We start from the raw sequence: 140,075 nt of genomic DNA, 5'->3' as shown, positions 1-140,075 counted from the left end.
TTCATCCTTTAAAATGTCAACTTCAGAACCAAATCCTGCTTCCACTACTTGTGCAATCAATCAACATTAGAAGGATTTACCATAGATGCCATAACAGAACATTTAGTAAAACCCTAAAAGTATGCTATATTAATTTAAAAATATTTATAGCTTTGTCAGTTCAATCCATGTACCTAATTAAATTCAAACTTGACCATCAGTTTTACTATAAAAAAAAAAAGTGGTATGCATGTAAAAATGCAAACCCTTGAATTCCTGACCCTAATATCCTGCTATATTATGGATCAATAATCAGTCTTCTACACAAAAATGTCATTCTATGAACGGAGTGCAGATTTGAGAATGTCTAGACTGCGGTTTTGAAAGGAAACCAAGCATAAAAAAAGAAAACCCGTAAAAGTAGCTATCAACATAAAGTTACATGAAAACCATCTCATTTTTGGCATTCCATTCTTACCATATGCACACTGAGATCTCTTACTATATATAAAAAATACTTGGAGTGATATTGATAGTTCAAATGCAGGACAATAGTACCTTTAAGCTGATGAAGAGTGGCCAAAAAGAATGAATCTTGACATGTGAAGAGATAGAAAGACAAAATAGACAGATAGAAGCTCAACAGGCATCAGTATATGGAGGAAACAGGTACACTAGAGCAATTTGCCAAAGCTGCTCAGAAATAAGCTATTCCTAAGAATTATATAAAAATAATCATAATTTTTAAAAGCACTTGTTAAGGGGAGAAAATTGAAATGGCAAGACTGTACCCATACAACTCATGAGATGTTACAGAAACAACACCAGCTGAGTTTCATCCACCACATCATCACAGTTCTGGTTTCAAACCCAATGACAAAGACCTTCCATAACCAGAACACACGTTGCTTTCCAACATCCCTAAATTCCACATCCTTACATTACAAACATACGTTTGTCTGACTGTGTGTCAGTGAACTGTACTCTGGCACTGGAAAACTTTGATAATGAAACTGAGGTCTCTATACTTCTAAAGTATGCTTTAGATATGTATTCATAGAAGTGCCAACATAGCATCCAAACATACATCTGTGTGTATCTAAACATATATATAGAGAGAGAAACGTATGTAGATAGATAGGTAGATAGAGAGATGTGAGCATATTTTGGGTAATGTTTATATTTTCTCACAAACAGAAAAGATATTACATTATTTGTATTATTTTTTCATGTATCATCCGATGCATTTGCTGAAACATTTCTGTTCAGAATGGTGATTATGCTTTTATAAATAACCTCACATACTCATAGAATTAACAAAGATATATCCCAAATATTAGATTCTGGAAATACAGCAGAAATGGTTATTAAAGACAGGCAGGAAATAGTTTTCCTATAGATGACAGAAATTTTTCTGGTTTTCAAAAGAATAGAGCAAAGAGCCTTCAGAGATTCAACAAACAAAGGGAGAAGACAAAAGAAGATAAGTATTTTATGTTCTCACATTAAAATACATAATAGCTTTGTGGTTACTGCTAGCAATTAATATAGAGGCAAACTGCAAATGGATCAGAAACAAATGTCTTGACAGTCGTGACTCTTAACTGCATAGAGATCTCTGTCTAGAAAAGCCTGGAAACAAAATAAATCAGAACCCGCAAAAGTGACTTATACAATAAGGGGAAAAGAAAGAACATAATAAAGTATGTTTTTGTGCTATGAAACATCTCACAGTGAAAAAAGGAAGGTCTCTGCAGAATAAAAAGGGAAATGATTGAAGAGAAATATAAAACTGGAAGACATTAAAGATGGAATCAAAGCAAGTCCTGAACAAAATAAATTCCAAAGGAATCTGTACTTTTCTGGTAAAGCTTGTATGAAGTAATTCTACAATGAACCAAAGAAAGATTCTCCTCTGTTCAAACAATATACATTTTCATAAATTTGTTTGTTTGTTCCAGAATGTCATTATTTTCCATTGAAGACCTGTTTGTCAATGAAATCCCCAGTGGCTTTAGTGTCTACAGCCAATCACAGTATAGAGAGGCACGTTTTCTAGCCCAGCTAGAACAATGCCCCTGTTACTGACTTCCTGGTGGTTTGACAACCTAGACTTGAAGACCTGAGCACAACACCCCTGACCAGGAACATATTCCATCATATGCTCAATTTTAAGCACACTGATTTAATAAAAACAGGAGAAACTTGGGTTGTTCTTCATTAGAGCCTCCAGTTTTAATAATTTTTTTCTACACATTTATGACAAGGTAATTTAATAACTTTGAATGTCCAGAATATGTTGTCATGTTTGTGTTTCTCTTTATAAGGAGAGAAGTTGTGGTTATGGCTTGAACTGGGTGAATAAAAATCTGATTAAGAGTATGTGGGAGACTGCCTAATTTCTTTCATATTCCTGTATATGCTGTTTAAAACTCATTTTAACATAGTAGATCTCTGCTACTGCCTTTTAGAAGGGCATTCCAGAGAAAAACCTGCTTATTTCCTTTGGAGCGTCCTTTCAAGCTAAGTAAATCAGTAAGACATGGCAGAGATGAGCCCATTTTTCCAGGTTAAGTATATTTGTCATGATGAGAACAATAGGAGAGCAATTGGGTGAAACCAAAATTGAAAACTCAGCAGATAAAGTAAATAGTACGTAATTTATTAATAAGAAACTTAAGAGTAAAATGAAATATTGCAGGTGTTCACTTAGTGACAAAGAGGAAAAAAGACAATCAATCTCCTTAAGAGTCAGTTTTAAGAAGAAACTGGACAGATATCACATTAAGCTGTATTACCTTGCTTCCTTGTATGCTGTTGCCAGGGAGTCCAGGTGGACCAGGCAAGCCTTTCCATCCCATAATACCCTATAACAGTGAGGCAAAAAAAGAAGGCTTTGTGGAAACAGCACAGGGTGTCACACATTTGTAGCATTTTGACACTCAGTCCAAACTTACTATTATTAAACAGACTGTGTCAGTATAATTTACCAAGGTACTGAAATTGCTGCAGCAATTGCAAAGGAAATCAGTCACATCCAAAAATGCTCTGTCGCTCATTGCATTTCTGTAAGGGGTTGGTAATAGCAATGTTTCTTAATTCAGATACCAGTTTATACAAAAGGGCAGTGGAGACTTCTGTTACTCTGCTAATTCTAGAAAAGTTACAAAGTCATATCTATTTTTAAATTAAATTAAAGCAGAGAAATATACACAATATTTCTCCTCATTGCCTTTGAAAAAATAATTGATGGATACACCTGCAATAAAGAAATCCACGTAAGTACAGAATTTCTTTTCTTCTCAGTATGTCTTTTTTGAATTATAAATCACTTTAGTGCAGGGAGAAAAAATTGCCCAGATGTTGCATGGTTTTTGCTTATAAAATTAGCAATTTGTTTTCATGTTTCTTTCCTAATGGTTTTACTAATTATATAATTGGATTTGATTTAATTGAGCAAAAATTGCAACAAAAAATTCACATTTAATGTATTTTCCACCACAAAAGAATATATTGGAAACAGGATAGATACCAGCAGAAGAGATGCATCTTTTAACTGACTTACCAGTCTCATGGATCTGTTCAATTTCCAGCTGTAATCTCATAAAGTTTAGCTGCAAATGCAATTTTTATCCTGTTGGTATCCCTTCCTAATTCAGTTGGTAGAAGTGTATGGTCAGTGACCATGTTTTTATGCTTGATTCCTCTTGCAGTTTTATGGATGTAAATCAATAACCAATGAAGATCTTTGGGTGTCTGAAAGACCAGAGTCTGGCAGCCAGCATCACAAAACAGCACAAAAACTTCGACACAGCATCATACAAACCTTGGGACCAATGGTTCCGATTCCTGTTGGCCCCAGGGGCCCAGGATAGCCTCAATTCCACGGTGTCCCTGAAAATAGTCACAGAAATCTCAGTCATTTATCACCTAATAACTATTACATCTTTCATCTACTTACAAAGCAGTCAAACTAATGAGTTTAAAAAACAAGCTAAATAAATGCTACATGAATAAACAGCTGCTTCATAGATAGGTATAAAAAAGGCACCCAAAATACAGCACCAACGTTATTTGTGCTCTACGTGAAGGTCCATGTGATCAAAATTACCAACAGAGTTAGGACTCTACTTTGCAAACTTATCAGATACAGAAAAAAAGCAAAGCAAACCCATTTGGAAACAATACCATCTTTTGCAGCGGTTTACCAGGAGGGACAGGAAACTTACCAGTGGGACACAACAGTGATCATGCCCTGTACTGATTTTGTGCTCGTTCTGACACTAGAAAAATTTAATTTCCAGAACTGTCAAACTTAGGCAATTATGAAAACTAAATGAATTTTAATAGAGTTAATATAGAAGAATAAAAGAAGAATAGCCCTTTGTTTTCTTAGAAAGCCTTAATACATATACTTTCAGTTTGATTTCTTTAGGAAATGAGGCTTGAGAAATACTTTGCCTGTGCTTCTGCTTTTCTGTGTTGGTCCTCTTTTTTTCTTCCAGTATATTAAGAAGTCATCAGTTGATTTCAGCCAAATTCATCAGAAATGTATGGACCTTGAGCATATTCATTCTCAACAGTTTTGGTGATAGTTGGAGGCTGGGTAGTGGCAGTAGAATCAATCTACGCTTTTACTGAGAAACAAAGAAAACCCACAAGGGACTCATCCCTTAACCACCAGGCAGAGAGAAGGCAGCAGCTGTCTAGTCAGGGGAAAATGAGTGTAACATGGAGCCTTGTGCTGCAGACAAGCCCAGCAAAGGAGATGAGGGTCAAGGGACACTGGTGATAGCGGGAATGCACAGGGACAGAAAAGGCAGTTTTGTTTTCCTCAGTCCATAATCGTACAAATGAGAGAATAGGCTCACATTTGACAAATCAGCACTGGAAAACTCCCATGAGTTTGAAAAGAAAAAAAAAAGTTCCTAACTGATGAGTTATAAATGCAGAATATTCTGGATCAGGCTTAGCCTGATATCCCTAAACCTATGACTGCACAGGCAAGTGCAAAAGAAAGAAATTTACTGATAAGCTATTGATCATCCAATATTTTAAAAACAGAGCAGAAGAAATTGCATTTACTGACATAATAATAAAAAAAAAATTATAAAACCTCTTCATTGTACTTATTTTTGCAGTCAGAAAAACTGTAGAAAGGGCTGTGCCTTGCAGAGGGAATATTCGATCTAGGAGAGAGGTGCAAGCATAAATCACACAAATCACAGATGCCACTTAAGTTGTGATAGGTGAAATGAAATAACATATCAAACAGATAAAAAAGGAAGGAGAGAAACAGAATCTTTTACTGATTTTCTTTACTTCGCGGGAAGAATGTGCACAGCCATTATAGTGACTGCTTTTAGGTGAAATTCCCAAGGTTCAATCTCTAGCAAGACATCACTCCTATCTGTGTTTTTTATATATGGCTATGATACTCTCATGCTATTTATGCAAATATACCAGGGCCCAAACTATGCTCAGGTTTGAGGGATTTGGAGAGGTGAGAACTCTGAATACAAAGGCTAAGGTCTACCCTGAGCTTATAATGCTTTCCTTGTTGATGCAACACTTGGCTTTGGAATTTCATTTCAATTCTTTCTTCCAAAGCACTGGAGACTGGCCAGTTTGAGTCAGGACATAAGCATGGGGCATGGATGCTCTTAGCTTTAAATTGATGTGTCAGGCTGATTGGGTTAAACTGACTGCCAAGTTCAGTTGTGAGGAAATTTCTCTCTCAGATGACCTAAGGTTTTTATATCACACCTTCCCTGCCAGTGCAAAGAACCAAGACACTGGCAATGCCCTTGAATTTTTTTTTCCAAAATTTTATCTATAAGCTCTTAAAGATTTCAATCTCAAGTATGTAAATATTGTAGCTCTTTAGTTTGGTACATGGTGGTGTGAAATGCCCCTCTGCAGTGGGATGACTGGTAGATATTTCTGATGTTTTAAAATATGTCCAGTTTCTCAATTCCACATGTAATGCATTTTCTTACAATTTCCTTGAGATTGTCTCATTATTAGGAAATACTGAGAGTTTAGGCAAATGTAGCCATTTGTTATCAAAGGAGTATTTATTGGTACTCAATGTCCCCACAACCATAATACAGCCTTAAGCTGTTTGTGGAACTCTTCGTGAGCAGAAGTTGCACAGAGCAGCCAAAGCTTTCCTTGCCCAAGCCTCCCTCTGAAACCTGCTAGAGGTACCAGAGCTAAGAGATACATAGAGATATATACAGATAAGACTTTTTATTACAAGTACTTTTTAGGACATCCTGGGCTCCCCTGAGAAACAGACTGACTGTGAGCTGCTATGATGGAAGCTGAATGGGAGGTTACCAAACATAAATGATTCCTTATGGTCCAGTATTCCATATACCTACAACCTGCTCTTAGACCAGCCTAGACCACAAAGAGCATAAGGGTGACTTGAAGTCATCCAGCTCTTCCTCCCATGGGTAACGCAGTCTTACACGGGGTCGTTGCAGGTGAAGGATCGAATTTTATCCTCACATGCTTAGTTAATAACAGATGTCTCACTGAAAAGCTCTTTTGTAGAGCTTTATAGTAATCCTCAAAGTTTCTGTATTTCTTGGCTTAAAGAAAAACACTTTTATTTGCTTTATGAGTTGCGAAGTGGAACAGTTCTTTTTTCTAAGGTGTCACACTAAACTGTCCTCCATAGAATTCATTTCAAGAAGGATTAGTACTGGTTTTTGATGAGGTCTAATTTATTTCTTGCATTGTGCTTGTAGACAAGCTTATCACCATCAGCAAAACAGTGAACTAGAAAAACACACCACTGAAACAAGAAATAAAGAGCTGAGTCAAGACAGTGTAAAGTATGGGATTCCTATGTCTGTTCTGTACCATTTATTCAAGAAAAATGACCTAATGGTCACTGAAAAGTAAATCTTGGCTTCCAAATATATATACCTCATTTACTGTAAAGCATAGGTATTTGATACTCAAAATTACAGCAGACACTGCAATACTGTAGTGACAGCTAATGGATATAACAGTACTTGTAAGACAAAAATATTATAAAAAAAGATATTACATCTCTACTTTCCACATTTTAGTTCAAATAGTCAGGGCCCAAGCTGCAAAGGTTGTTTATATTGCAACTGGATCCAGCCCAAATGTTCGTGCACTAGGGACTGGGCTAGGGATTTTAATAATCTTTTTGCTGTCTAGTTATTTGCTCTATTTCTAGTGCTGGGCTCTTGCACTTGAATGTCTGTAACCTACCTCCTAGCTGGCAACAGTGCTTTTAAATCAAAGTTTTTATTGTATTCTGACATTATGTGCTTCCGTTTTAATGCTACAGAAAATAGGGTGCTGCCAGGATTGAATGCATCCCACATGTTACAATTTTGTTTTCATGTGAATTTGACCTCTGATATATAAAATTCCCATCTGGCAGTGTGCACATATGTGAGCCATTTCTGAAAGCAGAGAGAACAGAGCTCTGATTCAAATGAGTGAAACATTCCTATATAATGATACTCAAAGGAATTTCAAATTAACCAGTGTGTAAATTTATGACTCTCTTTTATCAAATAAATGTTCTTTTTTATATGCAGAGATTTTTGCTGTTCTTATATTCACTTTTTTTATGTGGGAGGGATAAGAGGTAGCCAGTGCACTTATATTTTATTTGAAAAAAACAGAAGATCGTCCATTTTATGAACTAAGTTCTGGTGGAATTCTTGCAATTCAGGTAAATTCTTTTTCCTTGTGGAATCTTTGCCACCAAGAAGTTACGTAGAGAGTAAGGATTCAAAATGTAATATGGGCGAACAGAAGCAAAAAATCAGGGAAAGAGAAGTTTATATATTTAGTTTCTTTTTTTCCAGTCCACTTTATACTATGTCTGGTGTGGATACACAGAACTAAATCAGAGATGTTATATCTCATTGGATAATGCATGTTTTTGTGCAGCAGTCATACCCTGCAAAAGCTACAGCTGCTCACTATGGATAGAACAATATACATTCCACCCTACATGACTTGCAGATCAGATCATCTAGTTTAGCTTCATCTGAAGTAAATCCACTTCCTGGCTTGTGGGATCACTGAAACCCCTTTTTGGTCTGGAAACCAAAGCACAGTAAATAGGTCCATTAGGAGATTCTCATCAACAGCACATCTTCAATCGAGCCTAAAACACACATGCAGATCAGCTAAGACTCTGAGTTTGTACTTGTGGTGTCCAAACTAAACTGACTCACATGCTGAGGGTTTGCTCCTCAGGCTGTATCACACCCAGCTCCCACAGCCACAGGAGGCCCTGCTCTATGAACCTGAAAATGCAGCTTCCTTCCAAAACATGCTTTTCAATAATTTGGTTCTTAGTTTCAAGCGACCTGATTCTGACAGTTTTTGTGACAATGGAGATGACTTGATGGACTTAGAATTGACGGGGAGCACATGAGAATAGTGACAACTATTTATCAGTTTGGTTTTGCCTAAGATAAGGATAAGAATTCCTATTACTAGATATTCCATTATACTATTTCCTGTTGTAATTAAATACTATGAAATTATGAGCCTCACCTCTTGGTGCCTGCTATTTCACTTTTGCTCAGTCAAATCTAGGTCAAAGCAACAGGCCTTTTGCCAAATTTATTATTAATTGATAATGTTCAGCTAACTCAACACAGGTCATATTCCTCCATAAAAATATGCTACCGATACATCTCTTTACTAGTACCATGAATACACTTCACCCTGCAGATCTTGAGGAATGGTAGTACTTTCTATGTTCATGGGTGGAGAAGGGACCAACAAGCAAGGACTTGATGTCTCTGTAAAGGAATATGACCAACTCTCTTCAACTGGCAATAATTTACATTACTTACAGACAAAATTGGAAACTGTAAGTACTATAATAGTTAACCTATGATTTAATTAAATATATTCAACATTTTATCAGAAGACTTACAGTGGTTTAAGAACAACTGTGATAAAAAGGCTAGATCCCATGTCCTCCACTGCAAAAACTGGACACATTTTCTCTTACTCTACAGCTTTTACCTCCTCCTTTCTAATGCATTTTTATGATACCCTATTGTACTTCCATCATTCATGATCTGAGCTGGAACTTTTCTAATAATTATACAGCCCATGAATTCCATGAATTCATGATTATAAGAAGAAAAGGAACTTGTGGCCCACTTTCTGATATCACATTTAAGTCGGGCACTACTATTTTCCTAAGTGCATTCCTGTATACTTGTGTATTTGTGATATTTTTCAGAAACACAATACAAGCATTGATTTTAAAACTTATGGTTGTGAGAAATTTCACTGCAATTAATCTAGTGGTTTCCTTTCAATTAAAAAGTAATCTTTTATTTCAATTTTGGATTTAAGTCAAATTTCTTTACATTAGCCTCCTAGAGTCCCACTGAAATTCTGATTTATGTTTCTGGGGTTTTTAATCTTTAAACCACGGCATCATAGTGGGAGATCATCTTATTTGATTACCTGACATGACTTTCCAATTCCTTTTCTTTGAGAAACATTACTTTCCAGAATTATACATTTAGGAAATAAGGAGGAATTCCAGACAAAATGATGCCCCTAGACATTATGTAGTCATAAGTTATATTTTTATCAACATTAATAATAATTTCATATGAGCTTATAAGATTTTAATGAAATATTTTTCTGTAGTACCAACAAAAATGTATTATAAGACTATATTATATAAAGTCTGATATCTAAAATTGGAAAAGATACAATCTCATACAGAAAAATTTAATTAGTTAAGCCATATGCATTTCCATAAGTTTATCCTGAATAATATAATTGACATTACTTTTAGTTCTTTGGTAGTTTGTGTCATGGACCTTGCATTACTTGATGTGAAATTCCTCATATTGATAAGAGGTTATTCAGAATAGAAGCACAAAGCCAGGTTTCTTAAATCCCACTTTGTGGTAATTCTAAGGTCAAGTCCTTCTAAGAATGAATGTCTTTAAGTTTGTCCTTTATTGTGGATATTTTTAAGAGGTTATTGAAGTTTATTTTAAACAGGAATTCTCATGTTCTGGGAACTGAAGTTGAAAGGTCTTTCTGTTTGGGAAAAAACTTCTTTGGGCAATATTTATTTTGTTTTCTCCTGATGCTTGTTTTCTATTTCACATATGTAATGAGGAAATCATTAATAAAACCACTCCATGGGTTATTTTAAAGCAATTTGCTGTATGATTTTAGTCTTAAGTCTCTTTTTCTGACTTTTTATAGCGTAGTAGTAAAAATGTGACTTTTTAGGTGAATGACATACTGCTTATAACATTTTATCTATTCTGTGTTTTATGAAAAATCTTGGAAGTGCTTCAGTGTTGTATTTCTAATCCCTTTGTCAGCTTCTTTGTTTGTTTGTTTTCTCTGTCGAGTTTTGTCTCTAAGCAAATATTAATTTTAGATAAAAATGTATAGTCTTCTCGTAGGAATCCATTTCTAGGAACTTTAAAAATATCTCACTAGTTCCATGTAACCCCTGACTCCCTTTTGGCCTCATGCTTTGCACTTCTGCAGGAGAAAGGAAGGGCATAATTACTAGGCAACACCATGCTTGTGTTGGACTCTTACTTCCACATGGAAACACCAGCATCTAGAAACATTCTGGATCTTTGGATGCATGGAAAATCTGCAGATTTGCATCAAGTCTGGGGATAAAGCAAGAACTAGTTTCTATCATAGCAGAAAAGTTTATCACAAGCTTTTCTTCTAACTGAAATGGAAAGTGAAAAATGAGAATGCTATACTTTGTCATATTTTTTTATTCTAATCTACTGCATTTTTGGAAGATATTTGTCTACCTTGTCTATGAGTCAAATGTATGTACTACTATTGTACAAGTACTTTTGGTCAAGCATCTCCCACACCTTTTGGGCCTGCTGGTCCTGGAGGTCCCTGGTACAGCAGAGGAATAAAGCATGTCAGTAGTTGTCCTAAGGGAAGAGTACTTATATGCTTCAACAAAGAAGAGAATTTCTTCACATTTCTGATCTGTACTGAGCAACAGCCGTCCTCAGTCCCAGGTGGAAACATAAAAAGACTATTAGAGTGGTTGAAAAAAAGTACAGCTCTTGACTGAAGAACATTTGAGTTCTCAGCTCAGAGAAAACAGTGAGAAAGTAGACAATGCTCCATGATTCATACACTGCAGACATTAGACAACTGGAATACCAGAGCTAACCCACCTAAATTTGGGGGTTAAGTAACCCTGTGTCCTGGTTTCAGTTAGGGTACAGTTAATTTCTTCTCAGTAGCTGTTACAGTGCTGTGTTCTGGATTCATAAGAGAATGTTGTTGATAACACACTTATGTTGTGGTTTTTAGCTAAATCATGTTTATTCTAAGTCAATGACATTTTTCCTTGTCTAATGCTCTGCCAGTGGGAGGGAGCATAGACAGGACAGGTGACCTGAACTGACCAAAGAGGATATTCCACACCATAGGATGTCATGCCCACTGTATAAACTGGGGGGAGTTACCTAGAATTGGGGCCAATCTGGGTTCAGGAAGGAGGGTCTGGCATTGGTTAGTGGGTGGTGAGCAATTGTCTTGTGCACCACGTTTGTTTCCTTTTCATTATCATTATTACTATTATTATTTACCATTATTATTGTAGTTTACTTTATTTTCAATTATTAAGCTGTTCTCATCTCAACATACGAGTTTTACTTTGATTTTCCTCCCCATTCCACTGGGGTGGTGGTGGGAAGAAAGGAGGGATTGAGCAAGCAGCCTGCATGGTGCTTAATTTCCATGGTTTAAGTCACGACACCCTAACAGACTTGGGTGCATTTATGTTTGATAGTCTGTTCTCCTGAACTCCCCGCTCAATTCATCAGCCCCTTCAGCTGCCTTTCACACTGTTGGAGGCACTCCCAGCCTCTCTTTCAGCATTCATAAGGCAGATGTCTTTGCCCCACCACGCTACAGAGACAGCTACATAAATCTTGTCCATGTTGGCCAGTGGTTTATGAAGTTGGTCTTTCCAGATCATTGAGCGCAGAACAGCAGGGAAAAGATGTGTGTTACAGCACAACAGAACCTTTACTCATTACATGACATGTGTCAGGTATGTGACATTACACCGGGAATTCTGAGTGAGTGCCTTATGAACTAATTCTGATCCCAGAAGATCTTTCCATGAACAGTTTGAACGGTAGGAAATTGGAGCTGAGTCATGATTTATTTGAAAGCACTCAGGCCCCACCTCAGTGCATTTGTGAGTGCCTGCATCATTGTAGTTTGAAATAAAGCTGGATTAGAGACACACAAAAAAATAATGCTAATGGAATTTTGACTTGGTGGTTGAAGGACAGCAACAGTATTTTCACTTTCTAGTGAGAGGCTGGTAAACACGTCTGTATGGTTTGGATGGCTGAAATTTAGGATGATATGTCCTTGTAATGGAATTTGGCAGCTGGAACAGCTGCATTAACCCCCTCTGGAGACAACCATCAGAAAAGTAAGAGATAGAAAATCTTCAGATAAGAGGATTTAACCTCCCAGTATGAAAAGCAGCTGAAAACCCAAGGAATTGAAACTGCAAAATTTGACCAAGCAGATGGTATTAGAAATCTTCAACATAAAACAGTAAAGAAAAGGGAGGGAGGGAAAAGAATTCAAAACAGTGATTATATTAAACATGTATAAGCAGTCATAAAGATTTTTATAGAATTACATGGTATCCCTTTCATGATGCTGAAATGAGAACCGTTTATATCCAGTTCTGACTGCCTGTAGAACTGGCACTGTATCTAGGACAGGAAAGGACTTCAAAATATACATAAAGTATTTAAATTAGCTAAAGGAAGATTAATTGCACTTAGTTAAGTAACTAAATCTAAGCAGATAAATATTGAGTTATCACATAGTAATTTTCTTTTTTCTAGTAGAACACAAAGTACAGAATTAAAATTGTACTTACAGTTTCACCTTTGTGACCATCACCTTTTGCTCCAGGGGGTCCAGGTGGTTCAGGTAGTCCTGGGTTCCCTTAAAGTCAGAAATCATGCCAGCAAATGGATCTTCACAATGTAACAAATATTAAAAATATGCAAGGAAACTATTTAACATCTTTTTGGAAATATTGACTAGCAGTTACCAGCTCTTGCAATTTGTTTGCAAAGTTCAGGAATGTTTGTGCTTTTTTAATTGTTTAAATCGCTTGAATTGAGATCTGAGAAGAATAGGAGTTCTTATTAGGAAATTATTAATTTCGAGATTTTTAATTGTAGAGAGAAATCTCCAGAACACTGACTTTATCTTCAGCCAGTACAAAGCTAAATTCATTTTTAAAAACTCAAACTTTTATGAATTTGGGGGTAAGTACTAACATTTGAGCAATGAACTGAATAATACTGAAACATAATATAGCAACCTTAAGTTATATGTTGCATATTTTGCACTTACAGGTAATCACATTGGTTCTGTCATACCAATGACTTAGTCATTACCATTGACTTAGTAATTCAAAACTGCATTCGACAAGGGAAAATAGTAAAAGAAAGAAGTACAACCAGTTATAAGAAAGAGATAATTTCTCTTAGTTCAGCCTAAATGCTCTGTATTAAGAGACAGTCGCTCCTTCTGTTGACTTTTCTACTGACTTCCACTAAAGATTTGTGCATCTGCAAAACTTCAGTGCTTCCTTTCATTGCCAGAAGAGAAGCAAACAGCAAACTTCTCCTCTTTCCTCATTCCACTGATTGTTTTCCTGACATTTTACGGGAAAATTAACTGAGCTTCCAATAGACTGTTCTTCACAGAACTGACAAAGAAAACATTACTTTCAGGCATCTGTCAAGATATGCTGTTGGTCTGTACTGTAGATGTTCATGTTCACATGACAGCACCAGCAATCAGAAATCCCTATTGATGCTTGTAGGTCACAAATCCACCTCACTCCTAAGGATGGTATGGGTATGGCCATACAGAGAGAAGTGCATGCCTTTCACTCAGTCCCACAGAACCAAGAACTGTTAATAGACTCTACAAAAGTGTGTTGTAGAGTGTTGTAAACAACTCCTATTTTCAATATACATACACATAATATACCCTCAAGAATAATTACATACCAATAGCAAATATTTCCCTGTCTGTTCCAGTAAACATAAATAACTAGAAAAATGAAACTATGAATGACTGAAAACTGCTGCTTCATCCTTGCAATGCATCTGTGAATTTCTGCAACAACATAATACTTCAAGAAACCAAGAACGGAGTCCTGTTAGCAGCTCAGATCTTAGCAGCTGGTCTGCCTGAATACAGTGTCCATAGCTGGAGAATAAATCAACTCGTACTCTACTTAGATATCCAACAAAAACAGACTTTGGGTCGAAATTTCCTGTCCCATGAATGTCTCTACCATAGATACAAATAATCAGATCTTATTAACCAATTTAGTCCTGTCAGAAGAATGGAAGAGCTGCTTTGGGTCTTCTAAAGATATATATTACAGGTTTGGGTGAGGAGGTAGGTAAATGAAGAAACACAAGGTAGACCCAATGTTCTGGTTAAGATGAAACCTTGAAATTACCTTAAGACGAAATTTGGAATAGGGATGCAAGCATGCCTTATGCTTAAGAAAATTTTACATAATAAGTCACTCCTGTATGAATCATTTCTATTCTCAAATCCAACAGGATCGTTTAACTGGAAGACTTTAAACAGACCCTGACCAGGAGATTCAAACTGTGTCAGCCCTGGAAGATGTTTCTTCATGTTTTCTAATTTTCAAATGATGAAATTCTGGTCCAGCTCTGTGAAAATTTAAACAATGAGCGTGCTTCTAGGTCTAACTTTATAATGGAAAGTCAATTTTACCTCTTCATGATTCTTAATATCCACAGTTCTTAAACTCTGGATAAAATGTGAAATGTTTTAGAAATAAAAATTTATTTAATAATAAAGGAAAACCTGGATCATGGGCTCATGTCTGCCCATGGGTTCATATCTGCTTTTACTTCTAATCTCACTACAGTAAGAAATGGCCGAACAGATGTTTTCATTTAATCTTGAGACCACTGTAAATACCAAATACATGTTAAGACATTCCCTTCTGTAAGAATTGGGATTTTGTCAAGTGTCTGGTTTTGCCATTTATAGCTATAAATGCTAAAAATCTACTTAAGTCAAATCTACACCCAAATATTATGTAAGAAACAGTTCTCCAGTCCAGATTATTTTGTTAGGGTTTTTTTTTTTTTTAATAGTTACACTGAAAATACACAAGAGAGGGCCTAGGAGCAATTCTGTGATTACTTCTTCAAAGAATTTTGTGATGTCTGGAACAGTCACAGACTCAGTCAAAGTTGGTGCACTGGCAAAAATGCAAGTGCCACTGATGTCGCAGATGGCCTGCTGAATGAATTCATCTATTTTTCAGCCTTTCCAGGGAGGTTTTAAAGTAATTTTCTAAAGTAGTAATATAGAGATAGTTGCTTCTACACTCTTTCAAAGGAAAAAAAAGTATACAAACATAAATCTTGCGTCCATGGTCATTACTAAGAAAAAATCAGCTGCCATAACAAAACCTAATTGATTAAATATATGACTGGGCAATTAAGTCATGTTCATCACTTCTTTGTATAACAAAAACACTTTAATATTCTAGATCATAGACAAAGTAAATAAATCTAGTGTTTTTTAAAATCAAAAAAGAATGCTACTGAGTGTGTGTGATTCAGTGTGCTATGCAGCATTCTCTGGTAGGTGTAGGTGTACTGATAGAAATTTGGCAAACCAGGCATAAAGCACTATTGCTATTCCTAAGATGTTATCACAAAAAAGTTATTGCATTAAGTGCTTTATTTTCAATTACATTGTGTTCGGTACACATAAACTAATTGGTTTCTGAATTTGGGTCTATCATCTATATTTCCACAAAGTGAAACAGTGGAATTGAGTAGAATATTTTATATGCAGACATGATAAATGTGGAAGGAAACTAAAAAGAATCAGGTTTACAAAGAAAGTTCCTGGTTTCAGTCTGGAAAGGAGATCACAAGAATGATACCTTTCCCTGAACTATTCCCTTATAACAAGTGGTAGAAGGGTTATAGAAAGTTCCAACCCAGATCACAACTGATAGAAATACAATATGATATAAACTGTGTTAAAGGGGAGGAGGTGAAAGCTGCAAAGTAAAAGGAAATATATTCAGGTTTTGCAGTAGAGGAGTTAGGATCAGTTCTAGGGACTGCTCTTTTCAGTTTGCTCTTAAATAATGTAGAAAGGTGAGTGGCATGGTTGTCTCATGCTGCCTTATTATTCTGATTAGTTTAATGAAAGGCAATTCCAAGGAGTCAAGGAAAAATCCTACTTAAGGGTTTTGGTAACTTGGTGTTAAAATATCAGCCAAATTCCATGCTAACTGTAATGCATTATTCAAGCTGTCAGAGAAAAAAGCTGTCATAACTTTATGTACCTAACAATCACCCTGAACTACTATTACCACTTAAGAAACAGGAGAGAGAGAACCATTCCTTGAAAATTTCAATTTACTGTTCAACAGTGATAAAACACCATAAATGTCATTCTCTTGAAAATTAATCTAAATTCTAAGTTTTTTCTCAATGGCAAGAGGATGGTCCTTGATCTTACCTTATTCTTCAAGCAGCCTTTGTACAAACTCATGTGTACTACAGAAGAGAACTTTTCATTCTCCTACTTTTGTAAAGCATGCAGTCTCTGTGTTAATACTGGATCCTCAGTTTCATCTCTGGTCTTTCACTTGTGTGTTGATCTTGTCATTTAACCACTAAAGGCTAGAACAGTGAGCACAGTAATCCTGCCACAGTCTACTGTACTTCATTCTTGGTGTTGATGTTAAAGTTGTAAGGAGATAACCAAGTAAATCTACTCTGTAATATACATACAAAGCAATACTTCCAAAAGATCTATTTTTAAAATTCTTTACATTAGGTCTTACTTATGCTTTTGAATATGCAAGGTTGGTAATACTGAAATGCTGTTATACTGAAATATCACTAAAATAACTATTATCTCTTAGTTTATACTCAGTAAAGAGCATATTGCCCACAGAGATCTATAAAAGACCACATGAGATAATGACAGATGGAGATGAATTTGAAGAACTACCTTCCTAATGAAGACTTCCTGTGGGAAGCTTCCAGGGTGAGGTATACTGGACTAGTCATTTAAACTATTTTGTGTTTCTTCTTTGAAAAGATAATAAGTTTATTTTAAAAACAGACAACGTGGAGTGATGGAAAAGTTGAAGAATTGGTGAGTTCCTGTCTAAAAAAAGTCATTCAAGTGGTGTGTATATTTTCACAAGAGTTTTGCATTTGTCTCATGTTTATTTACTTTCCATCTTTTGTCTAAAAACTACTGTTTGTCCCATTATTGAATTTCCAGGAAGTCCATCCTCTCCCCGTGACCCCTTGGGTCCAGGATCCCCCTATCCAAAAAGAAACAAATTCAAAATTATATTCATTATATTCAGCTTTAATTTCCAAAGTTTTACAGAAAAGAACAAGTATTCAATTGTTTCTGACAGTGACAATTCTTGAGTTAGGTAATATGAAATCCGTATTTCTAGAGGACTATTTTACTACCTTGGTTATGACCTGTCTTATACTTTTGTTTCTCTGCAACTATGTCAAAGATTTTGTTCTGCCTTGATGAATAACTTGATGGGTTTAGTTTCCAACTGAAGGTTGAATATTATAATTCAGTTTCAGGGGCCAGATGCACCTGTGGCTTCTGCCTGTTTTGCTCACATCAGCAAGGCTGCACAACTTCGTTTCTGCCAAAGCACACAGAGAACAGCAAGGAAATTCAAAGACAAGTGCTGACACAGAGTATGTTTAGAAAGCCTATAAATGCAATGGTGCAGCACTTCAAAATTGTAAGCTCCATAGTCTGAAGACTCAGGGAGAAACTTGAGTTTTCCTCAAATATTATCCAATACAACTGTTTGGTAATCTTAGCTCTGCCAGTGGCTTTCCTGGAAAGCAATCTGGCTTAGAATTCATGTTCCTTACGTTATCCCTTCACAGAGCAAAATTTGTCTCCTTCTAGTGTTTAATCTATGGCAACAGATGTTTCACTTTACATTAAGGATCTTACAAAGAAAATTTCAGTTTTCAATGAAACATTTGCAATTTTTCACACTAGTGAGAAGGACAGGCAGTATTTCAGGAAACATTCACTAGGGAATGCAGATCAAATATTCTATCAAAATCACTGAGCAGCTGTAACCATGACAAAGTATTATCAGAAAAAAGAGCTTTCTAATGTTACTGTCTCCATATTAGTAACAGCATAATGGTTGTCAAGGGAAATAAAACTCCAGCCCCCAAATGTGGGTGTAGCTTAAAATAAATAAACTTCCAATCACAGAATCACAGATCAGGCCAAGCTGGAAGGGACCCACAAGGATCATGAAGTCCAACTCCTGACCCTGCACAGGACCACCCCCATGAGTCACACCATGTGCCCAAGAGTATCATCCAAACGCTTCTTGAACTCTGTCAGGCTTGGTGCTGTGACCACTTCCTTGGGGAGCCTGTTCCAGTGCCCAACCACCCTCTGGGTGAAGAACCTTTTACTAATATCCAACCTCAATCTCCCCTATAGCTATTACATAACTATAAGGTATGTAATTATATTCTTTTTCTCCTTGAGACTTCTGTGTCTTTTAGACAGACGATGGAAATATTTCTGCTTTTCCTTTGTTCTGTTAAGTCTCTAAGCATTAGATGCTTGAGAAATTCGTACATTACATAAATTCCAAAGATTCTTTTATAAAATACAGGGAGAAGGGTTACCATGGAAGAACAAGCTTACTTTTGGTCCAATTGGGCCTTGTAGTCCTTTATGACCAATCAGTCCTTGGGATTCTTTTTCTTCAGGGTCACCCTAATGAAAACAAACATTTTTTTTCAATCACAGCAAAGATTCATTCACAGCTGTGGATACACAACCAAAACTACAATGATAATGACACCCATCGTTAGAAAGGTAATTAGATGCTCCACTCCAACTGAAATCCCACTCAGTTCTAGAATTTGTGTCAAATGTCATAAATTTAACCAGGTGGAAGATAAAACCTGTCTGTCTACTAATACATCTTTCCAGGCTTTTAATTTCATATTCAGATATCTAACTAGTCTCCTAGATTCTCTTAGCTTCTCTTTCCCTATCAACATACTGAACTAATTTGTCACCTCATAACTTTATTGAAAACTCTGCCCTGAATTTTTAGGAAATCTTTCCTGCCCTATTAACTTCAGGTTCTATGTTTATAGTCTGATTTTGCTGCACTTGTTCAAGCTATGGAACACACTGGTCTGTCTTAAATCCTATTAAATCATCAGTTAAAATAGAGTAGCTACTTAAGATGTAATGAATGAAAAAGTAGGTCATAATCCAAATTCCTGTAAAATAGGTCCTTCTAAAGTTTGTAATATTTTTCCAGTGTGCATGTCAAGCCATAGCTTTTGATCTACATCTCCTTTGCCAGCGGGTCTTTCCGGGCCTCTTGGACCTTGATCTCCCTTTTCCCCCTGAGAGATATTAAGTGATTAATTACTGTTCATGTAGCTAATTTTATTGAATCAATAGACTTACAAGAAACAATGCTTGCATAAACACTTCCCTCAAAAATGTCAGTAAATATCTGGTTATTTTTTTTCCCTGTAAAAAATAAAGTATTCTGTTTTAAGCCCCTTCCACTCTCCTTCATCCATATTCCTTTTTTTTTCCACAGACATTTGTAACAGAACCATTTGCAATTGCATCAATAAGAAAAGGTCTTGCTTGACCAATTCTAAGGAAAACAACTTTTAAAAAGCAGTAGTTTTAGACAAGCCTGTAGCCAATGGCCAAACCAGGCTGCAAATATTTGCCAGGAACATTACTTCAAATAATTCACAAATAGCCCACATAGAGCATTCTATTAAGGAACTTGACCTACAAAATATTTTGAACAATGTAAATCAGATTAGAATATCAGGATGCCTGTAGGTAATTCAGAGAGAGAAAAGTAGATTAAAACAAGGTTAAAATCCATTTCTGATATGAGCTGTTGATGAAAGTGATGCCTGTTGTTGATAGGCATCAGTCTGGATCCCACTTCTATGAGACAGCTTCACACCTGCAAATAAATGCCATAATTTCCCCATGCTACTCACTTCAGGCATCAAGCTGTTCTGTGCACAGTCCCGAATACCCAGGGTAGCAGCTCAGTCCTACTATTTTTACTTTTAATGGCATACAACAGTGAAGGTGACAGCACAAAGTTAATCACCAGAATGAAGGCAATATGCAAGAGAAAAAACCACCCAGCATTCCCAAATACAAAAACCACTTGTAACTTTAACCCAACATTTACTCTTAATTCTGATGTTTCACTTCTGATACACTGGGATCTAAATTCTTGAGCAAACTTTTAAAAAATTATTAAGGAGCAACAGAATGCTACATATTTTCTCACAGTGGAAGGCTTACTGCCTTCCAAGCCTGTAGCTTGTCAAACTGGTGTTTGCACTTTTAGATGAAAAAAAGCAAAGCTGCATTCTTAAAATATATTTATTACAGCTTTTCAGATATTTTCTGATTAAAAGAACACAGTCAAAAATGCTGATTTGCTTACTCCAACTTATGTTTAGTTCATCAATTCTACATGTCGGCCAGCTGCTACCCTCACATAAGAGCTGCATAGTAGCAGAGTTTGGAGACACCTGGATGCTCAGCAGCAGTTTGAAATCAGCCAAAGCACTGACTTTTGCTCACTCAGCAGCTCATTCTTTTTGGAAAGAGTAAAATTAAAAGCCTCCATTTAACTTACTCTAAATTTACTATTTTGGGCACTCTGTTTTGCACCCCTCTAAATTACTGTTTAGCATTTTGAATCTATGTTCCTTTTTCCCAGTGCAGAGTTTCTCCTAAAACGTCAGAATTTCCCTTGAAAAAAAATAAAGCAGCTCTGGTTTCAGCTGTTTCTGCTGGTTCCTGTACCAGGCTGACAAGTTTCAGCCACAGCTCACCACCCTGCTAGATGCTATCAGTCACATCAAATTGAGCATGACTTTTTGGTGTCAGGAAAAATCTGAACAGGTCATAAGGAATAGGCTAAAGACATGAGCTCTCTTTTGTCCAAGAAGAAATTTAACACTAAGCAGTAGCCCACAAAAGGCAGGGCAGCTAAATCAGTTGCTGATTCAGATAGTAACCACTGTTAGTTTGTTGGAAACTTCCCACCCAGTCTCTTATCCCTGGCAAAAGTATTGGCATGTGCCTTCCTTCAGGATGAACTCTTTACCATTCCATAGCTGCAAATGATCGTTTGTTCTTTCATCACCATTTTCATACACCTTTCACGTGTGCTAAAATATATTTCCTTCCCTTTTTCCCTGACTGCCCAGGATCTCCCTTCATTCCTGTCTCTCCTTTGGGTCCTGGCAGACCTGTATCAGACCATTAAAGAAGAATAAATCGTTATATCTGCATACTTCAATAAATTCTTTATTCTGTAAAACGGACCAAACAGTTTGTGAAAATATTAAAGATAAACAATATTTTTGTTCAAATAAAGGTTATTATTCCTAGTAGGCTAATTGTTCTATAGAGACATCAAATTTTTTACTCATAAAATAAGTATTTTAAATTTCTTTCAAAATTCCCCACCTACTTCTTAAATCTTGTGTTTGTATTAAATAATTTTATATTTATTCAGTGAGTAAAAATATCATTGAATGCTGATTATTATTCTGTGCACAAGAACAATATTATATGAACATAATTTACTTGCCAAGTCAAACATCTAGGACTTAAGGAATGGTCAGCCAAAAACACTTAACTGGAGTTGTTGACTGGACACTAACCCCTCACTGGTTGAACAAACTAATCAAGGCATTACTTTTAATATTTGCCAGAAAGAGTTGACTTAGAAGCTGCTATTTCATTTCCAGTAGCAATGGTAGTAATTTTTTCAGCTACTGAATTTCATTCATGCCAACAAGTCAAAATCATCTAAACATCCATGGAAGTTCAGCTTCTGATTGTGCATCAGTATCTAGAAATGCACTGTCAGAATGGTATCAGCAGAGCCACAGTGCTGTAGTTACACACACCCAGCCAGGCAGTGTGCTCTGCTTCCAGGGCAAAATCATCCCCATGGCAGCTATACAAGTAAAACTGTTGTATCAAGGTTTCAGTAGGAAGTTTGCAATAAAATTTCTACGTGTAGACACTCCCATAAGGGCAGAGACACTTCTGCCACTTCCACCCACACTTGTGCTTCTTGCAAATCTGGTCAACACAAGAAAAAACAGGGGTTTTGGAAGAATGTTAACCCAAGAATTCCAGCCTGGTGCCCAGGAAGCTTTGCCTTTCAGCCCGTAGGCTCCCCTACCTTACCACCAACTCTTCAATACCTCTCCACCTGACAAGCAACATTAACAGGTTCAGCCCCATGCAGCTTTCAGGCCTGAAGACAGTTTAGTTAGGGATGAGCATACCTACTGTAAGAGATGTCAGAGTGAGAAAGAAATAGGCACAGGCCGTTGCTAAATATTAGCTGCTCAAAATCACAGTCCTTGCTTCTTTCATGGAGAAGGCAGACTGGGATCTCTGTGGTGCCATGATATACCATCACACCCCACAGAATGAATCCCAAAGATATGCAAAGTTGAAAATATATTTAAAAAATCTATAAGGTTAAAAAAAAAATAGTTCAGCAGCATGCAGCCCCACCATGTGTAAGTGGGTCACACACAGTGTAACTGTGCCCTGGGCACAACAAATGCCACTAAGCACACTGGCTCCAACTGACAAAACTAAACCTCTGAAATGGTATAGGAACTTGTTGCATGCTGAAAAATGATATTTGACAAATACAGGCTCATTTCTCAGCTAAAACAATAAACCAACCTCCATTGTCATATTTGGAAAGTGTGTTCCAACTTTTTTCTTCCTGCCAACCAAGCAGATTATGTGTTTCATATCTATGTTGATAGACCCTGGTAAAACTTGCCAAGGACAGTAATCCTGAGGGATTCTTCCTATTGCAAATAACTCAGTCCTTTGCAAGTTCACCCACATGCTAACACTTGCATTGCCTTGAATGCAGATGGGAGTCCTGCTGAAGTTAATGTTTTTCCAAAAGCTCTGGTTTTTTTAACCATGATTAAAAACATTACACAGCTTTCCTTCCAAGGACTGGTGTCACGTATCTTGCAACAGATGTTGCTGTAGATATGGTACTAGCAGGTACTGGTGTAGGCAGCATAAGAAGCCCTTGTGATACAAAGCATGTAGGGTAGTATGAAAATGTTTTGTTGAACACTTTCTTACTGATAGAAGAGTATGATTGAATACTAATGGAGAAAGAAACCCAACCTTCTACCAGACAACATGCAAAATTTGGAAACTTAAAAGACTATTTTAAGGACTATACATTTAAAACTTCATATGGCTATTAGTAAACCTGGCTTTTATTTTCTGTGGTCTTGGTGCTACAGGTAATGTGGAATTTATTAGAACCATAACGTTCTGGCAATAATATCTTTATCTCTACATGTAGAGGGGAAAAGGCTGCTTTTCAGAGTAGCTTTTTTATAATACCTTTCTTTGTTTAGCCCTTTCTTTCACATTCTTTTTTCTCTTCCTATTGGGATTTTCCTTCAGGTTGCGTCTAATATCATCTAGAGCAATGGGAAGGAAAATTACACTTGATCTGAGTGTAACATTTTTACATATTAAAATTGTACTCTTTTAAGCTTGGGACATACTTAACACTCTAACCCCCAAAACACACCCCCCCCAAATAGTTCATTATGTTAGGAGGAGTACCAATTAGCGCAAATATAAATAATTCTTTACTTTTCGGGAAGCCCATATGTGTTGTAAGGAGCACTCTGTATTTCAGTCTATAATGTGATAATGATTAAGCTATAGTAAAAAATTATCTTTCAAATATAATGATTTTATCTTTAAAGTAAACATTGGCAACAACCATGCAAGTAGATATAGATATTTTAAAAGATATTATTGATATTTTGTATTTCTAAGTTAGTTGAGATATCTAGGAACTAAACTTGTTTACAGGAAAACTGGATTTTTCAGTCTCCTGGGAAAGATGTAACTTGCCACATAAGTAAGGAAAGAATTCACAAGTCATTGGAGAAGAAGTAGCATCCCTTAGCAGTTCATTTCACGGAAATATGCAATGACGGATTTTTCACAGGATTATGCCAAGATGCTTTTATGGAAATAAATGCTTTGAATACCCACATTCAAACTTAACCTTTTCCTTATAAGTTTGAATACATGCCTATTCATACAACTTTAGCCTCTAATTGAGAATCTTACTATGCAAATTAATTTTTCCAGAGAGGCTCTTTACAACAGCAGTGGATTTTAAGAATGTGTCATTTTCAGCCTTTCCATGGATATATCACGGTTTCTAGAAATGCTTACTTTATATCTAGTAGCTGGTTTAAGATTTTAAACAAACAAACCCCAATTTTTTATCCAATACTCTTTAGGTATAATTATCTAAGGGTATTAATTAAACTTCTCTGGCAATATTTTTATTATGATAGGTGTTTGAGCATGGAAAAACCTTGACTACAGACTTTAAACAATGTGTTGTGGAGTTGAAAGCTGAAAAAAAAGGAATCTTCTTATTCTTACTGAAAATCTGCAGCTAAGACCTAAAAAGAGACCATAAATATGGCATCCAGGTAGATGGATTCTAGAGAGAGTTGCATGTGACATGAAAGTGTATGAAGAGACTGATAGGAGGACAAACAACATTCAACAAATACAGTTTAGTACATAATAAAAGTATCTAGTAGTACTATTATTGTGAAATGACAGATAAAAAATAACTGTAATTTGCTGTGCTGAAGTTAAAGCAAGACATGACTTTTCCACCACATGTATGAATAGCTTCTTTCAGACTCATCATCCTCTTTCTTTTTCCACTTCTGAAATATTCTGTGGCAGCTTTGCTAATCAAGAATTTTGTTGAGAAGATGAAGAAATGAGAAGTATGAAAAAGCATTTGTCAGGAAGAGGAAAATCATGATGGATGGCAGTATTCCAAACTTTTTACAATAAACATTTCCATAACTAAATTTTTTTCTATGAATCTTCAAAGGAAACTGTTGCCTAAGAAACAAAACATAAGTATTTATATATTGCATCTTTGACAAACAGCTTTGCATGAATTCAGTTGCCTTGTATAACCCAGATTGTGTTAACCAGACTATCAATAATCCTGTGGTAGAAAGTCTTTGTATCAAATTAATAAATGAAAGATCTTTCTGTACCGAACAATGATATTAACAGTGGTCCCATAGGCAAGACAAGTGTGTTCACATAAAGCAATTTCCCAAAGGTTTGCAAATCAGAAGACTGCCTAAATTATTCAGATACTTTATCCAACTGATTTTGCTTGACAAGCTGTAGTCATTATCTATTTTAAATATATGTAAGGTATTAATTGTCATAAAATCTTTCACCTCTACCAATTTCAAAGTTGTCTTGAGTTTTTACAGGATTTTTACAGTACTCAAGCAATGAAAAATTACTATAAATATTCAATCTGAAGTTTTTAACCATCATCTACAATTACTTCATGTCTTTAAACACAAGGCATTACAGGCAAAAATATTCTAGAAAAAACCTTCCCAATTGATGGTAGAAGACAAGACACATATTGAGGTGAGTGAGATTCCAGCCTAAGTGCTGTGGCTCTAGGCAGGTCCTTGATTACATCCTATCATGACCCTACAAAATGTTCTTGGAGATCCAGATGGAGAACTGGCTGTATGTGCCAACAAAAACAAGCCTTCATCACATGATGATACTGTGTAGCACCAAGCAGGTGGGGCACATTATTGCTGTGCAAATAACAACACAAATAAAAAAACTGACAGTAGAGTTTCTGCACCCTCTTTCCCTATACAAATAGCATATACAACTACTCATATACAACTACATCTTACCTTTCTTCCTTGAATGCCTTTAGGGCCCGGCTCACCTGGAGGTCCACTGATAACCTACACGCAAGTCATAGTAAAGAATGAGCTGCTTTTGAAGACCTATATAAAGTTTCTTTTTAATTTTGGCTGAAACAGGGTACAGGTACAATAATAGCCCAATTCTAAGCTCTAAAGGACAAAAATGTTCTGCATCATATCCTGTGAAATGCCAAGCACATTAAATATTGTTAACATTCAACAACCACGGTTGGCAAAAAAATGCAAGGTGATTATTTGCCAGATTCTGCTGCCTTGGCAGCTCTCCACAGAATTGACAGCTCTCCACAGCTCTCTTGCTCTCCACAGAGTTGACAGGTTGTATTTAGAAAAAAACTTATAGAATATAATGGGGTTTCTTTTTATTTTGTAGCTTTTAGTTTCTTTACCTGAGGTCCCTGAAGTCCCCTAGGGCCTGAAGGACCTTCCAATCCCTGAGGAAAAATAAGATTTGGATTAAAAGAAAATTGCAATTATATGCTATAAAGTGTCAAGAACTGCAGTGTACATGTAATGACTCATATCTCTGTTCAAGCATTTTCTAGGGTTAAAATATTTTTCATATACAACAAACATTGTGAATAGCTATTCAACATCTTAGCTACTTGCTTAACAAGTTGTTATTTCATTTAAATAACAGGTCTTTAAATTCAATTCCTAGAAGCATATTAGATACAGAATTCCTACTAAAAATGCTGCTGTGTTTATACCAGAATAATGTCAGGTAACTTTGTTTCACTAACTCAAACTGCAGAATCACACAGTAGTTCACAAAATACATTAAAAATTCATCCAAAAAATGTAAAATGCCATGCTTTTTTCTTCTATTAGCTGTCATTTCTCCATTTAATGAGCTCTTACCAGCCACCACCACTGTAGATTGTTCACAAACCTTTCTGCTGCACTGTATTTTCCTTTAGTCACCATAATGCATATTCTACAGAATTTCAATTCCATTGAAGTCAATACTAAGTTATAATTTATTTCTAAAGCAAAAACAGCTTTCAGCAAATAGCTAACTGGTCTTTTCTTTCTCTCTCTTACTTTTCTTTTAATTAGCAACATTTCCACACAGAGGCACTGGCAGGCTGCTGCATTTTTCAAGGCATGTGTCACATTCTAAACTTCTAATAGCCTTGATGAATTTAGCAGTGATACCTACACAGCCACATTCCATCAACCATCCTCTCCTACAGATTCAGTCAGAATTGTTAAACTATTCTCTACTCCCTGGCATTTGCTACCTGGCCAAGCATCAGCTGTGACAGTGAGTCATAACCCCCCTCAGTCCCATCCCATTTCCAGCTCAACCAGCAGTGGAAGGCAAAAACAATGATACAGTGAAGCAATGGTCGCTACTTTTGGTAGCATACAAACCTATGACTTGAGTTAGTTTTGATTTAAAAACCAAACAGAATTTGTGTGAATTTCAAGCCCGAACATTTGAAAAAAATCTGATTCAAAGCACCAAAACCTGTACTGGATTCAGCCTGATTAGTGAGATGAGAAAGGGTGGTGGAATAATGCAATGTTTTCAAATAAGACAACATTACTCACAATTATGCTTCAATATCCGTCACTCCAGTTAAAGATCCACCTCAGAATATTGAATTTACTTCTCATACTTTTGGCCATATGTGTCCTGCTTTCATTTAAAAAAATATATAACTGTTTAATCCTCTGGATTTGTAAATGTGAAGTGGAAATTCTGGGAGACACTGTAATTTTTATTTGTTCACTAAATTCTTGAATTGCATAACCCATTATAATCTTTGCAGGGGGTGCAGATGACAAACTTTTTTTCATCATTGTCCTCAACACAAATGAAACAAGCAGATTTCTAGCAGCCCTGACATATGTTTTCTCCATCCAGATTTCTTGGCTGCTTTGATTTTGTTCTCTGCCAGTTTCTGGACTGCTTCCTTTTGACTTAGTAGACATTTCACATAACCTCGTGCTATTTCTCACATATTGACTGGATAAAGAAGTTATGATCTTTCTTTATTCCTCTGAGAGACACAACTTTCTCCTTTTTTCATTGCTATTTCAGACTTTTCTGAGTCACTTGCTGCTGTTTTGAGCCCCAGTATCTCACAAGATATTCTCAACCTTTAGATTTTAATTATAGTATAATACCCTTCTTTCTTTGCAACAAATACTTCTCATATGAATATTTCCTAATTCCTTCCTGAAACGAATCATCAAATAACAGCTTCCAAGAAACAAAAGCTTTCCAGGGTGTTCTTTGATAAAGGTAAGCATAATATGGATGGTAAACTGGAGAAATGTGCTCTAATAGAATGATAAGTGCAATCTAGTTAGTAGTACTTAACTCTAACAATAAATCAGTGGTTTATAGTACTCATACAAATCTTCTTACATAAACTCAAGATACATGATGATCTCACTCAGGAGTACACTATCCTTCCATCTTTCAGAATGTAAAAAAACCAGCTAAAAATCTATATTCACCCCCAACACTTTCGCACTTCAGGTTAAAAGAAGAGGAGCACTCGATAGAGGGGTGAATGCATATCAGCACAGATGGGCTGGTAAACCTGAAAGTTGTTCATGTTGGGTAAGAACCTGCTTCTATTATAATATACCTTTATACACTCAAATTGCAATTAAAATTTTAAGGAAATAAATCTGGTGCTCTCTGTAAGATGCCCTGTAAGCAGGGCTTGGCACTGATCAAGACAACTTTTGTTTCAGGTAAGGGTCTGCATTTCTTCTGCAAAATGAAAACAAAGAATATGGTGAACTGTGGGTTTAGTTTCTACGAATCATACTTCTATTATGATGTATCTCTAACACCAAGGAATAATGCTCCAAATTTACAATAATCTTTTCTAGCTATGTTTATGAATATGTTACAAGATTTTCTAGTATCTTCGTCAACACAAAACAGTTCAAATAAAAATTATACTTACTCTTTTTCCTTTTATTCCTGGGGGTCCACACTGCCCTCTGTTGCACTTTATAAGAAATCAAAAGGTTCACAGCTAAACAAGTTGTTTGATTACACTGCAGCAATAGAGGGTTAGTAGATTCTTAGGACTTGGAAGTGGGATCACCAGATATGGTCTCTAGAAGATATAGTCTGTTCTACTCACGATAGATCTATTTCTCTCTGAGAATACCTACAAAATGCCCAACCTACATCATAAGAGGATAATACATTTAATATCTAATAAGTTCTGCTGTGTTTTTCCACCTCACCGCACTGCCTCCAGAGATTCTCTCTATGCTCTGATTTCATTACTCCAATGTCTGAGATTTTTCCGAACAGCAGTTGTGAGATTGTCCAAATGGAATGAAGAAAGAGAATTACTAATGTGTTACACTGATGATTTAACATATCAATAGACACATGGAAAGTAGACATATGAGTTGACTCTTCCCACTTCCAAGAAATGTCACCATATTCATTTTTCTAGTGAATACAAAGAGAGGCACTGCTTTTATTAACAATGCAGAGAGATAAGTGTCTAAACCAAGCAAAGTCAAAATGGAATTATCTCTGTTTCATTTCTGGCTATGATGTTCCTGTTTGTAGTGCAAATTTTGGCTTTAGAATCTTGTAAGTCATTGAAGTGTATAACTTTTCAAACTTCTTGGAGAGCCTATCTTGAGAATATTTTGATCAAGCATTAGCCCTTGCAAGTTATAATTAGTTTAAAAGTAAACTTCCTTGTGGTAAGTTTTTTTACAGTTAATGATTGCCACATTGTGTTTGTAGTAAACAATTTCACATTCTTTTTACTTAACCTCTTATTCAACCCTCAACTTTCTTTTCCTTCCAGAAACTATATTTCTGGTGGTCAACACTTCTCTTTTTATATTTAGATTACATTTTCAGATTTCCTTTTTTTTTTTTTTTAAATTTCCCACAATCCAGACTGTAAGCATTTACATAAATTATGAATTTACTTCTAGGGATTGCATTAGGAGCTCTCATGACAAAAATACAAGCCAAGCTTTTCTTTTCTTTCATGTACACTGTCAGCAAGTGGCAATTTCTTTTCAGGCTACTTCTATTCTACAAAAAGCTTACCTTGTCTCCTTTGTAGCCAGGAGCTCCCTAATCAAAAATTGAAAAAAAAAATTCATAAAAGAGAAAGTGAAGGCCTAATGTATAGCTAACTTAAATAGGAAAAAAACCAACTCCCACAGTAAAGAATTATGTTTCAGAAGTTTAACTATTTACAACAATAAAATATCTCTCTGGAACTATTTAACATATAATTCTCTCCAAATCTAGATGTGCCTTTTTTACTCATATATTAGTTGTAAATATGCCACTCAGCTTGCCAGCCTCTTAGTAGATATATGCTGCCATTTAAACTGGATAAACACACCATGTAGTGGGTGAGCAATTGGCTCACGAATCGAGCACAGAGGGTGATAGTGAATGGGGTCACATCAGACTGGTGATCTGTCACTAGTGGGGTTCCACAGGGCTCTGTCTTGGGCCCTGTGCTCTTCAACATCTTCATGAATGACTTGGAAGCAGGACTGTATGGGACACTAAGTAAATCTGATGGTGATACTAAACTGGGAGGAGTTGTTGACTACCTCTAACACAGAGAGGCCTTGCAGAGGGACTTGACAAATGCGAGGGCTGAACAATCACCAAATGTATGAAGTTTAACAAGAGTAAGTGACAGATTCTGCACTTGGGACAGGACAACTGAGGATATACATACAGCCTGGGGAATGAAAGGCTAGAAAGGGCTCTGGGGTCCTGGTTGATGGCAAGTTGAACATAAGTCAGCAGAGTGTTGTGGCAGCCAGGAACAGGCCAGTACTGGAACAGGGAAGTGGTCACAGTACCAAGTCTGTCAGAGTTCAAGAAGCATTTGGACAGCTCTTTCAGTCACATGTGTGATTTTTGAGGTTGGCTTATGCAGGGCCAGGAGTTGAACTAGGTGATCCTTGTGGGTCCCTTCCAGGTCAGGATATTCTAGGATTCTATGACTGTGTCCTGCCACCAAGGTGCTGAGGGATGTCTTGCCCAGTAGGCAATGCCTGTCCAGATACTGGCTGCTAACTTCTATTGGGCATCTGCACAGAACTCCTTCAGGGCATGTCATGATTTCTCGAGACTTACCATTTCTCTCACTCCAACTTTTTATTTAACAGTATGATAACACAATTTTATTCTGAAGCCTGCCAGTAGATAGAGCAAATACAATTTGCATGCAAAATGCTGAGAGCTACATAAATGACAGACTCCTTTTAGATATCCTGTCTGTATCTGACCCCTCAAAGCATTTAAAGAGCAGAAAGCGCTTCTGAGGACACCAGCTCAGGAAGAGTTTTCCCTTCTTTTTTTCTTTTTTAAAGTTGTCTTTTATTATTGTAATTGCTAATGCAATTTGAATGATACAGTCTTGGCAGACTCACGAACCATCAGGTCAGACTTCAGTTCTAGCCTACAAAAGATACAGTACTGTTCTCACATCTCTGATCTAGCCAGTGCTGCAACATTAACAGGGACAACCTGAAGATGTGACTGGCAAAGTGAAGGGTAAAGATGTAGATTGTCTAAAAATAATTTTTTTAATGTGAAAGTTCAGTTACTTAAAGTGTGAGATCACTGCTCAGAGACTGGTAGGGCATGTGCCAGCAGGTGGTGAGCAATTCTTTTGGTTTGCATCACTTGTTTTCTTGGGGTTTATTTCCCTTTTTGTTATTTTCCTTTTCATTACATTATTATTGGGGTTTTTTTTCAGTTATTAAACTGTTCTTATCTCAACACGTGTTTTCTCACTTCTACCCTTCCAATTCTCTTACTCTCATACTGTTGGGGGTAGGCAATGAGAAGAGGCTGTGCAGTGTTTAGTTGCTGGCTGGGGTTTAGTCATGACAGCTGCATGTGAGAGCTGTACCTCTGCCATATGACTGTACACAGTACCATTCCTACACAGAACTGTCAGTCTGTGCATGGTTTGTTAACATGAAATGTACTGAAGGAACATGCTGTTAACAGAGAAACATAATAGCTGCAACCACTGCTCACACTCTTTCCCCAGTTCATTGGCTCAGCAGCTGCAGCCAGCTCCTGAAAGACCTTCTTCCTAGAAACCTCTACCATCATCTTCTGTCAGACGTGTCATCTTCATTGAGGTTAATTATCTCCATTAAGTAAATATTGCCTAAAGAGTTTCAATGGAATACAATATTTTTAACTAAATATCTGTTAGTGCTATAAGTTACAATTACTGGCAGCATCCAACCTCTATTGGATTAGAGACAATGGTGATGATTAAGCATTTCATTAGCAACAAATTAGTCACATGGATCACCCATACTCTCTACATACTTATTCTTACCCTCTTTCATGCTTAGATCAAGACTTGTAGACAGCCTATTGGATCATCAACTATGGAAGAATACTTTTTCCAGCAGTCAGTAAGGTTTATCTGCTGATATGTGCCAAAACAGAACCGAGTGAATAGATTTCCAGATGTGGAAATCTTTTTTTGGGGGGAACCTGCAAACATTACTCTCATCTGGCAGAGATCAGAAAATGTTAATATTTGTGATTTTTAGACATAACAATTTGTCTGGTCAAACACACATATAACCTGGTAGTTCTGACAAACATCCAGTATTTGGATAGCAATGAGGTCAAGTTTGGTTTTATTTCTCTGACTAGAAAATCTCTAAATCTGTTGCATGTTGTGTGTAATCGGTCTCCAGCCACAGCCTAAGCTCTTCTTCACTACTTACTGTGCTTTGGAAGTACAGTAAGAATCTTGACAGTTCCATTACAGGATTGTTGATTTACAATTCAAAGCTTTCTTTTTTCACTAGTCTTGTCTGTATATATTTTCATAGCTTTGTACTCACTTAGAAATCAAATCTGACAGAAGTCACAACTCCAAAATTACAGCATTGTTTTTAACAGTAATACTTCTTGCAGAGTTTTTAGCACATCAGTGTTCCAATGGTTGCCCTGAACCAGATGCTCTGAACCAAATGCTCATTACCTACAGCTCCCACAACTATTGAATCTGTCTAAATGCACCCATTACATGACCATACTAAAGCTCTGGTCTGCAGTATGAAGTTTTATATGTAAAACTCATTTTATGTTGCTAGTGAATTTCAGGTTAAAAGCCTTTAGTTCCTGTATTCATGTTAAGTCACTTCTTCTATTGGAAAAAGTCATGTATCGGCTTTCTTTCCTGGTACATACCTGCCCTTCTTGAATATTTCCTGCTATTCTCATTACTGCAACTCAAAAATAGTAAAGAAGAAATAAAAAGAGAGAGTTCATAAAGAAAAAAGATAGCTTGTGTATGAAGACAAAGTAAATTATGATTCTGTTGCTTGAAAAACCACAACTGAATGTGCATGTGATAAAGATCTATAAAAGTATGAAAGTAGGTGACTATTCTAGAGTACATAAATGTAAAGTGTCAAAGGACTTACACTATGGATCAGTTTGGTTGATTATATCAATCAAAACTCACTGCCTTAAATCTACATTTTTTCCCCCAGTGTGCTCTTCACTCAATAAGAGTGACAATAATTACTACAAAGAATGGTAGATTTTTTCCTCTGGCTAGGAGACATCACCAACAGATGCAATTTGAAGTAAATATTTAAAAAGGTTTTTAAAAATCCCTGTTCCTAATACTAGATAGATCTTAATTCAGTATCATTGTTATTCATACACTGTGTAAATAGAGTCATGATTACATGCCTTTTTAAAAACAGATTGCAATAAGTGTATCAAAAGGATCATTTAATTGCTGAATATGTAAGCTCTAAAGATATTAATGGTATCTAAATTCTGCCCTCTGGTGTATCTACATGATAATGCACAATGACTTAGTGATAGTGATATACAGGGTGACTCATTCAGCATTTAATCTGCACACACACGGTAAACGAGGCTACTGTCTGGGCAAAACATTTGTGTCCTTCTAATAGAAGGTGAAAGCTAGAGACTAAGATATTAAAAGACTACAATACAAGGCTTCAAGGAGGGAGGATATCTCCTGGAAGAACAAACTGCTTTCACTCCTTAGTTCTTACCTGATCCTGAGAAACTAAATACTTGTTTCATACATTCCTCTCTTTTGAATACCCAGATTGTGAACGCCAGTACCAGACACATAGATCTTTTGAGCACTACAAAATCAATGGAAGTTAAAAGTGATCAGTGAGTGTGCCAGCAAGATAGTGTAATCTGCTGAAATAAGTACAGTTCTGAGTTGTCAGAGAATTGAAATTACGGTCTTGTTGTGTCACTTAGGAACACACGTAATACTGACCTGAGAAATGTTTTGCATTAGTTTTAAGGTAAATTATTACTTATATTTGTCAGAAAAGTGAGCAAATATTAAAATAGCAATTGTTTAAAATAGATTCACGTTACTTTGTGGAAGTCCAGTTCCTGAAATGCCACAATTCCTTTTTGGACCAGGCTCACATTGGTGTCCTTAAAAGAAAGCCAAACACATAAAACCCCCTCAAAAAACCACCCAAAATTCCAATTTAGAATAATTTTTGCAATTTTTTTACTTCACTGACAGCCTAAAGCAAAGATGACCAAAGTTCTCATGTGCAGACAGTGCAGCATCTGTTGTGTTGCCATTTCGTGCCTACAGAAAATATTGTGCATTCTGAAACACTAAATAGCTTGTGTTTCTATTAACTTGCTTTGTACCTGTCATTGGAATAAGAGCATTTACTGGTTCAAAATACAATTTTTCATTTTTAAATTTCTCTGAATCTCTCTTGTGCCAAAGACACAGGAAACACCCTTTCTGTAGTTTGTGTGTATGTTAGTAGTGTATTTGGACCATCATTAGGACTCAAGAAATGAGATCTCAGATACTTCAGCTACTGATTCACTAGTACCTAAAGAACTTACTCTTAAAATCAAAGTTAGATGATGTGCTTATTGCAAATGTTAGCTAAATTCATAAACTAAACTCACATACTTTCCCATGGTAAAATGTTAGGAACATACAAACTGAATTTCATCTTTGTCATAAAAAGAACCAGCAGGTGATTATTTGAAACAGATGTGAAAAAGTCACTATGTCCCACTTCAACAGTAGCAGAGGAAATGGAATGATGAAAAATGAAAAAGATAAGCATGAAAATACAGGCTGCCAATTTTGCCTTTGATATATGATAGGTTACTCTATTTGAACTACTCTTATTTTTTTCTACAATGCTTGGCCTTTTTTATTTATCAAAAAAACTGCTGAGTACCTAAAGATTACCATTATTAAGGGGGAAAAAAGCTGGTTTTATAAGGGAAAATGCTTTTAAAATTGAAGGAATATTAGAATGAAATCTAAGCCAACTAGTTGTTGTACTGTTATATCACATTTGTGGCTTAAATTAATAAACGCCATGAAAATTTAACATACAAAATGTAGTTTTGTTGGATGACACAAATTCTCCAGTATGTTTAGAGACAAGAAAAAACAGAAAACAGACATTAACACAAATGATATTAAAAGCCACTCAATCCACATTTTTAAACTGAAGGCACTGAACACAGGGAAGTTATTGAAAAGATGGATAGACAGTACTTTATCATACATTTTCCTTAAAAATTTTTGAAAAGCTATAAAAACACTGGTAACACCATTACAAATTATTTACTGTAATTCAAAAGAAAAAATAGGAAAATATTTAATAAGGAAGCCAAAGAGTATGCATTCCCTTTATTTTCTGAGAAAAGAAAGAAATAAGAGAAGCAGCTAAAATAAGGAAAAAAGATCCTGACTCTAACAGTGATAAATAAATACAAATGTGACATTTAAATATTTCCAGACCAAATATTAGTTTCTATATGAAGAAGGAAGTTATTCAGAGAGAACTTGAAATTGTCCAATTAATACTTCAGCTTGTAATTTTTATTTCGGACAAGTTTGAAGAGCATTATAAACAAAAGGAGAAAAGGTTAAAATTCACATCTCCACAGCTTGAAGAAAAGCAGGTTGTGAAATTCTAATAATACAGGAGCAAGGAAATATATATTTTTTTTTCCTTCCAGGTAGTTTATAAGTAAGAAAACTTTATGACTCTTGAGTTTCATCAAATACTGGAACAGGTTTCCTGGAGATGAAATGGAGTCACAAAACCCCGTGCTTTGGCTACTTGAGTAGGGCCCCAGAAACAGAGGGTAGGGTTAGATTGGATATGGGGAATAAATTTGTCACTGTGAGAGTGGTGAGACACTGGCACAGGTTGCCCATAGAAGATGCGGACGCCACATCCCTGGAAGTGTCAAAGGCCAGGTTGGCTGGGGCTCTGAGCAGCCTGGCCCAGGGGAAGGTGTCCCTGCCCATGGGGAGGCGGGGGGTGGCTGGAATGGGATATCTTTAAGATCACAGAATCACAGGGTGGGTCAGGTTGGAAGGGACCACAGTGGGCCATCTGGTCCAACCTCCCTGCTCAAGCAGGGTCATCCTAGAGCCCACGGCACAGGACTGCATCCAGACGGTTCCGGACCAGCCCGAGTCCGGGACACGCCGCGGCCTCCCCGGGCCACCAGTCCCGGTGCTCTGAGGCGCGCGGGGAGGGCGGGGCTCCCGCGGCCAATGGGAGAGCGCGGCCCGGGGGCGGAAGTGCGTCACGGCCCCGCCCCGCGCCAGGCGGAACTTCCCTTTCCCCTTCCCGTTTCCCGCCGCCGCGCGCGCCGGAACTGCCGCACTTTTCCTTCCGCACCGCCCCCGCCGCCGGAAACCCGCGTGTGCTTCCCGTGCTTTCCCCTCGGGCGGCGGGGCCGGCGGGTCGCCGTCTTCTCACCCGCCCCTTCTCGCCGGCGGCGGCGGAGGTGCTGGAGGGTCCCGCGAGGTGGGTGAGCAGCTGCTGCGCCCGGGAAAGTGGGAAGGAGGGAGAGAAGGAGGGTGGCAGCGTCCTGGCTCCTGCCGGGAAGGGGCTGCTGAGGGGCCCCTGCGCCCCTCGGAGCTCGTAGAAGCCGGGCGGTGTGGAGGACGGGCAGGCACACACAGGCCCGGGAAAGTAAATACCGCTATCTTTTCATACTTCCCAATCCAGCATGTCCCCAGTTATAAAAGACGTTTGTGGGATCTGTTTGTAGGTGAGCATGCGTAATGATTCTGGGCATGAAGCTACTGAGTGTTGCTGGACCAGATACGAAGGAAGACAAGGTTACATTGGGCAGGAGGTGGCATCAGGAGCTATACAATAAGATAACAAGTTGTATTTCTATAGAAATCTTCAAAGAGAGCAAGCTTTTCTAGGCTGTGGAGCAGGCTTCAGATAAAACAGATAGACTCTAATTTTTGTCAACTAATGCCCTTCAATTAGGGAGAGAAATTATCTTCTAGATGTTTGAGGGAGTGGCTCCTTCCCTGCATCCCACCCACGAATTGTGCCACATTCCATCTTGGTTAATGTCTTCTTGCTTAACACTGGTGTGGAGTTTGTAAACACAGCAAATCCTGTTGTCATCAGTTTGTAGGTGGCTGTGTTGGTTCTATCTTAGTAGGTACATGCCAGCAAAGTGTGCTGTGAGGAAAATGATGTAATGCAGAGAATGCTTAAGGTTTTTGCCTGAAACGTGTTACGTCTTAAACCCCTGGGCTAAAAGTCATTCATATTTTTGTTTGTTTAGTGATGAACTCAAATTGCAAAAGAACTTGGGTTTTGATAATGTTCCTACTGATTGTTTTCTCAACAGTTTTCATATGCATGGATATCACCTGAATATTCTTACCAGAGCTTAGATTGTGCATGAGCTTACCCCAACCATGAGTGGCTCCAAACCTGATATTCTGTGGGCCCCGCATCATGTTGACAGATTCGTTGTGTGTGACTCGGAGCTGAGCCTTTATCACATCGACTCTGCTATGAGTTCAGAACTCAAGGCAGGGTCCTTGCGCCTGTCAGAAGAAACTACGGCTACGCTGCTGTCCATAAACTCGGATACGCCCTACATGAAATGTGTGGCCTGGTATCCCAAGTACGATCCCGAATGTCTCCTTGCTGTTGGACAGGCCAATGGCCGAGTGGTACTTACCAGCCTTGGTCAAGACCACAACTCAAAATCTAAAGATTTGATAGGCAAAGAGTTTGTTCCCAAACATGCACGGCAGTGTAATACCCTGGCGTGGAATCCACTGGATAGCAATTGGCTGGCTGCTGGCTTAGATAAACATCGGGCTGACTTTTCAGTGCTGATCTGGGATATCAGTAGCAAATATGCCCCAGAGACTGCAGTTGCTACAGAGAAAGTAAGACTTTCAACAGGGGATGCGGAATCAGGACTGGTAGTAACAAAGCCACTGTATGAATTAGGACAGAATGATGCTTGTCTCTCTCTCTGTTGGCTTCCACGGGATCAGAAGCTGCTGTTAGCTGGAATGCATCGAAATCTGGCTATATTCGATCTAAGGAACACAAGCCAAAAAATATTTGTAAACACTAAGGCTGTCCAGGGAGTGACTGTTGATCCGTATTTCCACGATCGTGTAGCTTCCTTCTATGAAGGTCAGGTTGCCATATGGGATTTAAGAAAGTTTGAAAAGCCTGTTCTGACCTTGACAGAGCAACCAAAACCCTTAACAAAAGTTGCATGGTGTCCAACAAGAACTGGACTGTTAGCTACTTTGACAAGGGATAGTAATATCATTAGGCTGTATGACATGCAGCATACTCCCACCCCTATTGGAGATGAAACTGAGCCAACGATAATTGAAAGAAGTGTCCAACCTTGTGAAAATTACATTGCTTCCTTTGCCTGGCATCCCACAAGTCAAAATCGAATGGTAGTAGTGACCCCCAACAGGACTATGTCTGACTTCACAGTTTTTGAAAGAATTTCTCTTGCATGGAGTCCAGTGACATCCTTAATGTGGGCTTGTGGACGACATTTGTATGAGTGTACAGAAGAAGGAAAGGCTAGTTCCTTGGAAAAAGACATAGCAACCAAAATGCGGCTCAGAGCTCTGTCAAGGTATGGTCTTGATACTGAACAAGTTTGGAGAAATCACCTCCTAGCTGGAAATGAAGATCCTCAGCTGAAATCGCTTTGGTACACTCTGCATTATATCCTTTATTTTACTGTAGTTTCTGTCCTAAGGAAGTAATATACCTTTGTGTGTAAACCATTTATATGAAATGCATTAAAATCTTTAAATATAATGTAACATCCTGTAAATGCTTTGCATGTTAACAGGATGTAACCTTAAATTTTTAAAAACAGTTTTTCAAACACTTGGGAAAAATTAAGCTTCCTATACATGAAAATACTTATGAAGCAGTATACTGAAGATATGGATCAAAAACTTACAGGAAACAAAGGTCCCTTAGTTTATGCTGGCATTAAATCAATTGTGAAGTCATCTTTGGGTAAGAATGTTCTAATTTTGCTAAGTTCTGTTGTAGTATGTTTGCAGAATGATGCACTCATTGGTCTATCCTTAATAATTGTCCAAAAAGGCTACTTAAAAATATTGAAACAAAGTCTTTCTGTTTATGTATTAATAATGTAAGTTAACAGTTTATATTACAGTAATTTCCAGAATTTTCAGTGTTCAGTAATCATAAAAGCATAATATCCGCAGAGGTAAATCTTTGAACTATTTCAAACATAGTGAGTTTTGACTATGGCACTGAGAATTCTTGCTCCCCACAGGACTATTTTATTTTCCAAAACTCTACATCTGGATATAATTCTAGGAATGTGACTTTACTGTAGTTACTGCTAACGTATTAAGTACGTTTGCACAACTGTGTTTAGATAAGCTGTCCTGTTCTGAAGTGGTAATTGCCCCTGGTGTATCACATTCAGCCTCTCATGCTCACTAAAGTTTTTGTTAGTATAATCTATTATTTGAATCTTCTCTATTCATTATATGTCTTTTTAATATAATGCTCCTTGGAGCAAAAAATAAGCCTTCAGTGGTGGGAAAGCTTCTAGCACATTGATGCTGGCTAAGAAGAAAACTGGTAGAGCAGGTGCTTGACTGTGTATTATGTATTTTCATTTTGAACATACTGAAAAGCCCTGTCAACTGTAGTAAGAGGTAGAGGAATCAAAAAAAAAACTTAGTGGGGAATGTGTGTCAAGTTTAGGTGCATTTTTTTTTTTTTTTTAGCAGATCAAAATAATTTTGTGTATGCTGCTCCTTACTATGGAGTTGTAAGCACTGTTAATTTAAAGTACTGAAAAATAACACTCAGCTTTTGCACTCTGCATTATGATTGAAATGAAAACCTCATTGTGATTGCGATGTAAATTGTGATTTAAGCATAATTTAACTTATTTCCCATTTCTAGGAACAACAGAGAACCTCAGGCACAGCAGGAGTGGATCTGATAGACAGGCAGATATTATTCAATATCTGAGTGAGGAGAGATACTTGGCTTTGCAGCTCTGTGGGTGGATAAAGAAGGGAACAGACTTAGATGTGGAACCTTTTCTAAATTCATTGGAACAGGAAGGAGACTGGGAACGAGCTGCTGCTGTAGCACTTTTCAACTTGGACATACGGCGAGCAATACAAATTCTGCATAAAGGGGCTATCTCAGGAAAAGGTGCGTATTGTGTTTAGTGTCTTCTGTTCTGGCACTATATCAGATCAGTAGATTTTTTTTCTATTAACAGAATTATGGAAGATAGTATGGAAGAGATGCCTGTTGTCTTATAAAGTTGTTACTTGAAGCAGTTGTATTGGAGCTTGAGAATCTGACAATCCTGGTATTTCGCTCCTCAGACTACCATATGTCATACTGTCTAATTAAAATAGATCAGATGTTTCAGAATTTCTTACTGATACAAACCCCAGAGAGACATACATTTGGAACTAGTGGGATTCTTTTACTTTAGTGGATTTGCTTCTTGGCTGGATGTCATGTAAATCTGCTTCTGTTGGGCTGTATTGTCACTGCAGTGGCTGTGGAATAATTAAAACATAATGTTTGGGATCTGCAGAAAACATTTGGTTTGGGGTAATATCTGTTAAGAGTTGCGGTGTATGATGGAAAAGTTAAGATACTGGAGCTGGGAGATGGAAGTGGCTTTGTTCTGTGGCTTTTGTGCCTCCTACAGCACTGCTTTGCATCTGTGTTCTCTATTAAATTAGAAAGACTGTTGTGCCACTAAAATGGGTAGGTAAGACGACAAGCTCTAAAGATTCCTTTATTTTTAGTATTTCCCCTTTTAGTGGGGGTATGAGTGTCTGTCTCTGCTTTTCATGCAGGGGTTCAGATTGAAGACATGCTATCTTCAAATTCAAGAATAAAATTGAACTTTGACAGAATGAATATTTAGATGAAATAGTTTCATGTTTTAGGAAACTTCTTAACTTGAAACTGCTATATAACATTGTCATCCTCCAGCTAGATCTGTTAAGCGATAGCTGGATATACAATCCCATTTTTCACTTTTTCTGGAGATGAATTATGATAATGACAATCTTTTTTGATAGCTATTTCAAGATACCACACTGGTGTGTGATGTTGTTTGAAGTGTAATGAGGCTATTGTGGCTTGTGACTTTTAGAGATGTTAACTTACCTGAACAGAGGCATTTAATGCAGAAACAAGTGCATACATGCTAGTGTATGCACATTTATTTTAGCTAGTGTTAATTCTACTGCATTTTGTCTTGCATCCTGACAAAACATTGCGTTTTAAATGGATGCTTTCAATTACAGTTTTAACTGGATTTTTTTAAGTCCTTAACTTGAATAACACTGTTTCACTGATTGCTTTTCATAAATCAGGTGATCTGAACCTTAACGTAGTAGCAATGGCTCTGTCAGGCTACACAGATGAGAAGAACTCACTTTGGAGAGAAATGTGCAGTACTCTGAGACTGCAGCTGAACAATCCCTACTTGTGTGCAATGTTTGCTTTCCTGACAAGTGAGTCTGGTTCATATGACGGTGTTTTGGTGAGTAAATTTCTGTTTGGTTAAAATTCCTCTGTGTAATAGGAGCTTATAGAAACATGTAGGGGAAGGGCTATATACTCCAGGAATTAATCAGATTAGAATATATTCTTTTATCCTGATGCTGGCAAATAGCATTTGTTTCTTCTCAACAGACACCTCATATTAGCGAATGTTGCGTTAGTGAACAAATCATGCATAAACAGCCCAAATATCCATTATAGTTCACACATTTTTTAGAGGGATTTTATCTTTGGCATGGAGTTATTAAATCACTAGAAATACATTATCAAAATAATTTAAACAGTGGGTAAAAAGGGGAGAGAGGTTAATGGAATTGCAAAAAGCTGAATAAATGCAGGGGAGTTTGCAGAACTTTCACCAAGCTATATTTGCACTGAATTGTATTTTTATTTTTCCTTGTTTACTTGTTAAAATAATTTCACTGTGTAGGAATGGTAAGCAGAGCAGTTTCACATCTGAAATTGATACAGAATTGCCATGTGAAGAGCAAACTAAATCTTTAATCTTGAGATACTTTGAATCTTTGGAGGAGTAACATATTTGATTCTTGGTTAGCGAACAACAGAAATACTTGAATCAGTAGGAATTATTTAGCCCGAGGGAGGACTCCTGTAATGCAACAGGGTAATTGGCCCAAAGCTGTTGAAAACAAAGTTGACATAATATGATGCTTTTACAGTAATCAAATAAATAAAAGATTAGAATCCCAGAGGAGAGAAACCTCAGTCTTTTTTTCTCTCTTTGAAAGAGAGTATTCTTGTTCTCTGGTAGTAATTTTCTAGGTTTTTATTGATGAATTGGAAACTCACTGGTGTTATTTGTTTGGTTTTATTTTAATTTTTCCTTCACTAAGACTTGTTGAAGTTTGCATGAAAGAGATTTTTGTCAAGCACATCTTGTTTTGGCAATGTCAGTCACAGTTTCTATTCTGAGGATATCAAGAGGGAAAAGTGTGGGCATAGCTAAGTACTAGAATTAATCTAGTCCAGTACTTTTTTTCTTCAGTATCTCATCTAGTAAAAGGCTTAAAAAGCAGAAAGTAAATATCACTGCACCTCGAGTGTCAATATACTTCTGAGAAATTCATGTTCTGGGTGTTTGGAGTTAGTTTTTGTTTGCATGGGGTGTTTTGTTTACTTTGTTAACTTTTATTTGCAATTTTAGGAAGGAATTGACTGGTTAGGCTAGTTATTTTGCAAATATGATAAATGTGACTACTCACTCCTAAGGGGAAGGAAGCACCTAAGATTCCTAAATGCTCATTGGTCGAAAGGAACAACAAAAGTCAGAGGGTTCACAGTCAGAAAGTTTTATTAGTAAATTACACAGTTGGCGTGGAAATTGATATGTTAGTCCCTGATCGACTATATTAGCACACAGCAGTGGGTTTTGGATAAAGGAGTGGGGTGAAAAGGAAGAGAGGAATTAGTGGGAATTTTTGTAAATATGAAAATAGTTTGTTTTTCTTTCGCCTGTGACTTGGTGAGACTCTTGGCCATTTGTGCTAGAAGCACTAAGCCCAGCTCTACATGACTTGCTGAGTTTCTTTTTGTAGAGTTTCATAAACGATGGAGGATGTGTTGTAGGAGGCCTTCCTGCCATTTGTATAGACTGTTCCTGTAGCCCCAGTCTTCCTCTGATACCTCTGACTATAAACCATTACGGTGCTATACTCAGTGTCAGCTTTCTTCAGATGCCATGTTTTCTTTTTGCACAATTGGTTTCATTGTGTTAGTTACACAGTAGTGGAAATGCTCTGATTTTTACAATGTATTGAAAAAGTGGAAACTTGCATGTGATGTTAATGTTCCCATTTTTCTCTCTGAAGTATGAAAATAATGTGGCTGTACGAGACAGAGTGGCATTTGCTTGCAAGTTTCTCAATGATGCTCAGGTGAGTTTGTGGTTGTACTTCTAAGCAAACTTTTAAACTGGTCTTTATTCAGAGAAGAAACTCTGGGGTAGAGGGGTGAACACTGGAAGTAGAGTCATGTGTGATTTGGTTTTTGTCATCACAGTAGTATATAAGGTATGGTATAAGCTGGTTTTTGGTTTGTACCTTCAGCTTGGTTTTTGGTTTGGTTTTTGCTAGGTTGGTTCGGGGGATATTTTTTGTTTGGTTTTGTTGTTTTGGGTTTTTTCTATTAGTATTCATTACATGGTAGTTTAAGTGCTATTGCATTACCTGTAGACCTGTTTTACTGGAGAGTGTTTGTACTTATTCAGTGGTTATTTCCAGATGCTTATGTTCTCTCAAGTTAAAGTTTGGTTTTACAGCAGGAACGTTTTATTTTAAATTCACCAAAGTATTTAAAGATTACATAACTTCCTTCTTTGCACTTCCTATCAGGAATATTAAAGTTCGTTATAAATACTTGATTTCATGCAATGCAGGACAGTATAATAATTTAACATTTTCTGTGTAACATCCAGCAAGCAGCATATTCTGTTAGCAGAAGACACTCTTATTATATATATTTATATATTTACTTATGTATTTTTTTTATAGCTGAACAGGTTTATTGAAAAGCTGACGAATGAAATGAAGGAGGCTGGGAATTTGGAGGGAATACTGTTAACAGGGCTGACAAAAGATGGGGTTGACTTGATGGAAAGTTATGTTGACAGAACTGGAGATGTCCAGACAGCAAGCTATTGCATGCTACAGGTTAGTGTTTCACTTGAGATAAAGCTTTACAGAGGAGAAAAAACCCATAGTTTCTTTATCAGTGTAGTACCTAATCTTGTGAACTAAAAAGTATTTTCTTTGTTAAATTGGGACAATATATATTGTGCCTGTTATGTGGAGTCATCTGAAACACTAAGTGTTAATGACAAGCACGTGTCTTTACACCCTCTGGTTGAGATGGTAGAGAAAAGAGACAAAAGGAAATCATTGTCCTTTTCGCTAGTTAAACTGGGAATACTCATTTCTCTCCTTATTGCTGGTGTGTTTCCTGACAGGGTCATTATTTTTTTTCCTTCCAGGATTTTGATGGAGAACAAAGGTGAGGTTTTTTGTTTGTCTGTAAGCATTGGATTTGGGTTTTTTAATGATGGACTTATCTTGGCCCTTACACAGTAGCAGCTATTGCCAGCACAGTATTTAAATGCATATGTAATCTTAACAGTGATATGGATTGTGATATATGACAGAACTTTCAAATCCTTCATCTCACTGATATGAGTTCTTAGGAGGATGTGGCAGCACAAGTATTTTCAACTAGAGAGGCAGACCGAAGAAAACCTTTATCAAACTCACAGAAACTTCATCTTCTTTAAGACAAATTACACTGTATTGTTTCGCATATCGTGTGCATTTTGTAAAGCCTTTTGAAAAAGTGAATAATAGGTATTGTGTGTCTGGCATTTTTTCCTGCCTGCTTTAGGGTTCTCCATCAGATGTACTTAAGGATGAAAGAGTTCAGTACTGGATTGAGAACTACAGGAATCTGTTAGATGCTTGGAGATTTTGGCATAAACGTGCAGAATTTGATATCCACAGGAGTAAGCTGGATCCCAGTTCAAAGCCTTTAGCCCAGGTAAATGTAATTCTTGTATGAAGTATGACCAGTCCAGAAAGAAACGTGGCATGGCACTTCTGTAAAAAAAAAGTTGCTGGCTGCACCTTGGCTTTCAGGACAGTTTGTGTGCAAAAGAAGGATTTCAGCTAAGGCTGCCCTAAAACAAGAACCTGTCACCTTTTCTTTTAAGTAACAGGTCTTTCAGCACCTATGACTTATCAACACCTTTTTTTCTGGGGAAACTGGAAACTCTTCGGTTTTTTTCCTTACATGTTGAAAAACAAAATCAGAGATGTATCATCAAGCTGAATTCAGTGTCAGTGAAAATGATGCTGAAACCAGGGAACTAGCTCAAATTGCTCTGTTTTAATTGAAACAAACCTCAAAGCTATTTTGAAGCCCTTGAACCTGGAACTAAAAGTGAACAGCAACAACTTTCATTATCAGTTCTGAACATAAGCTGACCCAAAAACTAACGTCCTGCCCAAATGCTATCTTCTTAACATCTGGTGGCATTTTTAGCCAAAATGGTTTTACTCACAGCACCTTTTACTCTCTCATGTCTTCTAAGTATGTTCATTACAAGTTCTAGGGCCCGAGGATTTCTGAGGAAGGCTGTTTTTTTAATTCATGTATCCATCACAGCTGTTTGGGGAGAGCTGCATCTGTGCTGCTCCAAGTGGAAGGGAGTTGAGTTTATTGTTTCTTCTTTATGTGGTTAACACAAATAGCCCCTAAAGAGTTTAAAATATGTGCTCCTTGGTATCAAGTCACAACTTGTGGCCTGAGGGGTGCAGATAAATAATATTAGGATAATCCTTAAGATGGGGACTCTAGAGTGAGTCACCCTACTATAAGGAGGGAGACCAGACAATTATATAGTAAGTAAACTTAATTTCTTCCATTACTGCAGATGTAGCTTTTTATTATCTTAAATAATACTTTTTGAAGTTTTAGGAGTTGTGCATGTTTTTATGTGCTTTTGAAGTACATAAGAGCATTGTTAAGGCATAGTCCTCAGAGCTGTGTGCCACATCTATAAGCCAAGATGTTAAGAACTCCTTCACAAATAGCCTTGGCTTTCCTTGGCTAGAATATCTGGTAAATAAATGTTTACTAGTTTGAATGGGTTCACTCATAGGTGTAGCAAAAGTGGAACCAAACAAAAAAATTAATGGGCTTTTGTTCTCTTTAGGTGTTTGTGAGTTGCAATTTCTGTGGAAAATCAATCTCTTACAGCTGTTCAGCTATTCCTCATCAGGGGCGAGGTTTTAGCCAATATGGAGTCAGTGGTTCTCCAACTAAGTCAAAAGTTACAAGCTGTCCTGGTTGCCGTAAGCCCCTTCCTCGCTGTGCACTTTGCTTGATAAATATGGGAACACCAGTTTCCAGCTGTCCAGGTATGACACAGTGGGTTTTAGTTACTCAGCTGCAGTAGTAGTTAGAGGCCTCACTAGCAGTTCCTATTGGAAGATCTTCTGTTGCACTTTTTTCTTTCTAGTTTTGCTCATACTGTAAGTATTCATATCCATCATTTTGAAGGGAGAAAGACCATAATTAAGAACTTGTTTATATCCCATCTGATTTTGTGATGAAACCTTTGTTTCTGTTCTTTGGCGTCAGACAATATGCACAGTTACTTGGTTCTGACAGTTTTCCCAATGAGATTGTCAGTGAAATTCCATAGTTAGACTGATGTAAAGATTTAAGTATTCTGGAGGTCAGTATTGTGAGCTTTAGAACTGAAAGAAATGGAGAATGTGTTTTCTTGAGAGGAATTGTAGGGATGCTACATAAATCTTACAAGGTAAATGAATTAATTTTTAGCTGCAAGAGGAAGAGAGAATAAATTTGATGTGTACTTTCTGTCACTAAGTATGAAAGACAGTATAGGTCGTGCTGTCACAGCTAAGAAATATTACAACTAGAATTCTTTTGGTTCTAAATGTCTTGGGCTCAGCATTATGTAAGATCTAAATGAAACTGATTTTGTCCATATTTTTAAGACAGTCTTGTTAGAGAGCCACAAACAGCTGTGCAATTGTTATCTGTTTATATCTCTTCTCATTCTTTCACTGATCTGTGTTAGGACTTCTATATTGTACTTGTTCTAATTCCTAACTTAGATTTTGTTGATTTTTTTTCTAAAGCAGAACATTTCATGTGCAGCAGAACAGGCCCATAATTCACTGGAACATAAATCAACCACTGAAACATAAATCACCACTGAAAGACATTTTGTCTGTAATATTTGCTTAATAGGCAAGTTTAGCATGTCCATATGATGTGAAACAACAGCTCAGTAATATAATTCTTGTTTTGACATTCCACCAGTTCTTAATAATTTTACTGACTTCCCTTTTAAAATCAGGCTGCTTCTTCACATAATGTTCCTAATTTCAAATTTATTTTAATAGTATTGCTGGGGCTGAAATATAAATGAAGTCTAATGATTTACAGCTGTATTTGTGGGGGTGGGTTTGCTTCCACACAGGAGGATCCAAGTCGGATGAAAAAGTGGATCTTAGCAAAGACAAGAAGTTAGCCCAGTTCAGCAACTGGTTTACTTGGTGTCACAACTGTAGGCATGGTGGACATGCTGGGCATATGCTGAGCTGGTTCAGGTAAGTTGATGTTAAAATCTTAGTTATTTCACATGTGTGTGCTGCACTGAGTAGGACATGCCTCCTTTGCTGTATCTATCATTATAGTGTTTAAATAATAAAACTGAACTATGATGCTGAGTTTTTCTGAGATACACACCCCTGCACATACTTAAATGTGTAGATTGCCAAATTATTTTACCTGTTTTTTCTTTTTTCTGTTATTGCTACTTAGAGACCATACTGAGTGCCCGGTTTCTGCCTGCTCTTGTAAGTGTATGCAGCTGGATACAACAGGGAATCTCATTCCAGCAGAGACTGTCCAGGCATAAATATTGTTTGAAAATATGTGGCTCTCCAATGGATGTCCATCATAGTCCAAGCATATATTTTAGACAAAGGTAATTTGTGACTTACTGACTGGAAAAAAAAAAAATAAAATGCTATCAAATTAGTAAAATTATGTGTGTATGAGTGTGCTTGGTAGAAACAGCTATTCCTGAAGTGAGCCTCTGTAGTGTGTGGTCCTTATTCAGAGGACTGAAGAAAAGCACTCCTGGATTTGTGGACTCTTAGGATTTACTGAAATCCAAAGACCGTTTTCAGTAAAGTTTTCAGGATAATGCTGATCGGCCTCAAAGCTGTGCTTATATGCTGTGAAAGTGGACCCTCAAAATAAACACTTGGAAAGTGTCCTTCAGAAGATGGCAGAGTGATGCTGTGGATTCCTCTGTTCGTTGTTTGATCACACTTTCTTGTATGCAAATGATGGTTTCCTCATAACTTCATTTAAAATGCTACTGTTAACTGTATTCTAAAGGGTTTTATTTTAAAGAAAAATCCATTTCTTCCTGTCCCCAAGTTTTATTCATAGTAAAGCAATGTCTTTGCATTCAAGCTCTTATTTAATTTGCCTACATACCTAGCTGATGTGAATTATAAAGCTAAAGAATTTGGGGGTTTGCTCTCCTAGTGAAGTCTGTAGAGAGGAGTTCCCTGAGTGAGAAGTCATGTGTCTGTTTCAATGCAGAGTGCAGATAAACTATAGGAGGTTTTTAGTTGAGTGATTACTTTAGTACTGTGGAGACCTGAAATCTCAAGGACTGGAGACTTGTAAATATTTATTTTAAACTACATGCTGAGTTTTGACTACAAAAATATTTGAAGACTCTGGGATAATCAGGATTTCACCGTACTTCTGAAATATACTGGGAAGTGTGGAATCAACCTATATAAATCCTGCTTCTTGTCACCAGCAGACACTAGTCTGCTCCCAAAAGGCTGCACAATTTTAAGTAATTTATCAGACTAGTTCTAGATGAGTAACCAGCTGGAATTAAGATTATTTATTAACTTGAGAGAGCGTCAATGGTATTTTGTGCTAGGAGCTAATTGGTATTGTTGTCCTTGATTTTGTAGGCAACAAAACTCACACAAATTAGGGAAAAAACCCAAACCTGTTTTAAGGTATATGATAATAACATCAGTTTACTTGGTGTGTGTTTATTTATAGTATATGAGTTACTCAACACTTGTGTGCTATAAAATACTAAATGGAATGCTAGCAATAAACTGGTACTATATTGCCAGGACTGTGAAAATTGGTGTTTTAAGAGAATATATTGTAATATACCACTAGTTTTACATGCTCAATGTAGTTTCAAGAAGATAGAATGTGGAAGTGTTTTTTGTGGATATACGAGATTACATTCAGGACTTTGGGCTACATTTGCTGATTTAGCATTAATGTTGTAATAAATCTGCTGCATTTTTTCTGATCTAAAATTCTTGCCTAATTGAAAACAATCTTTTTTTAAGTTAAAAATCTAAGAGGTACTTGATACTTTTAGGCATAGGAGAGCAGTTCCTTTTCTTTCTTGTTAGAATATTTATTTCTTTTTCCAGTATTTTTGCACACTTCATTTTGCTGTTGAAGAGCTCTTCAAAATGTTCTCCATTTATAAATGTAAACTGGGGCTTACTGTATGGTACCCTATTTATATAAATACAGGCAATAAAGCTTTTGTTTTATGGAAATGAAGATTTTTAAGTGTCACGTGTGTTTTTATTCTTCTGCATTAACATTTAGTAAATTCTCCTGATAATTTCCATTCCAGTTGAATGCATCTACCACCATACTATGTCTCGCTTTCTTATGGAAAGAAAATTCATCTATAACGTCTTCAACTTGACTGTACTTGTTTGTGTCAAATTCTGTCATTGCATTAGATTAAATTACATGCTCATTTCGATACTCATCATGTCTTTTGAAATGTTTTGGTTTATGGAGGTTGCATATTCTGGTACAGCATTGCTATCAGTTTTGGCTGTTAAATAGTAATCAGGCTTTTAGGCCAGTAATTACACTATTTGCAAAATTTACAGAGCAAGAGCTCTATGTTTTTTAATGATCCGATTTTTTTTCCTTGTTTTGCTTTTAAATTAATAAAGCTGTGCTTTTGGGGGTGATTTGTTGTCTTTAACAAAAACTATAGCTACACTCATTTTATTAGCTGCAGTTTTATATTTACTGTTCCCTGGTATTTGCTGAAGGTGGCCTTGCATGCCAGCATGTTTTGTCCCTGTGGTTCAGGCCGATTACATTTCATTGTTTCCATTTCCTTAGATGCTCCAGCGTGCCCTCCCTTCCTTGATTGAGTAAAAACACTTCATCATCATATGCACAGGCTGATTACACATGAGCACCACACGAGTTGTGCCCGTGTCCCGAGCAGGGACAGCAGAGCAGGTGAGCAGGGTCAGCCAAGAGCCCTGAAAAAAGGTGCCAGGAACGTGGTGGGAGCAGTCCTGTCCCAAATGACATGATCTTCTCAGTCAGCTCTGATTACATAATTCATTTCATACCCCTCTCTCCTCTTCCAGATTCCTGCCTTTTAGCAGCTTCATGTCCTCCCAAAGAAGCCACCAGCTCTTCACACCTTCCGTTACTGGTCCTGCTGCTGGCCCTGGCTTTGGTGACATCCCTCCCTGATGTTTATGATACAGTTGCCCTGGTGACTCCCCTTTGCTCAGCGACCCCAGCTGCCACTACTTCTCATTTTATTATCTATGACTGTGGCAGTTTCTCTCACCTTCCTTGTGTGTGTGATGCCTGGGGCCCTGCTAACCATCAGTCCTAGCTGACAGGTAGCAGGCCCCATGGTTATGCCTTTCCCTTCGTATTTGGAATAGCTGGCAGTGGAAAATTATGCTGGTAAATGCATATATGACCTGAGCATTACTCTAATAGCAAGAATATTTTACAATTCCTTGCATTGCTGTCTGGTTAGTACAGCCACATAGCCAGGGTAGGCCATTTATTCCCACAGCCTGAGAGTCTGTAGAGAAGCAGATAATTGAAAAGTAGGGGAAACGTTTAGTTATGTCCTGCTTGCCCAGCCACCCTTCACTGCTGTGGGACTGCATGAACAAGAAGAGTCTTGACTGTCAAAGGGAAACTGGCATTTCACACTCAATGTAGCCAGGTTCAAACATTTACTCACAAGACCTCATACCCAAGGATGGTCCCTCTAAAATACTAAAGCCATCTAGTGGTAGGCTGCTTTATTTACAGACTGTGTACATGCACAAAATAGCAATTTTCTAAAGCAGAATAGAACAAAATAGTTCTAAATGCTAGGAAAACATGCAGACAGTTATTAAGAATGACATTGCATTCTGCTGAGCACTAAAATAGTGGTGGTGATAGCACTACAGGATAGTGTGGTATAGTGCCACATGGACCTTGTGTTCTTGTTTGCTATATGAGATTGACTCCTACTTAGAAAGCCTCCTCCTTCCTAGTGACAGTGACTGAGTCACTGTCTGTCCTCGAGGTAGAGAGGCATTAAAAAATAGATCCCCTGTTAAATTGATCATCTCCCCAATTTGTAGTAATTTTGATTAATAAGTCTTTGAAACAAATTCCTTGACTGAAAAAATATGTCTATAAATAAGTACAAAGCTAGCAATCCTATTAAGGCACTAAATCTAGCTACTAAACCCGAAACCTGTTTGTATGAAAGTTTAATGAACATGGCTAAGGTTTATTTAAAATACTTTGAAATATTTTAGTAATTCACAGAACGTATATCCAAAGCTTGATTTTACTTTGATTGTGCTACCTTAAGAGACCTTAAAAATTCTGCTATGAGTTGTGTAAATAGCTTGGATAGTAACAAAATTGGGAACTGTGCAGAAGTTCCTATTGTTAAAGTCATCATGACACGCTGGCTGAATACTGGTACTGCTGCTTAGATTCCCACCAAGAAGTAAGGTTGTGATGGGCAGTCAGCTGTGCTTGAAATCCCCAAGACTAACTAGACATATTCCAAGTGTTTAACATCAGTGCAAAAGGCAAGTACCTTGTACTCCACTTTGTTATATTTAACAGTTTCAGGTAAAGTAGAACAGGAGTCACCATATATCACTGAAAACAGCACTCTAACAAGCAATACTGACACAAATAGTTAAGTGTGAGATCTTTTTTATTGGTTGAGACCATTTTCAAGATCCAAAATACTGCCCCCTGTTCAATAAATTTGTATCAAAGCAACTGAAATTAAAAATCTTTATAGTAAAACCCCACCAAATTACTTCAGTAAAATATCCTAGAACCTCTCCTAATAACAAAAGGATTCTTACAAAACTTCTGTTTCTGCCACATCTAATCCTGTAAGAGAACACTCCTCATGGATGCAAAAGGGTTAGATATATACAGTGAGCAAGACATCCACAGAAGTATTCTCCTTGCTGAATAAATACATTTGCAAAGAAAATGCTCTTCATTGGCAATACTTAGCACATGTAACAGCATCTTTTCGGTATATTTGTTGAAAATAAATGCAACTGTTACCATGCTGTCAGGTACTGTTGTCACCCCTGAAGCAATAAATATACGCTAAGAAAAATCAAGTGTTCCTCCCAGTACCAAATGGGAAGTATTCAGGGAATTCATGAATAATTTTTAGTGCTTCATTGTAGAGTTCCAGATCTGAAAGAGGGCAAAGAAAATGGTTATGATGCATAAGCTAAATTCCCCAGAAGTCAATGACAACATTAAAGCACTGCTTATTTTAAAGTAGTATAGCTGAGTGATCCCAGTCTCCCTCAAATTCCCATTTTCCCCAAGACAGCAACACTTATTCCTTGTTTTCTGGAGGGTTCTTTTTGGGCCTGGTGGCTGCACAGTCACACTAAGTTTAGGTCAAGGTGAGAACTGCACTCCAACAGGAGTGGGAGAAAAATCAGAGCATGGCAATGATCAAGACTGGCTTTGGCTTTGAGTAACTCCCTACAGTTTAACCATAAACCACTACATTTGGTACAGAACTTTTCTCATGACACTCCTTTTCTACACCCAGCTCCATATCTGGCAGCTTGAAGAGAGACCTCGTCTGTAAGAAAAGGTAATCAGGCTCTCCCTTGGTATTACTGAAGAAGAGTTCAGATCTCAAAATGAATTTGTTATAATGTATATTCTTACTTACCAAATGGACTTTTGTCTTCTCTGAACTGGACGTATGACACACACATGATGGTTGCCTGATTTGTTACTCTTCCCACTACTTCAATAATTCCTGAGATCTCCTCATCTAGCTAGAAAACATACCAAAGATGAAATTAGCAACACTAAATTAGCTGCTATCTCTACTTAAAAGCACAGCACTTAAGCTAGGAACTCTCCACAGCTGACGGTTTGTTTGTGGCAGATTCTGTTTAATGTCAAACAATAGAGTACTATTGGATGGCCCTGTTGCCCTCCCCACAAAAACCCACAAGACTTGACCCACTTACAGATTTACAGGTTTTGTAATAGCCAATTCAGTACCAACAAAAAAAAAACATAGAAAGAGGCATCAGAAGGAAGATAACAGTTTATAAGTATATAAAACTGTATCAATTAAATGCTGAACAGAGAGTAATCTAGGACACAGAGAGCAGAAGAATCCAGATTTGAATGCACTGCATTAAATCCTTAGTCAATTATAGAACTCTGTAAGAACTAAGGAGGTATCACACATGCCAGAGAGCAGTTCCAGTATTCCAGATTCAGGAGATATATTTGGAAATTATTTCTAAAGTAATCTGTCAGTAAGTGTTCAGAACACAAAGACACTAGCAAGCCTTTGGTTGAACAGGGGAAAAAAAGGCTATTTTCTTGCAGCTGAAAGTTAAAGTCAGCAAGCTTCACATTTATAAGACAAAAATGTGCCAGATCAAAATGCATTTTTCATCAACAAGGAGAGAATCCTGTCTTGAAAGTCTAAGAGGACCATATGCAACTATTTCACAAGAAAATGGCAAGATTTCTCAGAATTTAACAACTCATTCAGAGAAAAAGATGTAAATATACACATGCTCTCAGACAAGCTAGAGCATTTGCCATCACAACAAAAATAATCCTTTAATTACAACATTTGCTAGAGAAAAAAAAATACTTAGAGACAGAAGAGAGTGTCAGGGTGTTATTCCTTCAGTGATACATGAAAACAAAGGAAACAGTATTTTTGTTCAGTAGTTCTCATTATATCTTATACCCATTGCATTAATTGCTTGGTGAGGTTTTTTTGGGTTTTTTTTGCTAAGAAAGAATGCTTCAAGCTAACTCTGAAGTTTACTGGAATGCTATGACAAATGTTCTAAGAGGATGTAGCAATGTCAACTCAAAAAAGCCTTAGGAATACTATATTCTTGGGTCTTTTTTGATTATAAAAACAATATGAAAATGGGAGAAAAAAGTGAAATTACAATAGAGTAAACACATGTAGTGGAATATATATTACACTGTAAACAACAAATAGAGTAAGAGAAAATAGCTAGGCAGGGATGTGTCTGACAAGGAATGAGTTCTGTCTCTTAACACTAGTTGAAAATTAATGAAGACCAAGGCAGTTCATGGGTAAGACTGCAAGCTAGCTGAAAGATGCAAGAAGCAGAGGCAACGAAATACAGGTGGAAAATGGAAACAGAGTATTTTTTTTCCCGATTAAAAACTCAACACATGGAAAGCATGCAGAGGTTTCAGAAGAGACAAACCCTCCGGTATCCACAAGAGGCGACATTAAGTACTTCGAAAGCATTCCCTAACTTACAGGTTCGCTCAGCTCCACAGTCGTATGTTTCCCTACGCCATCCGAAAGCACGAAAAGCTTTCCAGTAGGATGAATCTACAAAAGAACATTAAAGTCTACATAAGACATTAGGCCCGTGCGCTCTCAAGGCAGCTGGAAGCGCCACAGGCTTGGCCGCCTCATCCCGAAGAGCGCAGCGGGACCTTCCCCCGAGGATCCGTCGGCCCCCCGCCCTGCTCCCGGCCCGGCTGGAGCCGCCGGGCTACCCCAAGGAAGGCGCCGGACTCTCCGGACAGAGCCCCAGCCCTGCCCAGGGCAGCCACATCCCCGCCCCGACACCCCGCCGAGCGCGTCGCGAACCTTCTCGACGCGGCCCACGAAGCAGACGGGCTGCCCGATGTGCTGCGCCAGCTGCCCGGTGCCGATGCGCCGCCGCGGCACCTCGTGGATGTCGCCCATCGCCGGCGCCGCTTCCCGCCTTCCGCCGAGGGAGGGACCGAGGGACCGGGAACGGGACGGGTGGGGCGGGACTTCCCTTCCCCGAGGCGACCCGGAAGCGGAGGCGGAGGTTGGTGGGAGGTTGGTGAGCGGTTGGTGAGCGGCGGCCCGGGCGGGGGGTGGCCGGGCGGGTGTCGATGGTGTCGGTGTTGCCGCGGGGAGGGCGGCGGGGGCCGAGCCCCGGGGAGCCGGGGAACGCGGCCGTCCGCTTCTACCCGTATCCTGGCACTTACTCCTTGTAAAACAGCCCATATTTCCCCTCCCCGCCGTTTTCCCTCTCGCTTTAGATGCTGGCTCCCCTCTGGTGTAAGTCAGCACCGTGGACCAAGAGGACGAAAGGCATCCTCGGGTGCATCAGGCACAAGCAGAGGTGATTATCCCGCTATATTCATCGTTGGTGTGGCCTCAGTTGGAGTGTTGTGTAGTTATGGGCACTGCATCTGCATCCAGAGGAGGGAGTCAAAGCTGGGGAAAGGAATGTCCTGTAAGAACAGCTAAAGAGTTAGAGTTTCTCTAGTTTGGAGAAAAGAAGGCTGATTGCTCTCATTGCTATCTGCAGCTTCCTCCGGAGGGGATGTGGAGAGGGGGATGCTGATCTCATCTCCCTGATGTCCAGTAGTTATCTCAGTACCTGTCAGTAGCTGTCTCTGGATCGCAGAATGGTTTGGATTGGAAGGGACCTTAAAGATCATGTAGTTCCAATCGCCCTGCTGTGGGCAGGGACACCTTCCACTAGACCAGGTTGCTCAGAGCTATGGATATATGGGAATGATTCAAAGCTGCACCAGGAGAGGTTTAGACAGGACATTAGGACACATTTCTTTACTAAGAGGGAACACTGGAACATGCTTCCTGGAGAGGTGGTCAATGCCCTGAGCCTGTCACTGCTTAAGAGGCATTTGGACAATGCCCTTAATAACATGCATTAGCTTTTGATCCTCCCTGATCTGGTCAGGCAGTTGGACCAGATGATCACTGCAGGTCCCTTCCAACTGAGCTATTCTGTTCTGTTAATTTCATTTTGTTTCACTATTAAAGAGTTTATGCTCAATCCCCAGGGTTAGAGCAACTGATGTAAGACAGAGCTGGCATCTGGATGTGGCACTTACCACACATCTTGCCTTTTTCCATGTGTTCTCCCTGTCTGTCCCTTGTGTGGAGAGGTTCCTTCCAATTGGTCTTGGGGCAAAGGTGACTATGATATCCTGGTCTGCATTTGACATAGTGTTGTCAGCAGGTAGAGGGAACTGCTACTTTCCCTCTACTCAGCCCTGGTGGGGCCATGCCTGGAGTGCTGGGTACAAGAGGGCACGTGGACTTACTGGAGTGAGGCCAAAGAAGGGTCACAGCAGTGATTAAGGGACTGGAGCACCTTACATATGAGGAAAGGCTGAGAGAGCTAGGACTGCTTAGCCTAGAGAAGAGAATGCTCAGGGGGCTCTTACTAATGAATGTACATACCTGAAAGGAGGGTGCAAAGAGGATGGAGACAATCGCTTTTCAGTCATGCCCAGTAACAGGACCTGAGGCAATGGGCACAAATTGAAACACGAGAGGTTCCCCCTGAACATCAGGGAACACTTTTGTCACTGTCAGAGTGACTAAGCACTGGTACAGGTTGCCCCAAGAGGTTGTGGGCTTTCCATCCTTGCAGATAGTCAAAAGCCATCTGGACATGATCCTGGACAATCAGCCCTAAGAAGGGCTTTAGCAGAGGGTTGGACAAGGTGGCCTCTGGAGGTCCCTTCCAACTGCAGTCATTCTGTGGTTCTGTGATTTTCTTTCCATTTCCAGGACTGGTGTTTCAGGAAATACTTGGGAAAATCTAACTCTGCTCTGGCTTAAAAGGGCAGTCACAACACCGCTCACGTGCCGACTGTCTCTCCTAGCCACCCACAGGTCAGTTCATATTGCTAACCAGTGCAAAGTGGGTTTTGTTAGTTGGCTGGGTTAGTGTTGTTATATGGCAGTAGCTTTGGTCAGCTTGCCAAGGAAACAAGTTACTGCCAGAAGCTGTGCAGAACCAGCATGTGACTGGGGAGTGCTCAGAGTTATATCTTTGAGGACATTTAGCTGGTTGTCATCTTCTCAGCGTCACTATGCCATTCACCTTTTCAGTATTTTACTTGCAAAAGAATATCCTCATCTCCTTAGCATATCTTCAGAGTCTTGAGAGGTCTCATAAATGTAGCTATTGGAGCAAGATGCAGCAGGCTGGTGCACAGTGGCTCTTCTAGGGCCGAAAGATTTGAAGGGTCAGCTGCTAGAAAAATGCTGTACAAGATCTTACTAATTTGTGTCTGTATCATATTTAGCAGGTGCTGAAGGTTTGCAGTCAAAAGAGAACTGTTTGCAGGGAAAGAAGTATGTTTCAACCTACTGAGTATTGTGTTTAATAAACACCTAGCTTTCTCTTTTAGCATTTTCTATCAGGAGTTTGAATGTTTGCATCACTCTTAATACTGATGTACTTAATACCAAATAGTCCTGGCTTTGCCTTTGTCACCTATGCTTTTATTGTCTGACTTGATTGTGGCTGATTTTTTATGATGCAGCCTCTTCAAGTGTTTTTATACTATGGTAATTTGGGTTGCATAGTTCTTAGTATTTCTACTTTTCTTATATTTTATAAAAACTTTAAAAATAAATATTAACATTTTATGTAGTACAAAAAAAATTGTTAATGTTTCGTTATATGTATATCTATTTTTTTTGAATTTGTGTTTCCATTCTTCTGTTTTCAAGAAATACAAATAAAAGGACTATGACTAATGTTAATGCAAGAGAAAAGAAATTATATGTCTTTTTTTTCTTATTCTTCACATAGTAATTTACATTAGGCCAAAAGCTTTTAAACTGTTCTTTTGGTGTCACAGAGAAATCTTTTCAACATGCATGTTCTTGACTCTTAAATTGGTTGTTTTCATGATAAGCAGGACTGTACAGGGCTGTAAACATCTTGCTCTTTTTCTGATTGCTGCTTTATTGGTGAATCACAGCAGATGGTAACATGGAAGTGAGAATTGCTCTGATGCTCTGTTTCCTTCTTCCATAGATTATATAGCTTAAGCTGCTAGATGTGAAATTATTCTGGTTCTTTCTTTAGGGTCAGTTTTGTATCTCATTCTGTCCTCATTTCATCATTTATGTAATTACTGACAGTGCCACTGCAGTTCTGCTTTGCTGTAGTCCTGGGCATCCTCTCTTTATCTTAGTCTGCATCTTTGGTATTTTTAATATTAAATTACGATTCCCCTCCAGTATTGTGAACATTCAGGAAAGGCTGAAAAGTAATGCTAAATATACTAGGATCTTCATTGCATTGAAAAATTTTATTGGATTTAATGTATTGGTTTGGCTCAAAGGTCACACATAGTTCTTGTCAAAGGAGGCTGACAAAATGCAGGAGGAATAAATTAACCCCTTTGTGCAGCTCTGTAACTCATCTTTGTCCAGTGCCACATATGTTCTCAGAGACTCACAGAAAGACAAAATATTTTTTGCAGCCTCACAGAATTGCTCTAGTTTACAGCTTATTACTTGCTAATGACTGAAGCGGTGCCAAAAGCATTATTCTTAACTATCAGTGATTGTGTTCACTTTTTTTGGGGGGGGAGGGGGAAACATGAGTAGAAGAGAATAATATATTCCTACCAAGGGAGATTTTTATCTTTAGGCAGTGAATTCAATTTCAGGTCTCCTATAGAAATAAAATTAATCCCATCTGGAAGGGAAAAGTGCTATGCTATATAGGAGGAATGACTGCAGGAATGTAGTACTATCTCTGAGTGGTGGGTGTATTTTCTGTGATTTTGTGCTGACAGCTTTTAAAAACACCCCACAACTAAGTGCTTTTTTTTCGTCAAGTCTGTGTGACCATGCATCCAAGTCCCCAGACTTCAAATTTAATTTCTACTCTGAAATGAAACTTGTATGGAAATTGGTTGTTTTGAGCTTTCATTACCTGAAACCTCATCTTATCTACAAGTAGTAAAACTCCAGCCTCACTCTGCAAGTGCTTAAACTGTGTTCTTATCTTAAAGAGCACGAGTGTTTCCATTCAGCTCTGTGTTTCTTCGTTGGACAGGGGCTTTGTTCTGTTTTAACATGTAATTCAAGAAATTTAGTGGTTGCATTTCCCGTTGCTGGAGAGATTTATGTTTACTTCTGAAGTACCACAGTTGATAAAATTCTTAAAAGAGCAAATATCTCAAATGCCCCAGCATTGCCTGTCCACAGCTTTTCCTTTACCTACGCTGTACCATATGCAGCTCTAATTTTTGTTTCTGGGCCCTCCTTCTATTTTATTAGTAATTCTTTATTATTTAGTTTATTTATAACACTTAATATTGTGTTCAGCAAAGCTGCTGAAATGCTGGAAGTGGTAGTTCCTTCACATACGTTACACAGACCTGAGATCTACAAGCACAACTTTTGTTTCTAAGAGGTGAACACCTCGAGAAAGAAACAGCTTCACATTAGTCTTTTTAGTATGTGGGTTCCGTACCTCCTCCCCAAATTCACAATCACAAAATACAACATGTACCGTTTTCTTAGTGCTGGGCCAGTGGTTTTAACACTTGAGGCCTGAGCTTAGGGAGTACTTTTGTTAGCTTTGTTTGGTTTTCTGCTTCAAGCAAAAGTATGTGTGGGTTTTGGTATGGTTTTAGGGTTTTGTTTTGTTTTGTTTTCTGTTAGAGAAATATTGATGGCAGTGGAATTAAGCTAAAGCTACTTCAGAAACTGAAAATTACAAAATAAAGATCAACACTCATGTATAAGGTGAATTTTGTGGGGTTCAGGAAAAGTTGGGATACTCAGGCTGTCTCCTGTAAATGAGAGGATAAAATCTAGTATGTGAGAGTGTTTGTAACATTAATTTGGTTAGATCAAATTGTCCTGATTGCTAATTTACTCAGAATTTAAATGGGTATTGTCTTTTAAGCAGTGAAGTTTACGTATGTTAAGTATGCAGGATTTAAAAGACTACAAGTGCACGGTTCCCTATACAAGTCTTTTGTGCCACATATGTACTGATTAAGATGCTTTTCTTTGTGCAAGAAAGAAGGGAAGGGGGAACGTTATGTGATAGAGCTGAACACTGTACAATAATCCAGATCTCAAAAGAGAAAAAAAAGGTGATTGGAGCAACTACAGCTCTGGCACCTGAAGTGGCTGATTGGAATCTGAGCCATTACCAAAGCTATCTGTAAGATTTTACTCATCTAGTTGATTTTGCTTCTTGTTGTTGAACACTTAGAATGAAGGTAAAATTGCATTTTAAACTGTTCCGCAACTGCCTCTCCTTCATACATCATTGGAGCAGAAACCTGACTCTTGAGCATTACAGCACAGGTTTTTACCACTTGAGCTATGGGACTGACAACCCTAATTGGTAGCAGGAGAAGACTTATTCCCTGAGGGCTGAAAAAGGAATATGCTGCTGGCGCCATGTGTTGAGCCTGGGTGTGGGGGAAGGTAAGGAATAAATGAGATAATTAGGAGTTTCTACTCTGTAATCTCCATGGAACTGGAAATATCAGTATTTCACTTGCTGAGGTAGGAAAACAAGCAAAAGGGAATGAAGTGCAGATAAGTGACATTTTTTTTTTTTTAGTTACTATATACCTGGGATTGGATCACAGAATGGTTTGTTCTGTTCTTGTGTACATCAGTGTAGTTCATTTGGTTGCTAGAAACTGCACTGTGTCAGCATAAGCAAGCAGTAGCTGGCCAGGCTGCGGGGTATTCAGCCTGCAAGTCTCAGGTATCAGACCACAGTTTGAATCGTTGCTGCTTTTACCATGATCTATTTATACACTGCTCCTGAAAGCCAGTGCTTACACTTCACATAGGACTTTATGGAGTATAGAACTATTTGCTATTGATTGTAACAGCAGAGTTTGAGGTAGTTTATATGAATAGTCAGTGCTGATTGTGCAGTTAATTGCTGCAGGTCGCTGGCTAGGACAAAAAAAGTCTTATTTGTGGTACCATGAATATTTAGATGGGGAGTGAAGAATTCAAGCAAATAATTAATCCAGAATTTTTATCGCTCTTTCTTTTATTTATTTTTTTAATCCACACACTTCATAGTAGCACTCTTCTCTCTTTTCTACCTTCTAAAGATTCTTCTTTGTTACATTTAGTGTGAAATTATGTTACTGAAACTGTACACTGCATGCCTCTTTAATTCTTTACCTTGGGCTCCTTCCCACTGTTGGAGGTGTATATTAGATGTTGCTATTGGTTTGTCAGTACCTTCTCCTTAGCATGTTGATGTCTGCAAAATAAACCAGGATTCTGCTCCTCAAATTCTACTTCAAAGCTGAAACGACATTATTCCACTTTTCCGAATTTTATATGGGTATATTAGTAGAGAAGATCTTCACATGCCTTTATTTAAACCTTCCTCTTTGTGTCCAGCACATAATGTGTTTCAGCCAGACCACAGACTGCTCCATAGTTGACATTGTCCAGGCATTCCAGTTCAGCCCTTGGGGGCTGGAGATGAGAGCACCTCCACAGCTCCCTTCATTGGTTTTTAATATTAATTTGTACCTTTTAAGCTACTCAGAACTACTTCTGTGTAGTCTTCCAGTCTTGAGAGAGAGGATATACTGAGAATTTTCTTTTGCAGTCCATGTTTTTATCCCAATGTGTTCCTTGTTTCGTTCTAGCAATGGCATTCTTAGTTGCTTTGGAGTATTCTTTTAGTGAATTATTGTTGCAAAAAATTAGCAAAAAATTATTTTTTTGTAGTTTCTTTTTAGAGAATCAGTGGTAACTCTTAATCAAATATACACAACTGTTAGGCTGTCTTTAAGATTGCAACTGGGGAAAATGAAAACAGTTACTACGCTAATATTGTAGGGATGGGTGGTTGCTCTTTTTAATTGATGCACAGACATTTACAACTGAAAATATCTAGTGCAATTTGTGTCATTCAATTATTCCTGCATTATAGGCTTGCATTTTCTATAATATCATGTTTTGGGCTTAAAATTTTGGATGCTTTAGAACTATCTCTGATGAGAAAGTTTGTGTAACAACAATTAGAAGTGGAAGAAAAATATGGAAACATGCTGGATGAATGCTAAAGGGGGTTTCCTTCTTCCATTTTCCTTTAGTAAGGTCAAAGTTGTCGGGTTTTTTAATGATTCCACTCCACTCCTAACTTTGTAGAAAAGCCTTTTGTACTTCACTCTCTTCTTGTCTACTGAAGTAAATTGCAGCATCAACAAGGCAATCTGTCTGACATACAAATGCCTGATATTTCAAATCCGATAATAAAGATTAAACTATAATATCAGGTATGTGGCCTTTGGAATGGTATGAAGGTTTTATGATTAATTCTGTTATATTTATTTAACATATTTTATCTTCATTTAGGTAGCATCTTAGAAGACAAAAAACCCCCCAAGAGACTATGTTCAGCTTCTTCCGAAAAAGTCAAGATTCAAAGAAGGTTACAGTGCCAGAGAGAGAAGCAGATGGATTTGTTATTGTGGGTAAGTGGTGCTTCTGTCTAAAATAATTATTTCGTCTTTAAAATGTCGAAGTTTCTCTGAGATGGTTAGACCAAATGCAATGTTAAGAGAAGCTATGATAAAAATTGTTCAGTATTCTTATTTTTCCTGAAGAAGTTAATTTTCGTGGTCTCCTCATTTGGACTAAATAGCTGAAGTTTTATTTACATAGATCTGAACTACATTCAAGAGCATTGAAAATGTTGTTCCTTGTTTTCTTCTCATACTCTGAGCAAGGAGAATTTACGTCCTTACGAAACAAAAAAGGGTAAAGTTTAGGCTTCCAGCTTTATGATTACAGTTGTGGGAAGAGAGTATCTTACTGCAGTTGTTAAAGGACTGGCTTTTTTCAGGTTCCTTCCATTTCATTTTACCCTCAGACTTTCTATATTAGAAGCCAAGAATCATCTGGGAATTTCTGGTCATGGCAAATGTAGATGTTCTGTCTCAGAATCTGACTCGTTTGATAAAAATTAAGCAGTTTAGAGCTTTCAAAGTCTTCTTGTTATTCAAAAACTAATTTGGAGTGTAGTCACCTGAGAATTGGCTAAATTTGCAGCTTTGATCAAGCTCTTTCACAGTTTTGCAGCATGGCTCAAGTGTGTAGAAGATAAAAAATTTATTGCTGTCATACTGAAACTGATCCTTTTCTTTTTCCTCTTTTGAAAATTTGTTTTCCTTCTTGGGAATCTGTCATCATCAATATTCAACTTCTGCTGCTCTGATTTACTGACTTGTTCTTATCAGGAATCTTACAGTGTTTCTCCATTAAAGTGTTACTTCTTGAGCATTTTCAAGTCACAAAACCCTCTAGATTATCAAAGTGTAACAATACAAGAGACTATTGGAACTCTTTCTGAGGAGAACTTAGATTTTTTGTGATAGTTCTCTGTTAAAACAAATCTATTTTCATACCTGTGACTGTGTTGTCATGCTTAATGGCTTCTACTAGATTTTGTTCACCTGCACTGGCTACATCAAGTCACTCCAACACTTGCATTGTGTAAAGGTCAAAGGAGTCGCATTGTCATCCCCCAAAAGTCCAGAGACTATTTAGCATTTCAGTTTCTGTGATAGGTAGAGTTCTGCACTCTGTTTCTAAGTCCCACAATTGCTGGTTCTGATTCTGCATTCAATTTAGCTTCATTCCTTTTTCCTGAAATGCTGTCAGTGACTGTTTGAATTTTGTTCACAAAATTCATACTAAATTAATCTGTTAAATATAAACTTAAGAATGATCAACTTTGCTAGAGTCTTCTCTTGTTTTTTTCTATTTACTGGTTTTTTTTTGCTCAGACAGAAGTTAATTTAGCAATCTGCAATCAAATGGACTGTAAGTTTCATCTTAACTAACTTCTACTGGGCAAAAGAACTGCCATCAACCTTATCAGTGGAACATAGCACTGTCTTGCAAGACGGATGTAGCTGCAGAATTGTGGGTCAGCACTTAAGTAGATACTTATGTAGAAGGGGTGTTTTTGTCTAGGAATAGTGTCAGTAGAAAAAAAAAACCAAACCACATCACTTAGTTATTCTGTTAGTTACTACTTTATTACTCAGAGGGAATGTTCTAAAGCTTTTTTAAACTTTGGTGTCAAATATTCTAGAATACCAACACTAAATATCTTTAAGACAGCAGGATATTTATAGGACCAATACTGTGAACACTACTGTAGGCAGCGAGCAGTCTTGAAGGGACTGAGAATTTAATGTCTTACATTTTAAGTCAGTTCCTAAATCCAGTCTTTCATTACATATAAGAACTTATATGAACTTTCAGAACATATAAGAACAAAAAACCTAGTTCACTGGTATTCTGTGGATGTGGGAGGAAGTGCTTTGCCTTTTTTTCCTGGAGAAAGAAGAGGAAAAATACATCCTGAGGGGACACCTGCTCCCGATTCCCACGGCTGTAGTCAGGAGAGCTTGTCTATCACAAATCCTTTGCAAGATTCTTCACATCATGCTCTACTGATAAGGGCATCCAGGACTCTTACTGCAAGTTTGAATGGAAGTAATCAAGAAAGAATAAAATGCCTTTTTCATTAAAGTATGAATGAAGTCTATTCAGTAATGAATGTAGTGAGACTACTGATAATCAAAATTAGATGTAGATGATTAAGTGTGATTTACCTAACAATATTTAATTATTTTAATCTTTCTGCATCATTTGATATTTGAAAAAGAAGGAAGCAAGTTCAATGCTTTACTGAGAAAGATCCACCAGAGCCATCACCCTGTCACATCCTGAAGATCTGGGTTTTTTTCTTTTTTTTTTCATAACTTCTCCAAGTCTTGTTATATATTGCTATATTTTAAATCTACCTTTCCTTGTAAAGTATCAATGCAATTGGAAATTCAATATCTGACTAGAAAGATGAGTCATAAAAACAGCGGAAGCAACAAAACCAACTTTACAGTGTAGTAGCTGAAAGAAATTCTCTATATTAGCTTTTGGGGCAAATACTGCATGTGGGGAAGTCAAGAAAAAATAATTCATAATTCTCTCTCTACAAAATAAATATCAAATATAATTTTTTACCAGGGATTAAAGCATTTTTATGTCTAACTACCAATTCACTTATTTTCCGGTTATTGGCCATCTGATCTCTTCATGAAGCTGTAAAAGTGGTGCTTGTTCTGTAACAAGCAGAACTATTATTCTGAAACGGAAAAGAAGCTAATGAAATAGGCAAAACACATGCAGTTGTTTTTGATCAAGTGGAGAAATATGAAAAAATGTTTCAAAACTTTTCCTGATCTTCACAAATTGTCTTTATGTTAACATTTTGAATGCCAGAATTAAGAAAACAAGTAAGTTTTCAGTTAGCTTGGGCATCTTGGAGAGTAACATTTCTCAAGGAATTTCTCATGTTTTGTGGCTTTTGTAATGTAAAATAAATTCCAACCTACCATTCATTCCTACTGTTGCTAGCCACAGAGAAAAATATGAGTTTAATGGTAGCTTTTGGGTTTGGCACACAGCTAAAAATCTCCCATTGATCTCAAAGATCTATGTGACTGGTAGTCAAAATTGCAGTCTAAGTTCAGGAACTGAAAAACTGAGACAGCAGTGCTGCTTCCCATGTGTGTTTGGCAAGATGGTCAGAAACTCTGCAAACATCCCCATGGTGCTGATGGTTCCTCTGGGGTGGGTAGTGAGTAGTTTTTGCTTGAAGCAACTGAAAGATCATAGAATCATAGAATGATTTGGGTTGGAAGGAATCTTTAAAGATCATCTAGTCCAACCTGCCTCCATGTTGTTCAAAGCCCTGTGCAGCCTGACTTTGAACACAACATTTCCGGGCAGCCTGTTCCAGTGTCTCATCACCCTCATCATAAAAAAGTTAGATAAATAACTAAAATTACTTAGAACTGTTCTGTATGTCCTCTTTAAAAAACACTGATAGTAGTTAATTTTGCTTTTAGGTTTAATTTAAGATCCTGATGTGCAGGGTCTTGTTTACTTTTCCAGAAAAATTTGAAGTAAGCCAGTATGAGGGAGCAGTAAGTGCTGATGGCTCCAGCAGGCAGGTGAGTCTGCAGCCAGGTGAGGGTGCCAAGAGGGCAGAAGCTGTCGAGCACTGACGAGCACTGCAGTCCCTGAGCAAGGACAACAGAGCATGTCTGGTGACAGTGACCAGGGTCAGCCTAGAGTCCAGTGATTGCCAGACAAGTCCGCAGGGATTAGGCAGATCTGAGGCCAGACCGGGAAGTCTGGTCAGAGGGTTGCAGTCATCAAAGTCCACAGGCATCCCTGCAGGGTGCCTTTGCCAAGGAGCAAAAATTGAGGTTTCTCCTGCAGCTCTTTGCCCTGATGGAGGTGCTCGGGCTGTGCTGTGTTCTGTGCTGGCTGTGGGCACAGACAGCCAAAGGCCTGGGCTGGGGAAGGGGCTGCTGAGCCCCCCAGGGCACTCAGGGCCCAGCAGCCAGATTGTCTCTCATGAGTCTGAAGACAGCACAGTTCTATGAGGAGCTCTTGGTCTGATCCTTTGACCGTGCCTGAGTTCACTGTCATGGATTTAAGACTTCTTGGGTTTTGGTTTTGTTTTGTTTCGTTTTCTCTCAGGGACCTTTTTATGTTGTATATTGGAATGGCGTAAATTATTTGGAGAAAAGCTCAGTTGCAGATGCTGACAAATCTGATTTTGAGACATATTTAACTTCTCTTTCTTCCTTAGGCTTAGGACAGCTTTCTGTTTCATTTTTTTAGATGTAAGCCATTTGAACTTTGGCTTTATTTTAAATGAGGTACTCGAACCTTCCTCTGATGTATTCAGTATCTGTATTACTTAGTTAATTCAGTATTATAATTCCTTCTTATGGAATCATCCTCATCTCTAGGCAGGAGCATCCTCACTCATTTATGAGGCTGTGAAAAGTATGCTTTACATCCAACTCAATGTTTCCCTTTGTTAACTGCAGTTATATTGCAGAAGAACATCCTTAACGAATGGGAAGTCTTCTATACTGAGGATACAAAAAAGTAAAATGATCAACCCAAGTCAGCCTTTACTTCTGGAAATCTGGACTGTTTTTCCAAAGACCAATTTTACATGTTTTGCATACATTTTACATACACTCCTCTCCAACTTGCCGTTTCTGTTTTACCATGAAATTATTCTGTATGCACATAGTTTTTGGGGTACTTTGTATTGTGGAAGGAAGATAAATTGCATATTTGAATTAAGGGACACCCCTACTGTCACCCAACATGTAAAAAGGCAAGAAGATCCTTACTGCTTCCATATTGATCTTAGTACTATAGATCTCTCCATATATTTTTAAAACTTCTTAAATATTTGCTTCTGAGAGAAATGTGCAATTTTATAAATTTTCCAGAGTGAGTCTGTTATGAAAAGGAAATTTAATATACTGAGACTCCCAAATCAAAGGACTACCCCTGTTCTAGTTTATTACTGCAAATCAAATGGTTTTCTGGTTTCTCCCCTCTGCATACACACCTCGAAGATTAAATGCATTAAGAGATTTGTAAAATCGTAGCATTACTGCTGCTGTTTGTTTTCTAGGAGTCAGTAGTAATGTGTAGCAGATCCCCGTGAATCTCTACACTGGTTTTTCTTTAATATCTAAGGAGTGTTTAGTGGTGCTAGTATGGAAGGTTGGGCTGCTGCAGTGTTTTAAAATATACTATTACATTAAAGAAATGCACAAGGCTTTGTGCCAGTTGGAAAAAAAAGCAGTGTCTCAATGTCCTCTCACTTTCTGTGTCAATGGAATAATATGTATTTTTTTATATAACAGTAAGAGCTTGTGTAGTTATTTCCAACCTTGCAGTTTTCAAATAACCAAGCTACTATTTCATTATATTGTTTGAGGTTAAAATATTTAATACTAACTTTATAATAATCTGAGATTTGGGGATATCTTTTAATATTTTTGTGTAAAGAATACTTTATATGGATCAACATGTGCCACTGTAAGTGAACACTTTTGATGCACACTGAGAAGTTACTGTAGTTAAAGTGACCTGTTTCCCGAAGTGCTGCTTTATGGGTTTTATACTTAAAAATTGTTAGTAGCTCATTTGGGCATTGAATTTTACAGCCAGAGTTGATTGAAAAGGGAGGAGGAGGAATTCAGAAGAAACAGTCCCCTCCTGTTACCGATCCTTAGTTGCATAAGGAGGTAATGTCTTCCCTTCATTCAGTGATGAAGTCAAACTAATCCTCTTGGGGACTAATTTCGCACAAAAACAACCTGCGGTTTTCAGTGGTGCCACTAGATGGGGATTTCCCTCGGATTCAGGGCCTGAAGGGCTTTGCTCTCCCCCTTTCACACACAAAAGTGCAGTAGTAATTATCAGTACACCATTTGATTAGACTGTAGGTTTTCAACGGATTTATAAAAAGCTTTTTAAAGCCTAATATCAAATCTATAATGACATTCCAACCTAATAAAAACAATGAAGCTTGAAATGTTGACAGCATGTATCTAGATGTTGGCTTGTAATTCCTTCCAAACAGATCTGTTGAGGCCCATGTGGGACCTAAATAACACAAAGAAGTAAATTTGCATATTTTACAGCAGGGGGAAAAAACAGAATGCAGAAACATGAATAATTAGGAGCACAAGCTTCATGCTATATTAATACTGTTGAAAAGCATGTGTTGATTGTATTCTGAAAGCCAGTAGTGATTTGGTTGAGTGAACTCAGCATCTCTTATGCAGATTAAAGGATCTGGGTTACAGAACAACTGAAATTCATTGTTTTGCTGTATAAAGAGGTATATTTCTTAAAGGAAATACTTTTATTTCCCTTGGATTCTGTACAGCACAGAGAATCTTGCTTTTTAATGCCTCATCAAAGTATGTTTTTGTTGACAAATGACTGTGCATTTCTTCATTTACTTGTACTCTAGATTTTAAAAACAGTCCTTTCATCCACAAATCAGATGTTAGTATATTTAACACTTTAATATACATGACCTACTTAGTTTTCATTCCACATAATTTCTCTCTTTTTTTTTTTTTTTTTTTCCTTTCTAGGGCTTAAGCCCCTGGAATATATTCATGATGCTTCCATGCTATGAATTTGATAATTTTTAAATTTGCAGAAATACCCTTCTCAAAATGTTAGCATACAGGCCATTTTTGAATCTGAATAATATGAGTGGTTGTGTTGGCTTGTGTTGATCGCAACATAAGATGTATACCATACTTTTTATGAAAGAAAAGGTTATTTACTTAAAAATGGTATATAGTATCAAAAGTGATTTATTATTTGCTTTGGCTGAATATTATCTTGCCCTTAGCTCACAACTTTCTCAAAAAGTTACCTGGTTTTGAACACGGACTCAAGGGAGGAGAAAAGAAAGAAGATGAAGACTTCTTGTTTAACTTGTACAGCAGTTTTAATCCTGGCAAGAAAAAAAGAAGTATGTGCTGCTGTATTAGAGAGCTTGGGGCTTTAAGAGACAAAAATGCATAGAACCAAACACTTTAAATCTCTCAATTAAGAATATCTTCTTAATTTTCATAACCAAAGGAAGAAAATGGTAAAATGTACTGGTCTTCTTAGAAGTTGATGCAATTGTAAGAGGTTAAAGAGGCATCTGGCAAAGGGTTGTTTTGAGGTCACACATGCATCTGGCAGTTTGCTGCCAGCCCTCTAAGAAAATATTGTTTGGAGTTACACTCCTGTTTTTCATATTAACTGCTTTCTGACTTGATGTATAATGGTCACTTTCTACGTATCGAAGTCCTCCAAGTGCTCCTGAGACATTTGGTCCTACTGATTTTAAGTCTTGCAAATACTGACAGAAATAGAATGTGCTCAAGTAAGAAAATCATTTTTTTGCTAGAAATTTATTCTCAGAAAAGATGAACACATTTCTTGGATGTGACTATTCTGCAATGATATATTTACATAGTCGATATAGTATTCTTTAACCTTTCTTATGGTAGGATGATCACTTTTGGCACCTGGGTTCTGACACTTTTGCTCCCATACATAGAAGTTCACTCTCTAGTAGCAGTGCCATAGTCTATTGGTCTATAGAGCATCCTTTAAACAATTTGAAGTTGAAATATAAGAAAGGAAAATACCTATCGCTTATTGTAAAACAGAGGAAAAATACCAAAATGTGGTATAAAAATATGGATTTTCAAGTGCTGGTTGTAAACTTTGTTTCCCAGAATATGCTGGTCATTAAGTCTCTTTTAGAATTAAAAGTTTCTTTTGCTTTTTGATGCAAAGAAAGTAGTTTGAAATGTGACAACATATTTTTAGCCCAAGTCTGATTTATCTATATATGGTGGACTTACAGCTAGAACCAACTGAAAAAGAAGAGGTGAAAAATGTGTTGCAGGAGTGCAAGTTGCTATTCTAGCAAGTGATAGATTCAGGCTGAAGTCCCTCTTTCAGCAATTTACAGCATACTTAGATGATCATTCCTTGCAAAGAGAGCCCTAGTCACTAGTTCATGCAATCACTGCCTCTCTGGTTGGAGTCATTCAGGCTTCTACAGATGTTACTCAGTGTTAATTTTCTCTGAGGGAAATACTATGTTGAACTGATTTTGCACACACCCCTCCCTATCTCCAGCAAATAAATGTTTTTGTGCATTTTTTTTCAGTGGAAGAAGAAAAATTAGCAAAGATACATTGTCTTATTTATTTTTAATTAGATATTATAAAGAAACTCAAGGAGATTATGTTTCACAAGTGCTTTAAGTCAGTCATGTCATAGGCCTCAATGTGAAATAGTAACGTAAGTGTAAGGCTTTTCCTTATAAAATGAAGGATGGCTTGTCACCTTGTGCATAAAGATGTGTTTTCTTTAGCTGCTCCTTCTTGGTATACTAGTTAAGTACCTTTCAGCCAGGACAAAGAAATTAAAGGATATAGGGGATTTATCCAAAACAAGTGCACTTGTTTTGCACTTCAGTGTTATTTCATCTGTTTCTGCCATAACACATCTTTGGAGCTTGCCAAAAATGTAACGTGCTTTCTGATCTCTGCTCACACAGCTGAATGATCTTCAGCTTTTACATGGTGCTTTTCCCCCACAAATGAGGGCTATGTGGACTCAGTTCTGAAATTAACTCTCTTCCTTCAGTCCAAAAGAAGCATTTGTTCACAGCATTGACCATATCTTGCTAGGGATATTATACAGTAATCATTATTTGTGACCATGATCACTTCACTTTGTGCTTTTTATATCTTTTAGTAAGTGATTATAGCACTATTTCCATTTTCTTGGGGATGTCCTTCTACATGATAGTAAAGAATAAAGAAGAATGCAAAGACCTCCTAGAAGTAGTGGGCTGTTTCATTTATGCAGTTTGTTTATCTGTTAGCACACACACCTTGCTGTTAGTACAGTTACCCGTATACATCACAGATTGTAATCCCAGCCTTAATTCCGTTTATTGTTTCTTCAATTTACACATGGTTGTTTGTTACAACAACTGTGTATAGGGCAAAAATTATAATGGATGGAAAGTCACTCAAAACCTTAAGTTGGTTTAACTGAGGAATATTGGTACAGTGTACACGTTTCTCTGTCTTTCCTCTTCCCAGAAGTGGAGATAAATATGAGACTTCAAATTCGTTCAGCAGGTGTATACAGTCTCTTCATTTCCTTCTTGTTTTTGTCAGGGCATCTAGGTGAAATTAGGGGAATATGAATTAGGTAAATATGGATTTGGTATTTTGTCTGTAAGAATACAAGTACAAACTGCAGAGAGAGCTCTCATAATTGGAAGTATTAAGTTATTGGTGGTGAGGCTCATTTGTTTTGGTGGTTTGTTTGGTTGGGTTTTTTGTGGGTTTTTGTTTGTTTGTTGTTTTTCTCTTTCAATTACTCCCAGATTAAAGATGAGGTTGGAGCATGTAGCTGCTATTAAACATGTGCAATATACTATTTTTTTCAGTTAAATTGAGCAAGCTTCTTTAAAATGATCTGAAGTCCCAGACCTTTCCTGGAACAAAACAAAACAAAATTATTTTTGCCGTTAGACCGTATAATTCTAAATCTCTTTCCACTGAGAGCTGTCTGGACCAGCAGTGTACTGCAGTTGTTCAGGAGTTTAGATCATAGTTTTCCTGTTCTAGGGTGAATGAGGGAGAGCAACAATTTAAAACCCACGAGATTAATTTTTGCCCTTCTTTCAGCTTGTATGAAACTTCAGGTTTTTTAAGAGGGAGGCAATGGAACTTTATGACTATTTTATTTTTCAATGGGAACTTGCCTACATAGTTTCTTATGAATTATTTCATCCTTAGGTCTTGCAGAAGGGCAGGGCTATGACTACAAAAGCATTAGAAAAGCTATTGTAGCAGAAAGCAACCAATATTATCTTTAAAACATGGATATTAAATACACATACCAATGCACCCTTCATTAAGAGGCAAAATTGTGGGGAGGATTTTTTTTTTTTGGCTGAAACTGTTTTCTTTTACTACCGCGCAAGTTATGTCAATACTGTTATAAAGAGATGCACAGAGAGCTTTTATTAGATTCATCCAGTTGAACATAAACTTCAGTTGGGTATATCAGCTCTTCTGAAAATTTACTTCTGCTTTGCCACTGAGTGAACCAGAGATGAGACTCAGGAAAGAACAAGTAGTATTTTCCAACTCATGCATTGTGTTTTTTAAAAATAGCAAAGAGTGAACCAAGAAGTAGAATTAAGCATCTCTGAAATTCAGGTTACAAAATCATATTTGCCTAAAATGACCCACTGCAAAAGCAGAGACCAGCAATAAGCTTGAATTCTTGGTATGCTCTGGAGCTGAAGTGTCTGAATCAAAGCACCATACTTCAAGCACTCTGTCCACTTGATTCAAAACCAACAGCTGAAGTTACAACATGTTCTTCTTGAAATATGTTTGGTGTGTACTTGTGCTTATTAAAGCATTCATCCGAAAAGCAGGAGACCTCAAATTTAGTTCTGCATAGGCTTAGTCCTGTCAGATGCACCTCTTCCAGCATGGAAAACTAAAAGTCCAGTGAGAGGACTTCCAGTGTTTATATTGGCTGCACAGCGGTGCTACTTTAATAATGCAAGATGTAGGAGCTTCTCAGACACTGCATTAATCATTGAACTTCGGTGGCCTGAGAGTAAGAAAATGGGAATACTGATCTCTACTCCCTAGCCTGTATGTGTTGTGGGTTTGTGCTTTTTTTTTCCTAAAATGAAATGACTGAAGGTTTAAAAAACAAAGCAGCATGAAGAGACAGAGTGTGTTGCCAACTTTCAGGCATCAGGCTCAGACTCGTTCTGATTTGTTTTACCTCAGTCCCAGGCAACCTTTCCTTTTCGGGTGAACCAGGTCCAGCTTCAAAAGGAGGGGGAGAAAGGTGCCCCAAGCAAATAATGTGTAGTTGACTGGGAGAGCTCTCAGTGGGAGCCAGGAGCCTAAATACCATCAGACTACAGGGACCAGATCTCAGATCCATTGTTTCTTGAGTGGGCCAGTTAAAGGGTGAGGTCAAAAGCAAGATCTGCTCTCCTTTTCCCTGGACATTAAGACAAGGGGAATGTGCCCATTGTGCCTGGAACATGCAGTGGGAGACACGAGGGTAAACAGGAATTAAACTGCTTCCCAATCAGATCCAGAACTCTGCTGCAGAAGTGACAGCTAATGAATTTAGATCCCTAATGCATTTTGTGGCTTCTAAGACAGCTGCTTTCTTAGATTATTGCTTCGAATATGCCTTTCCAGGCCTCCTACCCATTCTAATCTTGTTGATAGCAAGCTATGCATGCTGTGTGAAGATGATGAGTCGTGCTTTGTTATAATATGCTTTTCATTTTAAATAGCATAAGCAGCAGTCAAATTCTATACTTGCAAGTCTTTACTATTAGAGTAAATTACCTTTTTCGGAGGATTAAGAAACCGTTAAAAGAAAGAAGGGAGGAAACTCCAGCAAAATAATTGAGCATCATACTTTTGAGTGATATTCAACTTGTCACAGCTGTGAATGCATTCACTGTCCATCAAAATTTGAGTTGAAAAAGCGCTACTTTGTTGCTAAGTGTTGTGTTGCAGGAACAGCTGTTTGGTGGAAGAGGGTGCATTTTGTTTGTGCGTGTTCCTTCTGACAGCTTAGTGATCCAGTGGGCATGGACCTCCAGCCCCCCAGGAGGCTGGCAGTGCTGGCTGGTAAAACAAATGTGATCTTCTTCTATGTGAAATATTAGGATCACAGAATCACAGAATATGTTGAGTTGGAAGGATCCCAACAAAGTTCATCAAGCCCAAATCTTCGTCCTGCACAGAATCATCCCCAAGAGTCACACCATGTGCCTGAGAGTATCATCCAAATGTTCCTTGAACTCTGTCAGGCTTGGTGCTGTGACCACTTCCCTGGGGAGCCTGTCCCAGTGCCCAACCACCCTCTGGGTGAAGAACCTTTTTCTAATATCCAACCTAAACCTCCCCTCGCACAGCTTCAGGCCATTCCCTTGGGTCCTGTCGCTTGTTACCACAGAGAAGAGATCAGTGCCTGTCCCTCCTCTTCCCCTTACAAGGAAGTTGTAACTGCAGTGAGGTCTCCCCTCAGTCTCCTCTAGGATGAACAGACCAAGTGACCTCAGCTGCTCCTCATATGTCTTCCCCTCAAGGCCTTTTACCATCTTCATTGCCCTCCTTTGGACACTCTCTCACAGCTTAATATCTTTCTTATATTGTGGTGACCAAAACTGCGACAATATTCAAGGTGAGGCTGCCCCAGTGCAGTTGAATTTCATGTGGTTGGTGACTGCCCAGCCCTCTAATTTGTTGAGATCCCTCTGCAGGGTCTCCCTGCCTTCGAGGAAGTCAGCAGCTCCTCCCAGTTTTGTATCATCTGCAAACTTGCTTAGTATCCCTTCCAGTCCTGCTTCCAAGTAATTTATGAAGATGTTGAAGAGCATGGAACCCTGTGGAACCCCACTAGTGACAGGTTCCCAGTCTGATGCCACCCCATTCACTATTACCCTCTGTGCTTGATCCATGAGCCAATTGCTCACCCACCACATGATGTGTTTATCCATCTGTGTGCTGGACATTTTGTCCAGATGGATACTGTGAGAGACTGGATTGAAAGCTTTACTGAAATACAAAAAGATTACATCAACTGGCTTCCCTTGATGAACTAGATAAAGTAAAACCTTATCGTAAAAAAGCAAAACTTTAGTAAAAGCTGTCCAGCACATCCTGATTTTAGATTTGACTATAAAAAGTTACTGAGAAATTTAGATTAGAAAATGTTCTGTAAATTTTATTTGCCTGCATATTGCTTTTTTTAAAACCTGAAGCCCTCAGTAGTGCCAAGGAAGTTGGTTTAAGTTTGTTCAGGGCCATAGTGCAATAGTGTTTTTCTTCTCTTCATCCTTATACTCCTGAGCTAATTTGTCTTGCAGTGTTTGGGGTTTTTTATAGTCTTCTGTTTTAAAACAAAAAGGCAAAGCTATTTTTTTTATTTTTTAAAGACTCCCCTCCCCTCCAATTGCTCATTATATCTTTTACAGGTTAAGCAATACAGGCTCATACCTGCTTAATGTCAGCAGGTATCTTTCAGCTGCACATCTTACACACTGACCTTCGTAACAGATACTCTTGAGCAAGAAATGCTTTCCTTTCTAACTTCTGTTTGATGAATCAGATGTAAAGCTAAGGATGTCTATGTTATTTTTTGTGTTCTTATTTCAGAAGATGTGATGTGTGTAAGTGGTCTTGTCTACTACTTCCTTTCTCTCTTTTTTTCTACCCTCTCCTTTGGGTCAGTGAAACTTCTGAATCCTCTGGGTTTATATTTCTTTAAGTCTTCAGCACATTCCTGGCAGCATAAGCCATCTGTTTGCTTACATTCTGTAGCTAAAGTCAATGAACTTCTTGTGCGGGGAATGAATTATGAAGTTAAGACATTTCTGGTGAGAACATGTCTAGGCACTTTTGATCTTGACTCTGGAGATCAGGCTTAACATGGGGTGCAAATGAAAGCTCTCTGAGAGGCTCTTGTTTTAAACCCTCTGTTTTCATTCTACTACTGATGACGTTCCTCATGTAGATCCTCTGTTAACTTTGCCCGCTGGAGAGCAACCAACACTTAATTTTGTTGTCTGTCTGTGTGACTTAAAGTAGCATAAGTGCTCCGATGTGATACCTGCAGTGTTAAGGAGCAGTTGATTGATGTAGTGTTTTAGGAGTCCAGTCTGTTCTACCCTTTTGATAGGATTGAACCATGTGCTATGCTGACATGCTGCAAGCAGAAGATGATAGCTGGTGTCCTGTGGGGGTATTGTTTGACTTTTCCATTTAGCTTTACTTTTTGGCTGATACGCTTTTTATTACCGTGAAACCACCCAGAAGAACAGAACCAGTGTTGAAAAAAGCAGGCAGTTTTTGAGAGCTCAGGATTTTAGGTCTATTTTTTAAGATAACTAAATAGATAAATACTATATAAACTGCCTCCAGAAATTATCTGAAAGTCAGAACATAATGTTACATGGTCCTTTGTCCTTCTTTCTTCCCTCCAAAACAACAGCTTCTAACTGCAAACTCATGTTCTGAATTATAAATTCAATTATGTGTATGAAACCTAGTTGTGAAGTAGTGTGCAGCTAATCAGGATAAGTAATGTGACCCTCACTGCTTTGGAAACATGCTGAAATGCTAGTCAAGCAGAGGCAGAAATATCCTGAAGTCCATTTACTTTTGCCAGTTGTTAAAATCCTGTCTGGTTTTAGATATTTCTCACCTCTGATATATTTATGATCAAAAGACAGATAGAAGACTCTCAGCTTATAGATTTCATGGGCAAAAAGATGTCAAAAGGAAGAGCTTTCTATATTCTTACACTCCCCATATTCTAGTACAAAGTTATTTTTCTTCTTAAATGAAAAAATCTTATTTGTACATATTACTATAAACCCAAAAGCTAACTGTGGTGAAGTCTTTCTAAAGATGTGGTGAAGCAGCTCAGGAACAGTTTGTAGATTCCCTTGAAACCTTTTGTTTGGGGTCATGTCTGCGGCCTTCCTACTTTCCCAAGGTGGATTTATGTATACTTATTTTTGTTGATAAAACTAAGGTTCTTACCAGTGAGCATAATTCATGCTATAGTCATGGTGGAAGTGTTTGGAGGTTTTAGATCTTGATGTAAACTTTGTAAATAGATCAAATAAATACAGTTTGAAGAAACAGCATTGCAGATGGCGAGGGGGCTTAGTTATAGGGTTTTAGTTTATTGTAAACCGAATGTCTGGTTACCTTTTTTTTCCCTTTAAGTTCTCTCCCTCTTTTAGTATGGTAGGGTTAACTCTTGCCTTTTTTTCCCTGGCTTACACAAAGTAGCAGAAATACTGCACTGTGGAATTGATGCTTATGGAACACTACGGAAACTTCACTGCATGTGCACCAGCTGCTTTTGAACAAAATGTTTCTAGCAATCCATATGTATATGCTTTTCTATTGACAATGAATTACTTCTGAACAGTGGATTGAAAGAATAGCCTCAATTCAAATAAGTGTGTGCAGTGGAGATAAATTCAGTGTAGTATTAAAGTTGAAAAGATTCAAAGCTAAATGTGGAGTTAATAAGTAAAGCAGAGCTCCACAGTTCCTGAATTTTTCCTGTGATATCTTCCAGGGGGGATCTTCAAGCAGTCCAATAACAGGTATGCAGAGTAAAAAAAGGCTGAAAAAAGACTGAATAACTGGTTTGATCTCATAACACCATTTAATTCTTATATCCTGCTATTCTTCTTCACTGAGAAAATACCAAGATAGAGTCAGGTGTGTTAGTATCTCCCATGATCATTCCCTCTTGACAAAGAGGAATTTCAGGATGTTAAACATTGCACATGATGGAACCGCTGCAACTAAATCCACTGTTAATGGCTTAGAACATGAGAGGAAATGGGAGAGGCACCAAATATGTCTTTGATTTACCTTTGAACTAACTGATTTCAGGTGGCCTGTCTAGTAGGTTTGTTTGTTCATGTAAATTAGAGTGCCCTTTTGACCCCAAAGCTAACAAATTTTAAAATGAAGAGGTAGACAGATAGAAAAAGCATAACTCACCAAAGACATGATACAAAGTATTAGCTCTCCCTGTTCAAAATCCAGCTTCTGTTGTTCGTAAGACTAATATCTTACAGAAACCAATAGTTCTTGGCCAGGTTTCAGACACTTGGGGGAAACCATAGGTTATAATTATGCTTTAGAGCTTCTTTTAATTAAAAAAAAAGCTGAAAGTTGATGACGTATTTTGGATGTAGCTGTCTGTGCATTTGCAATATAGGGGGAAATACAATCAGTTCAGCGTAGCTGAATTACTATGAATAGTTCTAGAAGATACCTTCATTTCCTCTGCATATTTATTTTTGTCATATGCCTTACTGACTGTAAGGCATGATGTAACCAAAAGTTGGGTGTTGTATTTCTGTTTTAAAAATGCAGAGTTAAAACACAGAGCAGTGTCCATATATGAGAAACATAACAATAAAATACAACCCATCTTATAAAAATGCTTTGGGCATGTTTTTCTCATTTTTTTTGGAGGTAAAATGTTTAATTATTGCAGGTAACAGTGATGAAAGCAAGAATGCAATATGTTTTTGTGCTAAACCCATTAAACGTTATGTTGACAACCAATGGTACATTTCTGAGTTAAGAGGAGAAATTATAGATTTCAGTCCTCATTTTTGTCCTTCTAGTAGAAACTAATTAGATAAAAATTATTTTACAATATTAGTAAATATTCATTTCTAGATGAAAAAGTTGAAATTTTAAATAGGCTAATTATGCTTTCTATGACCATCATCATCTGCTAAACTAGTATGGCTTGCCCACTTCTAACTAGGCATGAAAATTATATATTTTATTGATCAGATAAGTGCAGGCTGCAATAACACACAATGCATAAGGTATCTGAAAGGAAAAGCACCTTTCAAAAGAACTCATTTCATTAGGAGCAAACCCCATACCACCTGCTCTCCTATGGCTTTACTACTGTTCACTGGCCTTAGCCCCTCTCCCTTACCCTCCTTCAGTCCCATCCCTTCTCCCACGGATCTCTCATTTCATGGGGTTTGGCAAGGAACGGCACTTCTGAGACTCGCTGGTGTGCTGGCCCAAAGCCATGTAGCCAGGACATAGGATGGTGGCCACCCTCAGATCAGCCTCATGGAGCACTTGGCTCTGGGCTGCTGGTGGGTGACAGCTGACTTGAGAGGCTGCTCACAGCCCTGAAGGCCTTGGTTGAGCTGATCTGGTTTAGCAGCTCTGTTTTAAGGACTTGGTGGAAGCTTAATTGACACAGGTCAATGATCATGAAAATTATTAATGAATAACAAAGGGAAACCCACATGCCATCCAACTGCAGAAGCCTTTTTTTTTTAGAAGTCTTAGCAGTGTACTGCTTGAAGATTTAAAAATTATTTTTTTCTGCCCTTTAGCTGTGAAAAGGTAGGCGTTGTTATTATAAACTAACTTTTTCTTTTAGAAACATTTTTCAACCTTTCAAAAATCTTTTCCTCTGTTGTAACTATTATATAAAACTTTATTAAAAGTTGAAAAGTCTCAGAATTTCATGCCAACTTGCTGCTATCTTTGCTTTCAAAACTGGGTAGTTCAGCAAGGACTTCTTTTATTGGTATAACAGTAGCATGTATGTATACAAGACTTGGTAGATTGGTTTTACATTTACAAAATCTCAAGTAGCTGTAGCTTAGTTTGTTTCACAAACACAACCAAAGTACTGTGATAGTGGATTGATACTAATTATTTTGGGTTTTTTGATTTATACTATTTTTATCCTTTATTTGGAATTATTTTACATTACTGTCTAAACTCTGCTGAGTTTTACTCCAAACTTAGTTTGTTGTTTTGTTCTGTGTGATTTTGTTGGTTTTGCTAAATAAAGGGTAGTCAAGTCTATACTTGCCTTGTTACTAAGAAAGTAACTTTCAGGAGAGCTGCAAAAAGGTTACTCTTGTGGAAAACATTAGCTCTGATTTTGTGGAAAAAATTAGCACTAATTGTTCCCAGGGACTTGATTTTCCCTGTTCTACATGGCAAGTAGGTTTTCCATCATTTGTGCCTGTGCCAGGGAAAGATGACAAGCCATCTAGCCATATAAAAGCTGGGTGTTAAGGGATGTGCCTTCCTGTTATGAAACTTGCTGCAATCCCCAAATTCAAAGTAGATGAGAATGTGTGCAAGGCATCGAGAACAGTGGAACAAGAGGGTAGGCACTGAAATAAATGTGCTGGAATGTATATTGATCAGGGTGACTCTCTGCTGAAATAAAGCTATGAACTTTGCTGTCCCTAAAAACATCTTATTAGGTGAGTTCAAAACCTGTCACTGGTGAGTTTATTCGTTTGAGTAGAAACATATAGGCAACCTGTCTGAGAACAACCATATGCCACAAACTGACCTAAGGGTCTGATAAGCCAATGATGTTTCACAAATGTATCTTGCCATAAAAAAAAGTTGCTAAGTTGCTTAACTTTGCAAATATCTATGCTAACTACATACCTGGATGGTTGGATATCTCAAATGACGATCCTTTAAATAGGAGGAAAGGCAAGTATATAAGAGAAACATTAAATAAATAAATTTAAAAAAACAAACCAAAAAGCATGGGTTTTTAGGAATCCCATAAATTATGAGAAGGATGCTACTGCATTGTTCCTGAGAACAAATGTTACTGCTTGGAATTGTAGTGAAGGTGATTGAGAATAGATTAATAAAGTATGATACCTAGTAGAAGAAAGAAGTCAAGTTTGCAGAGGTATTTTTTGATATCTTCAGAGGCACCTAACTATTAAAGCCAAGCATCATCCAAAGAAAGTAGATCCCTAAATTGATGGGCATTGTTGGAGAAAATACTGACATAATGTCTTTAAGTATACAAATGCATTTTTCCACAATTAATTTAGTACATGTGCTGTGTCCCACAGTGAATTCAGATTGGTGAAGGTTGAGAAACTTACTCCAGTGCCAGTACAAAAGATGTCTGATTATCAGCAGACTCAGATGAAGTTAGAACATTGTCTAAGGCTGCAAAAAAAATCTGTCAGTCTCCAAAAAAAAGTAGTCATCATCTGTACTTCTGCTTTATGGGCAGACTCATCTTTTTTCTCCTTCCTCTGTGTTGACCAAGGTAGCTTTCACTAAGAATTACAAACTCTTGATATGATTAGGTAGTTTTAGAATGTGAAACAATTTTGTATATTCAACATGTTGAGGTAAAGTGTTTAATATTTTCTATAGATAGTACCTTCAAAGTTAATTTTAGTAAAATGTAAGTACTTAAGAATTCCCAAGTGCTGAACAAAGCAGTTGTCACCCTGAAAGTTTACAGTGGCAAGTTTTAGCTTGCACTAACTCAGACTGGGGAGCAGACATACCTTTTAGTTTCTGTTCACAATGGTGACTTGTGAGAATGAAACAGAGCACTTGGTAGTAGAACTGGTTTGACACTGAAATAGTTCATCCATGTACTTTGTCTTTATTGCTATATTCCTTTTTACTGTGTAAACAATGCTAAATTTGAGAGACCTAGAAAATATAGAATAGAAGCACGTAGATATTTTTCCTGTAAATTAAAATGTGCCTGTAGTTGAGACTTAATATCAAGTGTGCCACCCACACTTTGAAAGCAGATTTTTGGAAATAGCTGAGTAAGTGCAGAGCAAATGCCAGACAGTTGTCCGTGTCCTGAAATCTTTGTACAGAATTTGGAGGGAAAGCAATTCAAGGAAATGCCCAGTATAAAAGTGAGGGAGCTGCAGTAATCCATGAGATGGCTTGTGTTGAGTAGGTCTAGAAGGTTGAGTGTAGGTCTGGCATTGAGAGCTTCTCTTGGCTCTGCTGACTGAAGCTTTTTTTTGGTGTCAGCCAGGAAAGGTTGACTGAGTTGTCTTTCACTGTCGTTATGCATTTCAGTTGATAGTAACTATGGCAATAGGATGGTGTTTTGGCATCTTTTAGAGAATGTGAGAAAGTCTGTGAGGCATGCTGGGTCTGTATGCTCTCATGTGTTATTGATCCAGATTGCACATCATAGGTCTCTAATAATTACAGATAGTCTTTCATACCTTGTTCCATTTCATCCTGGCCAAGTACAAAAGGAAGTCTCATTCTGTTTTCCATTGCACAGCAGGTAAGTGCAGAGAAATCTGTGCATATGTGTTAAAATTGGGGGGTTTAAGTGTTAATGAGTACCAGAGCAAGTTACACCTACCAATTTGGCCACATGCTGGTCACACTGATGTCTCAGAAACCACTTACTCTGGGTGGTCATGCTGGTTTTTCCTGCTGGTGCATCTGGAGTGAGGGTTTCCTAATAATTGGAAGATGAATGGAGTCATGTTAATATTCTAGATGGTTAATTTCTAGGTGGAGTAGTTTCCCCTCTCTGTACACAGTCCACCAGAGGGAGATGAACACCAAAATTTGCAGGAAGAGGAGTGGGGCATGCCAGCAGAGTTTTGGCTAGGCCAGCCTTTTGCACCTGAGAGTACAAAACTGTGTTGACACCCTTGTGTGTCAGAATCAAGACTGGAGTGGTGGGTTGTTTCTTGTACTCTTGAACCAAGGCCATCACGGTATTTTTAACTTTTTTGCTACCATACCGTTGCCTCAGTAAAACCATGTAGGAAAGAGAATGGAAGTGATACTCCTATGGGTTTTCTTAAACTTTCTGCCTGGATGGCCTTTGGATTTTGTGATTGATTTAACTCTAAGTTATGTCTTCGGTATGTCTGATCTGTATGGATGAGTCCAGACAGTTTCCTAGTTATTTTGCCTGAATTTGGGAGGTTGTCTGGACATGGGACTTTTGTAATTTTTAATATGCCACAGTGTTGATCTGTGCCTGAGCTGATGACCCGCTGAGGGGAAAGGTTTGATTACCGTGGTGCAAGTGACTCAGTAATGGAGCTCCATTGTCTGGGCTGGAGCTGCCTCAGCTCCTGCCTGTGTTAGAAGGGTTGGCAAAGGAGTTTGTCTGTCAGCATATAGCTGTATAGGCACATCTTAAGTCTCAAGGGCAGGTGTGTTACTCATTCCTGCCTGGAAACTGATTGATATAAAAGTTTCTTGAGATGAGGTGGTTCTTTAGGGTCAAGAGCCAAATAGAACTGAAAAATACTTAATTTTTGACTAGTGGCTGCTACAGAAATTATACTACAACTTTCTTTACAGTGTCAGTCCAGTAAAATGTAACACAGAGAGGCTATAATTGAACTAAGGTCATATGTTTTACAGTCTTTTGAGCATGTAAGTCCTATTAAATGCCTTTTTTGGGCATCAGTCTTGTTCCAAACATGTTAGCTTATTAAGTTTTCTTAAATCTCTTGTCAACCGGTATCATTTTCCCTGGAATGACTGTTTTTAGTCAAGAATTTGAATTGAAATTGGCAAGTTTCCTTCAAGTTTAATATCTAAGTCAAACAATTTTAAGAGTTTGTCATTCTTAAATGGCATATGTCATGATAAACTTTTTTCCTTTAGTTATGTGTTCCATCTTTAGAAACTGAAAGCAAGTTGTGCTTTTCGAGTGGGTTTTTTATTGCATCTTATCATTAATCAAATTATTAGAAGACATAGTTTGATTTTTATCATGTACCATTTCTTTTCCTGTGCATTAGTAAACTGAAGAAATGGGCAAAAAATTTAGATGTAGATTCTAACTCATTATACATCTCTTTTTTTAATGGTAGATCCTGCACATTATCAAGGCCCACTATAGTGTGTTGCAGAGCAGTGTATCTGTGTGCCTCTTCCCCTTCTTATTTGCTTACCTGGAATCCGCTTGTTTTATTTTAACAATGTCAACGTCTCCAGATAAATAGATTGTCCAGAATAGAATAGAATAGAAATTAACATCTGATGATGTACAGACTTGCCTTGATTTTTCTTCAAGGATATGTTCAGCACTTCCTTAAAAAAAAAAAGTCACATTTATATTTTATGGCTGAATGTACTGGGTATGCAAACTTCCTTGAAAAGACTGTGTTTCTCCTGCTATGTGATTCTGATACCAGGGTACAACTATATTTGATTTTTACAGATGTGTCTATGGTGTTCAAAATACAAGCTGATTGTGGGGTACCTAGGAATATTTCACCATAGATGCTGTCATGTTCTTTAAAGCATATTTTTAACAGTGTTAACATTAAGACTAAGTAATTTCCATTTTATATTGATCTAAAAGTGTTTCATATTAGTAACTGACAACAAAAAAAGAAAATTCAGGTTTGAGGGAGGACAGTGTTTCCCCCACCACTACATAGTGTTTAACATAGCACAGCAAAATTAGCCAGGTTGTCAGGGCTTGATGTAGAAAACTTATGAGAAGTTTTCCATTAACTGGAAAGTCTTGTAGATGTCAACTTTAAAGGTAAAATAATTAAAGTTGTATAAAACATGTCGTAAATAGTTGTCAGGTGTATTTACATTTGATTTTTGCCATAGCATTTCTGGTCAACTGCTGACTTTAGGAAAGCCTGTAAAATTGCAGATGTGGAATATTTTGAAAGACTTCTTTGGGGTTTGAATTTTTGTTTTCTTTGTTTGCTTAAGAGATATGTTCTTTGACAAATAGCACAGATCTGCTCCAGTTTATCTGTAATAGTTAAATGTGTGTTTGCTAAATATCTTGTCTGATTCTTTGCTGTTTATTTGATATCAAGGACCACATTATCAGTTTGGAAGGTATGGAGGAATCCAGGCTCTTGCCAATGATTATTTCCCTCTTACACTTGTATGCTGATTAGTGAGTTTGATGTTTTGGGGGATTTTTATTGTTAATTTATATGGTAAACCACATTAGTTTTCCACTACATCCTGTGATAAGCGTGTTTAGCTAGTGAAGATCTTCATCCTTGATCTTTTTCTTTCACTTTTGTGTTCAGCTGCCCCTGAATAACATACTAAAAATAAACTAAATTTACTGAAGTAGTTTGTTGACATTTGTATTCAGTGAGTCATTGTAGTGTGTTGCTATATGTTTAAGATCTATTTTGGCTTTTAATAATGCATCCATGTGGTGTACTCTTGAAAACAAGTAATTGAATGTTGAAAATTCTGATTTCTGTCATATTAATTTACTGAAGTCCAAATCTCTGTAAAATATTAAACTTAGTAGCTGTCTATTGTCTCAATATATCAGGACTCAGCTACAGTGCATTCTTATCACAGTAAAAGCTCAACATTCATATCAGCAATAACATGGATGGTTTCAGTGACCCCATAGAGACTTTGTAGTAGACTAAACAGGAATTGTCATTGTTGTATGACAATTAGGGACACTTTTGGTACTTTATGAGAATTGGGCATCTAGAATCTAGACTTCAGCTAATTAATTTCAAATGAAGCAAATGAGAGACCTGTTATAAGACCTGTGGGGTTTTTTAAATAAGATTTTTGTGCGTGCAGTAATAAACTTTCTGTAAAAGGATTGTAGGGCTGATAGAGGGGTTATATAGAGAAAATCAGTACATCATTTGCCAAATAACATATATGACAATTGATATAAATTTCTATATAGCATTTACTATTCTCCATGACATTTGCTGTCTTGCATGCTGTTTTGGGATAAGTTGGCAGATAGTTTTTGTTAGTCCATGGTTCCATGGATGCCTCTGTGTGTATCCCCTGAAAAGTGGCAGCCACATATATTCCATTTGCCAGCATTGCTGGTGTGGCTGCACACAAGTTGGATCAGGGAACTGATCAGCTAAGTCAGGCACACATTGAGTGTCTGGCCTGAGGGTGATGATGTAGTCTGGCTGGGATAGGGATGCGGGTGGAGAGAGAGAGGGGATTTCAGCTGCAACTTGCACTTAATGTTGGTGAGATTGATTGTGAAACCTGCCCTCAAAGTAAACCTATAGACCATACTTACTACATTTTTATAAACAAACATGCAATGAAGAAAATCTGGTGCTTCTTATAATTATTACAGTTCTGTGAATTTCCATAGTCAAAGTTGCTCTTTTTCACAAGTATGAATCAGAAAATGTGTGTAGGCAGTGCAAGGGAGACTTATTTTCAGTAGTAGTCCTTTTTCTGAAAACGAGTCACTCTTAAAAAAGCATTAAAAAAAAAGCAACTAGAGATATATTAGAATTAAGTGGACAATATACTTAACATAAATGAAAAATCAGTTTAAGTTAGTGTATAATGACTATATTGATTCCACTAACATAGTTATTCAGTAGTTAGCTCTCTTAATGATCTGGCCTGCTGCTCATAGTGAATTTCTTTGTTTTGGTATTACCCAGCTAGATGTGTCAGGTTATATCAGTGAGGAGGTAGAGACCATGATACATCTATATGCACATTTCTGAGGGATTTTTGAGTCCATCAGAGGCTTGGTCAGAATTTTCTGTGGGTGAAAAATTCTGTATTTCACAACTTTGTTTAAAATCACGCAAATGGAGCAGATTCTTAAACATCAATGAAGATGTATGTGTTAATGCACTTTTTATATGCCTGGTATTATACCTCTGTTTGCAGTTGGCATGTTTTGAAGAATGTTAAATAAGTATTTTGGGATTTTTTTCAAAACAAAAAATATTGTCTCGGTTGTCTAGTTAGTTGATTGTAACTTCCTGCTAAATGATAGGTAGTTTACAAATCTGTTTTTACCAAAAAGTTCTTTTAAACACAGCAAAAATAATTTATTTCTTAAAACTTGAAAATCAGATTTTTTTTCTATCTGTTTGACAGATAGAGAATGTACAGTTTTAACTGAATGATATAAAGATTTGGGCTTTGATCTAGCCTTACATATGAGATGTCAGCATTCACAAAGCATGGGACTAGGTGCATGGCAAATAGCATTTTCATGTGTTGTCATTGCTCACTAACCTAAAGAAATCAGGCAGATACTGACACTGTAGCTTTAATCTGGCTCAGACATGCTTTACAAGACTATATTAGTATGTCAAGAATTAAATCTCACTTTGAGAAATACATGTGCATTAGAAGTCTGTAACCAGTTCCACTTTCAAACAGTGAACACTTTCAAATGAAGGAAACTGCAGAATGAAAGAAAAATCAACTCCACTTTACTGAATAAACAATTTTCTCATAGAGCATTGCTCAAGTAATAAGTCTTCATATTTACCAAACTTCCATGTAATAGAAATAGATGTCCAGCTGATAAGAGTTTGTTTTTATAGCTCCATTTATGGCCCTATCACTACCCACAGAACCTGGAATGTAATAAATGACTCCCAGAAGTAGATCAACTAAATTACAGTTTAATGCAATAGTGCTGGGTATGGTGGAGGAGTGATTACACTATGCTGGATCACTCCTGGCTACTCATTAGAGGAAGGGACATTGGATTATTTCCTAAGCATCTAGTTCTGAAGTCCCTGCTGAAGCAACATGGGGTTTTTTTGGGTGGAAGGGGAACGAGAGTTTTATTGTGTTAGTACAGGGACTATAGCTTGAAAAGAAACATTCCATTAAAGGGAAATACAAGGTAAAAACTGGCTTAATTTCTCCTTTGGACAAAACCATGTTAAAGGCCAAAGCAAGACATTTTTCACTTTAGGGATGAAATGAAAAAAGTTATACATTGCTTTCAGAAAATTGCAGCTGCAGTTACTTATTTTTTTTCATCCTGTCCCTTTAGTCTTTGTAATAAAAGCTACATTTCACCTCTGATTTAAGCAATATCATAGTAGTAAAGTGCATAATTCCTGTTTGGTAATAACTTTGTTTTGTTTAGTAGCCAACTTTATGATGCAGTATTATGGAAAATGTCTCTGTACCAAAAATTTGTCATCTGACAGATAGATAGACAGATAGACAGAGTTGCACAAATCAAAAAAATATGGAAGATTTTGAAAATTTTTTTCTTTTCTGAAAATAAAATTTGGGTGGTTGTTGCAAAATGGCAACCTGGTGCACATGTTCCAGGGAGCAGAATTTTGGGGATTGTCTTGAAAACTCTTACAAATTGTTTTGTAATTTTTCCCACACATGAATGACTAATGGCATCTGGGAGTTCATCAGAGAAACCAGCTGATGTTATCTTTATGGGTACACTGGAAAAGAAAAACAGCAGCAACATAAATGGTGAAGGAGCTAATGTGGAAAGAGTTGTAGTGAGGTGTAGAGTTAAAAGAGCTCGGAATGATTTTTCAGCAGTAATTTGGCAATATAGTTATCTGGAGCAAATCTTTGTGATGGTAGCTAAAACGATGCCCACTCCACACACAGGGACAACTTTTAGAGACTAGCAGTAGCTACAAATTTTTGTGCATTACAGAGAGACATCTTAATTATAGCATTACTGTATTAACTGATGCAGTGAGTTCCCAGCCATCATGGGTTTAAGACCAGTTTCATCAACCTGACTGTCATCTCAGCAAAAGGTTTGAGACCTGCACTGGCTTTATATTATCATGCCCCAGGTGAGCATATGCTTGAGTTTTGAATACTGTTTTTTCTAGTCATCCATTGTATTCAGGCCATTACTACTTTTTAAAGTACAGCAAACTCAATTCATTACTTTTTAAAGCACAGGAAACTTATTTAGTTGCAAGGGTTGTTGTTAATTTTTTGGCAAGTCACAGTCACAGTATTTCCTAGTGCAAATAGCCCTAGCATTTTGCTTTGAAAAGAGATGAACATCAGTATGGTCTCTTCTGCTGGCTCCTCCTCGGGGTTGGTGAAGCAGCTGTGGGGAAGGGGCTGCTTGAGCTGCCCCAACTGGTATCACAAATCCTTACTGCAATAACATGCAAGACTCTATTTGAGGTTTTGACCAGGTGGTGTCAGTTATGGAACCAAGAAGCAAAGTCAGGAAATACAGAAGTTAAGGCTTGGTTACACTGTGTTAACTGTGTATCCATACACATATTAACGGCTCTAATTAATGACAACAGCCTATTTTAAAAATTATCTTTGCCTTATGCTCTGGATTCTTTGCTCTAATGTCTTTGAACTTAAAATTGCAGAAATTTAATTGAATTTGCCTCGTGTTTCAAAAGCAGACTAGTCTTTGAATTTTTAGTTCAGATTTTCTCTCCCTGAACAACAGTGTTTGGGAACATTGCATATTATATTGAAAGCTTCTGTATTTCTCCTCTGCCTCTCAAAGGAAATGTTGAACAGTTGTTACTCTGAGATAACTTGATCTCAGTAACTGGTGTAGTTTGTCTTTCAGAATTATTTTTTGATTCATTTATGTTTTATTTTACATACTTTGTATGCTTGTTTGGTAAAATGCCTTTAGGTGGAACAACTTTTGTACGCAGAGGTAATATCTCCTACTAACCAAGAGTATTGTTAGACAAAACATAGACTATTTATTCTGGTAGTTGTATGAAACTGTATATGGGAATATTAAGAGGGCATGATGGCTGTTTTCCCCCTTCGCTCCTTCTTGACCACCATTTTACATTTAACACAATCTACTACTTGGGTTCTCCAGCAGGTTAGGCTCCTTTTTTTGGTGAGATAAATAGACATAATTGTTATTATCCCAACTAGGGGTCCATTGTATTGTTACTGGGCCCAAAGCAAAGCATGTCCTTACACTGGCAAGTTGAGCTTATTTAAAGTGCCAGCCCAATTTAACTTTTCTTGCACTCACACTAAATGCAGCACTTGTTTTTGTGTTGTTTCCAAGCCAATTATTCGCATACATTTAAAAAGCAATCAGATCTGGTCTGTTAGGTCAAGATAATATGAACATAAATGCACATTCTTACAAATAAGCTGCCCTAAAATATAAAGTAGAAAAACAAATGTAGTGTGAAATGCTATGTAAAATGCAGTCATGGCATAATTAGCAAAGGACAGTAGAAATACTGTTTTGTTAGGACTTGAATAGTAACAGTCAATTAATTTCTCACAACGGGAAACAGCAAAGCATTTAACTAAGAAACATCATCTGCTTTTCCGGCATAAAGTCTGTACAAAGAATCACAAAACTGAGGCAATTAATAGTTCATAAGTCATGAATGAAAAAAAAATAGAAGGGACTGACTTTATATTTCTTTGCAAAGAAATCTATCTCTGTACATTTTAATAATTGATGGATTTAATTTTTTAAACAAGATATGAATGATGTTCTTTTATATAAAACAAGCACATGCAACACACAAATAACACGTGCAATGTAATTGTAGGCTTGATAACCAAGGCATAGCCATCATTATTCAAACTAACTGTACAAAACTCAAATTATCAGTTCAAAGTTAGCTAGTAAGGATATGATTAATGTTTCTTCCCTTCCTTTTCCTCAGTACCAGAATAATGGAAGTGATCTAAGTTGGATAAACAGAGGGGCGCAGCAGCATTGTGTTAGATGCAAAGAGAAAGTAGTTCTAACCAAATTGAGAGCTCAAGCTCTTATAATAAAGTCGTATCTTGTGCCAAAACATTTAACACTTCTACTGAAATACCTTGAAGTGCCCCCAGAAAGCTTTGGTAACCATGTAAACTCACTAGGCTCCAATTCAGGTACTTTCATTGAATTTTTTGTATTGGATTATGTGGATGTCAGTAATAAGCCAGTTTTCAGTATATAGACAGTAGAAGCTTTCTCCTCCTATAGTAGCCTTGATCTTGCATCACTAAAGGTAGTTACTTTTCATAGGATCAGGATCAAACCCCATGAGAGGATACAAGGATATTTTAAGGGTAACACAATGAAGGGAAGAAATAACATTATCTGGAAATGTTCTGTTATCTGGAATTTCTGGCTCACTTCTCTGCAGCTTTTCCAAACATCACATGTCAGGGCAGTTGGGAAAGGTACAACTTTCCATTTAGTTCCCCAGAGTATGTAGGGGTCTGCTTAGCCATTTTTTGAATTGGGGTTATTTTGAGAGAGGCTGATGCCAAATAGACATTCAGTAGACTTCTAATAGCTGTGCTGTGTTGACTAGTGATACTGTGAGTTTTGATGGTGCTACTTTTACTCTTGTTTACTTAGTATTTTGAATGCCCTATTACAAACTTGATGTTACACCCCTGGTTATTTGGAAAAAAAACCTCAAATCCTTCCCTCTTCTCTTTCCTCACCCAAAAAGTAAAAAGAGAAAAAAAAGAAAAAAAAGAAGGAAACTATTTACCCTCATTTAAAATAGAGAGAAGAAGGCTAATGAAAATCAATTCCAGAAACAGTGGATAAGGAGGGAACAGGGAAGGGGGAGAACAACTTGACTCTACTTTGCCTATTTTACCCACAGAGCAATGTTGCCAACAAGAATATGGACTTGATGGAAATTAAATAAAGTGATCCTATGCAGAGCACAAAAAAAAGCAAAATGAATGTCTGAGTTGGTGGTTTTTTCAAGGTTTTTTATATCTGCTTCTGGGCCAATGCAGCAACACCATATTCATTAGACATGGCAATCCAGTCCAACAGTCATATATGGAGTGTAATATGCTTAATGTGGTGGGGCTGCGGTCCGATACGTGCATACAGATGTTGTCCAGCAGTTAATGTTTAACTTCACTGGTTTGTCTTTGGTTTGCATGTCTCCACGGTTTTTTTCTTCTGCAGTGTTTAAAACATTTGTCCACTGTAGAAGTACTTTAGGTGTAATAGTGATAAGCAATGGCAACGTCTTTGAAACAGAGAATGCCCCAAAACACTTGATTCAGCATACAGGCTGAAAAAGTACTAGTATCTCGAGACACTGTGGAGTCAAAGGCAAATGAAATTTAGGGTATACACAATGTGACATTTTGTACTAAATCCCAGACTGCAATTTAAAAAAGTAATTTGGATTCTATTGGACCTGCATAAAATGTTTTTTTTTTCCCTACTTCATTTTCAGCAGAGCTCTAATAGTGGGGTTTTTTTCTCTGTGGGGATACTACTGTACCATGGCAGTTTTAAAATGCCAGCAGCTTCTGCTGCAGACAGTTTTAAAGAAACATTGTACTTGTGAATGAATTTGAAGAATTTGAAAACAACCCTTCATATATGTCCCTGGAAATACCCATCACAAATATTTCATATAAAATAGCTGACTTCCACTGCCAAAGACATGATGCTTCTTGATTGGCATATTTGCATGTTAAAACTTTCTGCTATAAACAGTATTGCATTCTGTGTGATAAGTGATGAAATTTTAGAGCTCAGTGAATTGCTGATTTTTAGTTGATCTGCAATAAATGTCAATTGGTGTTCACACACCCATGTTCTGAGGCACAGTCTAGTACTAGCTTCAAAGGCCATTCTTATAACACCCTTCTGTTAAAAAAAAAGAGGAGAGAGAATTTATGATTAATGGGAGAATAATCTCATGGGGCTTTGCCCAAGAGGCTTCCATTTAAGGTTCAGATAGGACTGATGAGTTCATTTAACAGATCTCTTTGACTGCAAGGGGCTGGCTGCTTCTCCTCTGCACCTGAGTCAGTCTAGCCATTTGTCTGATTTCTTGATGATTTGATTCATTTCACTAAGCTTGTGAAAAACAAGTCACCCATCCACGCACGCACACACACATGCTTTGGGATTTCCTGCCTGCTTAATAACCTGAACTGTCTCACTGAAGTATCAGATGAACAGCAGAGACAGTTTGAAGGACCAGCTCCCTTAGTGAAGTCTTACCGTGGTGTAGCTGTCTTAAAACTACAGGCTAGGGATGACTGCATGGTACATAATTTATAAGAAACAGAATCATGTTACTTCAGGTAAATGTTCTGTAAAACCAGTGGAGATACCACTCAGAGGTCATGTGTGTTGAGTTGCAGTAAAAGCACAGACTTTCTACTGCTGTTGAGCAAATATTTGAGCAAAGGTGGAAAGTACTAATGAGAGTGTAAAAAGGAAGTGGCATAACTGGGAGATAAAAACACACAGGAGGGATCAATGAAGAGCAAAATAAGACAGAAGGTATTGAATGAGAGGGTGGCTTTTTTGTCCCACTAACAACAGCCATCAAAGGCAAATGTTACCATCAAAAGAAGCTGATTTAAGCTGTGTCTCACAGTCCAAAGGAACATGGTCTTTACCTTAACTTTTGCATGGGACTAAGCAGCAATGCTGTACATTTTTCTGCTGCATGATAAATATAGAAACATTTAAAAAAAAAATTTAGCCCTTTCAAATCTAGTAGCTTCCTGTTTGCATTGCTTCATTAATGACTGAGGAGACTTGAAGCATAAATTGATCACTGAACATTTTTTATTAGTTATATGGGACCTTGCAGGCAGTACATTGCTGTTTCTATGTACTCGTTACTTTAACTTCTCTAATTTTTAAGATGTGCATGTGGTAAAACCAGCCCTTGCCAGTTCTCTGAAATGCTGCAGATTTAGTGAGAAATATAAACCAAAGTGCAGAAGCAACTTGGCCACTAATCTAATGCTGGAGAAAGGAGGTCACTGTGCAAACTGGGTGATGAGTGTCTTTGTGAAATTTGGAAGTGAAGGCCTGTCCAGAGTGATGACTCACATGACATACACCAACCAAAGTCTTCACATGCAAGCTGGATTGCAAAGGCACTGTGCTTTTGCTTTCCTCCACTTCCCCAGTATGTCAGAGAGTTCAGCCTCTCAGTCTGGTCTTCAGCTCTTTAGCTCCCACTCACAGGGCCTATTTCTAGAGTTAATTACCTTTTCAGAACAAACGTGTAAATACTGCCTAGAAAAATCCCACAACTCTATCACCTTACCATTGTGCAATATGGAAAATGTTCCACCTCACTAAGAAGAAATTGGTGATCCTTTGCTGTATATATCCATTTATTAATAATATTAGTGTGGTACGACTGAAGCTTATCTATTGCCTCTTGAAATTATCTCATTCTTTCAGTTGTCCACACTAAAAAGGCCTTTTTTACTAAGAGTTTTATAATGGAAAACCATGTCGTAGCCTTTGAATGTTGTGGTATTATACTCTTTCAATATCAGTATCAGCACTGCCACTTTCAAATTAATGGAAGTGCAAATGATTGAGAACAAAGGGCTCATGTGATTTAAATGGTTTTAATCCTGAATTATTTCAGCCAGAACTCAACCTTAAAATATAGTAATACTAAGTGGGAGGGAAATGCTTGGGATTTTACTGCTTTTCATAGTAAATGATTTAACTTGTTTAAAGCATTTATCAAGATTTACTTCTTAACAAAGGTCATGATAGTATCCAGTTGATTCCATTAATACCAGGATATTTTTATCAAAGTGAGAATTTAACCAAACACTCCTTTCCTCCTGAAATACTGTTAGACCTGCTTATTTTTCATTCTGATCTTATTTTTGATCTGGACCTTGGAGGTTGTGCCTTGCACTTTGTCACAAAATCCGTGTCAATCTTAAATAGTTGGGATTTCAAAACAAGTATTTTATGACCTTGTGATACCCAGGACAACTTTTCAGACCTGCTGAACGCCTCACAATGACTGCTGTATATGCGGAACGCGTTTTGATGTTTCTGAAAGTATATTCATGTGTATTCGTTTTTATTTTACATATCTAAATGTCTGTGTTTACCTTACAACTATTATGAAGGATAGATATTTGAAAATGTTGTTTCGAAAGGGTTCTGAGATGTCCCTTAGATTTTTGACTTTAGTTTACTTGCTCCTTACTAACATTCTTTTGAGCTCTTAAGGAACGTCACCTGATTTATCATGCTAACATGGCTGGAGTAGCAAGTCTTCTATCTGAGGAAATTAGAAACTATTACCAAAAGTAAAACTACAAAAGAAGTCTCATAGTACTTTGTTATGGTTGAAACAACTTCCTTTAATTTGCACCCTGAAACTGATTCTGCATTTCTTCTAATTCAAAACCTCTAAACTAGATAATGTTCTTGATGAAACATTTATTAGATTATTAAAGGTTAGAGTTTCTTTTCAGTTGCTTATTTTCCATCTAGAAATATTCAGTTGCTATATGAAAATGGTCACATGTGATATGCACACATAATATGTATCAAATATATTTTTCATTAAAAACTTGTAATAGTTTTCTCCCCTGCACCCTCTCCCCAATGAATTCAAATGAGCCTTTTTCCTGCTCAAGGTCTAGGCTCAACCAGAGCATAATAAGGATTCAAAATAGGGGAATGGCCAACAAATAAGTAACTTTGCCTCTTTATAAAAGCACTGGAGAGCTTGGAGGAGACAAGGATCCTAGAACTTTTCAAGTAGGCATTATTAGGAGATCTAGTACAATGACAAATTACTTTTTGAAGAAACTAAAGAAAAGGAAGTGAATGTAGACTCAATATATTCCCACATTCCCTCCTCCCCACCCCCTACGCCCAATCCCTCTCCTTGTAGGCTAGTTATCCTGAAAACATGCACACAAAAAAAAAATTATTGAGCATAAGAACCACACTGCTGTTTCTAGTGGGGTTGGAATTATACTGGAATTATATTGGAAAATACCCAACTCGTAGGTATTTTTCTTGTGATTTACTACAAAATCTGGCTTTTCTTCAGTTGGAACATTAATTTCTGTCTGCACAGCTGCCTTGTTCATGAAATCTGTGAAGATATAATGATTTTTGAGACTTATATCCTTGTGTATTTGCTTTAAATATGTTGCTTGTTCCTCTTAGAAGGTCAGACTGAAAGAGGGGCAGTTGCGTGTGTTGTGTTGAACATGGTTTGGTTTGCTTTTCTCATTCTTAGTCTGGCCTGAAAATTGCAGGAAACTGCACTTTGGAGAAAATTTTGAACATTCTCTGTGTCTCAACCAGGCTAATGTTTAGAGAAGTGCATAATAACTCTCCAAATAGCTGAATTCCAGAAACATTATTTGTATTAGAGAAAGAGCTGGGGAATACCGGCGCATCAGATCCATTGACCTGGATTTGGTGGATGCCATAACAAATTGAAGACTTTTCCTTGCCATTTTGAGTGCCTTCCAGACAGCCTGCAAAGTCCCTTTTCTCAAGTAACAAAAGTGAAAACTGGAAGTAGGGCAGGATTCTTCCTTTGGATACATGCATATACTAGACTAAAAATCAAATGTAGATTCAAGTTGTTAACTTTTGCCCCAGGAGTATGAATTTTCAATGCTTACAGTATCTTTTATGCAATCTTATCAAAGTGAACATACAGTTTGTCAGTTAATAGAGTAATTTATAAAATGAAATGAGTAGTTTTGCTTCGAGAGTTGTGCTGAATTTAACTGCCTCAAAGACATAAAAAAAAAGGAAAACAAAACAAACCCAAAAACCAAACAGTTTGGAATCAGCTCAATAACTTTGTGATGGGAGCTAGAGCTTGTCTATATAAAAACAAAACAAAAACAAATAAAACAATGAAAGCCACAAACAAAAAACCACAAACAAGCAAAAAGCCCCAAACCAGTTCTGTACTATGAAATATAAGGTTTTGAAAGTGAAAGTAGTGTTCCCATTGACATCTGAAATTATAGTTTGCAGATAAACATTTACTTTCATCTTTCATAATGTGTTTTTTTGTTTACAGAACCATCTAAAAAAAATCCTGTAAAAACAATTTACAAATCTGTTAACCTTTTCTTATGAAGTGTGTTGATTTGTGAAGTCAACTCTACTAAGTAGTTCTTAAAATATTCAGATATTTATAAAATAAATACTTGAGAGTTATTCAGTGTTGTCAGATTGTTATCCTGAATTATTACTTTCAGACTGCATTAAAAAAAATTCAACTAATATGTTAAATTTCCTTGTAAACATTCTAAAAATGCTGCAGTGATATGTGTAGCCTAAAACCCTCATTAACCCTAAAGCCCTCATTAATTTGCAACAGAAAATCAAACCTTTTTCAACTTCTAAAGGTAGAATGAAAAGGTAGACTTAAGTTTGGGGTTATATGCTAAAAATTGTATTATCCTGAAGCCTTGTGTAATGTCTGGTCTATCCTTAACCTGGTGTTTCTAATCTGGCTCAAGTACAATAGAGATGATAAAGGCAAAATAAATGAAATAGTGGCAGGAAAGCTATAGACAATATTTTAAAGAAAAATCCTTAATGCAACTCAGCTTTTTTTTTTTTTCCCATTACTGGGAAATTAATTAATTTAAACACTTTGAAGGAGTTGGTTCTTATTTTTGCATCAGTCAACGTTAGCTTGAAGAAAACTCCTGATTATTTTCGTTTGAATAAAAAAATGGAAAGTGTTTTCAGCTACATCAAATTTATTTCTAGCTAGGACATTAAATAACCTTAATGTAGCCAAATAACTAAAAAACAAAAATCTGCCTAACCATTCACTATTTATGAAGTACAAAATTTAACTGAGTTGTAAAGTGTTTCCCAGCCTGACCACAAAGAAAGTATTATTAGGATATTGTAGGAAACTTATGTGTGGTTTTGATTCTGATATGTTCATTAAAGAAGTTTCAGTAAAATAGAAAAAAATTCCATTTCAGCATTTTTGTAAGTATGTTTTGGGTATCTTATTGTTTTTATTGTTATCGGCACATTTTGTTGTGATTATTTAAAATGAGGTGACATATAGAAGTTGTGCATTGCAGGTTGTACTAAACATGACTTTTATTCAAAATATTGCAACTTAATTTGCTGTACCTTCTCTGTAATGAGATTGTTTTATTTCATATTTTGTGGACAAATGTACATTCTTGGAGAGGAAGTGATCAGAAGTTGATTGATATTTTGTCTTGATGAAAGAAATTACAATTTTTTATCGTGTTAATATGTATCAATAATAATAATTATTATTTCCATCATGCTCTCACTGAATATGATATTTAACAGCTTCAGGAGTGATCAATTAATTAGCAGTATCTTGGTTTGTTGGTTTTGTCTTTTTTTAAAGTTCAGCATTGCAGTTCCTATTTAATACATCTGCAAACTTGCTGTAGATGGCCATTAAAAGCATCTACAGGAACCCATGTGGAGTGTGCATGCTTGGGGGAAGGGTTGGCTTTAGTTTTGTGGTTTTTTATTCATAGAGGAACATTGATGTAGAAATCAAAAGCTCAGAGTAAAAAGAAAACACTTGTTTCCAGAATAGTGAAGACTTTCCCCCCCACGCCCCCCCCCCCCCCAAGTCTTTTAAAATTTGGAAGTAGTGTGGTTTGTTTTTATTGTGAAAACTCTCAGGAAGAACAATTCAGAGTCGGTGCCATTCTTCCCAGCTGAATGGCGCTTGGTTTGTGAAATGGAGCAGCTGCGGTAGTTTTAGCTTGGCTCACAAAACCATTTGCTTTTTAATCAAGAACTTCAGATTCTGTGGTGTTTGCTCATGATGGAGATGGCCAGCTCTGCCCTGTGAGACAGCTGTAGTATAATTGAGACAGGCTATGTGAAGAAAATATAAATGCTGAATGGATGTCTTAAAAGCAGAATATTCGCTAAACTGTAACTGAATTTTTAAAAGGATGAGAAGCTTTTATACAGCAAAGAATTTACTGCACAATAAAACATTTTATGTATAGTGATGTTCTTGCATATATTGCATAAACCAGAGTTTAAGTCTTCAGCATTAGCCTTCAAGTTATACAAGTACAATAATCCAAGTTTTTGTAAAGTCTGTATATAACTGCATAATGAGAAATGCCTCACTTTTCCAAAAACATTATTGCAAATATGGTTGAAGTATCTTTTTTAAATTGTCTGGGATGTGTTATTTTTGGAGGTATATACATCACACATTCATACAGATTCTTATTTTAAGGAATAAAGATGCTTGTATTTTATCAAATGGAATAGGAGACCACTGGAGGCACCGAGAGGAGTCATTAATCTTTGGTGGCAGCTATGGCAGTTACACATTTAGAAAAACTTGTTCAAGCAGGTAACTATTGTGAAAATAACTGCTCCATCTTGTATAAAGTAAAACCTCAGACTGACAGTTTGTTTTAGAAGGGATTTTTCTAAATAGCGGTTTGACTAAGTCAAAAATATCTTGTTTCGCATCACAAATCAAAAAGTGCTGCCCATATGTTAAAAAAAAAAGGTTGACTTTTAACATTTTGTAGTAATTTTATAGTCACAGTTAATAACTATTTTAAACTTGGAGTGGCTAGTTATATGTCTCCTGCTGAACTATACATTTTTCATATATGTGACAACTTTGCTATGGATTTATTATATAGAACAGAATGTTTCACTTTCTCCAGACAGGCTATTTCATTCCCTTGCTGCTTTTTAAATAAAGTTGAGGTTAACTTTAAAAAAAATACTACTCCTAAATAATAGGAAGATAACAGTCCTTGTGGCAGAATATGATGTTGCTCCTAGATGTTCTCCTTTGTTTTCAAACACTCTGTCCCATTTTATGTTTCCAGTGTTTGCAGCCTTAAACCTCTTTGATGCTGACTAATTGGGGGGGGTGGGAAGACAATGTAAAAGGGTTAATCCGTTACACTGGTATTAATGAGTCAGCTGGATCCCTGCCATTCTCTCCCTTCTGGTTCACTTAGCACCGATTAGCACAAATGACACTTAGTTTTGTGGGAAGCAAGCTGTGAGGATGGTAGGTAATGCAGACCTCAGATGAGAACAGCCTTGTCTCAGGTTAACACAGGTAAATAAATCCATGCCATGTGGGTTGAGATAAGAAAATAATCCTGTTTTCTTGCTGGACCCCTGAGAACACTGAGAATGGTGGTAGGGCTCAGATATTTTAAGCTCACATGTGATAGATCAAAAGGTGGGCAGGTTGTTTTCTGAACTCCATTCTTAAGTGTGCTGCTGGGGATTTGAGCTTTGGATATACTCACCTGACACCCATGTATTAAAAGTGAGATGGTGAAAGAAAGCAATTGTTTGCATGTCTGTGCAACTGAGAGCCCCTCTCTTAAATCCAAGACCACTTGTGACAAAGTTTTGAAAAGGTTTGATTGAGTATTAATACAGTGGTAATGTTTCTGTGGTCTGTCCTGAGCTTTTAATTTGGGATTCTGGGGTAGTAATAAAGAGACACTAATTCTAAGATGTATTGTATTTTCATTGCTTTTGATTGCAACTAGAACTGTAAATTGATTAAAAATGCAGATGGGGAGAAGGAAATCATGCTTCAGGACACACTTGTAGTCCGGTTACTTTTTACAATGTTTTTTACTAATTTAGAAAAAAATTCCAGCAAGAAAGCTCAGAATCCTTCTCTTACACTTACATTCAAAAGGTGCCAGAGCCTTTTTTTCCTTCTCAAATCTCTCCAGTTGCTGGAATGATCTCAGAAGCATCCTCACATCACATATCTGAAACTTTTTACTGTAACAGAGCTTGTCTTCTGATCACAGCCTTTTCGGAACAGCTGCCTAGGTTTGGACTACCCTTGTTGGAGGATAATGTAGAAATCATGGATTAGGTTGCTTATAGGGGTATTTGACTTCAGATGTTTTCATTTAGGAGCAATTCTTCCAATTTAGTCACTGGATGGAAAGATGCTTCCCTGCATCTAGAGCAGGTGTTTAACATAGGAGCTTCCTGGGCACCTTTTGGGGAAGCCTGTTAGTAATATCTGCGTGGGGAACCAGATCTCCTAATTTAGGGATCTGTGTTGCAGCTATTCCCCTTCGCCAATAAATTAGCCCCAAAACATTCTGTGCATTTGTACACTACACCTGCATTTTGACCAACAACAGGCACGGTCTTCTAACCTCCAAGTTGATTAGAAAGTTGGAGACTGTTTAGTTTTGAGGCCTTTGTTCCTATTTAATCCCTTTGGGGCAGGACAGTAATGCAAAGGAATTTTTTCTAACCACAAAATTTTTGAAGTTAAATATTGTGGGATATCTCAAAGGCAAAATCCTGTATGCTGTCTTCTCCTATTTCTGATCTTACTCATTTAAGAGTTGTTTGGTCAGTAGTGGTTTTGCAAGTGAAGATCTGATTTTATCAGCTCACTGGCACTCAAAAGCAAAGGTGCTACTTTCCTCCACTTCAGGTGAATCTTACTTTGCTCCAGCTCTGCTGTTTGCTGGACTTTGCCAGTTGGCTCAATTCCCAGAAGAAGATGGGTTAATAAGCAGAAAGTTTGTTGTTTGTCAGAGTCTGAGCAAGGGCAGGGCCTTTGAGTGAGGGGAACAGACACTCATCCGTAGTGGTGGTGAGTGATTAGATGAGCTCTCGTGGTCTCGCACAACATCGCCTTTATTCAGGCAACAGTTAAACATGACTGATCATATTGCATGCAGAAATAGTTGCTCTGTTGAGAAAATCACTCTGTCTCAGGCTAGCTCTGTATATAGCTGGGCTGATCTTTTGTTGCCCTGAAGACAGGCCAGTCCCTTCATTCTGCTTCAGATTCTGCTCTCCTGCTATTTAATTTTTCTGCAATGTTGTGAACTTTCATCTGAGTTAGTGTTGTGCTGTTCTGGTAAGGTGAATTGGTTTGAAGGGGTTGAGTGATGGAACAGAGGGAAAACAGAAATGGGAGGTATGAATGGAAATCCTTGGGCATTGGTGTACTACTCAATTGCTCAGATTACCTGATAGGGACCCAGGTCTGGAACGAGGTTTGAACCAGGACTAAGGTGAGGGCAAATTCAACCAGCAGAAACAGTTCTTTTGGATTAATGAGCTGAGTGGAGCCTAAGGAGCCAGACTACCCTCAGAAAGGATGAAGGGAATGGCAGGAGCAAACAGCTCAGAGTGAAGAGGAAAGACAGGTACAAATTTTGGCAGCATTTGTCAACTGTGTACATTTTCTATCCTGTTGCAGTGCTTTTGTGTGTAAAACTCTAGGCACTAAATCTGTTGTCCTCACCTCTTCTTAAAGAAAATATGAAATCAATTGTCTTCTAGACAGAGGCTGTGTCTTTGGCAAAGAAAAGGGTGTCATGTTGTGTTCGTCACCCTGTATTTTCTTTTCCTTCTAGTTTTTCTACACATTAGGCTGTATAATGATTGTGGGCAGATTGCAGTGTGATCTGAATATAGGACATGTTTCTGAGCAGAGCACAGGTAAAGCAGTAACTGCATAATGGAAACTTAATTCTCTCTTGTTTTCTGAAAAATCATTAATCTACTGTAGTGCCTGCCTATCAGATACAGGTGTGCTGGTCTTTGTGACCTAGAATTTCATCTGCCAGTTTGCAGCCAGTTGAATAGGTATCTGGTAACACAGCCCTTTGTGCGTGGGATGGGTTGCTTCATTGGCTTGTTTTGTAGGGAGGCAGCAGGGTGACGTTGTTGGTCTGAACTTTTCTCCGAGTACCAAGTTCGAAATGGATGTGGTAAAGGAGTATGGCTAGAAATGGGAAAGGAGTATGGCTAGAAATGGGAAAGAATACCAATCAAGACTGTCTCAGGTCTCCTCTTCACAAAATTCCTCATGTTCATAGTTCAGGTCAAAGTACCTTAAACAGAATTGACAAAAATTGCATGACCTTACCTACTTTTTTCATACCCACAAGAAACTAAAATACTTGGATGGATTCTTTGCATTAACCGAGTAAGATTTCAGATTTTTCATAAAATTACTTTGCCCATAGTTATTTTTTAAAACCTTTTTATGGAAGTCCTGAAAGAGCTGTCATCCAGACTGTTTGCATCCAGAGAAGGCTCCTTGAACACAGCAATTAGCATTGTGTAGTGAGGGTTCACTTGTCTTATTCCCTGGAGTTGACAAAACGAAAACAAAGGCAATTTTCTCATGAGAAAAAAGCAAAAGACAGAAAACTAGTTGCAATTTTGAACGCTTAGGGATAAAAGGAAGAAAACAAAAAATAGGTAATAATCTCTAGTTTTCTACAGCCTACCGGTAATAACAAAAATGAATATTTCCTAATGTAATAATTTGTTTGGGGTTTTTTTGGTATGTTTAAGACTTCATCATGTTTTTGATGTGTGAGTCCTATCACACCTTTAAAACTTTCCACATTGATTTGTATAATGTCTGGAGTGGAGACTACATATAGATCCGAAATATTGCCTTCTGGTTTTTCACAGTGGAAAGCAAGACTGGCTCTGTGACAGGGTATGTTTCCATAGAACAGCTGAGCCACTTAACTGTCTGAAGAAAGGGTCATCTTGCTTCTTGTTTCTTACTCCTAGAAGCAGGGTTTCTTTCCATTACCCTTGTGCCAGCCTTGCCAGCTCATTTGACATCTCTGATTTAGCTCACTAAACTGGCAGAAAACTAACCCAGCGAGAAAGGGAGTATGTATTTATTGTTTTTCTAGCCAGTTTAGTGAACTCAGGTGGCTCACAAGCACTCAGGAGAATTTGAGGGCCACCACAAAGGAAACAGCAGGAGCGCTGGTGCTGGGAGGAGAGGCAGGACTGCTCCTTTTGGCAGTACCAAGCTGTTAGCCTGACTCAGCGGCGTTGTGAAAGCTCACCCTTAGGTAATAATGTTCATGCCACAGGTTGACTGACAGTTCTTCAAATAGTAGCCAGAAGGGAGTTGCCAGCTGTATGTAGTTTGTTTTTGTAGGGTAGCCTTGTCTGTTTTCAGTGTGTTGTGTTTTGAAACAGATACTTATTCTATTCTAATTGTGTTATTGCATGAAAACATTCTGCAGAAAAATTACATACGCAGGGCAGACCTGCCTGGGAACTTGATGTTGAGCAAGTGGGTAAGGAGCCACAGAACCTGGAAAAATTTGTACTTTAGCTTCTGGGACTCACCTGTTGAATTTGGGGAAACTCAGAAACCTTTGTATTTCAAGTCTGTTGAATGTTGCAGACTTGAAAGTCTGAGCCAAAGCATGGTCCTTCATCTTTAAACATTAGGAAGTTTTGATTGGAAGATCTGGTAGCCCCTGTTAATGCACACATCACCGTGGATCTTGAGTGCCCATAAACCTGGAGTTCCCTTGAAAACTTAGCTGCAGAGTTTGAAATCCACCGTGGTGGCTTCCTAGGGCCTGTGTGGAAGTGGGTAGTTGCCATCTCAGGAGACAGGAAATACTCTTTTTCAAAAACTGCCCATCTGCCTTTGTGCTCTTCAAGCTGGCATGATCCTACAGGGGTGTTTTGTTGTTGTTTTAATAAACTGAAATGCTTTATTTTCAGTTGAGAAATGCCATTTCTGTGCAGAGTTTAGGGAAGGGACTGATGTAAAGTGTAGGTATAACTTAACATAAGGGTTCACAGCCCTCAGATGGTTTCACATCAGGAACAGCTGATGATAAAATTTAGAGCTGCTCTGACCTTTCTTCATTTTGTCCGTGTCTGATAAGAATATGGTACAAAGTCCTGGCAGATTTTTTTAAAACAAATTTTAAACAAATTACTCAAGTATTAAATTACTGTGGTTTGTCCCTTTGCTTTGTGGGCAGCGTTAATGTCACTTTTTGGTGTACATGCAAACACTTGGGCATTTCATTGAAAGATACAGCCAAAAACATGTCAGCTGGACTTTTACATCTGTTGGTCTCGTGCCTTTGTAAATGGATATTTTGATGTGGTGGGGCTTTTTTAGACTTTTTAAACCAAATTCCTCTGTTCAGAAATTTTTATTCATCTCCTTTTCCCCCTCCAAAATAAGTTCTGCCCTGCTTTTTGAATATTTTTTAAGAGTTATTCTAGTGCTTTTTTGTGCTGATACCTTTTTTTCCTAACAGATCTCCACTACTATGTTGTGTAACATGAAAATGCAATTAATGGATAGCAAGGTTTTAAAGTATTGAAGCCATAAATATTAAAAATCTGTGAATATTTAATACTATTTATGTAATTACCTTTAAAATCAAGGAATCTAGGCATAATATGTTGAAATGAACCTTTTCATGTTGCTTGCACACAAGTCAAAAGTTAACCACAAGTTCCATAGTGTAGTTTCTTCTACAAAGCTGGCTTTAATGTTCCTAGAAATACTAAACCAGCTTAAAGCACAAAAGTAACGGAAAAATAACACTTTAATCCTAGTTAATCCACATTATTGACCTATGTGCTCTAAATAAATAAATAAATAAATAAATAATAAAATTATGTAGTCCTTAAACCATCTGTGTGGAGCTAGTTATTCATGAGAGAGCTTTGATCCAGAGATCAGCTACTGTGCTGGTTTTTGCCATTTCTGGGACAGATTTATGTTTTAGTTTTGAGGGAACTGCCTACTTCTTAACTTGGTTGGTTGGTTTTAGATAACTTTTGTAAATGTGAGATCAGAAGATGGTACTAATATAATGGAATTATATTGTGTAAATCAAAAATAGTTTTTCAAGGAGTTATGAAAGCAGAGATACTGTCTTTGTTTTATTGAATACTTTGCTGAGATTGCTTTTGGATGTAGGTTTTCCTGTTTTAAAATATTCAGAACCTCTGTGTACCAATTTTTAGGTATGTTTATAAACTCATACTTGTTACTACAAAAATCTGGAGAGTTTATACTTATTTTATAGGAAAGCAAAGCATGTTGTATCCAAAAATACTCTATGTGCATGTGTCAGAAATGCAAAAGCAGCAGTGGATAAGGTTTTCTGCTCAGAATTGACATGATACAGTCACAGTGACACAATATTGCCAGGCCGCTGTCTAGAAGATAACTTCCAAAAAAAAAGCGGAGAGGGAATCTTATTTGAACCACAGTATTTGTAAGCCTTCTGATGGAATCTTAGATATTGTGATTATTGTGATTTAACTTTTTGCATCAGGTGTATTGTGCCTGTATGTCTTGCAGACGCGTGTATCAGTGTGTGTGGTCTTTATGTTTTAAATGAATTATCCTTAACTTTGTTTCAGAATTAGCAAGGGTTTTCATGCCTCTGAGAGCATCATAGTACTCTTAAGTATGAAATGAGTATTACTTTGGAAATTTCTCATAACTGTGCTGCATAAAAGTTATCTTAAATGAGTCTTCTGTCCTATGCATTAATTCTTCTCCCACAAAGTATTAGCTCAGCTTTCTGATACTTTCAAAGTTTCTAGAAGATATGACAATAAATGAGTTTGTAGTAACTAATATGAATGTTGTAGGCAGCTGCTGACTTAAAGTCTAGTTATTGAGATGAGATTGTATGTGATCAGCTGCTCATCACAGTGCATTCCCACAGCAGATAGTGGGACAAAGATGCAAGTGGCCCTAATATGGGTAGACTGAGTGACTGATTTACAAATTTTGCAGTGGGATTTTCCCCTCTTCTTCATTATAAAAGAAATATTTCTTGTTTTCACATAGCTGAAATGCTATCAAGAAGGAGTAAAACACACAGTGTTCCCTGGAACATTTTCTCAACGATCATCTTGAGGATCTCCTAGTCCTTCTACCCTGCTAGAACGGCCCTGGAAGTTTCCCTGCATTATTGCAGTGGCCTCCCTTGCCTTCATTCCTAGTGACCAACCACAGCAGTATTTGCCAGTTGACCAAGCAGGCCAAGAATAACAGAGCAATGAGTTTTTCCTTCAGCTGGGGCATTATTCTTGGTCTCTTTTTACTACCCAGCTGCAGATGGTTATATTCTGTAAATATCTCCAAGTCTTCTACCTCTGTGCCAGTTTCAACCACATTGGACAATGTTTTCCTGCGTTATCAAGGAAAGATGATTGGCCATGTAAATCTAATTCCTTAGGAAACCAGCTTAAATTTGCATTGTTTGTTTCCTGACATAATTTACATTTACGTAGCAAGCTTCACATGCAAATATCAGGCTATCAGCACCTCGGATTTTGACTGGCAAATAATTTTAATGCATGCTGGACCTACTGACATGCAAGTTACACAGTGTAACCAAAAGACTGAACAGGCAGACCACACATCAAGTTTTTAAGTGCTAGGAAAAATCCTTGTCCTCATCTACGGGCTTCAGTGTGCTGTTTGTTTTCTAGACAGGATTACCTTTAGAACCACTTCACGAATAAAGCAGGAGGAGGGGAGTCTTAATGTCATAGTTAAGTAAGGATAGTGAAATAATCTTAATTTCATAGTGAAAAGTTGGATGTTACAATAAATATTTACCTTTTGAACCAAAACTGAGCCTGTAATCTGAGACAGGTTTTATAGGTTGGATAACTAGTGACAAGAAAATGATATTGCTAAGATGTGTTAAAGGGGATGTTGCTTGCCAGCACTACTCTGTGTGAGCTGTACTTTGCCTTTGTCTGAGTTTGTTGTTGTTACTGATGTTTTCCAAAGACCTTTTACTGTTCATCAGGAACTGAAGATGTAAAGACTCTTATTGTTTGAAGAGTGAAGTTTTTATCATCCATACAAGCAAAATAAGAAAACTTAGGTAGTATTGTGAAGATCGTGAGAGTCATATTCTCATCAAAGGTAAAGAAGAGAAAGTTAGGCAAGAGAAACAGAACAAATAAAGGCAAATGAGTTGTCTTTATCCCCCTCCCTTGGAAAAGCAAAAAGGACCTAGTGGGAGACTGTAATCATAGAAGAAAATCTAGCTTGCAAACTGATGCTTCTTTTGCACTTGTTGCATGCCAGCCTGTCCATACAATGAACTTGGATTATGTGAAGTGTAGACATCTTCCACTACGCAGGAAGCGGATTTGAGAGTGAAGTAGAAAGAAATTGAATAAATTAACATTACACTGCTCTTAAGTCTAAAAATTTAAGAGACATTATGCTTTATTTTTAACCTTAAAACAATGTATTTATTCTGTGAGATAACAAGCTGGTCTAGATGACCACGACAATCAGCTATCACTCAGTGATTATGTCTAAAAAAAAAAAAGAGAGAGCTAATCAGCTTCTAAAACTTTTCCTTTCAAAAAAGTAGATTAAATGGTTTGTTTCTCCAGAAGAGTGTGATTCACTTGAGCTTGGATTTGTTTTGCTGTGAAGAGGAGTGGCTTAACTGACAGATGAAGTGAATGACAGGAAGATTTAAAGGTTCTCTAGGAATGTCAAGAACTGTGATTTAGTGCATGCAGAGGCTGGCCTATGGCATCTAATCTATGCCTTCTAGGCAGTTTTGCTTTTTTTTTTGTTTTTAGGGCCAATGTTCGTGATAAATGCTAACATGCAATAGATATGCTGAGGGTTTATCTGCAGAACAGTATCAGGTGAACATGGGAACAGCAGTGAATCGTTTTGAGGTTTTCCCTGAGGCACTGGTACACATGCCCAGATAAGCACAATTGTTTGGTCAGAAGAATTAGAGGACATACATTTCTCGTGTGTAGCTTTTTTATCCCTTATAAAATGATTGAACATGTTATAAGCTCTTACTTGGATCTATACTGTTGATTGCTTCAGTCCTAAGAATATACTGAGTAGCTGGTAAGTCACATCACATGCTCATTCCGATAGCACAACTAGATAAGAAAGGTGTGGCAGCATCTACAGTAATGAACTCCAGAATGGGATTTCCAAATAGCAAGATGGAAAAGTGAGATCCGTGGAAAGATATGCTGTGGTGAGTGGGCTCAGTGTTTTTGTGGACTACTGAGAAAGACTGGCATGCACGTATAATGGAGGAGACAGAACTTACATGGAGGCATCACACCAGTAAATCAGAATGAGATTAATTCTAGGCATTTCTTTATGTTTGGCATGAAATTCTCACAAGTTAAAACCAAAGTAAAATAACATTTTCTCATGGGGGATCCTGGCTCATGGATGAATTAATTCTACAGCTTGCTTTGAATGTGACTGTGGACATGGAAGTAACAAATAGTAGTGGGATAGATATAACTGAGAGATGCTGTGGAGTCTCCATCTTTGGAACTTCAAAATTCAGCTGGACAACCCAGGGAACATAGTTTCTTTTGAAGTTATACCTGCACTGAACTGGAGGTTGAACTAGTGTGATCTCCAGGATTCCTTCCAACCAAAATTTTGCCATGAAACTTTGGCTTTGGATTCATCAGCTTTCTGAAAGAGTTGGGCACCTCTTAAAAGAGAGCCATATAAATATGGGGGTGGAGGAGTTGGAACGATTTAGCTTCAGTGAAGTGGTTGGAAATGGATTTAAACTCTAAGGGTCTTTGTTTTGGGATTCAGTAAAGCTTTGAAAGTAGTCAAACTTTTAATAAATTTGAAATACAGAAAAGCACTGAAATAAAACACTTTTTGCAAACTGAAAAATATGTAGATCTGGGATATGGAAACTGTACAGGAGCCTCTAATCATCTCATATTGTTTTTCTTTTGCTATCTTCCTAAAAGTTTTTGTTTGGGGAAAAAAAATTTCCATAGAGGAGTTTTTGGTTTCACTGTGATCTTGATAGTGGGATGTGGGTTGAGAAGACCCTGACAGAATTGTTTGGGAAAATCAGGACTCTAGATTAAGATTGCCTGCAGAAGGATGGGATACCAAAATCAGACTGGGTGGCAGTTTGGAGTGCCACTCCCATAATCTTCAATGGCATGTGTTGTAGTTGGATTTGCTATTCCTCTTAATTGGGAAAGGACTGAACCTTGTTGCTTCATGTCTGTAAATGCAGAAACATTCATGATAATGTTTACCTTGTTAAGAGTTTCCCCCCTGCCTTTTACAAGTTTGAAGAAATCAGTGTTTTAGGATTTTCACTGCAGGGTTTATATAGATTTTTCTCATGGTTAGTCAGGAGAATTAGAGAAGATACTGGTTAAGTTCTACTCTTAATCAAAGATTTATTTGTAGGACCCCTTAATACACTGTTGAAACTCAATATAAGGCTACCAAATACTTACCAGACCTCTGCCTTAGCATGGACTTACACAGACTTCCTTCTCATTCACCCTTGTGCTGCATAAGCTCTTAAACTTTTGTTTTGCTGGAAGCTGCAGCTGTGGAGCATCTTTTTGCTGATATACTGGGTTTTTTTAGGGGATATTATTAGCTTGTTGAAATGAAACTGCTGTTGATATGAAAAGCTTTAATATGAAACCAGGATGAGGTGACCTGGAACTAGGATGACTTCATTGTTTTGCCAACTATATATATTCTTATAAGGCTATTATGTCTTGGCCATATGCATATGGAAGTTAATGAGGATTAATATGTAGGTTTTATAGCACTAATACTAGACAGAATGATAGTCCCATGTTTAAGAAAATAGAAGAACTAACTATTCATCAATGTCCCATCTGGCCCATTGAAAAAGACAGCAACTGGCCAGTGCCTTATTTGATTCAGATGGATCATTGAGTGGTCTGTTGATCACCAGTGGAAACGGTTAAATTACTTACAGTTTATTGTGTACAATCCATTCAGGGCGGGTGGAATAGATGATCTTTAAAGTTCTTTTCCTGCCCAAACCATTTTGTGATTCTGTGCTCATTAGCAAAAATTTCTAAAGGTCTTCCCTCTGTCCTGTCTTCTGTTGTCTTGATCACATAAAACTGTCACAATTCTGTGTTCTGGGTACTTCTGTCAAGGCTCCCTACTGCAGTCTCCAGCTCACTCTTTGGGTGGGAATTGGCTGGTAAATTGAAGCTGTGAGACCCTGGCAGTGTGTGCTGGAGAACTAAGAAGGGCTGGAAGAGGCTGAACAGAAATATATTTCATCCCGGCTGAAGGAGCTGGAGGCCACTTAAATGAGGCTGAGAGAAGGGCAGGACTCAGAAAAGTGGTACCATCAAACCCCTTTACATGGAAGGTCAATCACAGGGACTCCTGAGACTCAGATGTTCAGAGGGCAGAGTGAATTACAGCACTTGTGAAATACCTCCCTAGATTGAAAGCACTGCCACTATTGATGGACTAAAGCCTGAAGTTCTATTAGTTTATCCTGGAGCAGGATGACTTAAAACTGGTGTGCCTAGCCTTTCTTCCTTATCTCAGAGAGGGGAAGATTTATGAGTAAGAAAGAGGGAAAAGAAACTGCAGTAAAACCTTGATGCTTCCACAGAGTCATTCTCTCCTATTTTCAGATCCTACTAATCCTCTTTTAGAACTTTTTGTCTTTTTGCTGCCAAGTAGAAGCCAGAATACTCTTTGTTCTTGCCATGCCTATGCAGGATAATAACAGGCAACAAAGAGTTAAGCAACTAACTAAAGTATAATGGAAAATAGCTGTCTTCCTTTTGAAGCTGAAGGTGACATTTGAAAATCCATGTATTTGGTAGCTAGTTACTGCTTGCTGTGTTGTACGTGCTTCACTGCCTCACAGGATTCTTGCATAGACCAGGATAAATCATGGCAATCTACATTATAGAAGACTCTAAAATATATTTACAATTGGTTTTAATTTATTAAACTGAGGGTGGGCTAGACTTTTAAATGCTGTCTTTTGATCAAGAGACTACACAGCTTGAGGTTTACAAAATGCTGGAAGAGGAAAGAGTATAAATAGAAGCACCACTTCCTTGTTGAGTAGAAGCCAAACTTGTGGTTGAACCTTTCTATATGAGAGTTTGCTGAGGTCCAGATAGGCAGCTGAATGCAGATTTCTGAAGACACCAACAGTTCTGCATTCTAAGGGAGGATGTACATAGTACATACTAAAGACTGGGCTGGGTATTTCTTTCCTGTGGAACACCTGGCTGCGGTTCTTGGAAAAAGAAGATACCAATGGAACTTGGAGAATGTTGGTATAAATCCAGCACCAGCTCAGTGAAAGGAGAAATGCATATCTGACCTTTCAGTGCAACACTGATTATTTGGGCCTGGAAAAGGCATAAAATAACGTAAAAACAGCCTCCTAAGACTAAGGATTTGAAATACGAGCTTATCTGAACAGTAGGATAAATACACTTACTGCTTTCCTTTCAAACTTAAAATATTTTTCCACTGGTAAGCAAGGGAATATTTTACAGTAATAAACATGATTATTTTCTTCCTGATAAATTTTCCCAGTGATGTTCTGCATGTTACAGATTATGCTTCTGATGTTTAAACCTAATTACACTGAATGAAGTGCCCTTCATTTCTAATTCTTACAGACTTTAAACAGTATATGACATTTTTTGATATATGACATAGATTTATTTTCTGTAGGAGTTTTATGACTAAACCTTTGCACAATGCTTAAACTAAGGGATATCTGAGCCAGAATCTAATTGTTTTGTAAAATGAATAATTTTGTGGTTTATCTCTTGATTAAAATACAGCTTTAAACTTGCTCTAGTTCAAACAAATTAATTCAAGAAATCTTAGGGCCTATATTTTTACAGGAGGTTAGGCTAGATGATTATGGTGGTCCCTCTGGCCTTATCTATGAATATATTTGCAGTTCAGCTCTGATGAAAGACATTTTGGGGGGGGAGCGTTGGCAGATATCTGGTAGCACTTCTTACTAAGGTCATGTATTTGTGATCTTTTTCCAGAGCAAGATTTCAGTTCCTTAGTTTGGCAAAACTGTAATTATATACCTATTTACATCAAGATTGTGTAAGAGGAATTGTTTGTGTTTGTTTGTGTTTTTTTTTCTCTGTGTGTTTAAAGGCAATTTGAATTGTGAAACACTATAGGTATCGCTACATTTTAGCCTTTTTAAGAGCTTATGAACTCTGGGAATTGGATGTCAAAGTTCTAAGTAAAAAAAAAGTCATTTCTCTCCGATTGAGCTGTTCCTATTCTTCCTTTCCTGTAAACATTTTTGACCTTTGGTCCTGATTTCAAACCAAGATGTCTTTTCATCTTTAGGAAAACTAGTCACAGGGAAAAGGTATATTCTGGATAGCATTAACACACATGAAATTTTTTTGTTACTGTTTTTTTCATAGAAAAACTTCTGAGTGCTTTCTCAGGAATGGTATTGGTTCCTTTGTTTCTTAAATCTCTGGTGTAACTATTTTAGTATGTTTATACATACACCCAACTTTACCCAGTATGTCCCTTTGCTACTGACTGGCTATGCAGCTGTGCCCCTGCACACTTGGGGGGTTGTTGTCCAACTCACTGCAGTCTACTTACGTCCTCACAAGTCTCCAGGCAGCCAGCATAAGTTCCCGTGATAAATCTTGATTTCAGGGAATGGTATCCTGTGGAGTCTTTCCTCCTGCATCGTTCATGGAATGTAGGACTAGAACAGAACACAAAAAGGTCATTCATCTTTTTTGTCTTGCCAGGATTGAAACCATTCATGACAGATGTTTCTTCAGCCTACCTCTGAAATCCTTTGGAGATGGACCACTCTTTAGAGAAACTACTTCCTTAGGTTGTTCAAAGTGCTTAAGTAGCCTTACTCCTGGAGAAACTGGTCTAGCCTAAATCTGGTACAATTTAAACTTGTTTGCACTCTCATCCACAGCAAATGTATCAAAAATATGGCTTACTGTCCTCTTCATATCATCTGTTAACCATTTGTACACCTGCCTGAGGCTGGGTGTGTTTACAAGGCCTGTAATAATTTTTATTTCTAGGACTCTACTTCATTGCAAGCATAAACTAATGGTTTGACATTATTTCTTTTCATGGTTGTTATTTATCTTATTGTCTACAGGTGCTTAAAAATTGTGGGTTTTTTTGAATAGTGGGGGTAGAATTGAAGAATGACTGATGCCCCACCTCCTTTGGTTCCTCTCCTCGCCCTTTCCTTTTTTAAGAGCTGTTGTGAGTTCAAGTGCTTTGGAATGTTATGCAGAGAATTACTAGTTTCCTGAGAAGGAAACTCCAGAAAAGGTCTTGGAAAGTGTAGACATTAATGGAATTAATAGGCATTAAAGACCTATGACAAAGATGATGATGATTCTCAGCATACACTGTTAGGAATAATCATGGCTGGGCTTCGTGAACGAAGATTTGGGAAGGGCTCTACCCACGTTTGTCACAAGTGCACTGGTGGCTAAAAAGGCCAATACGAGACAGGCATGTCCAATTGCAAAAGGCACAGCAGAAAGACTCCTTAGGTGGTAAATTCTGCAAGACACGATTCTTTCTGCGTTGCCTTTTCTCCTCAAGGGTGATCCTGTGTGCTTTAGGAATAATACTGGGGTATTAAAAAGCAGGCACGATGACCAGATATTACGGCTTGTTTTCATAAAAAGCTTTACCAAATATCGCGTTGTACTTGGGGGATGTGACCAGTCAGACCTGGGGGACTGATGACAGTGTGGAGCAAACATGCATGGACCTTGGGTGTCATTGGCTTTCCAGGCTAACTGGGCGTGGGCAGAAGCTGGCTGCTTTTGCCAAAGGCTTCTGCCAGGTGCATTGGCTCTGACTAAACCTCTGGACAAAATGGAACAGGACAGCCAAAACCAACAAAGAAGTTAAACTACAGTAACTCGAACCCTTTCATTTAGAATTGTTGTTGCCAGTCTGTTTAAGGAGTTAAGTAATTTAAATAATTGACACAGATTTGTTCCCAGGTTTTGCAGACCACTTCTCAATTTTTTTCTCTTTACTTGCATTCAAATTTGTAAAATACAGATGTGTTAACAGAGTTCTCCATTTCTCAGGGAATCATATAATTTGATTTTAGGAAGACTGATGATTTTTTCTTATTCTGTATAAAAGATGAATGATTTCAGTGATTTAATAGGTTTTTTTTTTTACTTCTCTAGGTGACACAGTTGATGATCAAAGTAGAGAGTCAAAGGATAAAACTTCATTTCCAGAGACCAGACCAACATATAACCAACCTCCACAGGTAGGGGACTATTTCCTTTTGTATACATGATAAAACTTCCGTAGCAGCTCATTTAAGAAGCGTGAATGTCCTGCAGGAGATGGTGTCACCATATTCTCATCTTCCATCATAGGCTGAGTGACTGTCATCTATCATAAAAGCAGCACTGCTACTGATTAGATGGCAATAAATATCAAGCTCACCATTATCGATTTGAAAAAGAAATAGTAGAAGGCTGGGCTGTATGGTATTACTGAGTATCTTATTTTTATACTTGGGTTGTGCAAGCATGAAACTGTATCTAGAATGTTAATGAATTGCATAGAAGCATTAGTGTGGTGAGTAGTGATGGAAAATGTCACACATTTACGTAAGTCATTTATTTCCACAACTACCATTATAAGTAAGGTGTTGTAAATGTGTGAGTATTAATTAGACTGTCCTTATTGTATGTTTCCTTTCTGTTTCACTATATGTGGCTGTAAATCTGGACTTCTTTTTCTTTCATTTATTAAATATTTGATACATGTTTACTGAAGAAATATTTTTCAGAATATTTCTGCATATGATGTACACATACTTTTTCCTCCTCCTCCTCTGAAAATATTTTTGCACTAAGTATGAGCCTGTTTTCCATTGCCATATAGTTTTAGATATTTTCAAGATAACTGAGAGACATTTGGCTTGGAGTTTTTGTACTTTTGGGGTGGTTCATTTTTTTGCTTAACCTATGCTGTCTATCTTTTCTGTATCTAGCCTTTGAACTAACAGTGTTTGTCAGTCTGTCTCTTCTCAGTGCTATTTCAATATCTATTGATGCTAAGTCCCTTGGTATATCAGGGGTGTGTGTGACAATGTTGCACCTTCAAGAGTGGTCAATATGTATGTGAGATCTGTAGTCTTCTTTTTTAATTTAAAATTAAAAACTGTGTTCTATACCAAAATCTTTAATTCGTTGTAAGTAATGAGTGGTTTTGTGGAAGTATGAATAAGTTCCAATTAATCACAAAGTTTTTAATCTGACTTTTGGATCCATGCACATCTGAGCCAGGGTGTTTTGCAGCTGAAGTCCTGTCAATTTGGGCAGTATAACTAATAGGTGTTGTAGTTACCTACTGTACAGACATAGTTTCCTTTGATGTGATTTTCTTGCTGGGTATGGTGAACTGCCAGTTATTGCAGCATTGGTGGTTTGTTCAATTCTGTAGAATTTTAGGAATAGAGGAACTTGTATAGATTCTGAGCTGTATCAGTTAAAGGGAAGAAGAAAAGTCTTCAAAGTAAAATAGTAGATATTACAGTGAAAATAAAAATTTGTTTTCACCTTTCTATTAAAAGACTTATATGTCACAAAACTACTTGTATGAACTGGCTTGCATCAGCATCAGTTAAATTAAGATACAGCACTTGGTAGTATCTACGCTATTCATTCCAGTCTAGATAGTTTCTGGACTTCACATTTAGTCAAAGGAATTCTCAAGTTCTCAAATTAAGTAGAGTAACTAAGGATCATAGCAATTAAATGGATAATTCTGGCCTTTAGGAAAGGAATATTCCTATTTTCAGTGGTGAGTATATTTTTATAAATTTGTGGGAGAACTGTACCAATTTAGAGAAACTGGAAAAACATTGTATTACATATTCAATGTATCATTGAGACATAGAACATCAATTTAAGTAATAACTTTGTTAGCATTAAAACACGAATACTTGATAAACATAGAACAGTATGTTATAAGATACTTGTTAGACTGCAAAGTAGCATCAGATATTTGCAGTGCAGAACTGAACAACAGCATGTTTAGTTCATCAACTGCCTGTTTCAATTGCTGGAAATTTGCTTTTATTTTTAAATATAAACTATTTAACAACTTATTAAATATAAACTTTGTGGAACATGGAAAGTGCTTTTGGAAGTGTGATTTAAAGAAGAATGAAATAATACTTTGTTCATGGATCACTTCCTTATTCAAAAGGGAAATGAAGGTTGAATTTGATTTTTTGAAGAAAGTATTTTCTGGAGCATTTTTTGATAACTGCCATCGTCTTTGGAATTTCCCATTTACTTAGGTACTATTGTATTTGTTCACTGTACAATTACTGAATTTTCAGGTACATATTTATGTATAATCTTGTACAGATAATTTAAACTAATGTACAAATAAATATTCACACCAAAATCATCTTGCTGGAACTAGGAACTTGTTACAGAATCTCTTGTAACAATTGCCATACCTGCAGTCAGCGTTATTTTTAGATGTTGCAGTATTGCATTCCTGTTAGAGGAACTGCAGATATTTAGAAACTTGTTGGAGGAAGGGTGTTCTCAAAGGCCAACTTTAGCCTGAACATTTCATCTTCTGCTTCAGACAGCAGGAACACAAGCTCATGGCATCTCCATCTCCGCAAGTAGGGACGGAGGTTTGGGAGGGTCATCTCCTGATGCGGAGTCAGTCCTAGAGGGACATGTTGTCCAGCAGGATAATGAGTGCTCTGGGCCTAATCAAGCATGTCTGATCCCACTGAAGTTGCTTCAGGCTCATGAACTAAAAGTCATACACACATTTAAGTGCTTTTCTGGATTGGGTCCAAAAGGGTTAGTGCTCTGCAGGGCCAAGAACTTAAATTAGTCTCTTTGTGACTGCGAAATACAAAGCTTCTAATTTTAACTGCAACACCATCATAATGGAAAGAGATACTCTGTTTTTATTTTTTATGTTTGTGATTTTTCCATTATTTTAATACAATTTTCAGATAATTCAATCTTTATCTGCTTTCACTGAAAAGGTTATAGAAAATGACAGAATGGAAGGGTTAGTTTTGATATATGAAGAGTGCTAGAAACCCCATTTTTGATTATCCAATCATTTTTGAGAAGGAGCTATTCCACTGGTAAAGCAAATTAGTGCAACCATGTATTTTTGCCCTACTGTGAGTACAATTATGTAGCATATCTATTAGGAGACATAAAAAATATTTTTGACAGATGGTATGGCTGTGAATTAGGATTTATGAAGATTATTGTATGTCTGGTGTCCAGGACACCTGGGATTATTACATTGATGTAAGACACAACAACAAAAAAAATTACATTTCTAGTAATCACTGCAGTGTTTTGTATCTCCCTACTGTCACCTTAAGAAGCAGCTCATGTTCATTTGATATTGCACTTGATAATCTGACATGTGCTCTTTAGCCAACAGATGTCAGCAGATTTAATGGGTGAAAACTGTACCAATAAATGTATTAAAATAAACTACCAAAAACAAGAGCCATCTTTAGATTGTAAATTAAGATTTTTATCTTGCTGTATGTTCTTTTTTTTTGTTTTTCTTTGTGGTCCTAATTCTCCCTCAGATACTTAAAAGCCATTGCCTTCCATCTAAGGAGCTTGTTATACGTTTTCTAGGGCAAGAGAGAATCCCCCAAGGGATTGCTTAATCCATAATTATCTAATTTATATGTTGTTGTTATAGCCACTCTTAATTATATACCTTGCTGTGATACTTATCATCTTAGGACTTCGTTTTCTTTATGAATTGTATTAGTTGTGTTATGGTTCTTGTGCCCTTTCTTTTCATAATTTGCTACTGAAAGCTGAGAACATAGCAGATAGAAAGCCCATGTTTCCTGAATGAAATTTAAAATTATCTATGGTTTTCTGCATATCAATAATGGTGTGCACCATTTTGGGCAAGAATCTAAATAAATTAGAAAAGATATTTTTATGTCTGACCTGGCAGATATCCTCCTCATTAAAGTCATCCTTTGTAAAGCTGCTATGTAAGGATTCTAAATGGAGGTAAATAATATTTTCCTAGACATCTGGTCAGGGGACATATGAGTCAATTGAAAAGACAGAAATACTATGAGATATAAAATACCAAGGAAGAGATAATGAGAGTTGTGAATAAACAGAATAGGGGAAAAATAATTTAATTTTTTTTTACCTTTCTAGTGAAATTAACAAGTGTTGCTGAATTTGATAGACTTTAGAGCAGACCAGATGGTATAATTCAGAGCATGAATATATTAATGTTATCTTGTTTTAAATTTATTATTATTTTTATTATTATTATTATTAAAATTAGTTGATTCTATCTGAGCTATTATTACCTGGTTTTAACTAAAGCTTGGGTGTCTGAATTATTTTTACAAATTACTGGAAAAGAAGGTATTACTGATCCTGTCTCTGTTCAGTCACCCAACTCTTAGGTTGTGGTTCAGGGAGTGTCATATTTAAACTCTCAAGAGAAGTGTTCTGGGCTAGATTTGTTCCATCAATTTAAATTCCCTACGTTTACTTTAGAGGAAGTATTTGTATTTCAAAATTATTGTGACCACATCGTTTGTGATTAGTTTGCTCTTTTTTGACAAAACCCAGTGTCTATCAAAAATGTTGCTCCTTAGTTCAGCTTTTTTTTTTAACGGTCTCATAAGGTAGAATTCTAGTCATGGCTTGGTTAGATTAATTGCTTGTCATATGTCATATTAACTCTAAGACCTTCTTTTTTACAGATAAAGTTCTTAAAGCATGTTGGTCCATATTTTCTCTCTTCTTAATTGCGTATGTAAAGCAGTAATCACTTAATGAAATAATGCACTCTTAAAAGGGACTGGAATAAGACTGTCTGCAGCAAGTCCTCAAGCATATACTTTCCTCTGAATGCTGGTACCATCAGAAGAAAGATCTTGTGTTTTACTCAACTATCATGCATGATCATAAGCTATAAGAAATGAAGTTTTAACATTACTTCGAAGAAGGATAACTAGTGTTTAGTGTAGGCAGCTGCAGTGGACATGATCTTTCTTAGCTTCCTTCATCCTTTGCACATATAGTAAATAGCTGGCAGTTTTTTGAGAGGATCCATGTGCAACCACAGATGGAAATTATGTATGAAGTAGAGCTGCCATATGACAAGAAGGGCACAGTATATGGTTGTGATCTTATTGAGAATGAAGGTAAATAGCCCATTCAGCTAAAAAAAGAACAACTATTACATATTACAACTATCACTATGCAATGGCATTTTTACTTTGTGAAGCTTCATTATACTGTAATATTCATATTGCTATCTGTTTGATAATTGACCGAAATATTTAAGAGGCTTTTTCATAATAGGAAGATCTCCAGAACATACGGACCAGTGGACTTCTGTCTGCCCTCAGCAGCTGGGCAAGGGAGGGAGAAGGGCAGGGTTTATGTATATACTATGTATAAAAATATTAGGTACATGTACATACATATGTAAAATTTAACCAATATGATCATCCATGAGAAAGTCTCCTTCTCATGTCACAAAGGATTAGTTGCAGTGGCCTCACAAACAGCATTTTATAAACTCTGATTTACACTATCTGTTGACCCAGGATCAACCAGTAAGACCTGGGGATGTCTTGTAAGACTATAATCTTGTAGGGTTTTTCTCAATTCTGAAGTGAATAGTTAGGCTTGTTATCTGTGTAACATGACACACAGCTGGGATTATTTCAGATACATAGCAATGACAATAGCATCAAAATGCAATGTCCATTGTCTTTTTCTTAAAGGAAAACTATATTTTTAGATATAGGGAACTTGAGTGAGAATTGGGAGAGGTGAATTGACCTGGTTGTCACCAACTTCCTCTCTGAACTTAATTCATTTTCAAAAAAGTAGTGCAGTGCTGTCTTACAAAGCACTTTTCTATAGCACTTTGCAAGTGCGAAATACTCTTAACCCTTTGTTTAACTTCAGTTGAGAGATCATGATAAGAATTCCTGAAGCCTTAGAGTCTTTTAAAGTGGGATATGAATGTTCTGTCTGGCTACCAAATACATGTAAACACAATAAAGGGATTGGAGCATCCATTCCTCCCACAGCCCTGCCTGTGGAGTCTGGAGTCAGCGCTGAAGCCAGTTTGTACAATTTGTGAGGTTTGAGCAACAGAAGACAAAAATCACATCCTCTGGGGAAAGAATGACAGACACACAAGTGTGGTATATTTTCATAACTTAGTGTCTATAAATAGCAATGTATATACCCACAGGTAATAAATTCATAAAGTAGTATAATTGGCCTGATTTGCAGCCTCTTTACACTGAGAGCTAGGCTTTAGTAAAGTAACTTACACACCAAATGGTGATGAAGGCACATGTATCCAGAAGCACAGTTTGCATACCTCCCTATTCAGCTTGGGCAGGCACTCACTATATGCCTGACTTAATTATGTGCTTATTCAGTTACACTGATTGGTTATTTGTAGCAGGAGATGCTCAAACTGGGTGCCCAGATGTTCCCATCACGTTTTTTAGCCTTTCTCTAATTTCGGGATCTTCTGAATAGCTTAATCCCCAGATAAAAGTACTGATTATCGTGTGTCTCTTGCCCAAATACGTGTGGTTAGACTAAAAGCCAGTAATGCTGGTTCACTTTGCTGCTGTCAACAAATTGATCGGCGAGTCATCCTGCCTCTCAGAGCAACCCTTCTGGGCTTTCCAAATATTAAAATTGATCTACAATGCAATGTAGATCATGCATCACTCGATGAGATTGTGTGCGAATATAGCCTGATGGTACAGTGATATTTACAATGTGATGCATTAGCATAAAACGGTGGGTGAAAGACTGTAGTATAGGATAGCTTATTAATAATTACTCTAAAAACCAAGTAAGGAAAATAACAAGGTCTTTAGGTTAGTTGTACTGCCACTTCCAGGGGAAGAAGAATAACCAAACACAAAACTCACCACAAACAGCAGTGGGCAGTCCATTTTAATGGAAAGGAAGCATGACATGAAAACTGCCCCATTTCAGGCCAGAATGCTAGTATTGATAAGACAGGAATATGTTTCTCTGTACTTTCCATCAGTGTGGTTTGATCCTGTCACCACAATGGACTAGTGATGTAATTTTTGCCTTAAAAAAACCAAACCAGAGCTTCGCAATTCTTGTCCTCCCTGTGAAAGACTGTGCATAGGGAAGCACGTAGTCAAATTTTGTTCTAAGGCACTTTTTAAAAAGACAAGATAAAATGTAAGTTTATTGTTTGCAATTTTCTTCTCTTTGCTCCCACAGTGTTACAAATGTTAAGAATATGTTTCTGGTGTTGTAATGTGATTAGTAGTCCTGCTTGGTAAAAACAGATCTATGTTAAAAAAACAAAAAGCACCCTTCTTCCTCTTCATCGTGGTCCAATTATTTTCCAGCCATAGAGAACCAGGAGGGTCAAAGAGGCCACCTTATTTGAAAGAAATGACCAATATTTGTTTCCTTTTATTTATTTAATTAATTATTTTGCCCTTTACTGCTTTAAGAGTCCTCACACTTTTATTCCTGAATCTCAAAAGCTTGAGCAGTAAATGCTAAGGACAACTCAGTCTTGTTGCTGTTTGCAGACTGAAGCTTTACAAACTCTGGCTCCTGGTAACCTGTTTACTGAAGGTGGTGTTGACAAGTGCTCCAGCTACAGACTGTGTATGGAGTAAATGAAAGTCAAATATCCATCCTTCCTTTTCCTTACTGACTCAAATCTCTATGGAGAGAGCAGGTGGAAAGTTGTGTTAGGAGATACTTGCCTAATTCACTTTTCTGGGATTAGAATATTTTAAATTTGTAAACTGAACATACTGCTAGTCTTGCCACATGGTTGCCATTTAAGCAACACAGTAAAAATCTCAGAACATATCATTTAGTACAGCAATTTTTATTCACACGTCTGTGTTAGTCCATTTATATTCTTCAAGACTGAGGAGAGAGACTGTTAGGAAGATCCAAGGCCTTAATTACTTAACAAAACTCCTGAAATGGCTGAGGATGTTGTTCCCAGGTATTGCTCTAGGCAGCTTCACCTGGGTTCAGACTAGTAATTCTTTTTTGTTCACTCTGCTTGTCTTCTTTTCTGAAAACCAAATCCAAGATACTTTCCTTTTCCTTTCCTCTGATGGAAATTGTTATTCCTCTGTCTTTTTCCTGTCATTGATATTGACATTCTAGGGAGACATTTCACTGATGTTGCTGACTCCCTCAGTTACTCAAGGAGAGATTTCCAGATTTCCTTTTCTTCTAAAAAAAAAAATTCTAGTTTATACTTTTGCTAATTGTTCTAATTTGCTGAAAAATTTATTGATTCTCTTTTTGTGTGAAACCATGTTTATTAAATATTTTCTTACTATTTTATGTTTAATTGTCTAAGTTCTTTTTTTTTTTTGTTGACAGCTTTCTTTCACGTTCAAATCCTTGGAATTTCATACACGTAGTAGAATAACGAGACAATGCAATATTAACACTCATTTTAGAGCTTCTGCTTCATGGGCATCTACCATCTCAGAGAAGCTGTCATCTTTGTCCTGCCATAGCAGGTTACCCTGTTGGAGCTTCTACAGTAGCAGGGGTTGGGAACAAGAGGTAGAGAGACATGGATGCTGAGACCCAGTTTGTCTAAGCTCCTGCTATTCAGGACATCAGCTTCCCAAAAAGTCTTCAGGATATCTTTTGCTTGAAGCAGTAGAGACAATCTCAAATCTTGCTGTCACTAGCTACATCAACCAAATGTAGCTGCTAAATTAAAACAGATTATTTAAATACTGTTTATTTCAATATGCAATTAAAGCTTTATATTAAATTAATTTCCTAGTATATTCTCTGGTTATATTGAAACTCAGTTATCTGAGTTCTGTAGTACATCATGAAGGCAGCAGCAAAATAAATGTAAGTACTTTTTGTTTCTGGATGACAGTGATGTTACAAAACAAATCCATTATCAGCATTTATCAGACTTGTCTGTTCATTCTGCAATATATTGACTTGTCCTTCACTTCTCATTTTTGATGGTGTGGAATGCACTTCTGGATGGCTAGAGCTGCCTGCATTTTCAATTACAATTCTTCTGGCTTGCAGTTCACTTGCTATAGTAATTTTCATGAACTTTTTAATCTTCCAGCATACGTGCTACAGAAAAAACAGAAAAAGAAATCTGGCCTAGTTAGTACCATTTCCTGGCACTGGCAGAAGCACAATGTGCTGAATATTGTTCATGTTGCTTATTATAATGTATGAGATCTTTGCTATGAATAGCTTGCATAGTACTTTGAAGGAACAGAGGAACTAAACTGTTCCTTACTGAACCCACACCTCTTTCTTTCTTCTGAAATAGTTCTTATCACAATATTCATGTTGCAGAGGGGAATGTTGTCCAAAATTCACCTGTAAAGCTCATGGGCCTCCAGAAAGGGACAGGGAGGCAACAAGAAGAGGAACTCTGTTACTGAGAGAGCATAAATGCTGATACAGCTTTTCAATTATCATACTCAAAAGTGCTGAAATTGGTTGAGATAGAAGGAAAGATAAGAGCATAATTACTTTAGTTAATGGTGAGAAATTAAGACTTAGCATTTTTAATAAAGATTTAGAATCCTTTCCTGCTTTCTTCTTATTTCTACTTTCTCTTAGGTTTGCAGTCTTTTTTTCATGTTGCATCTTATCCCTTTTTGTTTACAGTTTTATAGCTTCTCATTATAGATGTCCACATTTGAGATGTTCTGGTTCTCTGTCTTCAAACAATTATTGAATGAAATAAATAATAGGAGTTAGGAATAAAGGAGTAAAAGTAGGAGTTTGAAATAAAAATATCATTATACAGTTTTGGTTATATTAAGTTCAATATATTTGCTAAATTTATCACTAGCCCCCCCCCCGCCCCCCAAAATATTTTCTATGCCAAATTGTTCTTATAGGGGATTGAGTAAAAATAGAACCTTCATCTTGTACTGGCTTGAGATTACAAAATTGTTAACAAAAAAATCCCAGTGTTTTTCTTCTAGGATGAACAAATGAGATAGTTGGTTTAGACATTAGATATGAAGTCTTTTGTGGTACTTAAGAATACTTTTCAGGGTCGAATTACATTCTGTAAGTTCATAAATAAAGCTCACAAACATCTCTAGTATTTACTAGGATAATTTAACTAACACAGTTTAACTGTGGAACACTCAGAGTATCCAGAGTTCAGATGACAACTTTGCAGTTCTTACCCTCTGCAGAGAGTAACAGTTTTATAGCTGTTTGAGAGGGCAAGGAGCACATAGTAATTACAGCAAGTTTATTCTACATTCAAATTATAGAATTGTTCCTATAATTACACTTTTTTAATTGCTTTAATGTCAGTAAGGATGTACAGATATACATCGTTATTGATACTTAAAGTGTGGTTTAGCAAAGATTCCGCTACTGTTCTTTGCAGGCCAGGATATTCTGTCAGAAGCTTTACTGTAATAACAAAAAACTGTAGAATGTCAGAAATACTTTTCATCATTTCTTAAGAATTTTTTCTTTAAGATTTTAGTGACATTAACCTGACCTGGATTCCATTCTAATCTAACAAAGAGCTGAAAAGCATGTTTTAGAGGAGAAAGAAGAATGTCTAAAATATATGTCCCAAATCAGTAAAAATATTCTTAAATGCTTATTTAAAAATCTGATTCTGTTTTGCTCTGAACAGCAATAAAATAAATTTGTACAGGTAGCAGGAGCTCTTTAAGAAAGACAAATCACTGCTGTATTACAGAATGAGAGGCATAAGAAGCTTGGAAACAAGAGCCCAAAGTAAATGGGAAAGCTGATTGCCATTGATAACCATTCTTTGCTTCTGAAAGCCTCTGGAAGGTCTCAGTCTTAGCCTGAAGCTTTCGGCCTGTAGGTGTGCTCTATTGCAAACCCTGACAACACCAGTCTTTGGCCAGTATAACAATCCCAGCCATTGCATTTCTGTTAAGAAAGCAAGTGACCAGAAGGTGTTTGGATATAGCTACAATCTACTGCAAGATCTCCAGCACTTCTTACATCTAATTTTGCTCTCCCAGCGAGGAGTAACTTTTTTCTTGAGTCTTTGGAGGAGATGCTGACTAAACTTTTGAATGAACCTCAAAAGAAGATCTGCTCTCGTTATTCACATGTGGTTTTCTGAACCATCTCAGAGGCAATACAGAGGCAATCTGTATTGTGCTTGTCAAGGTGGTTTTGTTCCCTTCTTACAGTTTGGTAAGGATGTAGGTCACATACTTATTGGTGTCTTGGGGTGTTTTACTGCTAATGTTTTGGTCTGGGGTTTTTTGTGGCGCTTAAAATCTGTCATGTCATGCACTTTCACCACCTCCAGCAAGGTTTTATTGATCCTACTTGGACATCAGAAGGAATTTTTTCATGGAAGGGGTGATTAGACATTGGAATGGATGGCCCAGGGAGGTAGTGGAGTCACTGTCCCTGGAGGTTTTGAGGAAATGATTGGATGTGGCACTTAGTGCCATGGTCTAGTTGACAATGTGGTGAACAGTCAAAGGTTGGACTCAATGATCTTGGAGGTCTTTTCCAACCTAAATGATTCTGTGATTCTCTTCTCTCAGCTTAAATTTTTGGATACAAACCTTGTGAGTCATTTTTCTTTTCCCCTCTGTTCATCTTTGCCATTACCATTCTTATTTGAAAAGTGAATCATTGTCATCAATGGAGATACTAACTCTGGAATTCCTACAGATTTTCTAAGAAGGTCCATTGAATACCCTAAAAAGCATGAACTGAAACACAATTGGAAGAACAATCCCATAAGGCAATTTCCATTTCTAGATACATCAAAAAATTACTGCAGAATGCTAAATAAATTCTGAGATATCTTATGATACAATATTTCCTGTAATACCATGAAATTGCCTGAAATAAGGATAATTCTTGTATGTCACCAGTGGCATGGCAGATCTCTGTCATAATTATGATATTGCTGGATATTTACTAAATATTCTGGAAGACTGAAGGTACTGTTTGTTTCTCAAGGCTCTTTTTTAAAGAAAAATGGGTTTGTTTCTGGTAAAAAGACCACCCTTTTTTACAGAAAGTACAATTTTTTTTTTTAATTAATCACTTTTTGATAGAAAACCTTGTTCAGTGGTTTGGATGATAATAATGCTAGCACTGATCTTTGATTCTCCTTCAGAGCACTATAAATCCAGCTTCTCAGTACATTGTAAACTATGCATTTTTTCATCTTTACGAGACCCTTGGCGGACTTTATGGTTAATACAAAGACATGCAGCAAATTAGATGTTTTTTAAAGGAAGCTGAGAAACATCTTTTTAAAAAAGAGCAAAAAGGAATAACTTCCTTTAGAGGATAATTTTATACTTTGTTAATTTCAAAATAGCATCTAACACCCTTGCTGCCAGACTGCAATTAGTATCTGGTGGCCAGCTACCGTATATATTTACATTGTGTTTCTTTTATCCCTGTTCATTGGGATTGTAAACCAGGAATGAAGAAGACACCTTGCTTATTTGAATTAAATTTTATTGCCATAGCTTATGTAATTTTAACTGATTCTTTTAACTCCCTGGTGTTTGGTGAAACGTAAACCGGTGGATCTTCTCAGTCCATTCAATTAATATTTCTCATAACAGGATTGTGTGTCATGCCATTTGGCAGTGCTTAGTTTAGCTAATGTCCAGATAATATGCTCTGAATGGATTGTATTCTGGATAAGTAAGTTAGACATTTAAGTAGAAACCAGTGTGACTAATGCGGGATATCAAATTCTCTAGGTCTTGCAGTTCTATGTATGCTTGAAGAATGCCTGTGTGAAAGCATAAGCCATTTCATAACCTTGACTTTGGTTGCATCACATTGCCTTGTGCTGGTGTTTGCATTGGAAGCAGCTTGGGCGACCTCAGCACCAAGGGGTGACTGATGTTCTCTCTTGAAGTGTCCAGTTCTTTGTTACATTACCACAGGTGCTATGAAAGCCTGCTTCATCGAGGTCTTTTCACTCATGTGGCTTCTCCAGCATATAAATGAAATATGTCTTAGCTCATTTAAAGAATATCTTTATGGTTTGGAAGCACAAAAATATGTCTTGTTTGGTAGAATCTTGCACATGAAGCCAATATCTAGATATCACTGCAGGAGTGCTCACAAATAGCCCTGCATAGCCAAGGGCTAAAGAGTCATTACTGCCTGTAATGACTGCACTAGGCAGAACTGAAAAATTACTTCTTGAAACCTGAATTCTTCAGGAATGAAACTCTTTTCTTTGTATATAGATACCTAATAGATAATATATGCCGTAACACATATGACACACTGTGTACTAGATAAAGGGATGGGCTCCACAATAGACAAGGAATTAAATTGAAAATGCAACAAGTCTGCAGCAGCCTATTTTCAGTTAACTTTCCAGGTTAACTTTGGTTAACCCAGGTTTGAGTTTTTCATACTGGACTAACAGATCATCTTCCCTAGGTTTTGTATTTTTCCCATTGCATAATTTGTTGGGATATCAGTCCAATGAAAGTAATATAAAATGTGACTTGTTAAAATTAAAAAGTGAATTTGAACTTTTTTAGGTAATGAAAAATAGCATTTTTCATGGGAGAGAGAGTAGTGGTTTATGTGTAAGACTAAAACAGGAAATCTTGACGCCTTTTCCATTTATGCAGTAAACTGATCTTGTCATATTGGGTCCAAAACCTTCTCATGAGGGGTTGGGTAAAGTGAGACCCAAAGACCATTGGATCTAAGATCAGATTGTGGAATTTGTTATACTGACCTGACACTTTTCTTTGTTCTTGACTTATCTGTACAATGTTGCTCTCAACCATTTCAGGCTTTGTTTATGATAGTATCCAAATAGTAGACTATTAAGAACCTCACTGATAGTAAGCAGAGATGGAGTATGGTAAAATGATACTTGAACAGTAAAATAATTCTAACATAATTCATCCTTCCTTACTCCAGTCTTGCTTTCAAATATGGAGTGGGACTTGGGAACAAGAAAAGCTAGTTCTTGCTCTGTCACTGTCAATACATGTATCTGCTGTGTACAGAAAGGATTTTAACTTCTAGGGCTGCCCCTTTAGCACTATTCTAACCAAAGTAAGGTTTCTGGAAGAAAAAAGAAGATCCAAGATGCTTTGCTCTCTCTCTGATTTTTTTTTTCTCTTTTTCAAGTTAGTTTTAACACATGGTAGTCTTAATTCTTATTGTAAATCACGTTCATCTGGCTTGTGAGACAATTAAGATATAAACAGGTATAATTTGCCAATCAAAATAAACATTAGATTCTGGGGATTTCTGATTATCATCTGAGCGGTGGGAATAGAGAGGATAGTGAGTGAGGGATCATGTTTGCCTGGAATGCAGGAACGGAGGGAGGCTGAAGGGTCTTTGAAGATCTTGTTTAATTGATTCCTCAATGTAACCCTGTTTTTCCTTTGGGGCTTTCTGGCTCCCCCTCAGATTAATTCATGCACAGTAGAAATTAAGGGAAGTATTTAAGTTTACAGTAGCTACAAATTTAAGTACTTCTTTGAAGTGTCGTGGGGTGTTCTTTCAGATAAATATCATTAACATAAATAAATGTTCTGTGTGTTTGGCAGTGCTTTTTGCAATAGAATATGTCTATAGTGGAAGATATTTGTGAATTTTGTTATGTTGCATACCTTGAGCCTATTTGGCCCTGACAAGAAGGAAGACTTCCCTGTTATCAATGAGCAGCTAGAGAAGCTAGTATCTCTTTTAATTCAAGACCTGCTCATCTTCATCTTGGAGATAACTTGGCTCATTAGAAAAGTACAAGAGATTTTAGGGTTTTTCCTGAACTTACAGACTTATGGTGCTATTGCCCATGGTTTTTTCGCTCCAAGCTTTGAAAGCTGTAGTAGAACTACGCAGGCCATCTTCCTGACTTCCCTGCTAGCTTTCCTATTTTCCCTGCCCAGCCTCTGCTGTTGCATGTAGCTTTATGAAGAGCTGTCAGCTACTCCTAAGAACAGAGAACTGAGAAAAGGAAAGCAAGGGGAAATAAAGAACATGAAGAAACATCTGTAAACTATAGCTGTAGGAATTATGTAGTACAGACATGCTGGAATTAAAGTAGCTTTAGAGAATATCGCTCCTCTTTTGTCTTGGATCATAACCAGTAAGGTTAGTAGCAGTCATGTAGCAGTCATTCCTTTTAATAAACTTCTTAACCTTCAGAAAATTTACATTATTATCCTGTGATATGATAGTGACAGATCTTGGGAAGTTTATCATATGCTTTAGGTTTCAAATCATTGCAAGTATGAACAAAAGCTTCCAAATGAGTTCAGAGTGTGCAGCACCACTAACCCCTTCTGTCCCACCAGCTTGTGGAGGAGTGTGCTTCCTCCAACACCCAAGATAAGTACTGGCTCTGAACAGGCTTAGATTGGCAAGAGTATCTGTTTCATTGTTGGCACGTTAATAGACGGTTTAGCGTTGGTTTATCTGTCCTACTAGATGAAATCTTGGGTTGTGTAAGGAATTACTAGTACTCAGGTTATGTTCAAGTCAAATCCAGTCCTTCCTTTGGGAAGGAGATGGAGTGTCTTTTCCCTGGCTAAATGCTTAGCTGTGTTACAAACTCCAGGCTAGAAAACACAGTACCCACTGCCATCCCACCACCCAAACTGTCCTTCTGTCAAACAGCAACAACCTGTTCTCTGTAACAGCCACGATCTGTGACATTCAACTCCAGCATAGGTCAGATGTTGAGCAGCACAACTCCCCTAAAAATCATGGAATAATTTAGGGTTAAAGCCATCTCCATACAACTAGATCCATTTAACTCTTATGATCTGCTGAACACCACATTAGTGTTTAAAGCTTTCGGTGCTCTTCCTTCCCTAATAACAGTATAAACTTTGGATTTTTCTGTGTGTTTAGTGTGGTGGGTTGAAAGGAAGAAAACAGGACTGCAATCAGAAATTAATTTCTATGTTTGTGCCTCTGACATGATTTGTTAAGCACTTTTGAACAAATTACTAAATATTTCTGTATGTTTGCTGATATAAAATATAAATTCTTATAACAAACATCTTACTCCTAGAGATCAAAGAATCATAGAATGGTTTGGGTTGGAAGGCATCTTAAAGATCATCTAGTTCCAGCCCCCCTGCTGTGGGCAGGGACTCCGTTCACTAGATCAGGTTGCTCAGAGCTTGTTACTGGTCAGGAATGTCATTATAGGTGCCTGATGTGAGAGCTATGACTTTGTTTAGCATTTTATTGCTATAAATAGTAAAACAAGTTGGATTTGATTTCCAGAGGCAGAGTAAACAGTCTTTTCTGTGTTTTTGAAATGGTAAAAGTTTTAGGATAAACACATAATACGGTCCTATTGGCAGGTCAGTATCAAAGCTTACAAGTCTATTGGGTCCAACATCTGATCAGCTCCAATTTTCTGTAAATTGTGTTGACTTCTTCTGTATGGCAGAGTTTCTTTATTTCATTGTTGTTTTTTGGTTCAGGGGTTGCTGTTGGCTTTTTTTGAAGTTTCAGCTGTGTTTTTCTGTAAAGAACATACTTGGCAATGCATTGCCATATAATGGACAGCCAATTGTGCAATTCTATTTCAAATTGGAAAGCAACGTCATTAATATTTTGAAATAACTGAGATAGGAGTGTTTTTATCATGAAAGTCATGCCTTTGTTGGACAACTTCTGAAAAGGCACAGGGGGAACAGAAGATGGAGCTTCATCAGTTATGAAATGAATTATATGAAGTAATTTCCCCTAAACCAGACTGAACATAATGACAAAAAGTCCACCGGCCATATGGGTTTCATAAATGCAGAGTAACATTAGGTGGAGATACCTCAGTAATCAGTCCAAAAGATCTATTGTTGGTTTAGCCTTAATTCAGGCCAACCTGAGCCAAAGAATTATATCAATGTGTATTGAGAACTGCTATTTTAGATCTACCTGAACTGAACTCTGAATGTGCTTTTATTTATTTTTTGTTTGTTTTGTTTCCCTTTGTTGTAGGTCATTGTGGTTCTAAGTACAAAGCCGTAGTTGCCTGATTTGTTGTGTCTAAGTGTCTGTTCTTCTGTTCTCTTCAGAGATCGCAGTTGACTGTACCAAGTGCAGAGGTGGGAAATCAAAGGAGTCAAAATTTGGAAAGCAGCCCTTTCATGTCAGACCTGCTGAGCGACGTACCCTTTGCCCTAGCACCACACGTGTTAGCAGTGCAGGGCACCCAGAGTGACGTTCCTGACCGATTGCTCACCTACGACATCAATGATAATTTATCAAGATTTTGGTATGACTTTACCCTTGAAAATTCAGTGCTTTGTGATCCATAATGTTTTCTTTATTTTCTCTGCCTCTGTCGAGGAATAAGTCTTAAAGGGAAGATCAAGACTTATTTGGATCTACTCAATATTTTGGGGGCCTGCCACTGGTGTATCAAATGGATTGTTATTCACAACTGTGATATATTTCTTAGCTTTAAATGATCTGTAACTTAATATGTTAAATATTCTATTTATCCTCAAAGAAATCAAGCAACTGTTTCAGCCTGAATAAGAGACTGGTTATTGATATCTACTTCCAATATGTAGGCTGCAGACACAAACATTTCATAACTTTAGAGGAAGGCTAGCACTGTTTTGTTACTTCACTCAGTTACCAAACACATAGATCCTGTTACATGTGTTGAGATCAGCTCTGATTTTGTACAGATAGAAACCAATATTAACGCTAAAGCAATGCTGCTCTGCAGTACTGGACAGACAACTTTTCTGTGAAACCGAGTTTTAAAACTCAGAGTTAATTATGAGTCCTTAAATAATCTTGAAGACTTAATAGGATTAAACTTAAAAATTAGTTAAAATTGGTTAAACTTACCAATTTTAAAATGAAAATCAGTTGCTTCCTTCCCTTTTCCAGTAGATGGTATTTTGTCCGTCTCATTTTGTGCCTGCCTAGAGAAGTCCTCCCCGCCTGCCTGTTGGCTGCTGTTTGTTCTCATTACCACATGTGTTCCTGATTTATATACAGATCAGCTTTTCCATTTTAACCTCTTTGCCCCCTGAAGAAGGAAATCTCAGGACACGTACTTTTAATGGTCACACCCTTCTTTTTTTAATTTGTGTGCCAGAGATACAGATGGCAATGTTTAACAACAGGAAAACATTACATTGTTTCTTATCCAACTAAATTAAACTGCTAAGTACCTAAACATGCATTCTCACAGACCACTGTGTCCCTGCTCGCAAGCTTTGAGCATGTTTTTCCTGACTAACACCAGAGTTGCTGTTTCACGAGCAACAGCTCTCTGATGTAACGTCACAGTTTGTGATGAAGAATGATCTGTGGCACACAAAAGACTACACTGGTTTTCTCTCTTGGGGTGCAATATTTATATTGTGCCAAATGTTGGTGGATATTTTCTTATATTTTCTATGCTCTGTGGTAGCTTAAAATACATGTATTTTCAGACTTGCATCCTCTTACAGTATTTGAGATAAGTACTGTAAATGATGAAGAAATTATATTGTGAATATATCTTAGGTTGTTAAATATTCATGGTTTAGATTTTTTTTAATGTATGTATTTAATATTTTTGACAGCTATGTTCTTAAATGTTTTGAAGATATTGTTTTAGGGAGCGTATCTGTGCTGTACTACAATAAAAAGATGCTAAAAAATAGTGAGTTATTTTTTATGTGTGAGAGTTATCATGTGGTTTCATCTGTATTGTTTACTACAGGCATGACCATTCAGCTTTCATGGGAACTTGAAAATTCTTGAAAATCTTTTCAGTGTCATTTAAAAATTGGGGTCCTTCTAATAAATTATATCACACTTTCATCTGGTGGATTCTGTGTGCTGTGCTAGTGACTTGTGATGGCTTAGGAGGTGTCCCTGATACTGCTTTGGGGATAGTGTGGCTGGGAGCTGGGAAGTACTAAGGCCTCTTAGAAGGAACAATTAATTTACAAAGTTGTTCAGAACTGTCTTGTGTGCTGAATTTTCTAGTTAATGCATACCTGAAGCACTAATTTTAATTTTAATTATTATTTTATATCTAATAGTTAAAAAATGGCTCGTTCTGCAAATAGTATGTTTCCATTCAAATTATCTGTTTTGAATCTGAAATGTTTATGCAGCTCAGCTAGTCTAGAAGCAGAATTGTAAAGCACTGTTGAAGACCAAACAAACTCACAATACTTGTTCTTTCTTTGCTAGCTGACTTGGCATGTAATTTTTTGCATTCATTTTTTTGCCTAAAGTTAGATGATTTATCTAAATAATTACAACTTGTCAGATTTGAGCTCCGTTAAACTCACAAGTACCCCTTCAAAAGAAAAAGAGAGACAAAGGAGAGTAGGGAGGAGGTTGTATTCAGCAGGAGGAGAAATGTGGGTGGTAGATTAAAACTTGGCCTTCACCCTTAATCATCTTCCATAAAGGGTAAGAGTAGCAAGGGTACTAGTAATGGCCAAGGGTACTGGGAATGTGTCTTTAGCAAGAGCTGAGGCTCAAACACCTCTCTTGCCTGAGATCACCCCTAAAAGTCAATTGAAGTCTTATTGCATCCAGACAGTGAAGGTGAATTTCTTCCCACTTGGACAAGAAAAAGAATACATTTAAACTGTTATAAATTAGTAAGATTTATGACTACTACTATTTGTCCACTCATAACATGAAGATGACACAAAATCTTCAAAACATTAAAGATTTCGAAGAGTCTGTTCACAAAAGATGTGAATTGCTTATGTAGGATATGTTTGACATCATACACTGATTATTGCATAGCATATATGAATATATGTGTGAATATATGTGTATCTGTCACTACCAACAAATACTGGATGGTTCTATGTGTTGTTATTCAAACCTTTGACTACGGATGAAGGAATATAGTTAATTTTAAAAAAATAATTAAAAACTATTAATAAAATCAATATCAAAACAGTAAACCACCTTGGCTCTCCTTTCTGTATGTTCTGTATATAATAATCAGAACATGAATAGAACTGTTTGCTTTGTGTTATGCATATATATGTAAATTTTTTTGACAGAACAGAAAGAAATTTAATAGCTAATGTCATTAACATCAGAATTACAACAGACTGCCAACTCTAGGACTAATAATGAAAGATTGAGCTGTGTTCCTGTGCCTCCTTTGTTAAATATTTAGAGTTACTTTAGTTCATGGGAGAATTTGAGCTTCATTTGCCATTCTCTACATTTTCCTTGCAAAAGGTGTACTCTGTGTTGTGTGATAGTTTTCTTATTGAACTTTTTAATAAGTCAAACCTAAAAAGACTCTTATTATTTTCTCTGGAAAGGTTGTAAATACAGGCTCTGGAAAAGTGTAATTTGAAATGTAGAAAAAGGGGAGTGAAGCTCACATGTTCAAAGGTAAATCAAAGAATAATTGCATCCAGAACAGCCTGACAGGAGGCTTAGTGGGAGCTGGTCCCTACAGAGAACTCCCCAGTGACAAATGCAGCAATGGAACCAGACAATGCCATGTCTGGCAGGTCAGGCAGTGATTACAGATCCAGTTTCTGCTCTTTTCTCTGAAGTATGATCCAAACCCTGATATGACAGTCAGCAAATATACACTTGTGCGGTCACAGAGGAGAGGTTTTGACCTAAAGCAACTAAAGGAAAAAGGCAAAGAGCACATTCACCACAGCAATTACAGTATCTCAAAATAACACACAGGTTTTTGCATTTTTAGCTGGAGAACCTGTTATGTTCACAAAAGCACTACAGCAGCCTCTTGGGCAAGATGAGCAAGTTGTTCTGAACAATAGCATAAACCTTGAGCTTGAGAAACTGTCCTCATCCCCACAACCACCCTTTTTTTATGACACAATAATTCATCTTGCTTTGTGTTTTCTCTGCTCAGCCTAGTGAGTATGGAGAGGAACCAGAAATGCAACTCCTAGGGGTAAGTAACTGCAACTCTTCTGCGGATGACAGGGCAGTTCCAGATTAACCAGATTCATTTTCGAAGCCAGAGACTTTCTGTACAGCAAGAAAGAGGCAGAGTATCCTCCTAAAATTCCAAAGGTACACTCCTGTTTGGTGCTGTAGAAGACAAAAGTTTAGTAGCCAAGTTCATTCAGGCCACCTGCTATGCTGCAACTCTTCATCAGCATTAAGCTTGGTGTTCTGTAACAAGCTTGCAAAGTTAGAAAGCAAGTATGTTAGGCCTGATTTCTTCCCATCAATATGGCAAATTCCTTAAACTAAGCAAAATTATTGATTTGCCTGTATGCTCCACTGAGACCATGTTCTTTCTCTACCAGAGATAGATATTTATGTTCTTTGAGTCTCCTAGAGAACTACCTCTTTCTTTTCAGCATCCTTCTTCTGAGAGATGAGTTCCCACAGAAAATTTCTTACCTCTCCTTCTGTCTGAATCACAGCTATCCAGAAGAAGAAGTGTAAGTATTCATGCTTACTGGAGGGAGAGAAAAATCACTCCCTTGTTCCTGTTGTGTTGACAGTCAGTTAACTTGGAAGCGTTACTGCCCATAGAAAGAAACTGAGATTTCGGTCAATTCATAATTTCAGTAATTTCAGATGCCAAGAGTGTAAGAAGTAAACTTGATCTTCTAGGCATGGCATCTTGCTGTCTGTTTAGTTCTGGAGCACACATTTTAGATTCTACATACAGGTACATGAAGTTTTTCTTGACACTACCTGATGCTAATGACTAAGACTGGTCCAATTCTCCAGCATGTGCTGCTGGGCTGGCTGAATGATCTAAAAAGGAGTAAGATCCAAAGCACTACTTTGACCTCTGTGTGGAGAATTTTTTTCCTCCATGTATAAATATTTTTAAGCATTAAGAACTCCTAAAAAACAAACGCTTTAAACTTTGTTTTCTGAAGCATATTAATGGAGAGTTTTTCTACATTTTTGGGGATTGCAATAGACCTTGACTAATCCTGGACGTAAATCAGTATTATGCCCCTTAGTCTGTTTTGTGTACATGTAGTAGGCAGAACAGTGGTCCCTAATGCTTAAAGCCTCTGTTCATTAACAAAAGTAATGGGAGAGTAATGATAGATCACATACTCTTTTCAACATTTCAGAGAAAATACTTCTTTTTAGTCTGCAGCTTTCCATGTAGTAGCCTTTCTAAACAGTGTTCTACTCCAAAAACCAGTCAGTGAATATTTCATTAAAGTTTATTTTCTGACACAGTATCAGAGTAGCTCGAAGAGCTTTGCTGTATCACAGCTCAGTGTTTTGTCAAATACATCCCTTCTGCAGAAGCAAAAGTCTGAGCCAGCTGCATGGTTCATAAAATAAACCAGAAGTTGTAAAGCTTTCAGCAGGTTATGATGAGATATTGAAGAAGCCTTTTTTTAATTCTGTAGCAAAAGAGAGTATCTAGTGATGGAAGTGGAAGTTATGGTGACCCCAGAAGGATGCAGCAGCTGTAGACCAGAGACAAGAGAGGGCTTAGTTCTGTCAGCCAATTCAATTCACTTTTCCTTGCTGCAAAGATAAAATAAACTCTTGAGATCAAAGATCTAATTTACAAGGCTATCCTCTCGTCAGTTGACACATGTACTTCAATAACAGAACATGAAAGAAACTGCTCACAAGCAAACAAACAAAAAAAATGAGCCTCGATTATATACATCCTTCATCCAACTCTTTGTGGCTATCAGCATTATGGTTAGAGTAGCCACGTGCATCTGAATGTTCATGTAACTGTTCTGGGAGGTCAGCTTTGGGCATCCATCTAAATCTCACTGAGGAAGAAGCAAATGGACTCAGAAAACAAAGCCTCAGGTGAAATAGCCCATCACAGTGAGAAGGGAATTACTTATTTAAAGCAACTGATACTTGTTAGAACTTCAATCTGATCGATGTGTCAGCCTTTTTATGAAGCATTCTGTTATTAATCTATTTTCCTTAAGAAATGAAGTAACTCATGATGTTTTGAGAACTGTAGTGTAATTTCCTTTCTCAGCTGTTTTTAGAAACTACTGGTGCATCTGCTTGGCTTATTCTGCTCTTAAAGATATTTTTAGATTACTGCAACTCCAATTTTGTCTATGTTATGTTTAAATAGGGATTGTGTCAAAGACTTAATATTTATCTTACGACTTGATTCAAAGTATCATCTTGTTGTTATTATTTGACTTTTATGTCTTCTGTAGTTTGGCTAGTTCTCCTTCAGTTGTTTCTCAAATGAAAAACATTTACACTTCTCCCTCTACTTGATAGGGTGGAACAGAATGTGAATTAAATTTTTGCCAGAAAGGACTGTCAAATTTTATTTCAAGTAGCATTACAGTACTTCCAGATATTACATATCAGTCATAGTATAATTATGGCTAAAATTGGACACACAGGGTTAATGTTCTCTATTTTTTTATGTAGTTCAACTCATGTTGTAATTTAACTTGTGTTTTGGGGGTAGACAAAGTAGGAAGTTGTCCTATTGGCAACTGATATTTAATTGAGGGATTCAAAATTACTTCCTTTTTATATATACTTCCTTTTTACCACATGTAGTTTGCAATATATGCATCCACACAGTGATCAAGTTAAAGTAACTGCTCCAAAGCTAGAAGTTGCCATCAGGTTTTTAAATGCCATCAAATAAGAGGCTGTTGATTGAGAAATGGAAATGTAGTGTTTTGCTGTAGATCTCTCAAATGCTTTAAGGTAGAAATCAGTATTAAGATTCATCAGTATTTTCATCTTAAATCTTCAAGATTCAATTCATCTTGAATCTTAATGCCATAAATTAAATTGAAGGCAAATTTTAAATCTTAGGACAGCTCTAAAAAATAGAGTGAGCGAATGAACAAAGATGGTTGATGTAGTTTTGTTTACTTAGAGGTCAGATAGATAAGTTATTGCATATTACAGTTAATTCCATAAGAAATTTGGTGTAGCAGACTGTTGTTCTAGCTATTGATTTGTACAAATCTGAGAGAAATTCTAAGAAAAAGCCATTTTCCATGATACCATGTTTGTCCAAAACTGTTCACCTTCATATTTAAGACTTCTGATTCTTCAAACTAGCCCTCTTCACCGCCACCTCCAATGGCTGCCTCTTCTTCAGATGAAAGCTGTGTCCTATTTTAGAAACATTGGTTCATTGCCTCCTGGGAGATACTCTGCTCCATCCAACTGGGACTGGACAGATGGTTTCTGGCATGGGGCATATCCTGGTAGACGAGCATCTTCAGGATGGTAGTCCTAAAAAAAAAGGATGTTGTAAATAGATACCCTGTGGGTAAAAACAATGCAGACTTGACTGACTTCCACTCCTATCTCCTACATGACCAGCCACATGATGACAAATACCTGACACAGCTCCTCTAAGCATGCAAGGTGGTGCTGAAGTCCTGCTCTGTCTTCTTGGGAAAAAACTTGTCTTTTTTTAATCTGAGCAAATTCAACTTCTAGTGATCTAGTGATCTGCCAGTATTACGAGGTTGCCTGTGCCATTTCACCCTGCTAAACCAAAAGGGGAGATTTCAGACATGATGCTAAAGGTTACTTCCTAGAAGAAGAAGTCATCCCAAGACTGATTTGTTCACCACAGACATCAAAAAGAAATCAGATAAGACTTGCTCTGCAAGGATCTCTTGTAGCAATGGAAGTCTCTGGCTATTTATAAGAATACATGCACAGTGTCTCTTTTTGGTATTAGATTGGTTTATATAGTCTTGTCTTCATGGCACAGAGCAGGAAAAGTGTTCCCACTGTGTCCTTGGCAACAGCAATTTAGCTGTACAAAGATTATTTTCTCCAATATGAAAATAATTGTTAGGAAGAATAAAAGCCACCCTTCTTAAACAGATGAGCTAATTCAAGCAAAGGATAAAATCTTACTTGGAAATTTGCAAATAGGTTATTTTGTTTTTAGATAAATTGCAATTAAGTGAACAAGGCTTTTCTGGCACCTACTGCCTCATCTTGCTTCAAAGAGTTATTTTGGCTCATACACAAACTAATATTCTGCTTCCCCAAAGAAACAAACTATGAAGATAACACTGAAAAAGTTATCCTTTGAAACACCATCCATTTCTGATATATCACTGTAGTCTGGAGTTCATGACCCAGTAATTTGTCAGTCTCCAAGAGAACAGTCCACTCTCTTGTAGAACTTACTCCGAATCTGGTATCAGAACAGGTAATCTGTGCAAAGCTATCTCAGCAAACTAGATCAGTGTTGGCATTGCCAGAGCGATAGAAAATGAGAGAAGGCATGCCCACAGTGAGATTTAATGTAGAGCACTGGTGACGTTGAAAATGTTTATGCTTTTGGAAATGTCCTATGCTTTTCATCAGGGAAAAAAAAAAAGGTGGCAGTT

General features: G+C 37.3%; 3 protein-coding genes across 7 annotated transcripts; 2 read left to right on the top strand and 1 right to left on the bottom strand.

Annotated features, from left to right (window-relative positions):
* The first annotated feature begins 36,728 nt into the window (after positions 1-36,728).
* Positions 36,729-50,337, top strand: MIOS (meiosis regulator for oocyte development). Its single transcript, XM_051786034.1, has 11 exons — positions 36,729-36,863; positions 37,714-39,080; positions 39,285-39,383; positions 40,314-40,571; positions 41,762-41,931; positions 43,781-43,846; positions 44,462-44,620; positions 45,342-45,494; positions 46,672-46,876; positions 47,971-48,100; positions 48,315-50,337. Exons 2-11 carry the CDS (start codon positions 37,784-37,786, stop codon positions 48,409-48,411), a joined length of 2,634 nt encoding a protein of 877 aa, XP_051641994.1. The 5' UTR covers positions 36,729-36,863; positions 37,714-37,783; the 3' UTR covers positions 48,412-50,337.
* Positions 50,338-52,548: 2,211 nt separating this feature from the next.
* RPA3 (replication protein A3) lies at positions 52,549-55,698 on the bottom strand. Its single transcript, XM_051786066.1, has 4 exons — positions 55,513-55,698; positions 55,174-55,248; positions 53,569-53,677; positions 52,549-53,072 (listed from the first exon to the last, which is right to left on the bottom strand). The coding sequence occupies exons 1-4, from the start codon at positions 55,609-55,611 to the stop codon at positions 52,990-52,992; spliced, it is 366 nt and encodes a 121-aa protein (XP_051642026.1). The 5' UTR covers positions 55,612-55,698; the 3' UTR covers positions 52,549-52,989.
* Positions 55,680-134,687, top strand: UMAD1 (UBAP1-MVB12-associated (UMA) domain containing 1). Of its 5 annotated transcripts, XM_051786061.1 has the most exons (6): positions 55,688-55,720; positions 55,938-56,020; positions 57,445-57,549; positions 63,043-63,161; positions 114,874-114,959; positions 131,823-134,687. In XM_051786061.1, exons 4-6 carry the CDS (start codon positions 63,080-63,082, stop codon positions 132,063-132,065), a joined length of 411 nt encoding a protein of 136 aa, XP_051642021.1. In that variant the 5' UTR covers positions 55,688-55,720; positions 55,938-56,020; positions 57,445-57,549; positions 63,043-63,079; the 3' UTR covers positions 132,066-134,687. The 5 variants fall into 5 exon arrangements, with proteins under 5 accessions (XP_051642025.1, XP_051642023.1, XP_051642021.1 ...); XM_051786063.1 differs by lacking the exon at positions 57,445-57,549 and having other exon boundaries at positions 55,683-55,720; XM_051786060.1 differs by lacking the exon at positions 55,688-55,720 and having other exon boundaries at positions 55,747-56,020.
* Positions 134,688-140,075: the final 5,388 nt, after the last annotated feature.

This window comes from Manacus candei, unplaced genomic scaffold (assembly GCF_025592945.1).
Source record: "Manacus candei isolate 608988 ecotype Guabito, Panama unplaced genomic scaffold, ASM2559294v1 h1tg000021l, whole genome shotgun sequence".
Lineage (NCBI taxonomy): Eukaryota > Metazoa > Chordata > Aves > Passeriformes > Pipridae > Manacus > Manacus candei.
The sequence above is the reverse complement of the archived record's forward strand: the minus strand, read 5'-3'. Positions and strand labels throughout refer to the sequence as shown.

Bases quoted from the DNA above. Each gene is read 5' to 3' on its own strand.
- MIOS (XM_051786034.1), top strand. From the start codon at position 37,784: ATGAGTGGCTCCAAACCTGATATTCTGTGGGCCCCGCATCATGTTGAC. The intron at 39,384-40,313 runs GTAAGAATGTTC...TCCCATTTCTAG, and splicing joins AATTGTGAAGTCATCTTTGG to GAACAACAGAGAACCTCAGG. The intron at 45,495-46,671 runs GTAAATGTAATT...TGTTCTCTTTAG, and splicing joins GTTCAAAGCCTTTAGCCCAG to GTGTTTGTGAGTTGCAATTT.
- RPA3 (XM_051786066.1), bottom strand. From the start codon at position 55,611: ATGGGCGACATCCACGAGGTGCCGCGGCGGCGCATCGGCACCGGGCAG. The intron at 55,249-55,512 runs GTTCGCGACGCG...GTTCTTTTGTAG, and splicing joins TCGTGGGCCGCGTCGAGAAG to ATTCATCCTACTGGAAAGCT. The intron at 53,073-53,568 runs GTAAGTAAGAAT...GCCCTCTTTCAG, and splicing joins AGAAGACAAAAGTCCATTTG to ATCTGGAACTCTACAATGAA.
- UMAD1 (XM_051786065.1), top strand. From the start codon at position 63,080: ATGTTCAGCTTCTTCCGAAAAAGTCAAGATTCAAAGAAGGTTACAGTG. The intron at 63,162-114,873 runs GTAAGTGGTGCT...TTACTTCTCTAG, and splicing joins AGATGGATTTGTTATTGTGG to GTGACACAGTTGATGATCAA. The intron at 114,960-131,822 runs GTAGGGGACTAT...TGTTCTCTTCAG, and splicing joins CATATAACCAACCTCCACAG to AGATCGCAGTTGACTGTACC.